General features: G+C 45.6%; 1 protein-coding gene and 1 non-coding gene across 9 annotated transcripts; both read left to right on the top strand.

Annotated features, from left to right (window-relative positions):
• Nucleotides 1–5482: 5482 nt before the first annotated feature.
• On the top strand, nt 5483–111521 carry FGF1 (fibroblast growth factor 1). Of its 8 annotated transcripts, XM_019833813.3 has the most exons (6): nt 5493–5909; nt 15939–16092; nt 66755–66874; nt 88460–88664; nt 102628–102731; nt 108212–111521. In XM_019833813.3, the coding sequence occupies exons 4-6, from the start codon at nt 88496–88498 to the stop codon at nt 108404–108406; spliced, it is 468 nt and encodes a 155-aa protein (XP_019689372.1). In that variant the 5' UTR covers nt 5493–5909; nt 15939–16092; nt 66755–66874; nt 88460–88495; the 3' UTR covers nt 108407–111521. The 8 variants fall into 8 exon arrangements, with proteins under 8 accessions (XP_011281013.1, XP_011281011.1, XP_019689372.1 ...); XM_011282709.4 differs by lacking the exon at nt 66755–66874 and having other exon boundaries at nt 5491–5909; nt 108215–111521; XM_011282701.4 differs by lacking the exon at nt 66755–66874 and having other exon boundaries at nt 5494–5909.
• On the top strand, nt 76549–76673 carry LOC111557015. Its single transcript, XR_002736749.1, has one exon. It is a non-coding gene; the product is annotated as a small nucleolar RNA SNORA36 family (small nucleolar RNA).
• Nucleotides 111522–124621: the final 13100 nt, after the last annotated feature.

The following is a 124621-nucleotide window of genomic DNA, read 5'->3' as shown; positions in this document are numbered from 1 at the left end:
TTTAAAAATGTTGAGTGGTGCCTGGGTGGCTCAGTCAGTTGAGCGTCTGACTAAAGCTCAGGTCATGATGTCATAGTTCATGAGTTTGAGCCCCATGCCAGGCTCTGTGCTGACAGCTCAGAGTCTGGAGCCTGCTTTGGATTCTGTGTCTTCCTTTCTCTCTTCCCCACCCCCACTCACACTCTGTCTCTCTTGAAAATAAATAAACATTAAAAAAATTAAAAAATGTTGAAAGTAAATGGTGGAAAATATGTAAATATTAATTAAAATTATATTAATATTAATAGTATACATTGATATCAAATATATTTTAAGGCAAAAACATTACTACAGCTAAAGAAAGATATATCATCATAACAAATTCACAAGGAAGATACAGTGATTATAAAACTTGCACACATCTTATAATGTACAGTCAAAAATATGAAGCTAAGATTGGCAAAACCACAGGAAAAGGTGAGCAGGTAAATGAATAAGGATACAGATTATTTGAACACGATTACCAAATGACTTAATGGACTTATATAAAATATCATACCTAACACTTATAGAATTCAGGTTCCCCAAATATTTAGGACTCCTTACCTTCCAAGAAACTAATAGGATTGAAATTCTCTATATCGGGGCTCCTGGATGGCTCAGTTGGTTAAGTGTCTGACTCTTGATGTCAGTTCGGGTCGTGATCTCGCAGTTCGTGGGATGGAGCCACGCCTCCAGTTCTACACTGATATCAGGGAGCCTGCTTGGGGTTCTCTCTCTTCCTTTCTGTCTGCCCCTCCCCTGCTCTCTCTCTCTCAAAATAAATAAATAAACATTAAAAAAAATAAATTCTCCATCTCATTTTATGTAAGATGTGGTCATAGGATTTGTTTTGGTCAATGAAATGGGGAAAGAAGTAGCTTCTAGGTTCTAGAGTAGTAGTAAACGTTACCTCTTTTTTCTTTCCTGAATGCAGAGGACGAGTTCCTTGACCTCCTTGAGCTCGGGGTCCTTGATTAAGGATTACACGGAGCAGAGTTGCCTAGCCAACCTGAAAATGGACAGGTTGATGTCCATTAATGAGAAATACAGTTTTGTTATTTTAAGTCACTGAAATTTGGGGATTATTTACAACCACAGTATAACCTAGTCTATCCTAATAAAGGTATAGAAAGAAGAGGACTGTTTTTCAGGCACAGAGGTGAGCTTGTCTTGAAAGGATATGGCATGATGAAGTCCCAGGAGTCCACCGTGGGACTCCCAAGGCTCCAGGGAGGTGGGGGTGGGAACACCTCCCCCCAAGGAGGGCGAGCAGCTCCCAAGAACAGCCTATGAGGACTGACTAGAGGCAAGTTTGGAAGGGCCTTGTATTTAATAATAAGGAATGGGAATTGTCCTAGAAGTTGAAGGACCTCCAGAAGTTGGTGAGTGGTTGAATATTGGTAGTAATGAAGAGGATAAACTGGAGACAATCTAAATGATGTGAAAGGAGGAAATTATGTAGAGGGTTACTATCAATGAACATGTTCCAGAGTTATTTTCCATTCCTTAGAGGGAACCATTAGTAGGATTTGGTGACAATTTCTTTAGTAATTGGATGCATATGCAAACACACACATAAACCAATTTAAAAACACAAATCACATCAGGGTGCCTGGATGGCTCAGTCGGTTAAGCGTCTGACTTCAGCTCAGGTCATAACCTTGTAGTTTGTGAGTTCAAGCCCTGTGTCAGTCTCTGTGCTGACAGCTTGGAGCCTGGAGCCTTCTTTGGATTCTATGTCTCCCTCTCTCTCTGCCCCTCTTCCACTCACACTCTGTCTCTGTCTCTCTCTCAAAAAATAAATAAACATTAAAAAAGTTAAAAACACAAATCACATCAATTATACTCTACGTGCTATTTCCCATTTTTTTCCAGTTATCAATACCTTCATGGTTATTTTCTGTGTCATCTCAAGGAGACTTGCTTCTTTCCTTTTTATTGGGCGCTATTATATGGATATACTAGAATTATGTAACCATTCCCTTATAGGCAGATACTTAGGTTGTTTCCACTATTTACAAACAATGCTTCAGGGACCAACTTGCTAATAATATGCATACATTTTTATCTCTTCTTTCTCCAGACAGTAAGACCAGTTTTGCCACTATTTGAACAGTGACGGTTTTAGGCTGGGTCACAGAAACACAACCGGGCAGGCCATTTGAGGTGACAATTTTGGTTAAGGGGTACCTGGTATGCCTCAATTATGCCCAGAATGGTGTCTTGAACATAGTGAGCACTCAATAAGTATTTGTTGAATGAATGAACAAATGAATCCACATCTACTACAGACACTTGTGTGGTCTGCCCTGCCCTCTTCTTCAACAGGGTTTCTCAAGCTCAGCACTATTGACTTTGAGGGCTGCCTGCTTTGATGTGGGGGCTGTCCTGTACATTGCAGAATGTTCAGCAGGATCCCTGGCCTCTACCCACTAGATGCCACTAGTACAACCCCAGTCGCAGCAACCAACTATGTCTGCAGAAATTGCCAAATGTCCCCTGGGAAAGAAATGAGTCCCAGTTGAGAAACATTGATTTACAACACGGATTTACTTGTGTAGGGACAAAGGCTCTTTCTAAAAACACTTCTGCCAATCCTCCCATATTACAAGGGTTTTCATGGAGATTCTACATTATTCTTGGTTCAGATGTTATTTCCCTGACATCTCTTTCATGACTTAAGTCAATCCTCATTATTTGTCAATCTCCCTTATACCTTCTCTACTCACCAAATGCTCCTCCTTAGTACTTATCTAAAATGAACTTTAGATATGAGTATTATTAAATTAAGCTATTTGCCTCACTCAACTCTCTAGAGGCAGCCACAAGTAAAAAATTTGGCATGGAACATGGAACTTTTTGCTCACCATGTTTCTATCTAGTGCCCGAAACAATGCCTGACATATAGTAGGTGCTCACTTCTCTTGGATGGATGGACAGCAATCTGTTACCAGTCACCAATGGCCAGCCCCAGGTACAACAGGCTTCGGCCAGTTTTTGTTCCTGTGACTTCTGAAACAATTTTGAAAAACGAGGCCATCTCTACCTACATTTTATTTTTTTTTATTTTTTAAAAAAATTTTTAACATTTATTTATTTTTGAGACAGAGAGAGACAGAGCATGAATGGGGGAGGGTCAGAGAGAGAAGGAGACACAGAATCTGAAACAGGCTCCAGGCTCTGAGCTGTCAGTGCAGAGCCCGACGTGGGGCTCGAACTCACGGACCGCAAGATCGTGACCTGAGCCGAAGTCGGACGCTTAACCGACTGAGCCACCCAGGCGCCCCTCTACCTACATTTTAAAGTTGATGTGTGATATGCTCATCATTTGTTCATAGGGCTTCAAGATAATACCTTCCAGCATATTGTAAATATTGGAATTAAAAACTTAAGTTGTGACATCATTCTTTAAATATACCTATTCACGGGGCGCCTGGGTGGCTCAGTAGGTTAAGCATCCAACTTCGGCTCAGGTCATGATCTCGGGGCTCGTGAATTCGAGCCCCGCGTCGGGTTCTGTGCTGACAGCTCAGAGCCTGGAACCTGCTTCAGATTCTGTGTCTCCCTCTCTCTGCCCCTCCCATGCTCATGCTCTGTCTCTGTCTCTCAATAATAAATAAATGTTAAAAAAAAATTAAATATACCTATTCATCTGTTATTATTTCCGAGATTCCCTATGATTCACTTTCACAGTAGTTTCCCTCAAATTCAAGGAGTAGAAGAAACAAATTTTGTTAAATAAAAAAAAAAAAAAAACAACAACCTTGGGGCACCTGCGTGGCTCAGTCAGTTGAGCACCCAACTTCGGCTCAGGTCATGATCGTGTGTTGGTGTGTTCGAGCCCCGCGTTGGGCTTCTTGCTAACAGCCTGGAGTCTGGAGACTGCTTTGGATTCTGTGTCTCTATGTTTCTCTCTGCCCCTTCCCAGCTTGCACTCTGTCTGTCTCTCTCTCTCACACAAAAATAAACTAAAAAAAGAAAAATACCTTAATCATTAAAGGAAGCTGAATTAAATTATTAAAGGAAGTTTCCAGTTTGGGGACCTGGAGCTGGAGATTTTCACATTTGGAGCAATGGCACCTTAGTAAGATTTGTGGAATGAGGGGTACACTTTCCAGTAAGGGTTATTACCAACACAGGCACTTTCTTAGGCAAATCAGTTTTAGGAAGGTGTGCCTAGAGGAACCAGTTCCCTAAAAACAATCCTTGTGAAGTCTGGACGGCCATTCTGGGGGTAATGCAGCCTAGAGGCCTGCAGGGGGAAGTATTGGACAAGCTGTTCGACTCGATCTCGGGGCTCTATCTCAGGGGTAATGGGCCGCCCAGCCGGGTCCCCTCTGGCGTGTTTGTGTTTGCACAGTGAATTATTCATAGAAAACGGGCTCCAAGGAGAATGGAGGCCAGACTCCTCTATCCTGTATCTAGAGTCAGGGCCCAGGACTGTAAACAGATGAAAACCTTTTTCTCTGTTTCAAGAACTGGAATTAGGAAAGAAATTGAGGAGTGAAGTCATGCATCTGAATCCACCGTGAGGTTTTTTACTTTCCTCTTAGGAAATGAAAACAATAGTGAAATCTCAGTAATTTATAGCTTCAGCACACAGTAAGCACAGTGGCCCAAAACTCCTGCTCTGGAATCAGACAGATGGGTGGCTCTGGTCTTTCCCTGGCCAGCTCACCTTTCCCAGCCTCTGCTTCTCTTGCTGTCCTATCGGAACATGACTACCTTCCTCAGAGGGCTGCTGGGAGGAGAAATGAGCCAGCGCAGGAAAAGGGCTCAGCACATGAATGGCATTTAGCAAGAGCTTAATAAATAACAGTGATGGTCGTGAAGATGATGATACAGCGTTTGTCAGGCATGAGTGTTTCAAAACTTTCCATTCATGTCTGAAGAGGAAAACTCAGAGGTGAAAAACCAAGCCATTTAAACATTTTAAGTTTTATACCCCTGGGAGATAGAAGGAGAAGCAGCCATCCGGTTGGGGGAGGGGGGAGTCAGGGCCCTTCAGTGTTACAACCTCACTCTGTTCCTTGACTTTGCTCCTGAGCGCCTTCCAGGTCTGAAGGTCCCACCCCAGTGCTGATAAGAGGGTCTCTATGTCTAAGATAGTGTTGTATGTTGGTTATGTGACAGGTCCACCAGCCTCAGACATAATAGTAATGGCATTGTTCATTATACTTGTCCTCTGTGAAACCTCACAGGATGGGGGTAAGCTAGTTGACATAAAGTTAGTAATGTGGACTAACTGCTGGGATATATGAAAAGTAAGGTTCACAGCAAGATCCCCACAGTTCTGCCGTATACGGGGAGAGGCAACAGAGACTAGCTCAGACAGAGGCACAGAGACAACTTGGATAAGATAATGGTCCTTTCACCTGGCAGCTATCCAGCCCCCAAATAGCTTTTGTATCCAGCCCAAAAATAAGATCACATGAGAGGGGAGAAAGAAATACACAAGTGCCTGTCCTTGGGCTTTCCGTGGGTACGCCAGCATCAGCCGCACTGGTGGGGGGCCCCGGAGAGGGTGGCCTCCCAGTGCACTGGCTGCCTCCCTCCCCTGGCTCTCCCGGGCTGGGAAAACAACCTGTATCAGGGCGGGTGTGGTGTGTGCTTTGCACTCAGCTCTTCTCTCAGGACTCCCTTGAGCTCCATTCACACCAGAGAGGGAGCAGCAGAGAGAGGACAGGCGGAACCAACAGCCTCAACTCCCGGGGAATAAGGGCATCGCCTCCTTTTGGTGAAGGACACTCCCTTCTGATGGAGAATGGGAACTCCCTTCCTCCTGCAGAGGCCTGCCTGCAGCACTCCCGTTAGGTCACCCTGGACGCTGTAGGCTGCTGTGGCTGCCTCGCCCCAGAAAGAAAGTGCCCCAGAGCCAAAGCAAAGAGGTGAGTGCATCCGTTTCGTTTCTCTGAGGGGCTCATGACTACAGACTTCGTGCTCGGGTCCAGCATGAATGCTCTCCCCTGCCCCTCTTCTTCCTCTTCTCCTCCCTGATCCGGGTCTCTGGCAGACTTGAGTCTGTGTGATGGATGCTAGCTTAAAATACCTGTACTCTCTTCTCTCATTTTGAGGCTACTATGCTCCCAGAAAGAACAGGGTAGGTCCAGTTCTTAGCGGGGAAGTGAGAAATGATTCCCACCAAGTGAATTATGTTTGCTGAGATCCAAGAAGATGTTTTCCAAGAAACCATTAGACAAATCCCATTGCAGTCGAGTTCATCTTAGTTTTAAAAAGCCCTGCATGAAATAGGAAACAAAAGGAGGCTGGCTCATTCCTTATTATTGGACAAAAGGGAAAAAAAAACCCACAAGGGAGATGTGCAGATCTTCCTCTCTCCTCATTCCTTCCACACCTTTTCCTGACTTCTTAGAACCCTGTAAAATACACTTAACAGATCCCAGAACTCATTTCTTTGGTTGAGAACAAGAGGGATAAAATGCAGGGTTTGGGGAGAATTGCTCTGTAAGCCAATTCGAGGGACAAAGAAGACAAGGCAATTTTGCAGTCTCGGCTTCCCCTCCCAAGCACATGACATGTACTTGTGCCTGTCTGGGGATGTGTACAGATGTCGCCATCACTAGCAAATGCGTACCACTGAGCCTTGTTACACACCACGCCACCCCCTGACTATGGACTACAAATACCTATGCTAAGAAGAAGCCCACAAAACATAGGTGGGAGCAAGACACTCCAACAAAGCAGGATTCTTTTAGCGACAATAGACTGAAACCCGGTTTGAAGAGACTTGTGCCAAAAGAAGGAAATTTGTTTGCTTGTGTAACTGAAAAGGCTGTGGTATGGTGGGATCCAGGTGCCCAGATGGTAGCATCCCAACTCTGTTTCTCTCCGTTTCTTGGCTCTGCATCCCCGTGTCATTGTATCCCAGGAAGACTCACATAAGGCAGTGGCAAGATGGCCACCAGCAACTCCAGGCTGACACCCTAATGGCAAAGCCACCCTCTAGAAGAGGCATGTCCTTTTCCCAAGAGTCTAGAGTCTCAGAGTCGCATCTCACTGAACCAGTGTGGGCACTGTGGCCATCCTTGCCATGGGGTGTAGTCATCCCCACCCAAACCACACAGACTGGAAGGAATGAAGGGCTGGGTCCCCAAAGATAACCAAGGTGCTAGTCCTAGAGGAGGGGCCTGGACACAATGCTTGCCACTGTGCATTGCTATTTTTGTGATGGTCTGGATGAAGACTTAAAACTCCTCCAACATCACATCTCCTCCCTCTTATAGTCCACAAAAATCAGTGACAGAAAGTCTCATAATAAGGAGAGTTATTAGTAGAAGTGACTGAAAGACCCCATGGCATCTCATTCCTAGAGAGACCCCCACATAGTGCAAAAGAAAACAGAAGGCTTTTCTCGGGCTCAGTGCCCAGACGACCCATCATGACGAGACCTACCTAGGCCCCCAACCTTGCCCGTGTGCAGACAGATCTCCCCTCCTCGGTCCCCTGTCCTTGTCCACCTGTGTCTCCCTCTGCTCTGTGGATGTGAACCCACCCTGCCTTTCAAGGGCCAGCCTCAGTGCTGCCTTCCCTGAGGCCTTCCCTGGCTCGTGGAGCCTTTCTGCAATCTCGCACCCTGTAAAAAACTTGAATTTTACATTCCTGGGGGAAACTGGATTTTATCCCTAGCCCTCTCTGTGGTGTCTGACACATAGCAAGTGCCAAGTGACCAATAGAAACCCAGCTTCCCTAAATACCTGAGAGAGGATGGCTAGGTTATGTGAAGTCCTAAATTCTGATTTTAAAAGTAATGTAATAATTATAGCAAACATTAATTGAGCTCCAACTGTATGCTGCAGCCTCAGAGGCATCATCTCAGGTAACCTTCACAATGACCCTACAAGGCAAATATTGGCATTATCCCTCATCTAACATATGGGGAAACTGAGGCTCATAGAATTAACTTACTTGTCCCTTAAGCGGTGACATGGGAGTTAGAGCCCAGGCATGCCTGCCATCTCATTTCCTATTAAATTTGGCATTTACATACTTATCAGGGGAGCTTCTGGCTGCCTGATTTTCAAGACCAAGGAACACCGTTGGCTGGTCAAAGAGCATGAGTAAGCTTGGGTGTTTTGGACCCACCTTCTGCCACTTGGGGCTCTGAGTGCCTCTACAGGGGGGTCCTTATTAGTTTGTACCCAGGGGTGAAGAGACACTTGCCTACCCCAAAGCCACAAAGGTCAGGGGAGCATGGATTTCACAAAAGGAGATGCCTCTGGGGCCCTGAAGAGGGAGGTACTTTTGAGGAAATGTTAGCTGAAAGTGGGTTTTAGAATTTCAACTTGCCCTTTTGGCTGTCCATCGTTGGGCAGATGGCCCTGACGTTTCTACCCTCACAGGGTAGTTCGCAGGATTGGGAAAGCAACAAAACCTGATCTCAAAGGAAACCAAAATGTTGAGACTATGGTGAGTATTTTTTTGGACTACCTATGCTTCTAACAACCAGCCACTGGCCTGTTGTCTGATGCTGTCACCTCTGATGCCAGCGAGGCCCTTGGTTTGAGGGTATGTGGTTTCCGTGACACACACTGACCTATTCGTATGGGTCAGCATCTTCTCAAGAGCAGATCCTATTTGATTTAGGCCATTAATCCTCACAAGGTCCTGCAGGAGGGTTAGAGACCTGGCGCCCTCACAAGTGAGACACGGCAAGACTGATAGGGTCCCAGATTACCTAGAAGCAGAGAAGGGCCTAGCCTGGGGGTAACAGAGCTCTGAGGTCTTAGGATCCAAGCCTGCTCGCTTCTCCATGAGTTTACTGTAAAAAAAAAAAAAAAAAAAAAAATTAAAACCAAAAGAATTATACAGGCTAAGTAAAACTCTTTGGGTAAGTCTTTCAGAGGAAAACCACTGTCAGACCCAACAGAAATGAAAATATATGTTCTCACAAAAACTATACATGTCCATGGCAGCATCATTCATCACAGTCCAAACAGGGAAACAAGCCAAAAGTCCATTCACCGATGAATGGATAAATAAAATGTGGCATATCCACACAATGAAATACTACTCAGCGATAAAAAGGAATGAAGTGCTGAAACATGCTGTAACACCGATGAACCTCAGAGACATTATGCTTTTGAAGGGAAAGAAACCCATACTGTATGATTTCATCGCTACGAAACGGCCATAACAGGCAATTCTACAGAGACAGAAAGTACACTGGTGGTTGCCTAGGCCTGGCAGGAACATGGTGTGGGGAGTACTTGCTAATGAGCATGGGGTTTCTTTTTGGGGATGACAAAACTGTTCTAAAATTAGCGGTGATGGCTGCACAACCACGTGAATACACTGAAACCATTTAATTGTTTACTTTAAATGAGTGAACTATACGGTATGTGAATTATATCTCAAAGTTGTTTAAAAACCCAACCATGGCTAATCAAATAATGAACCCAGTGACGGCTTCCCTGAAGGATGTGGCCTCACCCCATCTGCTCTGATAAGCTTAGGTCTTCTCCCACAGAGCTCGGCCACAGACCACCCAGACAATCCAAGTGGAAAGAATACAGATGGGAAAAACGCGATCCTTAGATTTCTCCACAGAGTCTAAGCTGGGAGGATTTCTGTTCCCCTCTTTCCTGTGTGGATTATTCAAAATGTTATGGAAGCGATCTCACTATTCTCTTTTCATTTCTGGGTTTCAAGTCCTGCTCCAAAAAGCATTCTCCCTTCTAAGATTATAAATCTTATTGGGGCTCTGAGTGCCTCTACAGGGGGGTCCTTATTAGTTTGTACCTTATTTAAAATAAATAATAAGATTATTAATCTTATTAATTCATGTTTTCCTCTAAGGTTTGTCTTCTTACATTTAACTTTCTGATTCCTGAGGAATTTAAATGCTAAACTAAGGATCCACGTTGTTTCTGGTTTTTTGCCACATAGACAGACAATTCACAAATCAGGAGTTTTGAATTTTGACTTGGGGTATCTTGTAACTTCCAGGAATTACACATAAAAAAGGTGTGTGTGTGTGTGTGTGTGTGTGTGTGTGTGTTCAGGAAAAGGGTTACAGACCTTGTCAGATTCTCAGGGGTTTTGTACTCACAGGAAAACCACTGGCCTCCCTACATTTCATAACCTGGGGTCCAGGTAGACTATGTATGTATCTTCCAAAGCACGAGGCAGAATCCAAGCCAAGGGGACAATTATTAAACAACTACAGGGGAGGCCTGAGCGATTACTTCTGGGCAAAATTCTCTATCACATGTCAAGTGAGAGTCATCCCACCTTTTGTTCTCATGGTTTACTGAGGCAGAGAACAAGATGGGACTCCCATGGATCTCCCAGGGCCTATAAAACGTTACATTTTTATTCATCTGCTGACAAATCAGTGGAGCTAATAAATCATGTTCTAAAAGTAGCTGACAAAACTTGGACCCTCTTGTCACAAAGAATTTGAGGAGACTTACAGACACAAATATAAGTAAATAATGAAGTGGAAAAGCCATGACAAAGAAGGTGGCAGTCCCTCAGGTGCACACTCATACATTCATGTGACAAATACATATGCACACCCACCGTGGGCCAGGCACTGTCGAGACTGAGGGTTCTCAGAGTTTGGTTCCTGGACGCAGTTTCACCATCATCTGGGAACTTGCCAGCCGTGCACATTTCCAGGCCCACTCCAGACCTCCTGAATTAGAAGCTTTGGAGGTGGGGCCCAGCAATCTGTGTTTTGATCAACCCTCCACGTGATTCCGACGCACATCCAAGCTTGAGAACCGCTGGTCTAGACACGGAGGATGTAATGGTGAAAAGACAGATGAAATCCCTGCTTTCCTCATGGAGTTTATATTCCAGTGTGTGTGGCAGAGGGGCCAGGAAACAAACCGGTAAACAGCTAACTGAATATCATAATGTTCCATGGCAGTAAGGTCTGTGAAGGAAACGAAAGCAGGAGGATGTGAAGAACAGTGACAGGGGCTGATTTAGAGCAGGTGGTCAGGGAGAAGGTGATCTAAAATGAGACAAGAATGATAAGCAAGAGCTTGCCATACAAAGAGGGGCAGAAAACAAATGTGTACACCTCAGGAAGCAGGAGTAGCAGGGGCAAAGGTCCTGAGGCAGGACGTTTGGCCTAGATGAGTAGTATGACTGGAACAAATGACCAAGCAGTTCATAGGAGGTGGACTTAGGGAAGCGGTTGGTGATAGCAAGCTTAGCTTTCATTCTTAGAGCAAGTCAAAGGCCCTGGACAGTTGTGAACAAACAGGTATATGATCTGATTTATCTTTTAGCAGGATCCCTCTGGAATGAACTATAGAGAGTAAGTTGGGTAGAAGCAGGGAAATCAGCTAGGAGGATTTTGCAATAGCCCAGGAACACTGGTGCTTGGACGGACTACACCAATGTGCAGAGATTTATTACTAAGTGAAAAGCAAACAACAATGCAGGACATTGCTCGTAAATTGTTTTTGAGCATATACACATTCAGGTGTAGGAAGCCGTTTCCCCACTAAAGGGTCCAGGAAAAAAAAAAAAAGTTAATAGTGGTTATCTTTGGGGAGAGGGCTTAATGAGGGTCATTTTATACCCTTCTGTACATTGTGCATGTGGCCATGTGTGCAAAGCATTACTTTTATTTAAAGATAAAATATTTTAAAATAAAAATTTAAAAATTGAGATAAAAGAAAACATAAAATAGAAGAGGCAGTGGGTGATCAATATCACAGAGAAGAAGAAGCCCACCCCTCATGGGTTAGTCCCTTCCAAGTACAATCCCCAGAAGAAGCCAGAGAGCCAGGCTGACCCTGGGGTGAGCTCCTGTTCTTGGATTACCATAGGATCAGGTGACTGCCCCCTTGAGAACCATTGGGCCCTGTTTCTGTCCTGCAGCTCTGTGACGTTTGTGGCTTTCAGGTCTCCTCAGGCAACTAATACAATTTCCTGTAAACGTCTGCGGCATTTCCCTATGCCCCGTGTGTCAAATCCCTCCCCTCCGTCATCCTGGCAGTTGGTTCGCCATGAGGCCAGCATGCCCTTCATTTAATTGCATGATTTGGCATAAACAGAAGGAAATACTTTGCTAGGGGAGAGAGTAGAGTGCAGCATCTGATTTCTCCTGTCAGCTGATTAGGATTTGTTGTGTCCCAACAAGGTCAAATGGAATTAGAAAGAAAATGCAGTGTGTCTGGTGTGTGTTTCAAATAACTGCATCATTTATGGAAATAGGACGAACGAATGGGGACATTTTAAAGCCAATACTGACTGTCAGCTTCAAGATTCAAGGCACAAGAAGCCATTGTTTCTATGTTATGCCCAGAGAGAGAGAGAGAATAGTTGCTGGGGGCATTTTGAATTCTGCTGATTCTATCTGTCATGCTTTGGTTCCACTCTCATGTTGGGGCAATTAAAAAGTGATGTCTGCTTTTCAGAGGCCCCAAGCACAGAATAAGTCAAGGCATGGAAATGCCACATTCTACTTTTAGCACTCTTCTAAGGCTCTTATAAGAGGTTTAGAGCCACGTTCTGTGATAGCCACTGCTGCAAGCGCTCCATTGTGAATCAATCTCTTAGGATGTGGAAAGAAAAATCTCACTTCCAGAAGCAGCCACATTTCAGGTGTGGATGACTCCGGCCATGGCCACACCTCTGTGGATAAAACTACAAGGCTTCTACCAGGATTTCTGTTGGTCTTGCAAATCTGCCATGTTCTTCCTTTCACAGACCCACCCCCTGCAGTGTTAGTAGGCCTGCATATAGGGTGTTTTTTTTTTAATGTTTATTTATTTATTTTGAGAGAGAGAGACCACAAGCAGGGGAGAGGGGCAGAGGGAGAGATAGAGAATCCCAAGCAGGCTCCATGTTCAACACGGAGACTGATACGGGGTTTGATCTGCCAACCCTGAGATTGTGACCTGAGCCGAAATTGAGAGTTGGACACTTAACCGACGGAGCCCCCCAGGCATCCCCCTGCAGATAGGTTTTAATCATTGCAGAAACGGCTTTAAATGTGGTCTAAGAGCTTTGAGGGAAGGTATGTTTCTGTTACATGACCTGCATAGGATCTAGAGTATTATGGATGCTTAATGAACAGCCTCAACAGCTATTATTTCCTGGCCCAGAGCTGGAGGGCTATTCTGAGGCCAGACCTTCAGACAAGGCAATCTCCAAGTCTCTTCCCAGGCTAAATAATAGGCCAGAAAGCATTAACATTATCATGTCTCATGACTCAAAACATCCAAATGTATATTATTTAAAAGACAAATTTAGATGCTTGATATGAAAGTTGAAATAAATGTGGAATTTGGGGGATATTAAGGTGAAATTTTTAAAAATTCAATATTGAGGGGAATTATATTACAGTAAATACTCTAAGGAACTGAGGATTCATTATTTCCCAGTATTTGGACAGTAACATTGCTGAATATCAGATATGCAGTAAAGAAATTAGTTTAGGGGCGCCCAGGTGGCTCAGTCTATTAGGCATCCAACTTTGGCTCAGGTCATGATCTCATGGTTCATGAGTTCAAGCCCCACATTGGACTCTGTGCTGACAACTCAGAGCCTGGAGCCTTCTTCAGATTCTGTGTCTCCCTCTCTCTGCCCCTCCCTCGCTTGCACTCTGTCTCTCTCTTGAAGATAAATAAACATGAAAGAAAGAAAGAAAGAAAAAGAAAGAAAGAAAGAAAGAAAGAAAGAAAGAAGAAAGAAAGAAAGAAAGAAAAAGAAAAAGGAGTTTATATCAGTAGCTAGGGATTATCTTTGTGGAAAATCCTTGTAGGTTTTTTTTTTTTTTTTAACAGCAGTTCACAACTGGACAGAATGGAGAAATAACATTAAAATAATGACTTACACTTGTGTTACCCGTTTTCAAGGTGCTTTCACACATTTTGGCACACTGGATGGTCCCATTACTCCTGTTGGCTTGCAGGGAAGATGCGGTTAGCAGTCTCATCCATCTCCTTTAGGAAGGATGGAATGGGAACCCGGCCGAGCTGCACAGGAAGGGTCAACCACACAGTGTGGGCAGGTTCAAGGGCATGACCCTGAGCTAGGGACACCTGCTTTTAGTCACAGCAAAGGCTTTTATTAGGGGATGCACGCTGGGTGAGACCCTGAGCCGCATCTCTGTCCTGAGAATTTTTAGTTAGCTATTTAATGGGTTTAATTTCCTAATTTACTGTTTCCTAACCTTAAGATCTATCTTTCCATGTGGTTGAAAGTTAACATGCACACTGGAGGTAGCATAATAATTCTCCAGTATTGAGAAGACGATTATCCGAAATTTTTTTATATTTCTGTGCTTCAGAAGGTCCTTTGGAATTGTGTAGACACTCAGGAAGATCATTATTTTTGAAAGCAAATTATGAGTATCTTTGAATATATAGACATGGCAGCTCACAGAGGTTCCAATTAATAAAATTTAGTGAAATAATTTTTTTTCTGTACTTTTCAAGTCCCTTTCAGGAGAGCCGTGGCTTATCCATCCTGTTCCAGGGAATGAGCTTCTCGGAGGCTCATCTCCTCAAAAGGCACAAAAACGGCTCCCTGGATACCACGTGATGCCTTTGGAGAGAGGCTCCCACCTCCACCTTCCAAGGGGAGGTGGAGACCAGAGAGCATTATTTTTTTTTTAATGTTTTTGTTTTTGTTTTGATAGAGAGAGAGAGAGAGAGAGAGAGAGAGAGAGTAGGGAGGGACAGAGACAGAGGGAGACACAGAATCCGAAGCAGGCTCCAGGCTCTGACCTGTCAGCACAGAGCCCAAGATGAGGCTTGAACCCACGAACTGAGAGATCATGATCTGAGCCAAAGTCGGATGCTCAACCGACTGAGCCACCCAGGTGCCCCCAGAGAGCATATTTCTAGCTCTCACAGGTCAATCCGTACCTGTCTATCTGAATCAGCAGGCGGGCGGGCTGGGACAAACATTCATGCACACAAACACATACCTCCCAGGCTTCCAAAGCCTATATAAGGAGTAGAGACCTTCTTCAGTTATAGGAAACTATTCATCATGTTTCCATTTAGTCTCTTCAAAGATACCTCCTGATCCACATCCTTTTAATCCAATTTCCAGCTTCATTCCCTACCTGCCAGCCAAAGAGTTATTTGTACAGGCAGCTTCCTCCCTTCCTCACCCTGTCCTGGCCAGCGGCATGAAGATGATGCCTGTGGTCCTTTAATGAAATCCCCGCCCCTGGAGCTGGGCTCACCTGAGGATTCATTAGCCCGGTTCAGCAGTGACAGGCTTGACCACTGGTCAGGAACGACAGAAATACTCGCTCCACAGCCCCATCCAGCCCTAGCCTGGACAGCCATTGCCTTGGATGGCTTTGCGACATGCCCGTTGCAAGGCTTGGCCCTAGGAATGGCACAAACAGACACACACACACTCTGCCACACGCAGACACCTACACCCTGCGCAGGGATGCCAGATGACAGAACAGAAAAGGACTCTTTCATCCGGCAGCCTTCTGATTCCAGAGGAGCGTCTCTGAGCCACGACCTGCTGTTTCCCTGGTGACTGAGGCTTCCAAATAAACAGGATTCTGCTCAGACAGGCCAGTAGTCCATTCGGCTCAGCCATTTGCCCCAAGACAAACCACGTTAAAATAACACCCAGGATAGCTGCCGTCTGTCGTCTCTGCCTCCCTTCCCTGCTGGCCAATAGCTCTGCCTGCTGCTGGCTGTCCAGAGTTGGGGGCACTTAGAGCTCTGTGTATGTCCCTGTGGGTGGGGTCAGTGCGGGCTAGAGTCTACAGGCAGGTCCCCTCTGCTGATAAACAAGGTCAGAGAGAGACCCAGAGGCTGGCATTCTCAGCTCCCCAGCCTGCCTCCCTGCTTCCCACACGGCCCTGCGGGACTGGTAGCCGGCTCTGTGGCATGGTGTCTGGAGGCAGACCAGCAACCTGATGTGCATGCCACGGCCCGTCCCCTCTCCCCACACAGAGCTGCAGTAACCGAGAAGTTCAGAGAGCCGGCGTGGGGCTGCTGGGAAAGCAGCCGCAGCACAGTGACAGTGACACGGAGCAGACGACACCCAGTGGATTTCCGTGTTGCCCTTGGACGAAGAGGCACAGTCCTCAGCCTACAAGGTTTTCAGGTAAGAATCTGAGTCTCCGTTTCGGGGAGGAAAGAGCAGGTTGTGTGCAGAGCTGAGGGCGTGCGTATGTGTGTGTGTCCAAGTGCAAGGATAATATTACATGGAGAGGGGGGAAAAAACGGGAAGACTGAAGGCAGTGGGATGTTTTAAGCGGATACCACTGGAACCAGTTCCCCGGCAAGTGGATCCCCAGAGGCTCGCCTCTGGCTGGGTTGTTTAATCCGTGGTGTTGGCCGCTCTGGGGAGAGGCATCGCCCGTGGCACAGGCATGTAAAAATAGCACCTAGACTTCAGAGACTGTAAAAAACGATCCTGCACCATGCTGCCCCAGCACCTTTATTCCTCCACTGCCGGGCCGATGAGGACTGGAGGGGGCGGAATGTCCTCATTTACTGAAGCGCTGGATACAGCCCCTTCGGTTCCGCAGAAGCCAAAATCGGTGGCTTTAGTAAGTCTGGAGGGCGTGAGCCCGCTGTGTCACACTCACCCTCTTGGGGAACCTGGACATTCAGCTGCCTCGGGAAGGCTGTTCACTGAGCACCTCAGACTTTATCCAAATTTTGATACAAAAGTCGGGCTGAAATACAGGATTAGCCGAATGTGATACGATAGGCGGCTATTCGGATGGCCCCGTGGCTCACCTGGACTATTCCTTACCTTCCTTCTGATCTTTGAATATCACACGCTCATCTCAGTGCCCCTGCAGACTGGCACTGGAGGAGAAGGTGCGGGAATGGCTAGCCACATCCACGTCACTATTACATGCCCAAAGTGTGCAAGGCTTCTAGAGAAGAACACTTGAAAAATTCAGACCTCCAGGTCTGGGGGAGAATTTAGGCATCAAGTGCCCATTTTTCAGAGACCCAAGAGGAACTCACCTTATCTGGACACTGGGGTCTAAGAGCTCCCTGCGTGACTCAGCAGAATGTAAACATTCAATGCTCTCTCTAGCTGCTTTAACCACTGCGCCGCCCCCCCCCCCCACCCCCCAACCTCCCCACACACTCTTCTGCATTCTTTTTCTGCTTTGGCACTTTCCCTTTCATTCCCTACAGAGATGTGATTGTTTATGATGTAGTTCTGCAAACAGCGGTGGGAGAGGCGAGCATCCGCCAAAGAACGACCGGGGCTTTGTGTGAGGCTCAGCCAGCCCTGATGGTGGCAGAGGGTTGAAAAGAAATAAGCCCGGCTTTGCAAAGTGGTGTCCAGTGAAGGGCTGGCCGGCTGTTTACTGGGACTGTCTGAGTGAATGAGTGTGGATTTTGGTGGAGACTGTGATTCACAGTCACAAATTCCCTTTTCCTTTGTTTTCTTTGTGTTGGTCATTGAGGGCTTCTGAGGAAATTCCCCTTTTCAGATTGTGTATCTGAAGGCAAGATCATCAAAGGTGCTGCTGAGGGCAGCTGGTGAGCACTGGAGGCTTCTTCTGTTGACCCTGCCTTTGCTAGTATGAGTAAATGGCTTTGCAGATGAAGTACTTGATCAAAGGCCAAACTGATACACAAATAATGAAGGGAGAAAAACAGAGTTTCTTGTAAACTCTCTCCCAGATCTGCTGTGCATACATACAGATACGGCTTGTCTGGTTCCGAAAAGGATTTAAGGAAGCGCTATGAGGTTGGTTAAGTGGTTTCACGCCATAGGCCAGTAGCATCAACCACGATGATGATGCTTTCAGTGGTGAGGGTGGACGGCATCTTAGGCTCCACCTACACTAAGTGATGGGATGCCTGACCCAGGATGGAGAGTGTGCTCGCTCGCCTGGCTCACATGCGTTCTGTGGATGCTAGTATACCGTGGAGGATCACGGAGCTGCCAGGCCTGCTGGGCCACCCTCTAGGAGTGAGGGAGGTACAGAGTGTAAGGCATTCCCCATCCACCTTATCAAAGGGTGTTGCTTGGCCAACGCAATGCTCCTTGAGTTAAGCTGCTGGAAAAGCAATCTGTCACGGGTGCTGCAAGCATACCCGGTTTTAGGTAAATCTAATGCCTACACGTGAAACGAATTGTAGGTGGATGAAGATTTTTCCCCCCTGTTTTTCACTAATCAACACATGCTCACGGAGTACTGACAAGGGGTCCCATCTCAAGGTACAACTGGATTGAGCCCACTCAGCCACAGAAAAGGGAGGGCACCTACCTGGGGGGGGGGCAGGTAACAGAGAGTGAGTGTGGACTGACAGGATGTCCAACTCAGCTGGGAGGCAGGGTCCAAGGTATGGGAACAAGGGCAAGCATCCAGGCCAGTGGTCTACAGAGAGAGAAGAGGAAGGAAGGGAATATGAAGTGTCTGATTCCTAAATATTCCGAATTAAGAGAGGCAGCCTAATATAGTGGTCAAGTGCATAGATTCTGCAGCGGGGCTCCCTGGGGTTCAGATTCAGACTGTGCCATTTATTAATCCTGTGGCTTTGTGCCTCAGTTTCCGCATCTGTAAAATGGGGTAAAAAAGTACCAACCTTGTCGCTGAAAGGCTCAAATGAGTCATGCTCTTAGTGCCTGGCTTATAGTAACTACTATGTATTTGCTATTGTTATTATTAGCGAAAGGTGAGTTCTGAACATGCTGTACACAAGTCCTTTTGTTCCAAAGTCCAAAGTGACACTTTATGTTTCCTGTGCCCTTACTATGTGCCGGGTACCCGACTTGGCTTTATGTATCTGACCTTGCTGAATTCTCATAACAACCTTGGGAAGTAGGAATTGAGGCTTGCTGGGCTGGGCCATTTGCCGAAGTCCACGCAGTCACCAAGTGACAGAGCCACATGTCATACCCAGGCTGTGCTCCCACCTGATTTGCCATGTATGTTTTATCGGATCACTGGAGGGGTCCTAAGAGACAGGTGGAATTTGGTGACAGGAATTCACGACAGGTGATATTTGAAGACCTAGGAAAGTAGGCCAGGATTTGGAAACTCTCCTAAGAAAGGCAGACCCCCGGGGGTGCCTGGGTGGCTCAGTCGGTTAAGCATCTGATTTCAGCTCATGCCATGATCCGTGATCTCATGGTTCTTGGGTTCGAGCCCCACATCAGACTGTGCCAACAGCTCAGAGCCTGGAGCCTGCTTCGGATTCTGTGTGTGTGTGTGTGTGTGTGTGTGTGTCTGCTCCGCCCCCATTCACACTCTATCTCTCTCTCTCTCAAAAATAAATAAACGTTTTTTAAAAAATTTAAAAAAAGAAAGAAAAAAAGGCAGACCCCAGCTTGGCCCACAGTCAGACTCTCCACTTTGAGGACCTAAGGCTTTTGAGACCAGGTCTTCAGGAATAAGACACGAATGCAGTCACGGGGGAACAAGAAGGGCCTCAGGTTTTCCTGAACCAGTCAGCAGATGATGCCCAAGAAGAGAGGAAATGGTGCCTGATGACAGACACAGAGGCAGAGGCACAAGCCTGCTGGGCCAGCACCCCGCTTCAACTCTGCAGGCCTGAGGTCAGAGGTCAGCTTGAGCTCAGCTCGACGTCAAGACTGGGTGACTCCAGTCGTAGAGAGAGAAGGGATGGGCCATCCAGAACTTGGTGTCTGTAAAAGACTCGATCTGCCGGGGCAACCCCTCTAAGGAGAACGTTTAAAATACGACAGAGATTTGTTTTCTGCATAACTGCTCACGACCTCTGACTTTGTCCAGGGAATGCTAGTGGTGGGGACAGGCATGAGGAGCAAGCCCCTCTTGCACCAGAGCTGTACAGGTGGGGGGGAGGGACCTCAGACAAGACTCCCCTCTATCTCTCCAGGACCTGTAGTTTGCAAACAAATGTGCATAAGAATCACAGGGGAGCTTGTTTAAAAAATCAGGTACCCAGGTCCGGCCCACCGAAGTCCCGACTTAGCCAGGTTCCGGAGGGACCCACGATTTTGCATTTCCTGGGTAGGACCCAGGTGATTCCATCTTTGGTCCACAGGGGACAGTTGAGGAAACCCAAGTCTGACCATGGCTCTGGTTCTTTTCCCTTCATTGCTGTGAACGAGAACATGGAGTCATTTGGTCTGAGTCAGGGACAAGTGGCCTCTTCCTTGTCATCCCCTCCTTCCTGAATTACCATCTTCCTCGGACTAGCCCTCCACGTGTTGCAACATCCACGACAGTGTCCACACTGCATGCCGAGTTGTTATGTGCCAGGCACAGGGCCAACCCCTTCATGCTATTCCCTCACTCAACCCTCACAACCACCCCATAAGTTAGGTGCAATTATTACCCACCTTTTCCAAGTGAGGGGAAAGCCCTCGCTGCTAGGAAGTGGCCGATCTGGGGTATGAACTCTGGACAAGCAGATTACCAGAGCACCATCATGGAACCTCCTATCAGCGGAGTTTTACCAGTTGGTCACTTCAGCCTTCCCTTCTCGCTCTTGGGTGCCTTTCTCTGGTTCACGTTCCTCTCTGGTCTGCTTCCATTCCCAGGCCCCCGTGTAACTTCCTCAGAAGATGATGCGGCCCTGTGCTCCCCTACTTTCTTCTCATTCAATAAATCAGAAAGGGCTGGGGCAATGGGCAGGTGGAAGGCAGGTGTTAGGAGCTGAACTACGTCCTCTCCTTAAATTCACATGTTGAAGTCCTAACCTGCAGAGTATCAGAATGTGACCTTATTTGGAGATGCCTTTACAGAGGATATCGAGTTTAAATGATGTCATTAGGGTGGGCCCTAATGCCAGCATGACTGGCATCCTTATAGAATGGGGAAATTGGGACAGAAAGACATACCTAGAGGGAAGATGGCATGAAGACACAGGGAAAAGAAGGCCATCTACAAGTCATGGAGAGAGGCCTGGAACAACGCTTCTCCTCCCAGCCCTCAGAAGGAACCAGCCCTGCTGATATCTTGACCTTGGACTTCTGGCCTCCAGAACTGTGAGCCAATACACTTCTGTTGTTTAAGCCACCAGTCTGTGGTACTTGTTGGGGGAGCCCTGGAAAACTACTATGGTGGGAGCCTAGGTTCACCCCCAGGTCCTGAGTTTGGAGTGATCTAGTTTGAGGCCAACACATCCTACCAAGTTATGACAACTTTCTCGTCTCTTTAACTCAGGAGTCAACTTCTGTTGACTTTAAACAGTGTTCATGGGACTCACAGATAGTCTAAGTCCCAGGAAGGAAGAAGGAATGAGCAGCAAGGATGACAAGGGGAGGAGAGAGGAGGGAAGGGAAAGTAAAGAAATAAAGAGGCAGCCGGATAAAGAGGACAGAGAATGGGGACTGGGAGGGGGGTTACTTGAGGGTCACTAGTGCCTTCACCTCAGGTTCATTCACCTCATTTGTGAGCTACTGCCAGTGTGCCAGGGAGCATGCTAGACACCGGGGCTGTGATACAGCCTGGAACGGACGGTTCCCGCCTTCCTGAAAGCTAGAGGCTAGAGAGGGACACGGACTCAATCACGCAGTAATTCTCCTGCGTGTCTCAGGAAAGCATATGCAGTACCGGACCCAGTCATGGGGTCTGGAAAGGTTTTGGGGAGTTCGTGACGCTTGGGTTGAGATGTAGGGGATGGGCAAGCGTCCACTGGGTGAGGGATGAGTGTTTCAGACGGAGGGAAAATACTGCAAAGGTCACACAGTGTGAGGAAGTGCAGCCTTGCCAAGGGGTGGAGGAAAGGCCAGTATGGCTGGAAGAAGGAAGGGAAGAATGAATGTAGGGAAGAAGGGGGATGGGTCAGAGAGCAAGGCCCAAGAGGGGGCCAGACCATGGCAGCTGGGTTGACAGTTTGGGTCCTTCAAGTGAGAACCACAGAAAGCCAGAGAAGGAAGGAATCCTGGATACGGCAAACTCCTTTCAGCAAAGGGAATGCTGGGATAGAGACGTCAAAGGCATGCTTTAGCAGTGGGTCTTTCCAAAAGCAAGACATCAGACTTTTTGAGTTCACAAACTTGGGGTTGGCTGCTTCGCCTCTAGGGAATGAAGTTCTAGCCATTGTCGACCCTCAACAGAGCACATTCTAGGTGTTTGCCAAGGCTCCACTGGGAAGGGTCAAACGGGGACAGTTCTGTCCTGTCAATGGTTAATGAGCCAGCTTGGCAGCTCGGACAGGTTGGCTGGGCAGCCCCCCATTTGGCAACACTTGGAGGACACAGGGGGGCCTCCAAATATAACCCGTCTGCTTGCTGGACTTTGTCTGAAGGTGCAGGAGCAGGCATGCATTCCAGAGGCACATTATTCAGTGGGGGCTGTGGAGAATGGCAGAGATTCCGGTTATGAAGGGGAAAGAGGTAAGGGCAGGGAGCCCAGAGAGACCGCTGAGGGCACTAGGGGTGCAAGTGGGCAGAGAAGCATCTGAAAGGAGCAGTGCAAAGGACCTGATGCCAAATGCTGCCTCACTGGTGAGCTCACGGGAGCAGTGGCAAGATGGGCCCGCAGCTGGCGAGTTCCCACTTGGGTGGTGCCTGAGCGCCCCACTACCACACGCACGCCATCTCCATCGCTGGGAAACTTCTCGTCAGTGCCAGGTATCGTTGGCGTAATGCACTCAGGAGCCCCCATGTAAAAGTGAACGCAACACCTTTGCCAGAAGCCCCGCCTGCCACAAAAAGAACTCTCTTCCTTTTTCTTCCTGGAGAGGGGCTGGATCTGGCTAAGCAAGGATGAGTTGTGGGGGCAAGCGGGGCACACTTTGGAAAATAGAGGGGATTTTCAGGAAGGTGAGTAAGCAGCCCAAGGCCTCTTGGGGAGCAGGATCCCCTGACTCTGCTCCTCTTACCTCTCCCACCCACTCGAGCCCCACTGGTCTCTTTTCTGTTCCTCTGAGGTTCCATGTCCTTACCAGCCTCTTGGACATTGTGACTGCTGTTCCATCCGCCTGGAATGCTCTACCTTGTTCTTTTTTTTTTTTTTTTTAATTGTTAACTTATTTATTTTGAGAGAGAGAGAGAGAGAGAGAGAGAGAGGGAAAGAGAGCGAGCGAGCATGAGCAGGGGAGAGGCAGAGACAGAGGGAGGGAGAGAATCCCAAGCAGGCTCGGCACTGTCAGCCCAGAGCCCAACCCAGGGCTCAAACCCGTGAACCGCGATATCATGACTTGAGCCGAAGTCCGATGCTTACCCGACTGAGCCACCAGGTGCCCCAACCCTGTTCTTCACATAGCAGATCTTTTCATCCTTGGGCCTCACCTCTCTCAGCAACTCCCCCAAAGAGGCTTCCTTTCCCGTCTCTATCATGGGACTTGCCTCAGTCTGTATTTATCTTGTCAACTTTTTAAACACTTGCTATTGTCTGGAACGTGAGCCTCACAAGGGCAGGATCTCATCCATCTTGTTTCGTGCTGTATCCCTGGGACAGAGCCTAGCCACAGAGGTGCTCAGTAAATATTGGCCCAATGAATGAATGAGTGACTCATAGAATCTTGGATTGAGAAATCCAAGGCCCAGGACAGAAGTGGGATCTCCCGCTCTCTGCTGCTCCTCACAGTTCTAGAAAAGGGTGCACCACATGTGAAAGCAAAGCTGACAAGTTTGTGTCTAGGGCCTGTGACCCTGACTTAGGGGACCACACCCCTCATGGACCCCAGGCCATATGCCACCTACTCTGGCTCAGCCAGCCTACTCTCAGCTCTTCAGAGAACTCACTTTGGTTGCCTGGAAAAATCCAGCTTAGTGGTATTATTCATGCTTAGAGATGAATAACTTCTTTTGGCTGATGGGCATCAAAGGGAAACAAGTGATGTCAGGCACCTAGAAGGGAGACATCGATCTGGCGTGTTCCGGGCCTCGCACCCATGGGGGCAGATGGACCACAGCATCTCTGCCTTTGCCATCGGTCTGATGGGAACACAAGCAGTCTGCGTTGATTAATCAATGTGTGCAAAGTGCTGCACCAATACCTCTGGGGACATAAAGAGCCTCTGGAAAACAAGACTCTTCTTTTACTTCCTCAGAATCTCCGTCAGAGTTTAGAAATGGCAACTGTGGGAGAGCGGAGATGAAGGCTCCAGTCATTCCCTGGAGCCCACACAGAGCAAGTCTGCAGCCCAGAGAACATTCCCCTGGTTCAGAGTCACGGGCTGAGTCGGCCCAGGCTTCTTGGCCTTTGGTGATAAGGTGTTTAAGTTGCAGGAGCAAAGGCAAAATCTCCACTCAGTTGGCCAAAAAACCTTGCTGCCATTTTCCCTGGCTGGTCCTGGATGTCTTTGCTGAGGGCTCTGGAAGCAGAGTCCTAACTTCCTTGGAAAGAGAGCTAACATGGAAGCCCAAGACTCTTCTCATTATTTCATTATTTCAGGGTGACAGTCAGTGATGCATAATGGTAGGGTAGCAAAATGGCCAACAGCATGGACTCTGGCGCAAGACCGGGTATGAATTTTGGCTCTGACCCTCAATAGCTACGTGGCCCTGGCCAAGTTTCTGTAAAATAGAGAGAATAGGGGCACCTATTTCCTCAGGTTGTGGCCAGGAGAAGTCCATACTGGGTTCCATTATCAGCACTAGGGGCTGCTCTCTCACAGGGCTGCCCTAAGACTTCAGTGAGACAGTACATGTAAAGCCCCAAAAATGTTTCAGTATGCAACACACAGCACAGTATTTGCTCAATAAAATATTAATTATTGCTACCAACAGGTTTGCAGTCTGGCTAATGCTTTTATGGAAGCCTTCATAAGAATGTATTTGATGTTACAAAATGGTCCTGGGGCATGAAGGTGGTCACCTGCTGTCCTGCTGTTCCTCCATCAGCTTTTTTTGTCACAAGGGGCAATTATCACCCTGTGCTTTCTCAGCACTTAAAAGCCTCAGGTCAGGAAACTAGAACTAGCCGAGAAAGCAACAGACCCCTTACAGAGCTGAAGCATGGAACAGACACAGGCCATTTGTTCAGCAGTTTTAGGCTGAGGGCGTTTCCAACAAACAATTAAAGAAGGAGTCAACCCCAGCAGGCTCCTTCTGCTCAATCCACAAAAGGGCTTTGGGATTCCCACGCACAGACAGGCACGGGGTTTCTCAGGGCACAGACTACTCAGAAATTCTGCTCAAGGGCCCTGGCCCGGGGCTTTGAGCTTAAATCATTTGAAAATCAACTACAGGGATGAAAGGGACAGTCTGCAGGAGGCTGGCCTGCACTGGATCTTGCATTCGGGCCGTCCAGTACTCTGCCCCTCCCTCCGGAGTGACCTTGGGTACGGAACTGGTCCTTTTTAGACTTTGGGTTCCTTCTCTACAAGAGCTGCCTCTGGAGAGTGGCTTGGAGGTTAAGCATGGTGTGCAAAGCTCCAGCTGCCTCTCTCCATACCCGTTCCTCTGTGGCCCTCTTGACCATCACATAGCTGTGGATATGGAAAAAACCCAGTGGTGATCAATGTTGTAAAGGCTTGCAAATATTTGCTTGCACCAGGTGACCATGAGCGCATCACTTGGCTGCTGGAGCAGCATAGAGAGATGGATTATGGGAAGGGGTCCAGGCCACAGTCTGAAGGAGGGGATGTTGGCAGCCCCCACACTCAGCTCGGCCCATCCTTGCACCACAGGGACCAGGCCGAGATTATGGATTTTTAGCCTGCTGTTCCCCTGGGTCGTCAGACTTCTCACGAAGGCCTGAAGATTGATGGTCTTCCTTAAAAGAGGTGGACCCCTTCCTGACCCACTCTGACCTTCCCCAGATGCCTCCCCACCTCCCACTAAGGCCCGAGGATTTAACACACAGCTGGTTCAGGGTGGATCCAACTGTAGGCAGTGCACGTGGGGGGAGAGCGTTTCCAAGGCGATGTCCGAGTTGTCTCTAGTGACCCATTGACCTGACCCTCCCCGCCTTACGCTGCCCCAAAACTGAGCTAAGACTTTGGAGGGCGGATACACCTTAGGATGTCTGGCGGGAGCCCTATTATGGTGGGAGGTTCAGATCCCACGCTGGGATGGGCCCTGGGGAAGGTCAGGGGGAGGGTGAGCCAAAGCTGGCTTCATCGCCTCTGTTACCTCCTGGCCTTTCCTTCTTCTACTGGAGAGGCAGTCAGATGCGGGGTGTGGAGGCCCCCGTTTTAACAACTGTAAAGAACGTCTTGTCGAAAATCTCTCAACATGTCTTGTTGTAGGATGGAACCATATCCTGAGTTGGCCACTTTAAAGTCTTTTTATACTGGAGATCAAGAGAAAGACCTCTGGTGACTAATTAGGAGTCCTACATTCGCCAGACTATTACAGCCCCAAAGTCAGTGTTTCCCCGGAGTCAAGGTCCCTTTCTCTTCCTGGCCAGTCCCACATCCTGCTGGGCCTGCGTTGGCTACTCATGTTTCTCATTATCTCTCCCCCATCCTCTTTAAAGGCTTCTCACTCCACCCAGGGGTTTTATTTTTAAACTTGCACAGTAATGCTAGGGCTGAACAGGACACACTGCCCACATTCACGGGAAACTGGGCTGCCTGGAAAAGCAGCCCCCTTTTCGGAGACTTCCTTCCTCCCTCTCTCCCTCCGTTCCTTTCATCTTCATCGGGCACCTTCTCCATGAGGGGCTCTGCCAGAGAACACAACAACAAAGCGAAAGATCTGGTTCTGCCCTTGGGGCGCTTACATTCTCACAGGGTAGGGAAGACCGGGGATAGACAGACGGAGTATGTAAACACACACCAAATAAGCCAACAAATAAACAAACGAAATACGTAGAAATTTGTTAAGATCTACTCTATAAAAGGGACATACAAGGCACCGGAACAAGAGAAGCTGTTACAAATTAGGTAGACAGGGAAAGCCTCTCTAAGGTGGTGACGCAGAAGAGAAGACCAAAAGAATGAGGGGCGCCATTCATGCAAAGAGTAAAGTGAAGAATATTCTTTGTGGAAGGAAGAAAATGGGGTAAGGCCCTGAGGTGAACAAGTGCTTGGTGTGTTCTAGAATCCAGCAGAAGGCCAGGATACTTCAAGCATCATGCACAGGGGGAAATGGTCAAAGTGGAGAAGTACTCAAAGAACAGATTATGCAGACATGTGGAATCATGCAGAAAGTTGGGGCTTTTTTTCTGAGGGCAGTGGAAAGCCACTGGGGATTAGAATTGGGGGGTGACATGCAATGATTGACTTTTAAGACTCTTATTGGGTCCTGGATGGAGAGCAGATCTTAAGAGGGGCAGGATAAACAGCAGGGCATGAGGTAGGAGGCCTCAGAATCATGCAGGAAGGAGATGATGGTGGCTAGTCTGGAGCAAGGCAGTGCCACAGCTAGAAAGTTCTTGGAAGAGCCTGCCACTGGACAGTCTCCTTACGAAGAGTCATAAGACAGTATCCCACACTCATAAGACACAACAGAACACTAGGCCCCAAAGGCAAGAGGCAGTCAACATAAGCAGTAGAGTTTAAATATCCTATTGTCTGTCACTAGCCATATGTATTAGGTTTCCAAACCCAATTAAGTAGATCTTTGTTCAACCGTGGCTCCCACGACTTTCTGAAAGGTATAAATGCTCCTGTACACCATGGCAACTCTCTCTGTCCTTTACAGCTTTGCCTTGGATAGGAGGCCAAATGGCTTTGACCGGGTGATCTCACCTACATGCAAAATTCAAAGGTGACTTCATATGCCTGAATGACTTCAATAGGGGTCTCTTCTGTCCAGGAAAAACATAACTATTTTTACTCTTTGGAAGAAAGTAGATGAGAAACAAAACAGAATGGCAATGGAGCCATTCAACAGAGAGTAACAATAGTAGTTATTATCTGGTGTGTACTTCAAGGCACTTTACTTGTAGCAACTCATTTAATCCTCCAAAAGACTGATGAGGTAGGTACCACTCTTGATCCTTTTTGCTGAGAATGGAGATAAGGCTTAGGGGGAAGTGATGTCGGAGTGCAAGTGGCAAAGTCAGGGCTCTCAGGCTGGTTGACTCCTATTGGCTGAATGAACTCCTAATGACCAGGGCTCAGGAGCCGTCTGCTTTGTGACTACTCTGCTTTAAAAATTGCATTGAGGGGTGCCTGGGTGGCTCAGTTGGTTAAGCGACCGACTGCAGCTCAGGTCATGATCTTGCAGTTCGTGAGTTCGAACCCCGCATTGGGCTCTGTGCTGACAGCTCAGAGCCTGGAGACTGCTTCAGATTCTGTGTCTCCCACTCTCTCTACCCTTCCCCTGCTCACGCTCTGTATTTCTCTGTCTCTTAATAATAAATAAATGTTAAAGAAAAAAAATTTTTTTAATTGCATTGAGGGGTGCCCGGGTGGCTCAGTGGGTTAAGCATCTGACTCTTGATTTTGGCTCAGGTCATGATCTCACAGTTTGTGAGTCTGACCCCTCTGGTGAGGGCTCTGCCCTGACAGTGCAAATCCTGCTTGTGATTATCTCTCCCCCCCACCCCGTCAATAAATAAATAAACTTAAAAAAAAAAAACACAATAAAAAACTCCATTGAAAAAGACCTGAAGGAGATCATCCAAAATGTTAGTGAAGCAGGGATATGATTAGATTTTCTTTTTTTGTTATTATTTCTTTTTAAATTTGTTTTAATGTTCATTTATTTTTGAGAGAGAGGGAAACAGAGAGAGAGAGAGAACGTGAGCAGGGGAGAGGCAGAGAGAGAGGGAGACACAGAATCTGAAGCAGGCTCCAGGCTCTGAGCTGTCAGCACAGAGCCCAAGGCAGGGCTCAAACCCACGAATCGCGAGATCGTGACCTGAGCCAAAGTGGAACGCTTAACTGACTGAGCCACCCAGGCATCCTTATAATTGTTTTTTAATGTTTGGAATACATAGTGCCTGGTACACAGTGAATACTCAAAAATAATTTATTTACTGAAATTATTGGGTTAATAAGTTACTTAAAAATTACTTTTACATCATTAATATATTTCATTATAGGAAATGTAAGCAATACCGGAAAAAAAATTTACCCATTATCCAGAGAAAATCATTATTAAAATATTGGTAATAGCAATGTCCTTCTAGTCCTTTTCCTGTATTTATGTATGTCTGTTTCTGTCTGTCCCTATCTATGCATATAGATAGGATGTGTGTAAAACAAAAATGGGCTCATACAACACTTACAGGCTTTTAACTTACTTTTCCACTTGGCAATATATCTATCATGGGCATTCTCCGTTGCATTTTATATTCTTTTTTTTTTTTTTTTAATTTTTTTTTTCAACGTTTATTTATTTTTGGGACAGAGAGAGACAGAGCATGAACGGGCGAGAGGCAGAGAGGGAGGGAGACACAGAATCGGAAACAGGCTCCAGGCTCTGAGCCATCAGCCCAGAGCCCGACGCGGGGCTCGAACTCCCGGACCTCGAGATCGTGACCTGGCTGAAGTCAGACGCTTAACCGACTGCGCCACCCAGGCGCCCCTTATATTCTTTTAAAATAGAATTCTTAATGGTGGCAGTGCATTCCCCTATAATTTATTTAATGAGCCCTATATTATTGCATATTCAGTTTGCGGTACCCATATTAATAATGCTGTCTTGAACTTCCTTCCAAAAAACCTTTACGCATACCTATATTACTTATCAAAGAAAGAAGAGAATTATATACTGAAATACAAAGAGAGAAAGATACCTATCTTGGGGTTTTTTGGGGTAGGCCAACTAGCATATTTCTTGCATCTGTCCTTCAGAATTCAAGCAAAGGCGATGTCAGTTACCATACCCTCCGTTTTCCCAGTCTTGTCATTACTCACCTCTCAAGCATGTTTCCGGTGCAGTTGTGTCTCAATGCAGGTAGATTAAGAAAAATCCCAGTCGTGGCTACAGGGTGGGCCCTGACGTTACGCAGCCAGGCATAAGTTCCAATCCTACCCCTAACCAGATATATGACTCCGGGTAAGTCCATTTTTCTGAGCCTTAGTTACTTGGTGTGTAAATGGCATATCCCCTGGAGGATACAATGAAGTAAACCAGGTAAAGCTCTCTTAAGTATGTGCCCAGCCTAGAAGGAATGCTCATAAAATGGTGATTACTATTATTATAAAGATAGAGGAAGAGTTTTCTCCGAAGTTCGGTGCTTTGGAAGACTCCCTCCCAACCTACACTGCAGGATCCCAGTAACATGAACTTAAAAAAAAAAAAAAAATCACTGAACATACCCTCTGGCTATATTACCCTTTTCCTCTTTGTAAGACTAAAGTGTTAAAAAGCAATTAACTTTTTTCCCCCTTCCTTGCCAAAAGCCAGGTTTGTTGGATTAGAGATATATTTAAATTACGTTGTTCACAGCTGCATTTAGCATTTAGCCAGCTGTGTTTTATAAATGTCTATCCTAAAATAAAAACAAAGCAGGCAAAAAAAAAAAAAAAAAAGCAGAACTGTGTACATGGACCTTAAACTGCTCTCAGTGTTCTATAACAAAACAGAAATTATCTAACTCCTAAAACACAGACCACGGAAAGAATTGACCTGAGTTGTATATTGTACACTGTTAACACAGACACACTGTTGGCACATAGTAGGTGCTCACTGAACCTTGTTGAATATATTTATTGAATACATGTTTTCCTTGCAGACAGCAAGCGGGTGAGAAATAAATCAGTATATTCACTTCATCTAAATACTGTCAGTGCCTATTTGGAGGGGCAAAAGAAGAGGGTAGAAGATTGAGTGAACAGATGCTTTTTGAGTCTGTAAATCGAGTGTTGGGAAACTTTACCCTCCTAATTCAAGGCCCATGAGATACATTTATGATCCCGATGGGATTGTGTAGGGGTTTCTTTAACCTGCCGTCAAGGAGAGCACATATGAATGATAAAGCACTTCTGATGGCCAGACCAAGTTTTTCCATTTTGTCTAACTATGGGAAACGTTCTGGAAAATATTAGTGTATGTGCAATAGTGTATCCTCAATATCAAAATGGCTCGAGAGATCATGGGGAACACGTATGATTATAAGGCAACCCACCACTGGGCCAAGGCATTAATTATAGAGCAAACCCCTAAAGACAAATAACTATGAGGCACCCCACAATTTCCAAAGAAATAACTGGGAGTGCTGGAACTGCCAGCATCTACTGCTCTTAGGCATTTCTCTCTTCAGATGCTTGGCTGGTACTGGTTGACTGCCTTCCCGCCCAAGAGCTCATGCTGTGGGTGATTCAAAGATACAATGTGTTCTTTGCTTTCATACATAAGCTAGGGGAGGACAGCGACAAGCCAACAACTCCATGGAAACTTAGAAAGAATGAAATGATTGCTAGGCAAAACACTGCATGGGTCCTTGAAGGGAGGAAAGACCTTATTTACTGGAGATATCACAGAACGCTTTGCAATGGAGAGGTAACATTTGATAGAGGCATTGAAGGATAAGAAGAGTTGTAATTAGCAGCAAGTGGAAGGGAAGGGCATTCCAGGCTGGGGAACAGCATACACTAACCATGAAGGCCCGAGAATACTTGGTATGCAACAAGCAGAGGGAGAGTCCCAGACCGATGAGATGGGGAAGGATAAAGTAGGAGGTGGGGCTTTTCAGACCAGATCTGGGGTCACTGAAATGCTTTGCAAAGGACTTTGGGCAATGGGAAGCAATGGAAGGTTTCTGATAACGGAAGCACTGGCACACACAGGTCCTCTGTTAGAAGAAAGGCTTCAGAGGCAGCAGAAAAAGAGACTGGAACAACAAAGCTTGGAGGCAGGAGACCAATCCTGAAGCTCTGTCTTCCATTTTCCATCTGCTTAGCCTCCGTAGTTGTGCACAGTGTGGACCAGTGCCAGCCTCCCCCTTGGATGCCGTGATCCTGTACCTTTGGGCCTGCCTCCTGTGGCTTCTCTGAGAGAAGGGTCTTACATTGCAGATCTTGGAGACCGCGGGGCATCCCCCGCCTCTGTTCACTTCTCTCCTCAGGCTCCGGGTTATTCTCCCTTGAAGATCCCACCTCACTCCTCTCCTGCATCTGCCCCCAACTCTAGCCCCTCTGCAGAGCCCTACTGTCACTGCGGGCCCCACCCTCAGCTCCGTACTGATGGGCGACTCTTATTTCAGACGTAGCACACACCATAGGTAGCTAGCTCATGTCTGCTCTGCACAATGGGATTCTCCTGGTTACATCCACTCTGTCGGTAAACAGCGCCCCATCCCTGTCTCCTTCCTGCACACTCTGAGTCATCATCTGATGATCCCTTTGCTAAGTTCCCATCATCTGCCAAATCCTCCTCATTGTCCTCCCCAAGTGGTTTTGGACCCATCATCTGCCTTCTACTCACAGCTCTAGTTTAGGACCTTCTATTTCAATTCAGCAACTCTTTACAGAGCACCAGGAAGTGGGCTGAGGATATGACACTGCACAGGAAGCACATGGCCCCTGCCCTTGACTAGCTTACAGTTTAGTAAAGAAGATGAGCATTAAGCAACGACTTGAAGACTGATGAACGTCTCAGGGAGGGAAACACAGAGCACCGTGCTCCTTGGCCTCCGCTCTGCCTCTGCCCTGCCCTCTCCCAGCACTGCCATTTTCCTATAAGTTGTTACCGAAAGCATCTTCCAAATTCCCTTCTCGGAAATCTCCACTGGCTCCCCAGGGCTTGCAGAGAAGAGTGCAAACTCTTCAGAATGGCACGGAGGTCCTCTGTGATCTGACTCCACATGAGTGTGCGGGGACCCTGTGAGTCCTACACATCCCCCTGCCCAGCAGAACCTGTCCCCCTGCGGGGAAAAGGCCACCTCCACTCCCCATGCCTGGGTCTCTGTTCAAGCTATCCTGGGATCCCGTGTCCATATGCATGAAGCCTATGTGTTCTTCTGGTTGAGATCCCACTGCTTCCACCAAATCCTCCACGGCCCCTTCTCCCCCAGGCTTTCACCCCCTGCCCGGCATTTACCGCAGTCGGTCTCATTTACAATTTCACTTCCCACCTTCCATCAAGGACAGGGAGTTGGTCTTATTTGTTCTGAAAAATCATAACAAAAATAATAGCTAAACCTACCAGATGCTTTACAGGCAACAGGAGTCATGTGCTTCACCCTTTAAAAAAAAGTTTTTTTATTTATTTTTTAAATTTACTTAGAGACAGAGAGAGAGAGAGAGAGGCAGAGAAAGAATCCCAAGCAGACTTTGTGCTGCCAGCCCATACGGGGCTCGATCTAATGAACTGTGAGATCATGATCTGAGCCGAAACCAAGAGTCAGACGCTTAACCAACTGAGCCACCCAGGTGCCCCACCTTGTTGCATCTTTATAACAAGCACGGGGGTGGGGGGTGGACACTATCCCTGGTCTCACTGTACAGGCTAACTTTCTGGATTTAAATCCAGGAATCCTGACCTAGGAGCCCATGCCTTTGACCATGACTCCACCTTTATTCCCTCACTGGGTTTTGTCAGGTCCCTTATACGTAATGAAGGTCACTCCATATGAAGTGAATGGGGACAGTGACAACCAGGGCAGTGAACCTCAAGGTCACGCGACAAATCACAATGTTTGAGAGATGTCAAAGGCAGAGCAGTGAGTGACCACACTTCACATGTATTAACTAGGTTACAGAAGCGGGTTTCAAAGAGAAGCCATTTTGACCGATGCGGGGGCAGAGGACTGGGTGACAGCTCGTGGCATCCCGATTGGTTTAATCTGATTTGATTCGGGAGGTGGCCTGGCCCTCTTACGCAGCCCCATAACACAGGTGCCCCGAGCAGAGCACTCTCCTGTCACACAGTCACCTCGCCTCTCTGCCTGAGCCTGTGAGGAGATACTTAACAAGGGCAACGCCCTCTCCCCAACTCACTGGACTGGGCCTGTCTGTTTCCTTAAGGAGAGAAGAGTGGAGCCCAGGCCCTCCCCTGAGGGCCTGCCCTGCTCAGCTCCAGACAGACCTGCCTTTGTGAGTAAGGGCAGGACCTCTGTGGCATCCTACTGCATGGGAGCGGGGCCAGAGGGGAGAGCCAGGATGGGAAGGTTGGGAAAGGGGAAGAGCTGCTTGCCCAGAGGGCTATGCACAGGCAGCCACCATGAGACCAGCCAGGGTGCCTCCTCCATCCTTTGTGGGCACAAACAGGGGAGTGTATGAACAGGCAAGAGCCAGCCCTGGAGGGCCGGGAGGAAAGTGGCCCCAGGTTCCAAAGCCTGGCCGTAGAAGGCACTTTGATCTTTCGTATCCCCCCGGAAGAAAACCTCTGCAGTGTGGACATGTGGCAAGGGAGAAAGCCCACTCCTTTCTATCTACTGCTCGGAGGGACTGCCAGGTGCCCAGCCTTTCTTTGCTTTCTTCCTTCGCCTGGCTTGAGTTTGGCTCATCTTGTTACAGTCTAGACATCTTTCTGATGCCACACTGTCTTCCATATGCTGGCTTAAATGCCGCATTTTGGGGATGGGGATATGTCTGACAATATACAGATGGGCAGATAGACAGATAAATAAATCATTGTGGGGAATCTCATGTAGGAGGCCGTGCTTTCTAGTCTCGATGGGACTAGATTCAGCGATGCCACACTACGGCTGCTTGTGTGAAACCTTACACCCCAATCCAGCCAGCACACTGCATTACGCCCTTAAGATTTCTAAGTGAGCAGAAACACGTTTTGAGAGGCTGGGACTTTTTTGACCTGCTCCTAAGACCATGAGAGCCATTCTGTTGTGTTGCAAATCCAGCAAAAAAGTCCTAATTCCACAGCTTCCCCCAGGAGCAGCCACAGGGCCCCTGCTGCCGTTCCAGGTCTGATTCCATGATAACTGCACCTGGAGGGGAAACCAGTGGCTGTTAAAGATAAAGAACTTTCGGGGCACCTGGGTGGCTCAGTCGGTTGAGCAGTCAACTTCGGCTCAGGTCATGATCTCGCGGTCCCTGAGTTCGAGCCCCGCGTCGGGCTCTGTGCTGACAGCTCAGAGCCTGGAGCCTGTTTCAGATTCTGTGTCTCCCTCTCTCTGACCCTCCCCCGTTCATGCTTTGTCTCTCTCTGTCTCAAAAATAAATAAACGTTAAAAAAAATTTAAAAAGATAAAGAACTTTCACTGGGGTGCCTGGGTGGCTCAGTCGGTTAAGTGTCCAACTCTTGATCATGGCTCAGGTCATGATCTCATGGTTCATGAGTTCGAGCCCCACGTTAGGCTTGCTGCTGTCTGTATGCACAGAGCCTGCTTTTCAGAGCCTCTGTCCCCCTCTCCACACCTCCCCTGCTCATACTGTCTTTCTCTCTCTCAAAAATAAACATTAAAAAAAAACCTATTATTAAAAAGAAAAAAAAAAAAGAACTTTCATCAAATGCCATCCTAGAATCACTCAGGTTACACTGGAATTTCCACTGGCAGAGCCATACATAGAAGTCTGGGTATTCCTGCCCCTGGGATGGATGCGACGAGGCAAGCCAGTTATTAAAGGTACAGCAAGGCAGACTGCAGGAGCGGGTCTCCCCTCAGAAGAGAAAGGCTTGCCAGAGAGCCAATCTGGGGAAGAGTCATTAGTTCCGGCTTCTGTCCTCATGATGTGAGGAGAAATATCAGGGGTGAAGAAAGGAACTGGCAGAGACTCTCTGGGCAGCCTCCCGGGAGGAAAACCTGTTTATAGCACTTGCAGAGGAAGTCTGGGAAAAGTTTTCAGAACCATGGAGAACTTTGTTTGTTTCTTTTAAATTTTGTAAAGTTTATTTATTTATTTTTGAGAGAGAGAGAGAGAGAGAGAGAGAGCAGAAACTGGGGAGGGGCAGAGAGAGAGGGGGAGACACAGAATCTGAAGCAGGCTCCAGGCTCTGAGCTGCCAGTGCAGAGCTTGACGCAGGGCTCAAACCCACGAACCACAAGAGCATGACCTGAGCTGAAGTCACATACTTAACCAACTGGGCCACCCAGGCCCAGGCCCATAGAGAATTGGATAGGAATAGAGAATTTGGATGGGAAACACCAGGGAGATTGGAGATATGGGGAGGTTCTGGTGTGTGAGTTATTGATGTGATAAATGTAGACCTTGACTGATTTTGATAAGCCAGTCTCATTAGGGAGAGGTAAAAGGCACTTGTAGGCTACTGCAGGTTGAGGGACAGAAGCAGATAGCTGGGCGAAGTGAGCAAGTGTGCAAGACAAGACAGGAGGATGACAGGACAGAGAAGAGCCTCGTTGGGGAGCTCTTGGGTCATTAATTGCTTGAGAAACCCCAGCCAGGATCTGTGGTGGTCTTTTCCAAGGGAGATGACGATGCCCTCTTTTCCAAGGGAAACAGTTCCTAAACAAAAGTGTCCAGAGATGCCAAAGTCCTAAGGAGGGGAGTGCTGGAGAGACAGAAAGCTGGCTCAGGAAGAAGGATGGCAGTGGGGGAGATGGTTCAAGGTCTTAGGCTGCAGTCCTAGGTACCCACCATCGCAGAACAGGAGGGCTGATTTGGGTTCTGAGATCCCTGCCCACCCAGAGTCCGAGCTGGCTGTTTTGTGGTGGGGCTCCCCAGGTATCTCAGGAATAATAATAATAACACTTTTTAGAAAATGTGATCTTGTTTATCTAAGTCAATGCTACCATTTAATTATTACTCTTTTCATCATCATTATTCAATGTATATACAACTGCAGCACTGTGCTAAGCACTTTACAGAACTCTGTGCCATTTAATCCTCACATAAATCTAGGAGGGTGCATAATACTGTTATCCCCCTTATAGAGGAGAAGACACCAAGGTTCAGAGAGGTGATGTCACATGACCCTGGTCTCACTGTGATTCGTAGCCAAGTCAAGACTAACCCTCAGTGGGGCTGACTCCAGGACCCAGGCTCCTGTCCCCCAGGGAAAAGGCTCAGCCAGCTAGAGTCAAGAATGAAACCTCTAGACATTGACGGAACCATGAATCTAGCACAGGTAGAATAACCACAAAACACCGCAACTGCCTTTTACTGGATGTCTACTTCCCTATCTCATCAAATTTAAGACACCATAAGTTGAATCATACACCATCATTTTACATACAACTGCGAAAAAAAATGCTGTACTTCCTGATTTTAGAGGTGGTAAAACACCCACAGAAAAGTGCCTCTGAGGCCTGGGAAGTATTCTAGGCGCCATACTGCTAGGAGCTTTGCCTCTACTATCTCGTTTCATCTCAATAACAGTCCTTTCTTCTCACCCCTGCTTTTACAGATGAGGCACAGGGTTCAGTGTGGTGCAGCCAGTGTGCATGTTCAGTGACACAGAGCCAGGGAGCCACAGAGCCTGGGCAGCATCCTGGGCCAAAGTCCCTGCCCTTGATCAGCAGGCAAGATGGCCTCTGAAGGAGATGGGCTATCTTTGTCATCTGGTCCTCCTGGTGGGTGGACAGCTGGGCAAGTCAAAAACACAATGGAGGCGACCGACCTCAAGAATAGAGAAAACCTCACCTCGTTCATCTGTGCCTGGGTTCACTCTAATTCTCAAGCTTCCTTGAACTCCAGGAGTGTGTCTTCTAGTTGTAAAGTCAGTTGTAAACTTACAACTTCTAGTTGTAAAGCCAACCCCTTTAGGAAGATCCTCCAAGATCTTTATTTTCTAGCTCATAAGCCTCCTGGGTCTCGGCTCTATCTCTGACCCATCTTTCCTTCTCCCCAAGCTCTAGTTAGCAATTTGCGCTGGATTCTGTGGCGTCATCCTTGACCCTGAACTTTATTCTGCCCACATCTTCCTTGTCTCCTCCCATCTCTTGAAGTGTCTAAACTCTCTGACTCTGCCTTGCCTTGTGCAAGAGCCACGTTCATGTCTCAGTCAGTTCCTAGCCCTGTTTCACATCTCCTTCTCATTACAGGTTTTCTAGAAACCCTGTGTATTAAAATGAAAACATGGGGGTCAGGGCACCTGGGTGGCTCAGTCGGTTGGGTGGCCGACTACAGCTCAGGTCATGATGTCACGGTCTGTGAGTTCGAGCCCCACATCCAGCTCTGTGCTGACCGCTCAGAGCCTGGAGCCTGCTTTCGATTCTGTCTCCCTCTCTCTCTGCCCCTTCCCTGCTTGCTCTCTTTCTCTCTCTCTCAAAAATAATAAACATTAAAAAAATTTAAAAAAGAAAAAAGAAAACATGGGGCAAGACAGAGGTGGAATGAGGAGGTTGTATGTGTAGGAAAAGTCAACTGGATGAGTTTTCTTGCTTTAATTTTTGACCCCAAGACCTCCATCACCCACCGTGGGCTGCGTATCTACAAGCCCGCCTCTCGGGTTCCCAACTGTGTCATCATTGTATATCTTCTCGCCCTCTATCTTGACCCTTTGGTTATCCTTCCCATAATTTTCCATTGTGAAGAAGGCTGTTGTACGGTAATGAAATCTTCCCCATCCCTTTGAAACACCCTTGTTCCCTCCCCTCCCAGCCACTGAGTCACTCTTTCCCTTCATATCTCTTCTCGAAGACTTCCCGACACTGGACATGAAGGATGGTACTTGGCGCTTTCCCCTTTCTCGATACTACCCTCCACCTCAACAAGAACTTAAAATCACAGCTTGGAATTGCTCCTTGGAACCAGCAAATGCACTGGAAAATGCTGTTTTCTTTTTGTCTTGCCTGACCTTCTTTTCACTCACCCCCAATCCTTTAGAATCTGTCTTCTTTTTCTTTGCATGACTGTCTCAGCTCAGCCTAAATGCCCACAAAGCCCCAGTAAGGGCAACTTTAACAAAATCCCCACTTTCTGTGTATGTAAACCTTCAGTGAATGTTAGATATTACTTGTTTTCAGATTTGATCAAAGTGCTAGACCTGCTCAGGACAGGTATCCTTTGCTGTAAGTTCCCCCAGGGCAGAGACATGTGTGTTTCATTCATTCACTCCATACACCATGAGGCTGCAGTAGACATGTCCTGAGTGAATGATGCCTATAGCAGTCATCTCATGCCTAGCTGGGATTCTGTGTCCATTTGGTATGTGAGTTCCATGACATGGAACAGGTTAAACATGGTGGATATAACAACCAACAAAACAAAAGTTCCTGCTCTCTTGGAGCTTACTTTCTAATGGGAAATAACAGTTTAAAAATCATTAAATAGGGGCACCTGGGTGGCTCAGTCACTTGAGGGTCTGACCCTTGACTATAGCTCAGGTCATTATCTCATGGTTGTGGACTTGAGCCCCGAGTTGGGCTCCATGCTGAGCGTGGAGCGTGCTTAAGATTCTTTCTCTCTCTCCCTCTCTCTCTCTCTTTGCCTCTCCTTCTCCCTCTCCTACTCTCCCTCTGCCCCTCTCTCCTGCTTGTGCTCTCTCTCTCTCTTTCCCTCTAAAAACAAATCAACCTAAAAAATAAATAAAAATCATTAAATAGATGTCTAGCTACCTAACACTGGATCTAAAAAGTGTGTTGGAAAAAATCCTAAAATAACTGGAAGTTGTATTCATATTCGTCCTAGGAGAGCTAAGGAACTGGAAAAGACATTCAGTTAGAGAGATGAGAACATCTTTTAACAGCTTTCTTGAGATATAATTTACATACCACACAATTTACTCACTTCAAGTGTTCGATGCAATGGCTTTCACTATATTCACAGAGTTGTGCAACTATTGCCATTAAATAATTTCAGGATACTCACCACACTAAAAATAACCCACTCCTATGAAGCAATCACTCGCCATTCTACCCCCTCCCAGCCCCTGGCAACCACCAATCTACTTTCTGCCTGTATGGATTTGCCTACTCTGGACACTTCATACAAATGAATCACACAAAATATAGTACTGCGTGGCAGCTTCTTTCACACAGCATAACGTCTTCAAGGTTCACTCATGTCATAGCATGTTATCAGTACCTCCTTCCTTTTTACAGCCCCGTAATATTCCATCTTATGGACATACCACATTTTGTTTCTCTATTCATCATTTGAAGGCCATTTGTGTTGTTTCTACCTTTTGGCTTTATGAATAATGCTGCTATGAACATTAGTGTACATGTTTCTGTATGAACGTATGTTTCATTTCTCTTGGGTATATCCCTAGGAGTGGGATTGTACTTTCATATGGTAACCCTATGGGTGACCACTCGAGGAACTGTCAAACTGGTTTCCAAAGTGGCTATACCAATTTTACATTTCCATCAGCAATGGAAGAGGGCTCCGATTCCCCCACATCTTTGCCAACATTTGTTATTAACCATCTTTTGATTGCAGCCATTCTAGCGGATGTGAAATAGTATCACATTGTACTTTTAATCCACATTTCCCTCATGGCTAATGACGTTGAGCATCTTTTCACATGAGGAGAATACAGTTGACACTTGAACATGGGCTGACCTCCCATGCAGTTGAAAATCCATGTATAACTTTTGATTCCCCCAAAACTTAACTACTAATAGCATACTGTGGACTGGGAGTCTGAATGATAATGTAAAGAGTCAATGCACATTTTGTATGTTATCTACTGGATTCTTACAATTAACTAAGCTAGAGAAAAGAACATGCTAATAAGAACATTATAAGGAAGAGAAAACATATGTGGAAAAACCCACATATAAGTGGACCTGCACAGTTTAACCCCATGTCGTTCAAAGAGTTCAAGTGTATTTACATTACGTCCGTGAGGCAGCTACTTACCTGGTTCTCGGCACAGTGCCTGCATGTCAGGTGCTCAATCACAGTTGTTGAATGAACACATGCATGAATGAAACAAAGGAAAATGCCTTGAAGGACAATGATTCCTTTAGCTATGGTAGGCCTGGGAGAGGCATGGCTGCCTGAGGAAGAAAATAAGGCAAATATGAAGCTATGTATCTTGATCCCTCCCACCCCATCCTGCTGCCTTTAAACCATGCTCCACTTGGAGTCTCCTTGCCCAGAGCCTGGGTCAGGGGACCTGTCACACAGCGCCAGAGAAGGAAAAGGGAACAGAGAATAAAGAGGACAGTCAGCTCAGCTGCCAAGATTTGTGAAGAGAAGACTTGCAAAATTGCTTGAGCTCCCATTTAACACAGCAATCTGGTGGACAGATCGTGGTGTTCCTACCACCGTGTAGAGGATGCCGTCTGCCACGGGAGCATCCGAAGATGGAGGTGGAAAAGAAGGTGTGTGTGTGTGCGTGTGGAGGAGTGCGGGGTGGAGGTGGCTTGCCCGTGGAAACATCCCGATGAGCCAAGCGCAGGATGGCTGGCCCTGTAACATGGGGAGGGCTGGAGGGTTGAGAGTATGGGTGAGTATGATCCAGGGGCAAGTGGGCGTAGTTCATACTCTGTATCTCCTGTGATTCCTGCATGATGCAGATGCTGAGATGACAGCCAGAGGCCACTGTGGGGTGACCCTGCTGTGGGGCCAGGGGGTGACCTCCTGGCTGGGGAAACAAGGAGCCCATGGCCAACAGGAGCTGGTCAGCCAAGGAGCCTCCCTGAATTCTGACTGCAACAAGAGAGACCAGGACCTCAACTTGAGCCGTAAAGGCTGTGAGTAGGCAGTGATAGGGCAGGCAAAGGGTTCCACACTGAGACCTTGGGCCCCAGAGGCCTATGAATGAGTATCTCAGCTCTTCCAGTGAGAGACTCAGGGACCTCCACTCCTCTTACTGCTAGATGATACTTCCAAAAGCAGCGGGAGGGCAGCCAAAGGGGAGGGAATCTCAGGGGCAGAGTAGTGCCTAACAGGACTGCTTAAAATCTTAGTTTTTTAAGATTATTTATTTATTTTGAGAGAGAGAGAGAGAAGCATGAGCAGGGGAGGGGCAGAGAGAGAGGGAGAGAGAGAATCCCAAGCAGGCTCCAGGCTGTCAGCACAGAGTCCGACGTGGGGCTTGACCCCAAGAACCATGAGATCATGACCTGAGTCGGCATCAACAATTGGATGCTCAACTGACTGAGCCACCTAGGTGCCCCAGGACTGTTTAAATTCTTATACTGGACAAGACTGAACTGTTTTTCAGCCACCTAAGAGCTGAGGTCTTGTGAGGAAGCCCAGATTACAGGCAAATGGAGAGAAACTACAGCCATACTGTGTGACCTGCCACCTGGACCTGTTTATGGCCACTTAGCACAGCCTTGAACCAGGCTAACGTACGGCAGTGGGAGCAGGGAGATGTTCAGAATGTGAATGAAGCCTGTTGTGCGTTGTGTCTGTGGCCACTTCTGTGGGCCTGCTATGGAGCCAGGGAGCGCATGAGCAAGAGAATTTCTTTTCTTCAACCAGAAAAATAGCTTGAAGTGCATGTCCTTTGTTGTCTTTGGCTAGGATTCTCTTAGAAGCTTTTGGAGGCATTTGGATGGGCTGAGCTAAAGAAACATCAGTCCTGTGACAGCGGCACCTCCCAGTTTTTGAGTCCTAACTTTGTTTCAGGTGCTCTGCTCTTATACGTGTCATTGAATCCTCCCAGCCACCCTCTGAGAGTAGGTACTGTTATTAGTCATATTTTACAGGCAAAGACATTGAGGGCTTGGTGAGGTTTCCCAGGATCTACTGTGGGGAGTGGCTGGACCAGTATTTGAACACAGGGATCTAGCTGCATAGGCTGGACATTTAAGCACTGTGTATACTGCCTCTCGTTTTCCTGCCTTAGAAAACTCCCTTAGAATTGAAACAAGATCTGGTTAAGAGCTGTTTATTGAAGAAAAAAATGTAAGATGTTATTGTTTTCTTAATTTCTTTTTTTTTTCAACGTTTTTTATTTATTTTTGGGACAGAGCGAGACAGCATGAACGGGGGAGGGGCAGAGAGAAAGGGAGACACAGAATCGGAAACAGGCTCCAGGCTCCGAGCCATCAGCCCAGAGCCTGACGCGGGGCTCGAACTCACGGAGCGTGAGATCGTGACCTGGCTGAAGTCGGACGCTTAACCGACTGCGCCACCCAGGCGCCCCGTTATTGTTTTCTTAATTTCTAAGGAAAAAATGTTTGCCCAGCATATAGTGAATAATATTACATTAACTTTATATGGTGACAGATGGTAATTACACTTATTGTGGTGAGCGTTTTGTAACACACGTAATTGTTGAATCACTACGTTGTATGCCTAAAACTAATATATTATTGCATGTCAACTATACTTCAATTCAAAAAAGACTTGCCCATTTCACAATAATAAGGATGAGTAGATAGAAAAACTGACATGTAACTAAAGTGGTAGAGAACCTGAGTGAGAATTCTTTTTAGTCACTCTTCTCTAGCGCAAACCAACTCCTGCAAAGTCAAAGCCTTAGCTTTGTTGGTTATAAAATTATCCCCCAAAGACAATAGACTCAGTTCAGCTTAAAGCATGTGTGTTTTTACTCACCCATCTATCCATCCATCCATCCACCTATCTATCCATCATCTACCCACCCATCCACCCACCCCCCACCCATGTATCTGTCCATCCATTTACCCATCCATTCACCCACCCACTCACCTATCCCTCCAGTTACCCATCCATCCATCCATCCATCCATCCGTCCATCCATCCAGTTTTTCATCTCACAGTTATTGAGCCTACTACATGCCAGGCACTGGGGACCCAAATGAACAACTGGGGACCCAGTTTGAACTGTTCTCATTGAGAAGATCACAGTTAGGGCAGAAGCACCCCCAAGGACAATGTATACAAGTACTAGATGATGGTTCAGCCTGCGTGGAGTGCAGAGTAGACAGGAAAAGGGAGTGAAGAGAGGCCAGAATGAGAAGGAGGGATTTTGTTTAGAATCTTTTCTCCCTTCAGGTTTCAGGTTAAATGTCATCTCCTCAAGGAGTCTTGCCTGACCATTTATTCTAAAGTTGGATTTACTCTTTATTCTCTTAGTTCCTTGGTATTGAATTTTTCCTTGTCCTTTAACGCGTGTGGTGCATGTTGAGGGTGGGGAGTCAATAAGGACTCAGTTACAATGTGGTCCCATAAGGGCAGGGACCATGACTTGTTTTCACAAAAGTATCTTCAAGGCCTGACAAATCATGGGTGCTCAGTTTGTTGCCTGAATGAATAAAGGCTGAAACCAGATCATAAAGAGCCTTGAATGCCAAGCTAAGAAGTTTGAACTTTGGCCTGTAGGCAGTGAAGAATCATGAAGTACATTTGAGGAAGTGTGAGGTCCAATCAGATTTGTGGTTTGAAAGGACAAGGCTGGAGGTGTCGTGCATGAGTTAAGAGGAATAAGCTACAGAGGGAAAAATTAGAAGCAATTGCCTTGGATAAGGGGTCAAGATTTTGCTGGCCTGACTCAAGACAATGATGGCAGGGAAGGAAAGGAAGGACAACGCAAGGAATAGTTAGGTCAAATCATTAGGAGAGGCCTGTGGGTAGTGAGGGAAAGGGAGTATGACTAAGGTCTGTGGTTTGGGTTACTTTATAACCACTGTACTGTCATTAATTAAGGCAGAGGCAATTTGGGATTTTGGAGACATGAGTGGAGCCTGAGGAAGACAGGATACTCAGGGAGACAAGGAGAGCATATATACCAATGACGGACCCCTGAGGAATGCTGGACTTCAAAAGATGGCTAACGGAGAGGAAGCCAGGACAGGATGCTGAACAAGGGCAGCTAAAGAGAAAGAAGAAGATCTAGAAGCTGGTGCTGTTGTTGAAACCAGATAGAGGAGAAGGGTCTAAAATGGAATGAAAAGCTCTCCTGCCCGCAGGGCCAGGAGATTCCACAAGACAGAGCAGTGGAGACCCTGGGTCAGGCTGACACTTAATTCTAGCCACGTGGGAAGGTGGGTGTAGTGGGCCAGATCTCCTAGTGGTTGAAGAGAAGACAGAGAGCAGGAATTCTAAGTGAAACTTCCCAAGTAGTAAGCATCAAATCGATTAAGAATAAACACAACCAAATATGTGGCTCTAGCAAACTATATAGCCTTAGGCCACATCAGGCTCATGGGTCACAAGTGTGCTACCCTGGTGTTGGAGGAGATCACAGGCACTTTGGATAGAAGAGTGAGGTGGAAGGAGGACTCCAGAGGCCCAGGGAGGACTGTGAGGTGTTGGGGCTCTGGCATCCTTTGGGATGCTCGGGCCTGCAGGAAGCAACAGGACTCAGGGCAGAAGTGGGCGGGGGGGGGGGGGGCGGGCATGGGAAGCATTCTCCAGGAGGATGGATTTAGCGAGTTTGGGAGCTGTAGGAAAGGACTGAGTGGATAGCATTTTTGCCCTCTTTTCAGAGGGCTTTAAAGATGTTATTGGTTTTTCCTTTAAGTTAGAAAAATACCTGCAAAAGCAAAATAAAACGTGAGTTCCTCCTTACCCACCCCATCCCATTTTCTAGAGCTCATCAGGTTTTCAGGTTGCTAGCTCTGTATCTACAGATACACGCATAATTTTAAAATTCAGGGGCACCTGGGTGGCCCTTGGGGTTTGGTCAGTTAAGCGTCCCACTCTTGGTTTTGGCTCAGGTCATGATCTCACGGTTCGTGAGATTGAGCCCTGAGTCGAGCTCTGTGCTGATGGTGCAAAGCCTGCTTGGGATTCTCTCTCCCCCTCTCTCTGTCCCTTCTCTGCTCACGCTCTGTCCCTCTTTCTCTCTCTCAGAATTAAAAAAACATTTAAAAATCAGCTATAGAATAATTCCACATATATTGTTCTAGGGCTTCCTTTCCCCCCCACTCATCTATGGACATTTATGTCTAGCTCTCTTTTTTATGGCCGCCTGGTATTTGCTTGGCTGTACAATTTATCATTCCATTACTGGGGCACATGCTTTCCAAATTCCTGCTATTAACAACGCTGCTGTGAACCTCACGCATTGGCCTCTGGGTACTGGTGTGAGTCCTGCCATAGGACAAATTCTTAATATCAAATTTGCCAGTCACAGAGCCTGCACATGGTATGCCGTCTCCTCCAAGTACTTGTTGAAACTGTCTGCTCTTCCCTCAGGGCCTGGGAATAAAAACTGTAGGGAAGAAACTGTGTTTCCAAAGAAGTTGGTAAATGGAAACAAGGCTTTAAAGTATCTTTTAGGCTTTAAAGCTGACAAAGATACAGCTTCCTTGTTAATCAAGATGCTGTGGGTAAGTACCACACTCACACAGATCGGTACCTTTCATTCATTCACTTGATAAATATGTAACACAGACACGTAACCCTCAGAAACATCAAGTAAGTCCACCCTGCTTGATTTGACCATCCATTTTCTACGTGTAGGGTCGATATTCGAAGAATACACCAATTCCTGAGGGGCCATTTAAACATAGTGAAAGAGTCCATGGTGTGGAAAATTTGTTCACAGATTTTCGGGAGACCAAAGGTTGAAGGCCATTAAAAAGATTTTTTTAAACATGATGATCCTCTTGGGGTTTGGTATTCAATCTGTGAAATCCTCGGTTTAGTAATACTTTCAGAAGATGATTCGTTGGCACAGGGGATGAAAACTCTCTCTCTTATGCCTACAAGACAACACAAAAACGTAGAAAAAAAGGAAAGACAAGTATAACCAGTCTCTTCTAGAGATTCCAGATTTTACCACAGCCGTTGGCACACTTAGTTCAGAGCGCCCTCTTCTGGACCTAGGGTTCCATGGCACCATCTGCGGCCCAGCCCACCAAGGGCAGTCAGATTTTCAATCTGATTTTCAGCTCTAATCTCCATTTCCAACTTCACCGTATATTTCTCCTACCTCAGCCACTGGAACCCCAAGATGTTCGCTTTAATATTTGTGCTATATTTTCAGGTTACATAGGATTCTGTCTCCTCTTTAAAAATGACTCTTTGATTGCTATTTAAAAAAACAAAAACCAAAACACCCTCCTTTGATCTGATTTGCGCCAGTGGGATTCCACTTAACTTGTTAACTCTCAGGAATACATTCAAAATTTTGGATGGGTGGGAACTAAGTCTAGAAGCTAAAGGAGAATGGCAAATAGTTCTATGTGCCATTACCCAAAATGTTGGAGCAAACTATGTTTAAAATGAAGGCTTTCTGTCCCACTCTGGAAAAGTGTCAGAACCTTAAGTTAGCCTCACTCAGTAAATCCCGGAATTAGTTTAACAGATATTTGCAAAGCAAAGTTTACGTATCTGCCAGGGAGCCTGCTAGGAGCAGGTTCACAGTGGGGGACAACAGAGGGTAGTGTCCCTTTAATTCATCCTGTGTGATAACTAGTCGGCGTTTTTATTGCAAAATGCTTGGCAGTCCACGAGCCAACGTCATAATGGGTCACTGGAGCCTCACTGTTCTTCACGTTACTGTTAATCTATCATGTGCTACTACTATTAAATTCAACTAGGTTAATCCTCTTACTCAGAAAAGGTTTCTAACATCTTAAAAGGGGCTATTCAGCCCTCGGAAGAACAGGCTCATGATCTGTTACGATAGGAAGGAGGAGGCAGGATGAAAGTAGCTTTTCCAAATAGCTGCGTGTTTTCCTTGGAGCTGGGGTGGGTAGGGCTGAGGCTGGGCCCCGCTTGGATGTGGGAGCCTGCGGTTACCTGGCACTTATCTTCATAAAACTCTGCTGGGTGAGCACCAGGCCTGTAACCCACAGACTGCCCCTCACCCTCCTCATCCCCCGGACAGAAGAGAAGCCCTGTTTGTTCTCTTTCCCCCGCTCCCCAACCCCGTCTCTCAGGTATGGAAACCCTAGGACCCATTTGCCAGACCAAAGGACATCAGCGCCTGGAAAGGGCCAGCCCCAAAGACGGGGGTGCTTCCAATGCAACCAGACCACAACATTTACAGAGTCAAAGTCAGCAATGACAGCAGTGGGGAAGAAGCCAGGCGAGGTCCCCCAAGAGAGATAAGGAAATGACGCAAGGCCGGGGGCCGTAAGGAGCCAAATCCCAGCACAGCTTCCAGTGAGAGTCCGCTAGTTATTTCCGCTCCGACTTTTTCTAAACTTCGGATGAACCTCTGAGAGGCAGATGTGCTTTCTTCCTCACCTCTCTTGGCTTTAGGACTGTAATACGATGCTTCTTTGGGAGAGTCATGGCTCCCTCTATGCCACAATCCAAATTATAAGGGAACTTGGCTTTTTTAAAAAGCTAACCTTCTCTCTAACATCGCTCCAGATTTCCAAGAGTGGGGGGTGGATTCAGAATGACGGTATTTTGTGGGCTCTGAGTTCTGAGTTTTCAGGCGCCCTTTCTCCACTTACACTGTTCCATTAAATCCCGTCCATTCAATTCAACTCACCAAATATTTACTGAGCTGAGCACCGTGTTAGAAAAAGACCTGGACGCTGCCCTCAGGAAATTCACAGACCAAGAGATAAGAAAAATGAATCAATAAATCGTTTCGGTCCGGCGTGGGAAGCATAGTGGTGGAATTATGTACAAGGTAGCACTTTCAAGCCCCTGTTCTCGTGGACTAAGGGTCCGGAGAGGGAGCCAGATGTTAGCCAGAAAATCGCACAAGTAAAAGTAGGATTTCAGTCCAGACCAGTACCCTTGAGCAGAGGCAGGCAGGGCTATCTGAACTTTAATGGAGCATCTTGCTGGCGGGGGTCGGGGGGAGGCAGTAGGGCATCCTTGGAGAATTTGCAGTTGAGATCTGAAAGATGGGTCAGGGAGGATTCGGCGCACAGTGGAGGAGAAAGTGGCCCAGGCAAGGGGAAGAGCGTGTGCAAAGGAACTGTGGTGGGAGAACATGGTGATCCAAGGGACCAGACCGAAGCTGGTATGGCTAGAGCCCAGGGCTGGAAGGGGCGTGTGGGGTGGCTGGGCCAGAGAGGTCAGCCACGGCCCTGGCTTCTGTCTGCCCACGTCCTCATCTGTATCATGGGGTCAGAGCAGCACTTATACGTCAGAGGAAGAAGCGAATCCCATTTAGCACCTGGAGGAGTATGCTCTAAGCAGCAGCTGTTCTTTCTGTTGTCTTCTCATCCTCATCATCGCACCAGGATGAGCCTGTGGATGAGGACCCTGCTGGCCCCAACCGGGCATTTCTTTTTAACGCTACACACCTCCACAGAGATCTCAGAGGCCACAGAAATTAGCATAAATCCTATAAGGGTAACAACTGCAGGCTCTCTGGAGACATTCTGAATGAACGACCGGCTGGGCTGCTGACCGCAGGGCTTAAAAACAACCATCAGCAGTTTATCCTCAAATACCCAGAAAAAACCGAGACAGAGGAAGGAGGACAGTGCCTCCTGAGAGAAAGCTGTCTATAAATGGAAAATTACACTGAGAGCAAACAAATCTTATTTGATGTGGACCCATTTTTGACTCTGTCTGGAAATCCAGGGCAGAAGGAAGTGGAGGGGACAGGGAGTGAGCAGGTGTGCCCCGGCAGAGGGTGCCGGGGGCCAGTGGGTACTGTGACCAGGAAGATGAGGAAGAGCTGGAGCCGGCTGCCAAGGCACCCACACCTCAGGCCAGACACCGGTCAGACCCAGACGTTCCCGGGCTGCCTCTGTGCCGTGACGCACGCCCGGAGCTGCAAATGTTGGCCAGGCTGCGGTGGGGAGCGGGGAGGTGGGGGCGGGGTGGGGCAGAAAACACGGGAGAAGCTTCAGGGGTGGATGATGAGCAGAGCTGAGTCTCCTGGGCTCTTCTGTTTCCTAAAATGGGTTGTTGTAGCATTGGATGGGATAACCTATCTGGTAAGTGCTCAGGAGATGATACCTTAAAAAAAAACCACCAGTACCCTCTTCGGAGCAACTCAGAGCCTCCATTAACCATGGCTTTTAGTTCTGGTTCCAGGCTTGTGAGGCATGAGGAAGTTTCTGACCCCCCCCCCCTCCCAGTGCCTCATATTTCTCTTTAGAAAAGAATCGTGACCTTCCAATTTAAATGGCTCTGCTGCAAAAATTGTAACAATAATAAGTTTGGTGACACGTTTTTCTCTATGTGCCAAACACTGGCAAGAATCTTCCTGGAAGATTATAGCCTCAATACTAAAACCTGGAGTCAGAACATTTGGGTTCAAATTCCAGACCGTTCCCTTCCTGGATCTGTGGCCTTGACCAATGATTTATCTCCCCTAAGCTTTAGTGTCTTCATCTGTAAGGGAAGGGGCGGGCGGTTGTTCCTAAGACCTATGTGACAAGTTTTAGGAAGGATGAGGTAAGGTAGGGCAGAAAGAGGCATTCAGCAGAGTGGGTGGTATCGAGCACTTAGAACATTCATGCTTATCATTATTACAAATTCTCTCAGCCTCTGCTACCCAGAGCCCTGTAGACTGAGGCTAAGAGAAGGTAGGATGTCCACATGTTAGAATATGATTCAGCACTCAAGAGAAATGAGCTATCAGGGCACCTGGATGGCTCAGTCAGTTGAGCATCTGACTTTGGCTCAGGTCATGATGTCTTGGTTCATGAGTTTGAGCCCCACATTGGGCTTGCTGCTGTCAGCACAGAGCCTGCTTGGATCCTCTGTCTCCCTCTCTCCCTGCCCCTCCCCCCCTCTCAAAAATATACATTAAAATAAAAAAAAAATGAGCTATCAAGCCAGGGAAAGATGTGGAGAAGCCTTCCATGCATGTTATGGAATGAAAGAAGCCAATCTATAAAGGCTACACATTATATGATTCCAACTCTACAACATTCTGGAAAAGGCAAAAGTAAAGACACAGCACAATGATCGGTGGTTTCCAGGAGGCTGGGGGGAAGGGAATGAATAGACAGAGCACAGAAGATTTTTAGGGGAGTGAAACGATTCCGTCTGATACTCCAGTGGCGGCAGATACCCACCTGTCATCATATATTTGCCCAAACCCACAGAATGCCCAGCACCGAGAGTGAGCCTGCTACAAACTATGGACTTCAGCAGAGTATGATGCGTCAGGGTAGATTTATCACTGTAACAAATGTACCGCTCAGGTGGGAATGTTGCTAACAAGGGAGACTGTGCCATGTGGGGGGAGGGGCAAGTAGAAACCCTCTGCGCTTTCCTCTTAATTTTGCTGTGAACCTAACAACTGCTTTAAAAACATAAAGCCTATTAAAAAAAAAAAAAAAGTTAAGTGACACAGATCCTAAGAGGCAGAGCTGGGACTCAGACCTCTGTATGTGAACTCTAAGCCAGGGATCCTGAGCACTGCCCCCTGGCTGTGATGGTAGATTTGGGCTTGCGGGGGCTGAGGCACGTCACAGGAGAAAGGTGAACGGAGACACAGGACACAGGAAGGAAAGGTAGTGGCCACCCTGGGTCATCGTTCTCTGCTCCTTGTCTGCAGACCAGAACCTCCCCCCCACCCCCTCCGACCAAACCCTTGCAGACTTTCCCTCTGCTCTGGTTCCTTCGCCCTCCAGCCAATGGCCCTATTGGAAAGGCACTCCTGGGGAAGAGGGGTAGCTACTGCTGTGTTACCACTGCCCCTGTGTCGACATACACTCTACTCCTCCACGGGGATCATTTTGGGCCGTGTGCACGCTATGAGGGGGCATGTGCATGTTAAGGTATATATTTACACTCAGAGTTTAAAATCTCTACGCTTCGGACCCAGCCCCCCATCTCAAACAACACAGGGACTCCCCAGTTTCCATTTTGATACATTTCTAGAACCGGCGTCTTACAGCTGATTGTATGTGTTAATCATATTTCCCCATGAGAAGAAGAGAGTGGCTGAGGTCTACATATCGAAGATCTCCATCCATGTGACAGGAAAGCAGCATCTGGATGCTATAAACCTCAGCTGTAGTTTCAAAAATGGGCCATGACCCAAACTATGAGATGTGTACGTACGGATTACGAAGGGGGATTAAACTTCTGCACTCACCACTACTGTCCTCATTCGGTGGCCACCTAAAAAGTTTCAAATTCTAGGTTAAGCAGGTTATGTGCCTTAAATCATTCGATCTTCATAAAATTCTTCAGTCAGGTACTATTATATATTGCAGATGAGGAAACTAAAGCTCAGAGAGGTTGTGTGACTTCCCAAGGGCACACAGACACTAAGTGGTGGACTCTACGGCCTTTTTAAAAAATTTTTTTAATGTTTACTTACTTAAAAACAACTTTTTTAAATGTTTATTTATTTTGGAGAGACAGAAAGAGACAGAGGGTGAGCAGGGAAGGGGCAGAGAGAGAGGGAGACACAGAATCCGAAGCAGGCTCCAGGCTCCGAGCTGTCAGCACAGAGCCCAATGCTGGGCTTGAACCCACGAACCATGAGATCATGACCTGAGCGGAAGTCAGATGCTTAATGAACTGAGCCACCCAGGTGCCCCAATGTTTATTTATTTTTGAGAGAGCGAGAGACAGAGTATGAGCAGGGGAGGGGCAGAGAGAGAGGGAGACACAGAATCTGAAGCAGGCTCCAGGCTCTGAGCTGTCAGCACAGAGCCCGACGCGGGGCTCGAACCCAAGAACTGTGAGATCATGACCTGAGCTGAAGTCAGATGCTTAACTGACTGAGCCACCCAGACACCCCTCCAAAGCCTATTTTTAACTGCCATGGTCACCTTTGCTGAACTTCTGAACTTCCTACATGTATTATCTTGATAAATCCCCATGGATTTCCCCTTCCCTGCCACTCCAAATATCATTTCCTAGCACAGCGCCTGGCACAAAGGAGCTGTCAATCAGTGTTATTCTCCATTCTTTTCCTTGCATACCTCTCTTCACCCCCATCCCCTCTCAGAGGAACCGTCTGTCTCTCTGAAACTTCCCAAACTGGAGAATGCCTGAGAATCTCCTGGGGAGAATTATTATAGTGTAGAACCAGTAGATCTGAGGCCGGGCCCAGGGATCTGCATTTATAACAAATGTCCCATGTAATTCTAATTTTGGCATCCCTTGGATCATACTTTGAGAAACACTAATCGGCAGGTTTTTAAGGAAAATGAATTTTTCTTATTTCAAACACCTGTTCAAAATACACATGGTAGGGGCGCCTGGGTGGCGCAGTCGGTTAAGCGTCCGACTTCAGCCAGGTCACGATCTCGCAGTCCGTGAGTTCGAGCCCCGCGTCGGGCTCTGGGCTGATGGCTTAGAGCCTGAAGCCTGTTTCCGATTCTGTGTCTCCCTCTCTCTCTGCCCTTCCCCCGTTCGTGCTCTGTCTCTCTCTGTCCCAAAAATAAATAAATAAATGAAAAAAAAAATTAAAAAAAAAAAATACACATGGTAAAAAATTCAGAAAGTTCAAAAGAAACGACAGTAAAAAATACACCTCTTCATGTGCAAGGATGTTCGCAGCAGCAGTGAAAAACTAGCACAAATGTCTGTCCCTACAGAATATACGCACTTACAGTGGAGGCCATTTGTAAGATCAGCGCTTACTTATAGAATTTACTCCTATAACATCTGTTGATGTATCTGCATGGGTGTGTCCAAGTGGATAGATCTCAGATATCCTGTTGAGTGAAGAAAAGCCAACTGCAAAAGTAGGCAGCACACTGTTTGTGGGCATTACACACACCCTAAGCTCATAATAGTAGTTGCCTCACAGGAAGAGAGAAATATGCAAAAAGGAAAGAGAGGGAACTTCACCTTTCTCTCTAATGTCTTATCTCATGCATAGAAAAGATCTGACATAAATTTGAGAAAATGTTAACATTTGTGAAGTCTGGCTAGAGTGCACACAGGTGTTTTCTCCCTAGTTTTACTTCTCATTTCTTATTTCTTAAATTGAAAAGAAAGCTGCCCCTGCCTTCCCACGCTCACCCAGCTTCTTTCGTCGAAGGCAGCCTATTATTTTCCCTGGCACCCGCCTAGGTCGGTCTCCGTGTTAACACGCACAGGAGTGTAGCCTACACTTCTTCATCTGATTGTCTCCTACGCGCTGCACGCCTGGCCTTATCAGTTAAATTCTCTTTGGATCTGCAGTCGATTCGGTCCCTTTGCCTGCAGGTTTCTTCTTGACAAACATTCTCAGGTCTCTCATTCTCATTCAAGAAAAGCTTCTTTCCCTTCCTACTCCCTCGAGACATGAATTTTCTTTTGGTGGGACCACAGTTGTTGCCAGGAGGGTGGTGTGGGCTCACTGCTTCCAGCTCCTCACACTGGTGCAAGCCGCTCCTCCCCTCTCGTGGCTCCCCCATCCACCCATCTCTGCAGACACAACTCATGGTTATTTCTTGGACTGTGTCCCCTGATGTTTCTGCACAGCTGACACATTGGGTTGCCCCTTTCTTGACCTTGTCCCTTGTCCTGACTTAATTTAGAAGCATTCCTCATCGGTCTCTTTCTTTTCTCACTTCCACACCTCAGCTCCCCTCCTCTCGTGCCATCCTGGGGCTCTCCTGTGGCCCATCAACTCTGTCTTCTCTTGTCTCGTTCTTCTCTCCCCGGATGACCTCACCAAGCCCCTACACGCCAACCCTCAAAGAGCATTTTGGTGAAGATACCCACTTCCTCTTAAATCCTCATTCTGGGGCTTCAGAAACACCTTCCCAATGGTCTTAGCGACAAGCCCACCTCAATGTCCTACAGATATAACAACCTCACCCTGCCAAACTCAAAGCACTTAATCCTCGGGAATTCTGTATTTCTGCTAGGTCAGTGCTGCTTATATTTAATATGCCTACAAGTCACCTGGGGTATCTCATTAAACTGCACATTCTGGTTCTCTAAGTCTGGGGTGGGGCCTGAGATGCTGCATCTTTAACAAGTAACGGTGTGAAGCCTGTGCTGCTGGTCCAAGGACCCCACCATGAATAGTAAGATACTAGCAAGATTTCCATTCTCAAGACCAAGGTCTTAACTCTGTCTTAAACTTAGAACTACCTGGGGATCATGCTAGGTATAACATGGTTAAAAAATATGCCTGCGGTTAAAAGATTCAAATTAATTAACTCTTCTTTTGCCTGGCCCCAGCCCAGACAAATGAATCAGAATTTCTGGGTGTGTGGCCCAGACCACCTGCATTCCATGAATAACTATTAAGTACCTTTGCAGGCTAGGATTGTGCTAAGGACTGAAGGGACAGTGCTAAGACAAAGCCCCCATGGAGCTTACATGTTCGTAGGAGTGGTGGTGATAAAACGGAAAAACAAACATCGGTATTAGAGAGCATTTCAGATAAGCACTATAAGGGAAAAAGCTGGAGTTCTGAGTAGAGAAAAACTGAGAAGGGGCTGTTTGCTTTAGGAGGGTCAGCAGAGGAGGCCCTTGTGCCAAGGTGACATCTGAGCTGAGCTGTGAACCGTGAGCAAGCTGACGCGTAAAGGCATAAGAAAAGAGAAGCATTTCAGGCTGAGGGAACAGCGTTCTGGGGGAGGAAACAGAAAATGCAAATCTGCTGTGGAAGATCCACTTGGTGAGCTCAAGAAGAGAGGATAGCTGGTGGTGTAGGTGGGGCTCAAAGAACAAGGAGGGAGTGGTGACAGGGGGTAAGTCCTGATCATGAGCCTGTGGGGCACCGTGTTTTGGAAGACGCTGGAGGGTTTTACCCAAGCAAGGTGGTAAAATCTCACGTAAGCAAGCTGCTGTAGGAAGCCAAGGGTTAAAATAGGAGGCAGGTGAGAAACGATGGCTTGGAATACAGTGGTAGTAACGGAGAAGATAGAAGAAGTCAGACAGAGGATAGAGCTTGGAACGAGAAATCATAGAGCTTGGGGAAGGAGATACAGAAAAGGCTTCTCTGTTTTTTGGCTGAGACACTGGGGACGTTTATTTAGATCTGAAATACTTGAAAAAGAAAGGCTGAGGGACGACGCAGGGGAAATTAACTCCTCTTTCTGGGTCATCCTAAGTTTAAGATCATTATTGGACATGCGAGTGGAGATACTGCCCAGGAAGTGAGATATGAGATCTGGCTACACTGTCTTTCTTGCCTTACTCCCTGCCCCCAAGAACCCATTATAGATGAGCCACCCCTAACTCAAAGGGTTCTCGTTCCGCTTCTCACCTCATTTTCGTAACTCTGTTCCTTGCCCATGCTGTACGCTGTATCCTCTGTCCTGTGTGCCTTCAATCTTGGCCTTTTGAGACCCTAGTCCCGCATACATACCGTCTCAAGTAACCACTGCTCCCTGATATCGCTGTCATCAGTAATCTGTGCCTCCTGGGAACTCCCATAAAACCTGATGCCTTATTTGTGACATCTGTCACATTTCTCCCCCCATGAGTTACTTGTGTGTGTTTACCTCCCCTGCTGGGCGGTAAGTTCCTGGAAGGCACGGCTTGCCTCCTATTCTTTACCATATCCTCCATGCTATCCAGAAATGTGCTCAGCACACAGAAGGCTACCCATTACATGTGTCGAATAAAAGAATGATTAAGACATGTCCTGAGAGGATCATCTGAAGTTAATCTAGTCATCAGTGATCAAAGGTGACAGTTTTCTTAACCCTGGAGGAACTGATGATTGTGGAGACTCTGCATCATTGGTTATAGAACCACCTGGTACAGTGCTAAAAGTCTTGACACATTATGCCATCATTTATCTCTAAATAGTAATGCATGCTTTAGGCCAAGAGTAGATCCTTTAAAAAAAAAATCTGAATCTAATTTATGAACTCACCGTAGAGGCCTATTACTGGAAAAGCTGGTGGTATGTTCTTTTCCAAGAAAAAAAAAAAAAAACTACCTTCATAATTATCACCAATGCTGCCCAAAGCCTAAGTTGGTAAAACTGGCCTGTAGTCCACTTTGCTTTTCGTGGGTGCGTCTCTTATGCTAGGGCACTGGAAACTGGTGTTGAGCCCGGATTAGTTTACAACCTCTTGCCCAATCTGTCCATGAGGCTTCGTTATAATCAGATTGATTTATTATAGTGCATTCTGCCTCATGGCATGCCAGGTCATGGATTCTGAACTGGGGAAGAGACAATGACGGCTCAGATATTGGGTAGTGGGCTCTCAGTATACAACCTGACAGACACCAAGAAAGTGAGGGAAAAACAAGACAGTAATGGAGTGTAGTGACCATGAAAGGGAGGCTGCGGTGTGGCCTGAGCTCAGAGGGTGCCAGAGGTAAGGGACCACTCCTGGAAGAAGGGCATGGAGGCTGAGTGAGATTAACAGAGAAAAAATCAGAAAGGATGGAGAAGTAATGGAGGCGGGTGGAGGGAAAGGGTAAAAGAACATTATTGGTACTGGCAGTGATCATCTACTGAGTGCGGATTATATGCCAGGCATTGTGATAAAAAACTTTATACAGATGGTCTGATTTACTTTTCCCATGACCTTGTAGTAGGTACTATGATCTAACCCATTTTATAGGTGAGGAACTTGAGGATCAGAGAGGTTAAATAACTTACTCAGGGTCACGGAGCTAGAGTAGATGAGCTGGGATTCGGACCCAGGTCTGGTGAATGCTGAAGCCTATGTTGGTAACCACCGCTTTATATCACCTGCTGATACGGATTCAGGGGCATTTCCTCCCACCACGCCTCCTGTAGGCTGAGAAACACAGTGTCTCCCAACACCCCAAAGAGCAAAGTACTGAGTGGTGAGCTAAGTTGGAGGTGTAATTCAAAAGCCCTGCTATGACTGAGCGGTCTGCCGGGGCTGAGGGTGCTGAGGGCAGAGATGCTCTCATCCATCATCAGGGAATACTCACTCCATTGTGTCGGGCCCCACCTAAATGTTTTCTTATTGTCTGCTCTTCACCATGAGTAATGCCACTTTCCATTTTAAGCTGGGAGCTTCAGGAGATGACCACATTATAAGCCAGAGTTTAAAGCTAAGTGCTGCCTGGGGGATTACTCACCCACTTTAAGACGCGGCCAACTTCGCACCCTCCCACTCAAGATGCTGCTGGAATATGCTCTTCCTTGCCAAAGCCTAAAGGAAATCTGGCTTCCCCTAGAATGAGACTGGGAATGGTGCCAGGTTATCAGAAAGCTGGCAAGTTAACTGATTCTTCAAGTGGAACTACTGTAGTTATTCTGGTCCCCACCTATGTGGTATGGTTTTGGTGCTTGCTCATTCATGTGGCATTTGCTGAGGTCCTACTACGGACTAGGTACTCTGTTCCATGATAGAGATACTGCAGGGATCTAGATGGCTTTAGTCCTCGTCCTCAGGGAGCTAACAATCTGGGGAAGATGGGCAGACACTTATAATAATATGTCATAACCAGTAGGGTGTAAGAAATGCCATAGCATGAGAAGCTCAGAGAGTTTGGGGCACTAACAGCTGAAGGATTTATGCCAAAGTAGGAGCTGGCTAGGCTTCTTAATTGTAAGCAACCAAAATCGATTTTGACTGTGAATAAACAGGAAGAGAATTCAGAGAACGTGGAGTTGCCCAAAGAATCACTAGGAAGGCATGGTGGTCCAATATCACAGGAAGGGACAGGCCAGACCAAGACGCTGTGTGTGTGTGTGTGTGTGTGTGTGTGTGTGTGTGTGTGGTAATCCCTCAAATTGGGGATGTGGCTGTAGATACTGGGCAGTCAAAGGCATGACAAATGTCCAGGACAGCAGGTAGAAGTAGGGAAGGAGGAGAAGCCTGTCTCAGAATGATCTAAGATAGTCTGAGTCAGAGACACCAAAAGGAACAGTTTAAAGAGAGTGCTGGCTTATTAAGGGAAGCAGGCAATGGGGCCAGGCAGCCAGGCTCCCAGGGGCTTCCTTAGTGAGTGAAGTTTCCTGCTCAACCAGACGGTGAAGCTTCTGTGGGGAAACAAGCCCTGTGCCAGCAGGTAAGGAAGAACTACATTTTAAGCCTTCCCCTTTTCTGAGGGTTCCTGGGGCCATTCTGGAAGGCCCTGGTTCTCAAAGGATGCCTTGAAATTATAAAAACCAGCTAAATCAGAAAAATGTTCTCCATATAATAGTTGGAAAAGATGCCTGGGACAAGCCAAGGAGATAATGGTAATAGCCAACATTTACTGTTTGTGCTAACATGAGCTTACTTGCATTAATTCATTTAATCCTCAAAATAAGCCTATTGGTTTACAGACAGAGGCACAAAGATGATACGTGACTTGGCCAAGGTCCCATGGTTAGCAGACTGTGGAGCTGGGGTGCAAATGTAGATCTGCTTTCCTGTAACTAGAGTCTCCTAACAGGGGCCACAAAGACAGAAAGGTCAGATGCAGAAAAATGGTCATGTTTCTAGAAGGAGAAATTATTTTTTTTCTATGCTCAATATGTCATAAGGTATTCTAAGCCTAGTCCCTTAGCTACACCTGTCCCCTGGGTGCCATTTTGAATCTTAGGTTTAGCAATTGCTCCCTACTGAGAAACTTTCAAATTTTATCTCAAGGGAAAAAGGTCTATTTTCCTAGAAGGTGCATCAAGTGAGGAACTTGCAGCAATAACTCAAGGTATGGACCCCTAGACTACAGCAAGAGGTATATGTAGCATTTTTAGTGGATTTCCAAAATAGAAATTTCTCCATTTATACAAATAATACATGCTACTTATAAAAAGTTAGGGAAATGTGGAAAATATAAAGAAGAAAAAAAATCATCTGTAACCTTACCAGTCAATGATGGCTGTTGTCGCATTTGGGGGTGTGTGCACATATTTGTGTTGTGTTGTGTTGTGTTGTGTTGTGGTGTGTGTGTGTGTGTTTGTGTAATTTGTACTCTCACTTTCCAATGCATATATATGTAGTACTGTCTTTTAAAATCATTCTTCATCGCTGAAATAATTGTTATTGTCTTGATTTCATCCTTTTTCTCAAGGAAGAATTGTATCACAGTATTCAATTTTGCAAATCTATTAAGTGAAAATCAGTTCACAGAGTAGAGCACGGTATGGAATGCAACTAATTTGTTCAAATAAGATAACATGGGGTTTGCTGGGAGGCACTGGATACAGTGTATGTGAAAGTGCCTGTTTATTTTTTTTTTAAAGTTTATTTATTTTGAGAGAGAGAGAACATGAGCAGGGGAGGGACAGAGAGAGGGTGAGAGAGAGAATCCCAAGCAGGCTCTGCACTGTCAGCTTTGAGCCCGATGCAGGGCTCAAACCCCCGGACCAGTTTGAGCTTGACCTGAGCTGAAATCAAGAGTTGGACGCTTAACCAACTGGGCCACCCAGGTACCCCAAAGTACCTGGTTCTTTAGGGACGACTTGGTTTTTTATCATTTACTAATATTTCTAACTGGTAAACATTACCTGCAATAAGTCTAACATAATGATTAACCTGACCATTTATTATATAACCACTTAATTTATTAGCAGAGATTTATTTCACCATCTACCATATGGGTAACATTCAAAAATGAATGTTACGTAGGTAGAAATTAGAAGGTCCATTTCTAGGACTGAGCTCCAAGTAGAATCCTGGTTCTGATTCCACTTTCTCTAGCCTGGGGGGCCTCAACTCCTTCCACACCCGCCAAAGGCGGTTCAGAACCCCACAGTCCAACATACACAGGAAGTTGGCTTTCTCAGGCAGGAAAGCAGCTTGGCCTTTCCCGTCCTCTCTGAGCATCTCCTCTGGGAGCCCATACGCTCGAGCCAGCACACAGCCAGGTCTACCAGGTCGCTGCTCTTGTCAACTCTTGGCACCTGGTGCCATCCACCTCTTGTCCTTTTCCCAACTCATCAAGACAAAGTCCTACCAGGTCAGGAGCCCTGTGTGTTTCCTCTATGCAGCCCAGACATCTGTTTTGAGTTGCGAGTCAGTGGCCGGTCAAGCGCTTGCACGATGCAGCTGGATTTGCTGATGTAAACAAAGTAGCTTGCATGTGAGTTTCCTGACCCTGAAAACGTCCCACAGGACCATCCCCTCCGGCCTCCATCAGGATTTTAACCTTAGTCCGAGGGGACAAGGAAAATGAATTTGGGTTTAGTTAATAAGCTACAGCCAAGCGAGAAGCAAAGCACTCGTGTCCTCTGTTTCCTTCCCCGTCTCCGTGTAACCCTTTCCTTTCTGGGCCATTCTTCATCCTCAACTCAGGCGCTATCACTGCCAAGCAACCCAAGGAGCCAAGGGTTAGCGACTCCTCTGCTAACGGTGGGCGCTTTCCTTCACTCCTCCCGGCACACAGCTCCTTTCTATCCTCGCATGTCTGCTTTGGGATTCCGTGCTTCATTAGATTACTTCCAAAAGCAAACAGTTAACACATAAATTTATGTCTTAAAGGCTAACAAACTCTGGCCCCACCATCTATTCTACTTTTTAGCTCCATGAAATTCACGCAGTCCTCTTTCCGTATTCCATTTGCAAACAAAAACGAAAACCAAAATAATAATTCAGAATGGGAAGACCTCCTAACTCTGGGAGCTACTTAATTTCTTAATTTCTCAAGAGCTCAGCGCTTTCATCCACTAAAATGAGAATAACAGTATTTGTGTCGAAGTGCTGCTATATGAAATCATGGATAAAATCTAGGAAGCACTTGATAAGACAGCACATACAAATTAGGCTTTAGAGTTATGTATTTCCTATTTTTTTTAATTTCCTAACATGCTATATTTTGATCATACTTGCTTTTACAATTCCCTTCTGTGGCATTTGGTACTGATTTTATATTTCCAATACCAAACTTCCATTTGATATAAATTCCAGTTTGAACACTAATTCAACTTTAAAAATACTAATTAAGTGATAATTAAAGATACATTCTAGCTGCATATATCTAGGACAAAACATTCTGATCAGGACAAAACATTCCGTATATATGCAAAATAAACTCAAAGGAAGAAATGACCAAGGAAACAACAAACCCCAACCAACACTTAAATCAACCAACAAACCCAGGCAGCAGCAATCTTCGGGCACACACGGACATCTGTGGCACAGGGCTGGAGGGAGCGCAGAAAATGATTTTCAATGGTTTTTAATCACCAACAAGAACAAAACAGCCAAAATAGAGAAAGAAGAAGCCCTGCTTCTTTCTGTGCCCCCCCCACAACTTTCTTTTCTTATCCTGCCCCCTCCACTGGAAAGCCTCAAGGCATTCAATGTTCTCCACTAGAACCATCCAAGTGTGGGTCTCCCTCAAAAGTTCTATACTCCAGGGGCACCTGGATGGCTCATTTGGTTGAGTGTTCGATTTTGGCTCAGGTCGTAATCTCACAATTCATGGGTTCGAGTCCCACGTCAGGCTCTCTGCTGTCAGCACAGAGCTTGCTTCAGATCCTCTGTCCCCCTCTCTCTGCCCCACTTGCACGCACTCTGTCTGTCTCAAAAATAAACATTCGGGGGAAAAAAAAGAGTTTTATGCTCCAAATTACCATTCCTGTGACCCAAATCAAGACTTTTTAAAAATAGGTATGTTTTCAAAGTATTAGCCAGAAATCTTAGGTATTTGATTTAATAAATGTCAGCAGACATTCACTGAGCGTCCATAAGTGCGAGGCAAGCATGTATCCATGGGGGAAGGGAATGAATAAGATCTGATGCCTGTCCTCGTGAAGCTGAAAAGGCCTTAGGGAGGCCAACAACAGATGCAAATAGCTCTAAGTGCTGGGTAGAACATAGCGACCACCACAAACAGCTCTAGCCAGCAGGCTGCAGGAGGAAATGATGAAGCCGAGCTTGGGATGATCAGGGTAGGTTTAGGATAGAGGCAGCACTGGCCCTCAGAGAAGCATCTGTCCTTTGAAAAGATTATATTAAGTCCTGCGCACCCTCCTCTCCCCCCATTGGTGAATTGTTTTTGAGTCCTTTGCCTCCTCTGGACTAACACCTGGAAGAAAGTTCAGCATCTTGACTTTTCTTCCCTGAAATGTGCCAGCTCCTTGCTCCTTGGGATCACTCAGTCTCCTCCCTCTGGTGAAATGGACGCGGATGCATGTGGCCCTGCACACATCCCTGACCCCACCCGCTGAACTCCTGCTCATCTTCAAAGGTCACAGCTCAAGGTCACCTCCTCAGAGACACCCGGACCACTCTCCCCCTACCAGTGCACTTCCCCCTTCTGTTGATGTTTGATTTCAACAGAGGAAAACAGGAATTGGCACTGCTTCAGATTTTCTTAGTCAGCTGGACACTTTTTAAAACTGCAGTATCTCCCCCTACAGGAATAAAAAAAGACAACGAAAGCGAGGACTTTCTGTTGCCTCCTTGTCCTTAGTGCCTGATTTATAAATATTCGTTGACTGAATTAATGAATAATAACAGATCAATTTAACTCTTCTCTTCCCTGGTTTTTTCATCTCTCTTGATCTGTTAGTTATAGTAGGGAGAGATCAGCGGTTTTAGAAAATATGTAGGATTAATGTCATATGGATATAACCAATCAAAAATACTCTTACTTGGGGGTGCCTGGCTGGCTCGGTCGCTAGAGTGTACAAATTTTGATCTCAGGGTTATGAGTTCAAGCCCCACATTGGGTGTTCAAATTACTTAAAAAAAAAAGATCTTAAAAAAAAATACTCATACTTGGGTTCAGTATGGCAAGTGGCTAATTAGCATAGTTTCTCAGGCTTTGGTTCATGAGGGGTTTCTAAGCACAGTGCGTGTCTTTTAAGCAAAAGTTATACGCTGCACAGCACAGATCATCATTCCCCTCTCTTCCTCAGTTTTTTCAGCAAATATTTATTAAGCACATATTACGTACCAGCACTATGCAAGGCACTACAGATAAAAAGCTGAGCACCAGAGACAAGGGCTCTGCCCTAAGGGGGCAAAGTTGAGAGGGAGAAACAGTTCAGTAAACAGCAACGGGGGGAGGGGCGCCTGGGTGGCGCAATCGGTTAAGCTTCCGACTTCAGCCAGGTCATGATCTCGCGGTCCGTGAGTTCGAGCCCCGCGTCAGGCTCTGGGCTGATGGCTCGGAGCCTGGAGCCTGTTTCGGATTCTGTGTCTCCCTCTCTCTCTGCCCCTCCCCCGTTCATGCTCTGTCTCGCTCTGTCCCAAAAATAAATAAAAAACGTTGAAGAAAAAAAAAAAAAAACCAGCAACGGGGGGGGGGGAAAAACAAGAGGAGGATAAGGGACACCCCCCCACCCCACAGGGCTGGGTCTGGACCTGGGGCTGGTGGTAAACGAAGGCTTATCTGAGTAATATTCAAAGTGACGTCTGAAGGAGAAGTAGGAACATATTGGGGGTGGTAGACAATGTTGGCAAAGAGAGCTCCAGGCCAAGGGAAAAGTGGTTGAAGGGCCCGAGGGTGAGAGAGAGCTGGGCACATATGCAAAATGGAAGTTCACTCTTGTCTGAGGCCACCAGAAGGTCCGATGCCAGGGAATGTGGGCCTTCTTATTCAACACCAAGACCAAGAGAGCATGGAAGTAGTGTGGGTCACTGGTCGTGCCTCAGGAAATTACTGGAATTTAAGCTCTATGGGGTAAAGACACTGCCAGCTTTGTTCATCACTTGAGAATGGGGCCAGGAACACAGCAGTTTCTTAATAACCATTTGCTGAGTAAATGAATGAGTGCCCTTGAATGACCTCAGCCATCTTTTATGGTGTCACCAAGCCCCAAGGTGTCATAAGACCAGGAAGCATCTTCAGAGCTGGCTGGTCCACTCCCTCCCCTCCAGGCTGTCTGATCTGCCCTTAAAACTCTCAGAGATGACAGGATCTTGTATACTTCATAAAGTATAGTAGCATGACTCGGAAATGCAGTTCTTGAGGTCATACACAGGCAAGTGAGAGACAGATGATCTGTCCAGTCATTTGGTGAGTCACAGCAGGATGGACAGGAGCAGGGAGAATAGTCCTTAATGCCCAGACCGGCAGGTCAGGCAGCGAGGGCACTCTGGCTCCCCCGCATTATTTGTCATCTTGTTAAGATGCCATGGTGCCTCACTTCCAAATTGGCTACTGAAGATCAATGAGCCCCACATTCTCAAAGCAGCACCATCTCATGGGGAGAGATACATTTCCTGGTATATCTGGCAGTGAGGAATTTAAAATCCAAGTTTATCTCACCTCTCAGTGCCATGCACTGACTGAATGCTGCTGTCTCTCTCAGAGAAAGCTACGGTGCTTGTGATCTAAGATAACCTGGCTGGGAAGCCATGAAGAATGGACACCACATGTTGGCTTATGCCCACGTCTATCACCCTACCTGAGGTCCCGCTGCCTCTTACTTGGGCCACCTCACCTATTCCCTGCTTCTGCCTCTCCTCCCATACTTCTCCACTAAGTAGCCAAGTGGCATTAAAAAAAAAAAAAAAAGCTAATCTGATTATGTCATAGCCCAGCCTGCATCATGCAGTAGTTTTCCACAGTCCTTGAGATAAAAATCTCCAGGGCTCCGCGTCGGCTGACCCTGCCAACTGCTCCAGCCACAGCCGTATCTCCTCATCCACAACCGACTCTTTTCTCCCCAGGTGAAACATGCTCTTTCTGGACTCAGGACCTTTGCACATGCTCTTCCTGCTACCTTCTTTTCCCTTACTCATTAGGAATATAAATTCCACTTCCAGGAAGTCTTCCTGTCTCTTAGGCCCCATAGGTCCCTATCATCTAGCTCCCATGGTACCCTGGACTTCACTGCAACACTCACTTCACTGGAGTCCCTTTTATGCTGGGTTTCCTCACTAGAATGTGAGCTCGAGGAGGTCCTCATTGCATCTGCCTTGTTTCCCACTATATTCCCCATGTCTGGCACACAGTGGAACTCATCAGGTGAATAAATGAGTGCCCCAATCTGTGAACTGTTGGAACAACTTTACCCATTAAAATAAGAGGCAGAGAGAAACGGAAACATAACAGAGCCTCATTACAGTCCTAAACCAGATAACCTTGCTCACCCTGGAGGCCCGATTTCATCTCATTATGGGCTTGTGTGCTGTGATTAAGCCCAAGTTTATTCTTCAGAACTGCTTTCTGGTTTGGTTTGGAGAACTAAGGGCCTTGCCACCATGTGCCCGTGATCAGCCCGTGATCAGACACCCAGAGTTTTGCGACAACCCAAGTCGGGGTGCGCTGGTGTGCCTGCCGGAGGCCTGTGCCTCTTGCTGCAGAGACAGGCAGCCCACCTGCCCCAGTGTCACACAGCAGAACAAGGCTACAGGGACCTGGAGCCTTCATTCATTTTGCCTTACCTTCTGTTTTATTTTCTCCCTACCCCACCCCCCCACCCCCCAGCAAGGACAAACAATAATTCAGTAAAGGAAATATGAGTAATGGAAAGAAAGAGGAAAAAATAAACATATCAAAACGGGCAATGTCCCTCAGGCCACTGCTTTTAAAGAAAACAAGGAGAGTAGATTTGGAGATATTTCAGTGACTTTGCTAAAAAGGAGAAAAATAATCAAGCTGGCCTCTCCCTTCTAGGCTGAATTCCTTATCTCTCTCTTAGAAAAAAACTTTTTTCATGTTTATTTATTTTTGAGAGAGGGGGAGAGAGGGAGAGAGAGAGAGAGAGAGAGGGAGAGAGAGAGAGGGAAAACACGTGCCTGAGAGGGGGAGGGGCAGAGAGAGAGGAAGACCCAGGAACTGAAGTTTGCTCCTTCCTAATGCAGAGAGCACGATGTGGGGCTCGTACCCATCAACCGTGAGATCATGACCTGAGTCGAAGTCAGACGTTTAACCGACTGAGCCACCCAGGCACCCCCTTATGTCTCTCTTGATGTAGCAAGAAAGGATTTCCCAGACCAGGGGTTCTCACTCTGGTCTGCATCAGATTCTCCTGGGGAGACGTGTTGAGCTTACAGGTGCCAGCCCCAACTCAGGCCCAGGGAGTACAAACCCCTGGAGGAGGGGCACTCCCATGATCCCCACGCAGGGGGGACCCACTCAGGAACAAAGCTCAGGAGGCAAAGGCAGAGTTATGCCCTATGCCTGGTGACATAAGGTATAGCTTAAGTAAAAAACTCACATGTGCTCCTGAGGTCCCCAGAGTCAGGGACTAAAAAGCTTGTTCAAAGTAAAACACCACAAACTATAGTTAGGATCTGCACAATGACAAAGATTTCTGATTTCACCTTCTGGCAGAAGGCGGGTGGGGCACATATTCTATTCATGGTATTCATTTAAGCTGCTGAGCTGACCCCACAGGCAAGGACTTGAACTAGGTCCAACAGAAAGGTGATGCCAGCGTTCAAACATGATGATGACAGTAACTCACATTCATGGACACCTTAGTACCTGCTAGGTGTTTTACACGCATTATCTCATTCATCCTCCAGACCACCCTATGAGGTATTATTATTATCTCCATTCAAGGGATGAGAAAACTCAAAGCCCAGGGGAGTGGGTGACTTACTTGCCTAAAGCCACCCAGCAAATAAGTGCAGACCCACATCAGGGCCCAGGTCTCCCTGACTGCAGTCTCTGGTCTTAATGTTACAGTGTAACTTTCTTTTAAGATGCCCAGCCCTTGCCTTCCCGATGCTTCCAATGAATGGAAACGGCCTGAGAAAATCAGAAGTGTTAGCGCAAAATATACAGCCTTAAGAAACAATGAGTAATCAACCTGTGGACCCCTGGTGAGTCTTCTCCTGTTTTGGTTATTAACTGGACAGAAGCTTTGTTATCTGGATTTCAGGAGTCCTGAAAGGAAAGCAAAGTCCTCTTACCAGGGCAGCCATCTCCCTCTGCGGAAGGGTGGCGTGAGCATGCTTTTGAGAAAGCCAAGCAGCCTTCATGGCGCATCCCCCACGGCTCACAAAAGAAGAGGCAAGCAGGAAGCTCCACAGCCCAAACCCGGGAGGGAGGCTGGGTCTTCTGTGAAGACCCAAAATATCAAAGACATTAATAATACCGTTCATGGAGAGCTTGTCACACGCTAGATACTGTGCACATTTCACTTCACGTGCTCCTATCGAATTTGATCTTTACAACACTATGAGCAGGTACTGTTCACGTAAGGAAACAGATTCAGAGAGCATTAGCAACTCGCCTGTAGTCACACATCTATAAAGGGATGAGTCAGAGATCATATCCATTGGTCTGAATCACAGCGAGCTCTTAACTAGTATCTTGGCTGTCTCTTCTTTTAAACACGAGGACAGACACCATTTGGCGTGCTTACGTGAGCAAGACTTCTCAGTTGTCTGCCATTTGTATTTGGCTGTGCCAAGCCTCACCTCCGCCTGGGAGACAAACCGGGTTCTTATTTCAGTAAATGTTTACTGACTGCCTTCAATACACTGTGCCCTGTGCCAGGCCCCACATTTAATAAGTGGGAGACGAGGTCGCCCTTGCAAGAACTTACTGTGAATTTACAAATCTACAGTGGATTAAAGGGACGGACATAAAGCACGTACAGGTGATTTTACCAGAGGTCTGGGAGTTGCTGGATTAAATGGAGTCATCGATGCCTGCGGATTTGTAGAGGAGGTGAGCTTTGGACAGAGGTCAGGACTGGTTTGTTGGAGCTGAGAGTAAGGGTGTTGCAGCAAGGGAGTAAAGTGCCCCAAGTGTCAGTCAGAAGACAGCTCCAGTGCTGCCTCAGGGCATTCTGTTCCCCCTTAGTCTAGGCCCACTGGACTCTGGCAAGTGCCCAAGCCCACGCTGGAAAAGCAATCCTGGGGCTGAGTCACGTGTCCAGAAACGCCTGCAGTGAAATCCTATGAAGGGTAACGTGCATCCTCAGAGCAACTTTAGGCAAAGGCAGCAAGGCTCCCATTTTATGAGGTGACTTTGAAACCAAAGTCAGCAGGTGTGAAACTTTCGAATCAATTTCTCCTCTGCTTCAAAGATCAGACATCTAAATCAGAAAGGATGTACATGTAAGTCAAGGGGTGAAAACGGAACTTAAACCTGTAGCAGGTAGAAACTTTCTGAATATTTTGAGTACAAACCTTAACAAAATGCATGTGCTTTCCCTAGTAATTCCACTTCCACAAATCCTCCCCAGGGAAGTAATAGCGACTTTGTTTATAATGGTGACAAACGAGAGAGGATTAGAGTTTTCATGTCTACAGAACGGAATCCTATAATCCTATGTAGCCATTACAAATGGAGGTGTAGGGGCGCCGGGGTGGCTCAGTTAAGCGTCCGACTTCAGCTCAGGTCACGACCTCACAGTTCGTGGGTTCAAGCCCTGCATCAGGCTCTGTGCTGACAGCTCAGAGCCCGGAGCCTGTTTCAGATTCTGTGTCTCCCTCTCTGCCCCTCCCCCACTTGCACTCTGCCTCTGTCTCAAAAATAAATATTTAAAAATTTAGAAAAAAAATGGAGATGTAGATTTACGTTTATTGATGAGGAAAACAATCCTAATATATTTAGTACAGCCTTATAAAACAATCTATGTATACAAATTTTACAAAGAGGAATCATGTGATTCTTCAAACCACGCCTGAATCAATTTAATAGAATTGAAATCATATGGAATAAGTTACCTGATCACAATGTAATTCACTTAGATATCAATAACCATAACATATCTAGGAAAACTGCAAATATATTTTTTTAATTTATTTATTTGGAGAGACAGAGAGAGAGAGAGAGAGCACGAGCACAAGCGGGGCAGGGGCAGACAGAAGGAGAGAGAGAGAGAATCCCAAGCAGGCTCTGCAGTGTCAGTGCACGGAGCCTGATGCAGGACTCGAACTCACGAACTGTGAGATCATGCCCTGAGCTGAAATCAAGAGATGCTTAACCCACTGAGCCACCCAGGTGCCCTGGAAAACTGTAAATATTTTCAATTGAACAACACACTTTGAAATAACCCACCAAAAAAAAAAAAAATCAAAGGAGAAATTATAGAGTAGTTTAAACTTAACAATATATAAAGTACTGGTAATGGAAATTTGGGAAGGCAACGAAAACAATTATTACAGGGAAACTTTCACCTTTAACTGCTCATATTAAAAAAAATTTTTGAAGGTCTAAGTAATATTAATGACCCAAGATTCTGCATGAAAATAAATAAATAAAAGGGCAAGGTAAACTAAAAGTAAGCAGAAATAAGAAAAATTAGAAATAAAGTTAGCAACAAAATACAAATCAGGCAAACAACGTAGAAACCGAACAAAGCAGAAAGCTGTCTTTTTGTTTCAGAAAATCTCAAATATTCCTATATATAAGCTGCTTTGTAAAAGGTTTATAACTCTATGAATTGACATGTTCACAGAAGTTCTCTTCACCTGATAGGATCAGGAACAATCTTAAAAAATTTTTATTGATGTTTATCTGTATTATCTTTTTTTCTCTCCCTCTTTTATATTTGAGAGCTTCTAAGGGGACTGACATCCTCTGCTTATTTGCTGAATTGCTAGAACAGTAAAGTAACACACCCTATTAACCCTTTGTTTCCCAAAGTAGAGGCATGTGCCCCTGTTGATACAGAAGTTCTGAGTGATATGAAGATATCTTTCCATAACACTGCAGAGAGAAAGGGAACCCTCTTTGAAGTTTCCTTCAGTCATTTTGATTGTAGTCAAGGAGACAGCTTTGGTTTCTTGCAGTTAGGTTTTTAATTGCTTTTCTCTCTTTGTAAGCCAAAGAGGTGGGTGGGCAGGAGACAGCATGTGAGCAGAAGTCAACCACAGCTGGCCTTGCACTGTATTTATCTTGAGGACTGCCTTCTGTGTATGGGATGCTTCTGCAGTTACACCGGAGGGATAAAGCTTCCTTTAAATAAGGAAATTAAAATTTAAGGAAAACCACATGTCAGTAATTTAAATCAAATTCAAAAATAAGGGATGTGGTAAGGGGATAACGATCAAAATGCTGAGGCTAGCACACCTGTACTGAAGTCCAAGGAAAGTGGTGCTAACCTCTGTGAGGGTGAAAGGCCTTCAGGATATCAGTGTGCACTGGGATATCCCCATAGTTCCCCCAGGCCTCGACTTCAATCTTGTCATTTTAATATAAAAACAACAGCAGGGACATAACAAATGAGCAATTTGCTCAGGTAATGACCCAGGCAGTAGGGAGACGATTTCAGAACAGGATTCCAAGTCCAGATAAATTCTGCTGGGAGGATGACTGACGTGGGAGGTTTCTAAGAGCAGATAACATTTCTTTGCAATGTTTGCCCAGAGGAAAGAGGCCCTTCCACAGGAAGAAGGTCAATTCCGGTCTATTTTTATAAAAGCATTTCAAGTGGTTAACGGACTTATTTCCTGTGGTTCCCAGGAATCCTGCAGCAGGTTCCCAGGAGGATGTTGGTGATAGGTAGCAGAGACCTGATGAGTGGCAATCAATAATTATCTCTATATTTGCTTCACTTTTTCCAATAAAAATAATCTAGGGGAAAAACACTTGCTCTAGAAGAGCAAAGTTCATGACAACAAAGAGCAGAATGGGACATGAAAGTCCCTTCGCGTGCGGCAGAGTCCTCAGGTCAAGATTTTGGAAACTGAAGATTGGTTTATTCACTCATTCCCTTTTATTCAACAAATAATCGAGCAACTGCTCTGTGCCAGGCACTGTTGAGGGGCTGTGGAAAAGATGGTGAATAAGCATGGCTTCTGCCTTCCAGGAGCTTTCTGTCTACTGGTGGGAAAAGGCATCAGAAAGGCCAGCAATGCCTGGGTAGACATATACTTAATTACAAATGGTGGGAAGCATTGGGAGAAAAGAAGAGGACGTACAAAAGAGAATAATGGAGGCTGGGGGGAACAGAACTTAGATGGGGAGGTCAGGGAATAACCTTGAGGAGGTGGCTTTGGCTGTCATCTGAAGAGTTAGCAGGAGCCAGCCAGGAGAAAGGGCCAGAAAGCAAACAATCTGCATGAAGGCAGGCAGGTAGAAGGGACCACCCTGGACTCAAGGATCCAAGGGCAGACAGGACTGGAGGACTGGCTAGAGCATAGTGGGCAAAGGGAAGGAGTGGTGGGAGGTCAGGCCAGACCATACGGGGTCTTGCAGGCCACGGGAAGGATTCAGATTTTACTTGGAAATGAAAAGCTACGGAAGGTTGCAAGCAGGGGTTGAGGTAGGTTTTCAAGGATCCTTCTGACTCTATGTATAAAGATGATGGAGGGGCATGCTGAGGACAAAAGAGGAGACTATTTCAGAAGTTGCCACAGTGGACTGGACTGGGCATTGACAGTAGGTACTAAGTACATAAATTTGACAGCCTTTAACTTCAACATAAGAGTTGAGAAAGTTGACCAACACACAAGCCTGGGACTAAGGCGAGGCAAGGGAGGTACTTGCTTTGGGCACAAAGCAAGTTTACTCAGAAACCAAGGTAAAGAATATTTTAGTGCAATATTTTTTTTAAGTTTGTTTGTTTAAGTCATCTCTACATCCAATGTAGGTCTCAAACTCATGACCCCGAGATCAAGAGTCGCACGCTCCTCTAAGCCAGTCACCCATTTAGTGCAGCATTTTTTTAGAAAATCAAATATAGGGCAAAACAGTCCTTGATGAACAAAAAATCAAATTTCTTTTAAAAAGACAGGATCCACAACGGTGCTGTGCCAAGCCACAGAAGGAGCCCGGGGCAAAAGGAAAAACCTTGTAATACTGATCCTGGTGGTATTTAAAATTTTGATATTTTGTTCATATCCTCACTGTTATTCTGGCTCGCTGACCTTCCCCACCTGTAAACCAGGGGGCTACCATGTAATCCTCGGCTCGTAAAATAAATACTATGCAAAGAAAATGGAGGACATAAACCATCACAAGCCCCCTGGTGGTACAGATGCTATTCTTTGTCCTGATTCTGGAGACTCCGAGACAGAAGGTACATAATAGTTGCTCCATCAATACTTCTGATACTGTTAATGGCTAACATTTATCAGGCTCTTAATATGTCAGGTACTTTGCCAGAAGCCGGTAAATACAATTATCTCATTTTATCCTCACACCAATCCTGTGAGGCAGGTATAGTATCATCCCTCCCCTACCATGATTGGTATATATTTGATTAGCATTTAGTAAATACAGGAAGAAACAAAGATGTATAGATGGAAGGGAAAATGAGAGAAAAGGAAGGGACAGGCTTTATTCTATGCCTTATGAGTCCTATATGGATCACAGTGATCCCAGCTCCCTGGGCAAACACTATTTTCTGACAAACACAAAACACCACACTTAAACAGACCTGCACAAAAAGGGAACTACACTTAAATATCACCTTTCTCCATAGGGATTATTTTTGATAAGTTAGGTTTTTTAAACCAAACAGCTTTTGTAAGAAAATATTTCTTTCTTTTTTTTTTATTAAAAAAAAACATTTTTTTTAACGTTTATTTATTTTTGAGACAGAGAGAGACAGAGCATGAACAGGGGAGGAGCAGAGAGAGAGGGAGACACAGAATCGGAAACAGGCTCCAGGCTCCGAGCCGTCAGCACAGAGCCCGGCGCGGGGCTTGAACTCATGGGCCGCGAGATCATGACCTGAGCGGAAGCCGGACGCTTAACCGACCAAGCCACCCAGGCGCCCCTCTTTTTTTTTTTAATGTTTATTTATTTTTGACAGAGAGAGCATGAGCGGAGGAGGGGCAGAGAGAGACACACACACAGAATCTGAAGCAGGCTCCAGGCTCTGAGCTGTCAGCACAGAGCCTGATGCAGAGCCCGAACTCACAGACCCTGAGATCGTGACCTGAGCTGAAGTCAGAAGCTCAGCTGACTGAGCCACCCAGGCGCCCCAACTAAGAAAATATTTCTTGACTTCATCCATTCCCAAGTATTCACTGAGCAAAATTATAACATACCAGGCACAGATCTAGGAACTAACATATGTGAGCAAAACAAACCTGATTACGGGTCCTCATTAGATTCACAGTCCACCGTGTGTGTGTGTGTGTGTGTGTGTGTGTGTGTGTGTGTGTTTGGGAAGGGGGTTGGCATGAGACAGTCAATAACTAGTAAGCGAACACATACATAAAGTCATAAATTATCGTAAGTGTTATACAGGACTCATACACAGAGGAATGCAGGGAGCTACCCTAGACAGGGTGGGCCAGACACATTTAGGCACACAGAGGCAGAAACCCTGCTTCACATGATACTTACGTTGCTGACAATGCAGTGTTAAGAAGTTTTGCAAATCAAATCAACCAAACTCCCACTATAGAGTGTGAAACTTTACAACCTAATGACTTACTCCTATGGAGGACAGTTATGGAAAAACAATACCACTGACTTATTTTCTATACAAACACATCTCTGAGAAAGGTATTGTCACCACTGAGGGGTCAAGAATACAATATTGGCGGGCCACATGGGCGGCTCAGTCAGTTAAGCATCTGACATCAGCTCAGGTTATGACCTTGTGGTTTGTGAGTTCAAACCCCTGATCAGGCTTGCTGCTGTCAGCACAGAACCTGCTTCAGATCCTCTGTCCCCCTCTTTCTGCCCCTGCCCCCCTGTCAAAAATAAACATTAAAAAAAAAAGAACACAACATTGGGGAACGTTGGAAAATGTTCTGCCTCCTGTCTGCCCCACACCCATCTAAATGTCTAGATTTATGGAAATTCCAGAGGAGCCCCTTGAACCTGACAACACCAAGGAGGAACCAAGGAATGCAGGACCTTTGAAAGCCAGCAGAAATTATGTGCAAAAAGATGGCAGCCAAGAGAAGTAAGGAGAAGTCCATCTGACATTTCTTCTTACCTCCTGTTGCCTAATCTACTCTCAAAGGCCAACAGTGTAGAAATTCTTCATTTTTCAAACAACCCCACCCAAAAGAGTAGCACTTTGATCTCTAAAGCATGAGAGAGGAGCAGTGGGTAGTGCGGGGTGTAAATGGCTTGGAAAGGTTATGTAGAAAAAAAGAAATAAACAAGAAGAGAAGCCATGAGGAGTTGCAGGGATGAAAGCAAACCATGCTTTGAACCGCCTTCCAAAATGAAAGCGGACTCCCGTGAGAGGCCATGTTTGACAGACGAGCACACTGTCGAGCTTCCCGGTACCTACCTGTGAGTGGGACGCACAGTGTGCACCTTCCTGGAGATGCTAGATACCGGGCGCAGATTTATCTGAGTTTACCTTCTTGGATACGAGATTCCAACACACTTCCAAGCTCTTTCATCCCTTATCAGACACCAGTCCTTGCCCAGAGCCTTTGCTCGTATTCTCTTGCTCCATCTCCTTCCCATCAAACCCACCTGGCTCCTGCCAACAGCTGGGGTGTGTGCAGGCCTGTGTGGAGAATGCCAATGACACGGTCACAGGACCATGAGAGCATTGGGCATGCTGAAACAGGGCAAACTGGGGAGACGGGAGAATGGTCCCTTTTGGACTTTTTGTGTGGGTTCAAAGAGAGTTGGCAAGTAGAAGGAACCTCTAAAAATAGCCAAAGTCCTTAAAAAGAAATAATGCAAAAGAAAACAAGGTTTATACTGTCCTAATGTAGGCTCTGCAAAAACTAAGCCCTGGAAGGCTGGCGCTGGGGTAGCTTATTATTTGCTTCCTGTTCTTTGGCTGAGACACCCACTGGGTCCCTTTGCAAATCCTGGGCCCTGCTCCCCACCCCCTGCCTCCTGCGTGGTGCTGGAAGGCTCCGCAGGAATGCAGCTCTCTTGGGGCACAGCTGGGGCCTCCGAGGCCCACTTTCAAGATCCAGAATAGACTGTGACATGTGAAACGAGCTCCGTGGGGTTTTACATTCCTCCTTCGTATCCAAGCACCTTCAACACAAAACCTCACGCCGGGATTGCTAATCATTCTTCCAGAAACGCCTGGATATCATCTGTCTGGCAGAAATGTGAGTTTTGTCTTTTTTTACTTTTCAGTGTTTTCAATGAACATGGGGCCCTTGAAATGAGGCTGCCCAACAGAGGCGTGACATAATAAAGTGATGTCTTGGGACTCAGGGTTTTGCTCTTGGCTAAGCCACAGATTTGCTTTGATAGGCTGTTTAGCCTCTCTGTGTCACACTTCTCTTGGCTAGAGAAAAAGACAAAGTGTTCACTATCTCATGTAATAGGAGGAATAAAAAATACAAAATGATTATAAAATACCGCTCATATTATCTACACCACAGGCACCTAGAGATGCCTGCTTACCCACATGAAATGCTTTGTGAAACTCCAAGTGCCATAAAAATGCAAATAATCCATGCATTAAAACATAGGCTCCTACTGGGGTGCCTGGGTGGCTCAGTTGGTTGAGTGTCCAACTTCGGCTCAGGTCATGATCTCACAGTTTGTGAGTTCAAGCCCTGCGTCAGGCTCTGTGCTGACAGCTCAGAGTCTGGAACCTGCTTTGGATTCTCTCTCTCTCTCTCTCTCTCTCTCTCTCTCTCTCTCTCTCAAAAATAAACATTAAAAAAATTTTTTTAACACAGGCTCTAATTAACAACCATAACAACACCTTCTATTTCCTAGGCATTCACTGTATGTGAGACCCTTCCCAGACCTGCCTTTCTCTATTCCTTTGTCGTGACACCATGAGGAGATCAGTATTGTTTTTTTTTAATTTTTTTTAACATTTATTCATTTTTGAGAGAGACAGAGTGTGACTGGGGGAGGGCAGAGAGGGGGACACAGAATCAGAAGCAGACTCCAGGCTCTGAGCTGTCAGCACAGAGCCCAATGTGGGGCTCGAACTCACGGACTGTGAGATCATGACCTGAGCTGAAGTCGCTTAACCGACTGAGCCACCCAGGCGCCCCGAGATCAGTATTCTTAATAGCTTCAGTTTACAGAAGAGGCAGCTGAGGATCAGAAAGATTAAATGACTTGCTCAGTCATGCAAATAGTTAATGACACAGCAGAAACCAAAGCCCAGGTCTATGAGAACTTCCCTTTTCCATGGCCTTTCCAGCCCAGTCTGAAGTAGGACTATCCACTGGGTTCCCAGAGTGGGCTCTGGGCTCACCCCAGTCCTTTAAAAGCAATGGCAAGTGATTCTACTGTGATAAAAGCTAAGAGTCACTTGACTGCCACTGGGCCAATCAGAAAGTGCTGGTGAGGCCATTATAGTGCTTCGAAAGGGGACAGTTCTGTGTCAAGGGAGGAACTTGCAAAGACTCCACTCAAGACACAAGTATCTGTCGATGGGGCTACCTGACTTATGCGGGCTAGGGGACTGGAGAATAAACCGAATAGAGAAGCTAAGGATCACTCAACCAGAGGCATTTTTTCTGTTTCCCATATTTCTGTGGCAGTTACAATCATGGACGCTGCAGTCAGAAAACCCTACCTTCCGGTTGCAGCTCTAACATTGATTTATCTGTATGACCTTAAACGAACTGTTTAAACTCTCCAAGCCTTGGTGTCCTTAGTTGCAAACTGGGGATAAAAAAAGCAATGCCTTGAGTTCAGTTCAGGGCAAGCCTCCCTGTTCATTTAATTAAATCTTGGGACATGATCAGGCTACGGAAGACGATTACATGGAAGATATCACTCTATTCATTGATCTCCCAGCCTACAAAAGAAAGAAAAAAAGAGAGAGAGAGAGAGAGAGAGAGAGAGAGAGAGAGAGAGAGAGAAAGAAAGAAAGAAAGAAAATGCCTATCTCACAGAACTCTGAGGATTAATTAAAATAATGTATGTGGGGCACCTGGGTGGCTCAGCTGGTTAAGCATCCGACTTTGGCTCAGGTCATGATCTCACGGTTCATGAGTTCAAAGCCCCGCATCGGGCTCTGTGCTGACAGCTCAGAGTCTGGAGCCTATTTCAGATTCTGTGCCTCCCTCTCCCTGCCCCTCTCCCACTCATGCTGTCTGTCTCTCTCTCTCTCTCTCTCTCCCTCTCTCTCTCTCTCTCAAAAATAAATAAACATTAAAAAAAATTTTTTTTAATAATGTATGTAAAGTACTTAGGACAGGATCTGGTACATAGTAAATGTTCAAGAAAAAGTCACTATTTTATTATTTATGGGCTTATTTGATTATTTATGGGTATGTTCAGAACAGACTGTTGGGAAACATATGGTAGGGAAAGCCCCCAGCATTTCCAAAGAGATAACAAACACTTACTTCAAAAGACTAAGCTTGGAGAAGCCAAATTTTGTAGCTCAGGAGGGAAGAAAAAAGACCTAGCAAACAAACCATCGTCCTGTGAGTTGGAAGGTCTGCTGTCTTTGGGAAAGGAATGTCCTCGTGGGCTGGTTCTGGAGATTGTAACTTGCACAACATTTTCAAAAGATTTTTGGAGGCACATCAGTAAGGGAAGGCTAGAGGAAGGGACCAGGGCTGATGGAGCCCCTGCAGAATTGCTCTGCGTTTGGCTGGAAGCCCAGGCCTTTAAATCGTCAGTCTGTAGGAAGGATACTTCCATTTAAGACGTGTGCTGGTCTTCAGGATGGCCGAGAGCCTGCAGGATGCTCTGGGCCAGGGTGTACCATTAAAGTTCGGGCACAACTGGGGCCTCAGAGCATGTCGCGATGCCAGGGAGTGCTCTGTGGTTCCTCTCACAGGGTGTTTTGTCTAAGCATTAAAATAATTCCTGACCTCCAACAGAATGATGCTCTATGGGAGTCAGCGTTTTGGGGGCAGACAAGCCACACAGAGAATTAAAGATCCAGAACCCAGGGAACAAATAATGGGTATTGGAGATCATTGGGAAAGTGTGTGTATCTGCTTATATCTTTTGCTCCTCATAAAGGAGTGTGGGGGCTAAGACTGGGATTGAGCTGTTGGGTGATACAGCTGGACTGGCTTTAGAGGCTGCACTTCTGGCCAGCTATCTGTGGTCCAAGCATCTATGCCCCTCTTATTGGAAGCTCGGCTTGATTGATCTGGTATGGCCAGACTCTAACCTCCGTATGACAGACACTGTGATTTCTACTGCAGGCCCGGAATCCCTTATCTGAAAAGCTAGACAAATTGCTGACCCCAGGATTTGGGGGATTTTAGAAAGACAATTGGTTGCATTTATTGTATATTAAGGAAGAACTTCTGTGGGGTCTGGAGCAGTCCCCTATAATCAAACACATTGGTGATTCTGCACCAGATCACACACATAATGAACACATAGGTGATAAATAAAGACTTTAAGCAGTCTCAGGACCGTCTGGGTCAGGTTTTGCCACAATCTGAGTTACGAAAGAATGTCTAGTTTTCAGAGCATGTTGCATTTCAGAATGTAGATTAGGGATTTGAGGTCCTTCTTTTCATTTCCTTTTCTTTCTCTTTATTTTCTTTCTTAAATTTCCCCAACGGTCTGCCTGTGGCAGGTGCTGAGTACAAGTGGTTGGCATCTAGAGTATAACATCTTGATCTCCCTCAAAGAATATTTGATTCTGGAAGCCAGGGGACAGTTTATTCTCAGTAACTTGGGGATTCTTTAGGATTAGAAAGAGTCTAAATTAAAGAAGAGGAGAGAGAGACTACTGAATCCACAGGTTCTCTGTCATCCTGGACGGTAATACACAAACCTGTGAAACACACTGAGGATGGTCACTAGTACATCATATTCAGCTGCTGAGTAAATAAGAGGGCATCACTTGCACATCAGGGGTAATGGTACTTAGAAAATAATATGTTTTAAATATTGCTAAAATATTACTAAATGTTAAGAGCCAAGTTTGTCCAATCCTCAGTCAATAGCACAGGTGATTAGCAAAAGACAACAAGATACATGGAGAATGATAATCAAGCAACATCTATGAATGCTTACAAGTTTTCAAGTGCTGGGCTTAGCGCTTTATGTGCTTGATCACTTAACACTTACAGCAACTGTGTGGTAGCTACTGTTATGGGGTCCTATTCTGCAGATGAGAAAACTGAGGCCCTGTGAAACTGAATGAGTTTGTTAGTGAGTGTCCACCCAGGACTGAAACCTGAGTCTAGCAGCATGCTGGTAAACCAGCTATCAGAGAAAAAGAAGGAAGGAAGGAAGGAAGGAAGGAAGGAAGGAAGGAAGGAAGGAAGGAAGATTTTGAATATTCAAAAATTGGCTTTCACAAATCTATAGGAACCATCTCCTGTACGACACTACCAAGCCTACCCCATGGCCATGTCCAGAGTTTGCTGCCAGCTCTGGAAGACGAGATTTCAGCTCATGGAACAGAACTGGCCTGGGAGAAGCACACCAAGATGCTAGTCCCACCAGTCAGCCATGGCTGGATCCCCTCCCCAGACCTGGTATAGATCACTGCGGGTGGAGGACAGGGAAAGACAGAAGAACACTCTGTCTCTTTCTTCAGGCAAGTTTTCCTTCACCAGAGAGTGTGAAGTGAGTTCCTGCCAACCTGGCACTCCCAGGCAGAAACAATAAAACCTAGAATTCTTTTAAGGCCCTACAAGTTTTTTTGTGGTTAGATAGAGAGTTCAGACTTGAGACTAAATGGTCTGATCTTTTCTTGAGATCCTTCAAGTCCATGATATTGCCTTCAAAGAAGTAAGGAAGTAACTTCTACAAGATGGAAAAAAGGCTGGGTCTGGTTTTTTTCTTTTAATTAAAAAAAAAAAAAGGTCATTTATTTTGAGAGAGAGAGGGCGTGGGGGAGGGGCAGACAGAGAGGAGAGGGGGAATCCAAAGCAGGCCCAGCAGCACTGCGAGCACAGATTTCACAACTGTGAGATCATGACCTGAGCCAAAGTCAGGATTCGGACACTTAACCAACTGACCCACCCTGGCTCCCCTGGGTCTGCTTTAACCAAGCAGCCTAGTTTGAACCCACTTAAAATCCATTTAGGTTCTTGGTTTAGCCTCTCTGTTAATACCTGAAAGACCTCACCTACTAATTAGGTCCCATGATAGCATGTTTCCACTAGAGGCTCCCAAGAAGGAACTGGCCTGGGATTCAATCAACAAACATGCAGAGAACAATGATTATGTGGAGGCATTTGCTAAGTGCAAGGCCTAGAAAAAACAGGCACAGCTTTTGTTCCAGAGCTGCAGAGACTAATGAAGGAGACAGTCAGGTAATCTTAGTTACATTATATTCATTCACTCATTCAACAAATATTTATCAAGGGCCCATTAGATGCCAGGCATTCTGCCAGGCACTGAGAGACCATGGTAAGCAAGACAGATTGGTTTGTACTATTGTGGAGCTGACAGTCCAGTCATAAAGGGAGACATTAATTAAATAATCACAAGAATGAATGTGTAATTAAAAAATGAAGTAAGAGCTCTGAGGAAATGTTAAACGGTCCTTTGAGACCTGGAGGAACCTGACCCAGTTAAGGAAAGTCAGGAAAGTCTTCCTTGCGGAATTGGCAACTGAACTAAGGCTTGAACAAAACGTAGGAGTTAACCAGGCAAGGAGGGTAGAGGGAAAGAAAGAAAGAGCGCTCTAGAGAGAGGGAGCAGTATAGGCAAAGATCATAGGGCAAAAAGGGACACAATGATTTCAAGCAAATGGAAGGCCAGTTTGGGTAGAGAACATGGTGGAAAAGGAGGCAGGGGAGGAAGCCAGGGCTAGTCCTCAGAGCCCTGCAGGTAGAATTTTTTTTTTTTCAAGTAAATGTTAACTTTTATTTATTTTATTTTGTTTGTAATTGAAATGTAATTGACACACAATATTATGTTAGTTTCAAGTGTACAACATAGTGACTCAACATTATATACATTACAAAGAGATACAGATAAGGCCTTAGTCTTTATTCTGAGAGCAATGGGAAACCAGTGAAAGATATAGGTGGGAAACATACGCGGGAATTATACCCAGTGCTTCCATAGGGTAAAAGAAATGTTGCTGTGGGAGCATTAGGAAATCAACTCAAACATAAACTGGTATGTGTGGTGTGGCAGAAGAAAAGGGAGGTTAGGGCTGGGGGATGTATCCAAATCAACATTCTGAAAGAGAAATATCTGAGATGAATTTTTGAAGGGTGAGTATGACCTAGTCAGGCCATGGTAGAAGGTGGAGGGAGTAAGGGAGAGAGAACGCTGGTCGGTGAATGTGGAATGTGAGAGTGTGTGTGTGTTGGGGGGGGGGGCGGGGCGGGGGAGCTACAAGAAGAACAGGCCAATAAGAGATAAGGCAACAGAGTTAGGCAGGGACCTGATGATGAATGCCTCACAGGTCACGGTAGAGTCTGGGTTTTATCCTGATGGCAGCAGAGAACCCAGTGACGCAAAGATCTTCAGCAGGAGAATGATGATTAGACTCATGCCTTGGAAAGGACATTAGTAGTGGAATCAAAAGTGGGTTGGAAGGTTGCAGAGGTGAAGAAGACAGACGCCGTTTGCCTGCCTTAGCAGCCCAGGTGAGACAAGGTGTTCCATCTGTGGTGAGCAGCCATAGTGAGGATGGAGAATAGAGGATGAGTTTAAGAGACATTAAAAAGGTACAGTTGAAAGGGTTTTGTCACTAATGGGACGCATAGGAGTGATTTCTACCCTCCCCACAGAATAGTCTGAACAAAATGGATTCTTCTACTTGTGTTGAGTCTTGCTTTATGACCTGGTACACCGTCGGTTTACAAAAATGTTCTATGCATCCTTGAGAAGAATAGTGTTCACTAACTGTTGGATGCAGGGTTCCCTGATATGTTCACTCAATTAAACTTGTTAATTGTGCATTTCGATCTGCAACTTTATTAATATTTTTGTCTGTTTGCTTTATCATTTATGACAGAAAGGTATTAAAATCTCACCATGGTGGATTTGCCAAGTTCTTTATATTTTTGTTAATTTTTGTTTCATATAGTTTGAGGCTATGAGGCTATGTCATTAACTATACACAAGTTTAAAGTTGTTATATCTTTCTGTTTAATTATTCTACTTATCATTATGCAGTGATCCCTCTTATTCTTGATCACTCTTTTTGCCTTAGACCTAGTTTCTATGATATTAATACAGCCATACCAACTTTTAATTTTTGTTAAGATTGGTCTGGTATCTATTTTTCATCCTTTTGATTTTAACCTTTCTGCCCTTACATTTTAAACATGTCTTTTATAATCAGAGTATAGGTGAAATTTTTTTAAATCCAGTAGCAAGGTGCCTGGCAGCTCAGTTGGTTAAAGCGTCTGACTCTTGATTTTGGCTCAGGTCATGATCTCATGGTTTGTGAGACCAAGCCCCACATCAGGCTCTGCACTGACAGCATGGAGCCTGCTTAGCATTCTCTCTCTCCCTCTCTCTCTCTGTTCCTCCCCAGCTGGTGCTTGCTCTCTCTCTCTCTCTCTCTCTTTCTCAAAATAAGTAAATAAACATAAAAAAATCCAGTAGCTAGTAAATTTAGTCCACTTACATTTATTGTGAATATAAATATATTTGGATTTCTTTCTGCCACCTAATTTTGAGTACTATTTTTGATTTTCTATTCTTTTTCTAGATTATTTTGGATAAGTACAGATTTTTTTCACCTCATTTCCCCTATTCTTACCAGTTGCTGGTTGGAATCACTGCATTCTATTTCTTTTCTTTTAGTGGTCAATCTTTTTTTTTTATTAAAAAAATTTTGGGGCGCCTGGATGGCGCAGTCGGTTAAGCGTCCGACTTCAGCCAGGTCACGATCTCACGGTCTGTGAGTTCAAGCCCCGCGTCAGGCTCTGGGCTGATGGCTCAGAGCCTGGAGCCTGTTTCCGATTCTGTGTCTCCCTCTCTCTCTGCCCCTCCCCTGTTCATGCTCTGTCTCTCTCTGTCCCAAAAATAAATAAACGTTGAAAAAAAAATTTTTTTTTTAATTTTAATGGCTATTATTTATTTTTGAGAGAGAGAGAGAACAAAGAGAGAAACAGGGGAGGGGCAAAGAGATAGTGAGCAACATAGAATCCAAAGCAGTCTCCAGGCTCTGAGCTGTCAGCACAGAGCCCCACACAGTGTTTGAACTCACAGACCACGAGATCATGACCTGAGCCGGAGTCAGATGCCTAACCAACTGAGCTACCCAGGTGCCTGTAATTTTTTAAAAGTTTATTTATTTATTTTGATAGGGAGAGAAAGAGAGTGAGAGAGAGAGAGAGGGAGAGAGCATGAGTGGGGGAGGGCTGGAGAGAGAGGGAGAGAGAGAGAATACCAAGCAGACTCCATGCTGTCAGCACAGAGCCCAACGTGGGTGGGGCTCAAACTCATGAACCGTGAGATCATGACCTAAGCTAAGATCAAGAGTCAGATGCTAAACTGACAGAGCCACCCAGGTGCCCCTTTTTAGTGGTTACTCTTAACATTTAACATGCATATGTGACTCAATAAAATGTAAGGTTAATTAACATCTCTAAGAGTTAATGCTTCTGGGTGATGCCACTGATGGAGACAGGGAGCAAGGACTTAGAGCCTATTTGGAACCAAAAGTGAGACCTATTTTACATATGCTTGGTCAGAGGACACTTATCCAATCATCATCTTGACAGATGTCTATACATCTACCTTTGGTAGCATTACACATTTGGTAGAATATTTGTAAAATATTCCCTTTCATGGGTATTCTGCATTATTTAAGCAGTGACAGGGGTTAAAATTTAAAAAAAACCCTGGGCGCCTGGGTGGCTCAGTCAGTTAAGGGGCCGACTGCATGTCATGATCTCACCGTCTGTGGGTTCGACCCCACGTCATGCTCTGTGCTGACAGCTCAGAGCCTGGAGCCTGTTTCAGATTCTGTGTCTCCCTCTCTACCTGCTCTTCCCCACAACTGCCTTTCCTGGATCCTTAGAACCCTAAATTTTTTCTGTTAGCTTAGTTTCCAGGGCCAAACTGAACACACGTCTCCTAAATCGGGGACTTGATAAGTGTCCTTTCAACAACTCTTGATGAGCTGAGAACTGAGTCTGAAATGGCCTGGATTCTCTCTTACATAACCATAGCTTACCTTTACCTCCTTCATCCCCTCTGCTATGTTTGTGGCTTAAATGATGGAGGAAAGAGCTTAAACAATTTCTCTCAAATATGAGAGAGAATGAAAACTTCTATTTTCATTCCAATTGAAAAATTATTTTAAACGAAGCATTCAGTGGCAGCTGACCTAGACCACACCAGGCTTCAACCAGTTCAACATAACCAGTGATTCACATCTCTTATAGGTCACATCACATTTTTCTAAGTGCTGTTATGAATACTGTGAAAGATTATTAACCCTTCAGACACGTGTCAGTTTAGGTTCTCTTTGAGTGGTTACAGATGACAAAATATGCCAGCCTTACCACGGATGTTCTAATACGCTTCGTGTTGCCCTTACTTTGGTGTCACTGATAAGTCAAGAGAATCTTCCGGCTTTTCCCCTAAATCTCACTGGTGCCCCAAATCTCAAAGGGCTGGGCTTAGCACACAGCGATGACAAGAAGTCCACTGGGCTTGATTTTTTCCATGTCCCAACAAATATACACAGATATACCCCTGACAGCCAACAAAAAAAGAATAATAACAAGAAGCAGAATTTATAAATTTCCATTAGGCTTAATGCCTGATTTCATGTAGTTAATGGACTCATTTATTAGAGCAATTTGTGAAAACCCCCAAGGGCCCACGAAGGCTGTTGCTTAATCATGTCATAGATTTCTTTTATCCCTATCTTCTAACAAATCCTGAAGAGGCAAGGAAATGAGGACTAACGACTGCCTCAAATGTAGGTAAACTGTAAACAGAGCCAATAAATAAATAAATAAATAAATAAATAAATAAATAAATAAATAAGGCCTTTTTGTGCCTCTGGGGTTTCCTTCAGCAACAAAAAGGGATTTTACTTTTTGTATGTTTCAGCTGATTCAAAGATGCCACTGCCATAGACTATCAGCTTCAGGTTGACTCAAAGCTTATTTTCAGGAGTTAACACGTCCCCCCTTCAGGTTTCCAGATATGGATGTGAACTGCAGAGTCATGGGAGCAATCTGAAATTAGTACAGCCACCCCCACTACTGTCCCTCTTACTGGTGGTGGAGGTCGGCGGGGAGCGGGCAAAGAGCAGAATCGTGGCTTTATAACAGCAGATGGCACTGTGATGGAAAGGAAGGGACACCTGAGGGCCTGCTGGTCTCTGGCCGAGGTTGCTAACCTGGGGAGAGCTCCACAGCGGTGAAGTCTACGCTGCATGGCTGATACACACATGAGCACGTGAGCGTGGGACAATCCCTGGCCACGGCTGCTGCCTCTACCCACAGGGGCCTTCTGCTGTATCTGTTCCCGTTCATCCCAAAGGGCTGGAAGCACGAATGCAAATGGATACAGCCAAATCTGTACCCAACACTTAGACGACAACTTAACGGAGACTCCCCGCCGGCGCTGGATCTAGAAGGGAAGCCATCCTTCACTTGCACCTGATGCACAGTCAGGGGCCCATGGAGACCTCCACTTGAGGAAACCCAGGGACAACAAGAAACCAAAGTCCATCCCCCCAAGACTGACAACATGAATGGCTATTTGTACAGTTAAACGGCAAATATATATCCACCAATATATAATTATTTTCTCCTGTACCAAATTAAGTAGACAACTTAGCAAGTGCTTGGGGGGAGAAAAGGAACAAAAAATCTTTTTTATCTCTTGGCTGTACTTGAAGGAACGGGGAACTGATCACGGTTGCATGTCAATGGAGAGGTGACGGGTGAGGATGTCAAAGCTGGAAAGAGCTAAAGAACTTTATATCAAAAGGGGATCCAGAAGCGAGTGGAATGAGAGGGAGCTTGAGAAGCTGGGTGAAGAAGGGCTGAGCAGAAAAAGACAGAGACGAGAGAGAGAGAGAGAGAGAGAGAGAGAGAGAGAGAGAGAGGCCCAGAGATGTAGAGGCTTGTGGATGAATAAGAAGGGTTTGGAAGAGAGAATGTGGGTTTGGGAAGCAAAAGCAAGGTGCCACAGGAGATAAAGTCTGTGGATGTAAGTAACATTTTCAATCTGTTACTGTATTATCTGAAATGAGCTGGACAGAGTTTCGCCACATGTGAAGAGGATATTTGAGATGGCTTGACTTTAAACATAGTTTATATAGTGTATGCAAAATTCCCTTTGGGGGTACTCAGAGGGACGGCAAACCATGGCTGGAAGTGGGGACAGTAATGAGCTCACGTGAGTACAGACTGGAAGACACGTACCACAGATGTTAAAATGCCTGGAGCAAAAGAAACAATGAGATGCTTCCAGCATGAACCCCAATTCCAAAGTCACCAGGACAAATTACTCAAATTGTTGTCTCAGTTTATGATGGAATTGCCTTCCACATGAGCAACTCTATGAGGTTGCTCTGGGGATGGATGGATGGATGGATGGATGGTTACTTCAGGGGATGCGGGAGGCTGGCAGGCCTTCCGCGAAGTTCACAGTGTTCCCTGGTGATGTAGGGTCTCCTGGGAAATGAGGAGATGCCTGGAGTCCCACTGTAAGGTTGACAGGGACAAAAGTGGAGGGTGTTGGTGGTGATGGCCAATATCTGGACCACAAACGAATAACGTAATGAATAATGAACTCATGGGGGCAGATGTATGTGCCAGACTGTGGGTAAAAATCCCACTTCTGGCAATGACACTGCAATATCAGTGAAGTCACTTCACCTTTTCCTGGTGTGAAGGGCAAGTGATGGTTTTGTTTCAACACACCCCTTTTGAGGCTCAGCTCCCACCACCCAGTAGCTGTTGACCTTGGACGGGCCATCGAATGTCTATAAGCTCTGGTGTCATTTTACAAAAAAATGGGGATAATGAGTGTCTGTCTCAAAGAGTAATAATGAAGGTTATAGGAGTTACCTTATAGCCCGGATTACAAGTTAATGTTAATGATGATGATCACTACCATTATGAGGCCACTCAATAATCAGTGTGTGCAATCAGGACCTACTCACACTTGTAAGGAAGTTCCCGCACTAGTTCCCCGGCTCTTTTTCGCCTCTTCCTTGTGTGTCCTTGGAATCACCAGCACTTTGTTCTCCTAAATGGTGGGACAAGTAGATGTTTTAAAATTCTGTTTATTAGTCTGGCTTTAAAAAAATCTTCTTAATTTATTTTTGAGAGCAGGAGAGACAGAGCGTGAGCAGGGAAGGGGCAGAGAGAGAGAGGGAGACACAGAATCCAGACCAGGCTCCAGGCTCTGAACTGTCAGCACAGAGCCTAACGTGGGGCTTGAACCCACGAACCATGAGATCATGACCTGAGCAGAAGTCAGAGGCTTAACTGAGTGAGCCACCCAGGCGCCCCTATTAGTTTGGCCTTTTAAAACTTAGATTCAGGGGCGCCTGGGTGGCGCAGTCGGTTAAGCGTCTGACTTCAGCCAGGTCACGATCTCGCGGTCCGTGAGTTCGAGCCCCGCGTCAGGCTCTGGGCTGATGGCTCGGAGCCTGGAGCCTGTTTTCGATGCTGTGTCTCCCTCTCTCTCTGCCCCTCCCCCGTTCATGCTCTGTCTCTCTCTGTCCCAAAAATAAATAAAAAACGTTGAAAAAAAAATTTTTTTAATAAATAAATAAATAAAACTTAGATTCATGTCACTGGGTGTTTTAACATTGATACTATAAGTCTCTCTATAGTGGGTGTATACAATCTTAGAGGATTATAATGTGCAATATGATGGTTTCTGTGTCACACTAAGGATGTCTCATTAGCAAATACTTAAAATGAAGCTGGCTTTTGTACAAGGGCCAGACCTACCGTCTCTATGTGACATGAGAATGTATGGAAAGCCGAGGAAGCAGGCAATCACTGGCAGAACCTCCAAAAGATCTGTCTCATAAAGTTTCCTTTGGGACAGTGTCTGCCCTTCAAAATCCCGCATAACACCCCCAAGTGTTTGCTCCCTGGTTCTGGTTCTGTTCCCACCAGCAAATCCAGAATTTGCCGTTACAGGTGAACCCTTGGCCGTCTCTATGGCGGGCGGTCTGAGGGCCCTTCCGTACCTTTTCCTACAGGTCCCAAACAGTCGGGCTATCTGAGCTATCTGCGAACACGGGGCAGGCAGTCCCCAGCCCACACAGCGGGAGGAGAAGAGCAAAACCTCAGTGCTGGCCTCTCGGCTTTCGTGGGTTTCAGCCAGAACCCAGGTGTTATTTTAGTACAACTTCAGTGTTTAATTTGAGGATGTGTGTGGATCAGGAGGGACCAAAACATTATTTTTTTTTTTTCCCTTGGCCAAATGATTAAATTTGAAGTTCTAAAAAATGCACGGCTTTGTCCAAAGCCGTGGCCAATTGGGAAGTAAGAAATGTCCTGAAAATCCCTCCCATGCCAGAGACCTTTCTTCCTTAACCACTGCCCACCGCACAGACCCGTTTGCTGTGGGCATCGCCTGGGCAGTTTGTGGTTTACTAACCGAGCAGGGGCCCTGTGCCCGAGGCTCTCCTTCCCGTCTCGAAAGGGGACGCAGCACCTTGGCTGGTGGGACACTCTATAGGGTTGTCTAATTTTTTACAGCCTTGAAAGCACACCCTAAGCAGCAGCCGCTGAGCCATGGCTGAAGGGGAAATCACAACCTTCACGGCCCTGACGGAGAAGTTCAATCTGCCTCCAGGGAATTACAAGAAACCCAAACTCCTCTACTGTAGCAACGGGGGCCACTTCCTGAGGATCCTTCCAGATGGCACAGTGGATGGGACGAGGGACAGGAGCGACCAGCACAGTAAGCACCCATTTCTCTTGTAGCCCCAGACCTTCCTGGTGTCTTTCTTAGTCAAGGACGCGAGAAGGGAGGATCTCTGGGAACGGGTACCCTTTTCTCCAAGGTTCTGTTCAGGCAGGGTGACATAAATGTGCACAGGGCCTAGGTGTGGAAAATAAGGAGCTGTGAGAGCTACAGCCTACCTAAAGGGGTCCTATTTCAAGACTGTAAAAGGATGGCCTGTTGACCTCACACAACTGCTTTGAGATCAGATGTAGCTGCCAGGGTTCGGCTCTTCGGGGTTTCTGTAATTTAGTGAAGAAAGGCCTGGCCCCCAAGGCCGGGTAGGACCCTGCCTGCTCTACGACAGGAAGGGCCACCTGGGGCGGGGGCAGTCAACCCCACACACAGACGCGGGCTCAGTTTCATGGGAACGGACTCTCCAGGTTATGTTTCCACTGAGCTTGATTTGTGAGATCCTAGTTCATAATCACAGTCTTGCACATCATAAATTATGCAGCTTTCGCTCTGCAGATCATGCAGATGTGGTTGTGGTAACCGGGAGAGGTAAAGTCATTCTCCAGACCTTAGAGAAACTGGAGAGCGGGAACAGCTGAAGCCAAATGCCGAGCATCTCTTCTGGGCTTTCCTGCCAGCTTAGCTCTCGGATGGTGCTGGTAAATGGAGGTATGACTTTAGAGAAAAGAGTCTTCCTGACTACCCAAGGATAAAAATCTTTCCCTTCTGCTTTAGTACTTCTTGCGGTGAGTGGTGTGCTTGTTTGGTATTAGGTGCCTGCGTCCTGCTGTGATGTTAGCAGGGATTCCCTGAGCACCCCTGAAGCATTAGCTGCTGTAGAGACGCCAAAAGCCAGACCTAGTTCCTGCGTAGAGGGTCAGCGATCTAACGGGTAAAACACCCTGTGAATCACGGGAAGAAAGGCGTAGAGGAAACCAGGAGGTACATAATCACAGCCCAGGTAGAAAGTAAGGTTCTGCAGAACTAGCTTTAAAACAGAATGCAAAATACTGGCTTTGATGTGATGGTTTATATACCAGAGAGTCTTCATGATTCATGTAATATGTGCCAAAGGCTGCAGGCCGTAAGCACAGATGACCACCTCATGTGGTGCTCATGCTACTCTCAGATGCAAAGGTCACGGGGTTGGAAGCCAGCACGTATGGACCAGAAGGCATTGTCTCTTCCTTCCCAACCACCAGGCAGACCCTTGAGATAAAGAGCAAGAAAACTGATGTTGAGGCCTGCACCCGCAGGATTAGACTTTTGAGGAGTTTTGTTTTGGTGGTTTGTCGTCAAATAGGCCTAGTGAATGCCTTATATTTGATGAAAACGAGGCACCAGAGCGAGTCAAAAAAGACTCTACTTAGTATGTCAAACGTATATATAAGCAACATTTACTGCAAACAAATGGACTTAGACTGTAGTCCACTGTGTGAGGCAAGCTATAGAATTCATGTGATCTGCCCCACACAGCACAGGGAAAGAAGCTTTAATTCCTCTGGGGTTGTTTTTTTTTGTTTGTTTTGTTTTTTAAATTTATTTATTTATTTTGAGAGAGAGGGAGAGAAAGCACGCTCAAGTTGGGGAGGGGCAGAGAGAGAGAACCCCAAGCAGGCTCTGCACCATCTGCGTGGAGCCCAACGTGGGGCTCGAACCCACGCACCATGAGATCATGACCTGAGCAGAAATCAAGAGTCGGACACTTAACCTACTGAGCCATCCAGGCGCCTCATAATTCCTCTGGGGTTTTAAATGTTTCTGATAAATCTTACCCGTTTTCTGAACCAATGGGGATGCTCTCTGGTGCTCAGAATCCCAAGGGAAAGACAACCATGATGATGTATTCCTCAGGGTTAGGCTGGCTTTTCTGGGAAATCTTGAAATCTGAGAAAACAAGATGCAACAATTAGGACTTATTCCAAGTACTGGAATTTTAGTACAAATGGCATGCGACTTCACTGTTGTCATCTATCATTAGCATTATGGATTGCATTCTGGGCATGTAACATGGGGACAACTTCTGAATGTGCTCTGAGTTCGGCCCCCTGACCTACAATGTCAGGAACCCTTGGAATGTAGCACAAGAAAATGGGAGGCATGTGTGAGGAGGGCGACTTCCAGGCAATGCTGGGTCGACTCTTTGCCAAGTGAACTTGGGCTAGTTACGTAAGCTTTCTGGCCTCCCTTTTCTCACTTGTAAAATAAGAATAATATTACTTGCCTCCCAGGTTCCTTGGGAGGATGAAATGAGATAATCTAAGGAAAGTGGCTGGCACAGTGCGTGGCTCAGGGTAACAGCACACGGCGGTCACTATTGCTGCTGTTGTCATCACCGTCACTGGGACTTCCAGATGCTCAACCCACAGCATGTGGAAATACAGTATAACATTTCAGGACCTTCCTTTCATCACTTCTATAACATTGTCTCCCAGGAAGGCCAATGGTCTAGATTCCGGTTTTGATTCAAGGTCTCTCTGGCAAAATGCAGAGTTGTATTGGCCTATTTATTTACTCTAGAACTAAGAACAAGCACTAAGAAGGACAGAAATCAGAGTATGTGGGGTGAGTAAGCAGAAATCCATCCCTGTACCTGTCAATGCCTGGAGAATGGGATAATCCACATAACTCTCTGAAGAGACTTAGGGGGGCCTAGATTTAGAGTCAGAAAGCGCGGATTCATATTCCCACGCTGTCAGTTGCAGTACTAAACAATGACCATTCTCTCCAGTTTGCATAAAATGCTCTGCAAAATAAATGTCAAGTCCCTCAACCCAAGGACCCTTCCAACCATCCTCTCCCGTCTAGAAATTTAGATGTCTCCAGGGTTCCCAACTGTGTAATCTTGGGGAAAATATTGAGACTCAGCTTCCTCACCCATGGAATGGGAATAAAATCACTTGTGTGCCTGACAAGGCTGAAAAGTCCTACAGGCAAGAGGACTCCCTGGTGTGGATATACCCACTGGGTGTGGTTCTGTCGCCCTCTACTGCCCAGTGGCGGTACTGACACTGTCCATCTTCATGCCAAGGGTTATTCTGAATCAATCTGATCTGGACAGGCAGGGCTGGACAGAGTGGGATGACCCTGGCTAAACGATTAGCACAGATACTCCCTCCCATTAGTTTGAACATGACTAGACATTGTGGTCACAGGTATAGAGCTATACTCTAAGACTTCCATTGGAAAGAATATTTCTAAAAGCCAATCAAATATTGAAACAAATCTACATAAATCATACAAAATAGAACCATATGCCTTCCAGCTCTACAAGGTAAAAAATAACCCTTTTCATAGCTTCTCTTTGTCCCCATTCAGCGGATCTGCCCTGGGAAAAATTGGGATATTTTCAAAACTTTTCTTCTTCCTACCTCCAGGAGAGTAAATTTCCAAGTACCTGACACAAACCCTTTCTTGGAGTGGTATAAACCTACAAAGGATGCTTGTGCACAGGCCAGTGTAATGTAGCTCTGAGTAAACTGTCCCCACTGGTGGGAATCTCTGGCCCATAGAGAAGATGATTTTGGTTTATCCCATTACAACTCCTCAAATCGTGGTCGTAGGCAATCATCACTATAGGCTGTGAACATCTGTTACACTGCCATTCTAGGAAAGCCAGGCACAGAATAAAAGCTGCAGACCATGAGACAAGGGAAGGGACATTAAATTGCAGGAAGATCCATGGGGACTCCCTGCGATTTTCTTTGGAAGATGAGTAGAGTGGTGTCACCATGAGAGGGAGGATCCTGGAGGGAACAGGCACAGAGAAGGATGACCGGTTCCATTTCAGACACAGGACATTTGAGGAGTGCCTTGTACCATGCGTATCTCCTTGTAGTTATAATTCCACATTTGTTTGTGTGATTATTGAATGGTTTTCTCCCCAACTGAGCTCCCTGAAGATGGGACTTTGTCTCTTACAGCTCAACACTGCAATTTTCCATCTAGTATGTTGAATGGCATTTGGTATAGTGCCCAATAAATATTAATTTGAGGAGTGAATGCATTGTATTGGTGGCAGATAAATTCAAATTCAACAATATATTCAGTAAATATCTATTGAGCTCGTGATATATGCCAGGCATTGTGTTAGATTCTTTTTTTTAATTTTTTTTCACATTTATTTATTTTTGACAGACAGAGAGAGACAGAGCACGAATGGGGGAGGAGCAGAGAGGGAGACACAGAATCCCAAGCAGGCCTCAGGCTCTGAGCTGTCAGCACAGAATCCAACACGGGGCTCAGACTCACAGACCGTGAGATCATGACCTGAGCCAAGTTGGACCCTTAACCAACTGAGCCACCCAGGGCCCCGCATTATGTTAGATTCGTTCATTGCCACTTAACCCACAAGGTTATGAATTGTCATCACTCTGCAAACACTGAGTTAACAGGACCTGTGACCAACTAGTAACTGGGAAGGGTTGTCACAGATCCATAGCTTCTTCTTCCAAGACTAAGTCTCTTTCCACATACCACTACCACCATTGACATCAATACTGTGATGGTGGTTTTGCCCCACAAACTGATCAAATAAACATACTGGATTTGCAAAGCCTGTCGTGTGGGTCAGATAGGTGTAGATGTAGGTCCCTGTCTACTAGTTCCTTGTCACCGTGGGGAAGTTACTTCCCCACATGCCTCAGTTTCTTCATTTTTTTTAAAATTTTTTTGTTAATGTTTATTTATTTTTGAGACAGAGAGAGACAGAGCATGAACGGGGGAGGGGCAGAGAGAGAGGGAGACACAGAATCGGAAGCAGGCTCCAGGCTCTGAGCCATCAGCCCAGAGCCCAACGCGGGGCTCGAACTCACAGACCACGAGATCGTGACCTGAGCTGAAGTCGGACGCTTAACCGACTGAGCCACCCAGGCGCCCCAATTTCTTCATTTTAAAAACAAGGATGACAATAGTTCCCATGTCACAGGAAGGTAGGAAGCTCAAAAATGTTATACACACTGCCAGGCACACAGTAGGTGCTCAAAAAATGTTATTTATCACCCTTATCATCCCTAGGCCTATTTGACCCTCCTCCTGGCTTACTTGACCCCTAGGCTTACTTGACCTTCCTCCTTACTTGACCTTACCTTTCTTCATCTCTGTGTCACTGGGACTATCTAGGTTTGGAACTCTCAAGGGCTGGCATGTAGGAAAAATGTGCCCAGCGCCTGGCCCAGCAAGGCCTGCCCTGTCTAACTTCTCTGGCCGAGTGTGCTGTCTTGGGCAAAGCAAGGAGGGGCTCCATGTTTGATTCTGCTCTTTCTGCTGGAGTCTCCTCTCAGGCGAAGGGGGACATGACTTGTTCCCCGATGGGATGAATATCTACACCAGTAACTGGAGAAGAACAATAAGCTCACGAGCATCCCCAATCTGCTGCCTTCTGTGGCCAACGCCCCCTGGCCTCCCCAAGCACACAGGAGGGCTGTGTGAGGAGCAGGATTACTGGCAGTGCTCACCACACAAATGGAAATGTTCCTGAGCAAAGTGTGTGCCAATCAAATATTTATAAATCAAACCACATCCTAAAGGCACTAAGGGAGTTCACCGGTCAAAGGAATCCTACTTTGCAGCCCTTTAGAAAGGGCAGACTCCTCTAGGGTGCAATCCCTCCTGCCTCCTTGTACTGGGGCAGTACAGACTTCCGGTTTCTAGTTTACTATGACTCGGCACCTGATGGTAAAGGCACTTTGTTCCCCACTAGCTGGGGCTGAAAGTCAAGACGGCTTTCGAATCACCAAGGTGGGCAGAGCTGGGCCCTGGTGCCAAAGCCAGAGAGCAGGGCAGGTCTTTGGGCAGAAAAACTCCCCTCTGTGGGGTATTCCCATCTTGGTGGGATGTGATGCCAGAGGGATCCCTGCCCCTCTCTTCCCACTCACTCCTTATCTGGTTATACAGAAGAGAGTTTTCTGGATAACCATTTTTTTTTTTTTAAATATCACACAGTCCATGGACTAGATCAAAATTTTCCAGGCACCTTTTTTTCAGTCCCAAAGCAGAAGCAGACACCTTTACACATTCTAAGAAAAGTCTTTTTCATATATATATATATATATATATATATATATATATATATTCCAGACCACTGGAATTTTTTTTTCCACAAGCTCAATTTCTTTTTCTTCTCCATCTCTCTCTAATGCTTTAGGGAGCCCAGCTTGTGGCTACATTTTAATTATAAATGCCATTGACATAAAACAACCTCACCGAGTTCTGAATGAGGCTGACCTCACTTTGGGTAAACACAGCAAAGGACGGGAAGTCTCCAACCCAGAATAAACCAGGCACGTAATCTCTTTTGGCCTCTCTTTGGAGAGCAGAGGTGGAAAGCAGGCTTAAAGGCCACAGACATGCTACCAAAGCAGAAAGGACCTCCCTCTGCACTCATTTGTCCCCCAAACACACCAGCTGTAATCTTATCTTTAAAAATTCCTAGGAAGACATTTGCTGGGATTAGCACTGGGTGTTATACGGAGGGGATAAATCACTGGATTCTACTCCTAAAATCATTATTGCACTATACACTAACTTGGATGTCATTTTAAAATTAATTAATTGAAAACTAAAATAAAAATAAAACTTCCTAGGGCAGGACAGGAAGATGCCAGGACGGCTTGGGGCTTGGAACCATGGTGCAGTGCCCCAAAGCTCCCTGATCTTGGCAGTGGCAGTCTCCTAATACCTCTTCCGTCTTTCTCTTCTTGGAAAGTAAGAATCATGTGGATCTAATGTAAATAAACTAATGCTAAGAGCTAATGGAAGGCACTGGGGAGAAGAGAAAACCAGAGATATAGCTCTGCAGAAAAAAAGGTAGACTGCCTAGTTGAGGGCTAGCATATCCACCCAAAAGCTCTGGGTTCATCTTTACATAGGCTCCCAGTAAAGATCCGTGAAGGGGTCGAAACTATAAACACAGGGCAGGGAGGAGCATGATCCACGAAGATGGAAATGACATTTAAGTATTAAAAAACATTTTTTTTAATGTTTATTCATTTCCTGAGAGAGAGAAAGAGGGAGAGAGTATGAGTGGGGGAGGAGCAGAGAGAGAGGGAGACACAGAATCTGAAGCACTCTCCAGGCTCTGAGCTGTGAGCACAGATTCGGACACGGGGCTCGAATTCATGAACCACGAGATCATGACCAGAGCCAAAGTCAGATGCCTAACCAACTGAGCCACCCAGGCTCCCCTGACATCTATTTTTGATAAACAGGCCATTCCCAAACCAGCACTCCCTAATGCATTCCTAGTAAAGAAGACATGATGGTCACAAATCCACCAAGCTAACATTTACGACCTTCTTTTAGGACATTTTTTACAATGCTTTATAAATGTGAATTTCTCTAAGAAACATATTTCTAGAGTATGTTTCAAAAAATTGCTGGTGAGCGGGGGCAGATAAGAGGCGGGCTGGGGATAGAGAAGGCAAGAGCCCCAGGCAGGGGCAGGGCCTCTGTGCTTGTGCGGGCCCTGGGGGCTGTGTGAACTGGTGGCCGTAACAAAGAAATTTAAAAATAAATAAATAAAATAAAATAACAAATTAAAAAAAAATTTTTTTAATGTTTATTTATTTTTGAAAGACAGAGCATGAGTGGGGGAGTGGCAGAGAGAGAGAGAAAGATACAGAATCCTAAGAGGCTTCAGGCTCTGAGCTGTCAGCACAGAGCCGACGCGGGGCTCGACCTCACAAACCGCGAGATCATGACCCGAGCCGAAGTCGGACGCTCAACGGACTGAGCCACCCAGGCGCCCCCCAAAATTTTTTTAATTAAGAACTGTTTCCATTTCTTCTGCTAGTGCAGAAGTTCCTATTCCCATTTCGGAAGTATGGAACAATACATACTCTGTGGATGAAATGACTTGTCTTCATTTTTTGAAAAGTCCTTGCCCCTTCATCCTTGGGACGTGTGAGAGCCAGGGACCTTCCTGTTACAGACTACAAGTCCTAAATTCCCCGCATGGGATAAAGAAAAGTGTTCCTTCCCTTTTGCTCAGGTGTTAGTTAACCTGGTGCAATGTGGCAGAAAAGGAAACTGAGCAGAGAATGTGTGGCCCTAGAGGCCCCTCAGCCCTGTCCTGCCTTATCAGCTTTTCTGGCTCCCTGTCAACCGTCAAGGGAGTCACCTTCATGGATACCTACGTTCAGGTCTACATGGTGCTTGGGTCAAGCCTGAGCTGGGTCGTAAGGCACAGCAGGGGTCATCAGGGGCAAGAACTGGAATCATGGCCAGCTCTGAGTATTTGCCCATCAGTATTTGTGCTGAGCCTCATCCATCAACTACTGCTCCGGAAAGGAGTGAGCCACGATCAGCAGCAGCCCCATCACCCAAACTGAGCCAGGGTCACCCACTGGCTGTTCTTGCCTCAGAATTAGGTTTGTTGGGGCGCCTGGGTGACTCAGTTGGTTAAACATCCAACATGGGCTCAGGTCATGATCTCCCAGTTCATGAGTTCGAGCCCTGCATCAGGCTCTGGGCTAGCAGCTCAGAGCCTGAAGCCTGCTTCGGATTCTGTGTCTCCCTTTCTCTCTGTGCCTCTCCCCTTCTCATGCTCTGTCTCTCAAAGATGAATAAACATTAAACAAATTTTTTTCAAATTAAAAAAAAAAAAAAAGAATTGTGTTTGTAAGGAAATGAAGAGCTAGGACAAAGGGGAAGTTCCTCCCACCAGCAGTCCTCAGACTTGGCCCTTCTTCTCATCCTCCTCATGGCAGCAACTGGTATGAATTTGGTCTGAAGCCAATGCACACTTTCCTATCTTACTCCCTATATATTCATGAGCTATGCACATTGTTTTGTGTTTTTTACAGAATTTCTTCAAGGATTTACTAGAAATATGCTTTTGCAATGTGCTGTTTTCAGCACACATTACTTTCAGCTTTTTGCATCTACCCCATCCATAGGCATATCTGCTCTAACTAATAATACCTAATACCCATACATGAGAAAGAGTCTCTGTTGTAGTTGTTGCACTTGTGTTCGTTTTTAGCTCAAAAGCGAGTGCGGGGAGGGGTTCTGTGGTCTGACTTTATCATTTCAGGGTCTGAACCCCCGAGGCTCCTGCGGTAGGGTCGGTGTGTGGCACAGGGCACGGTCCCCAGCACGCAACGGACGGTCGGTGAACGCGTGTTGACTGAGAGCCTTTCCAGGCCCCTGGCCCTGCTCCGAGGGGGAGGAGCCTCCGCTTCAGCCGGGCTGTGGGGCCGGCCCCTCCCTACTTGAGAGCCCCCCTCTCTCACACGCCCCCTTCCCGCTCCCCTCCTCAGCAGCAGCTGCGGGAGACTGTAAGTTTAGAAAACTGGAATGAAGTCACCCTGGGGAGCTGGACGCCTCGTCGGTTACACGAGCGGCCCCGGCTGGGTGTTACTCCTTCCTGCCAGGCCTGCTCGCAGAGGATATATGTTTAGGAAACTTCGCCAGAAAGAAATCCAGTGAAAATGAGCTATGAAACTTGGACATCCTGGAGAAATAATATTTACAGAGGAAACTCTTGAGACGAACTCTCACCAGTGCAGCAACCCTGGTGTGGGGGCTCACGGCCGAGGACTGCGTCCCCGTGCCAAGCAGCCCTGGCTCGTGTTTACCTCCGTGAGGCCCTCACGCGGCCAAGATGGGAGTCCAAAGTCGACTCTACCTACCCCCACAGAAAGACAAATGCAGGCTATGTAAGCCGCAGAACACAAATGAACTAGGAAATGAAAAGCTTTTTGAAAATCCTCCTTGATGATACTGACATGTCAGTGTTTAGGTCCATCGTGTGTAACCCATGTACCACTGTGACGGGGGAGTTGATAACGGGGCGCTACACGTGTGTGACGGCAAGGGGTACATGGGAAATCACTGTACCTTCTCTTCATTTTTGCTGTGAACCAAAAACTGCTTTAAAATATAAAGTCTATCTTAAAAAAAAAAAAATCTTCCTTGATTACCCAAAAGGACCTGCCCTATGGGATTCCTGTAGCATCTAGAATGTGTTTGACTCAATACCTACACATATGGGTGGTAGGTGGAAAAAAGCCCCAGGCAACTAACATCATTCCGTTCCGTAGCTACAAATGGGATCCTGGATGACCATCTGCCATCTTGTACGTCTTGTTTGAACATAAGTGGGTGCAAGAAAGGGAATTTGGCTGGATTTGGACCCATCTTCCCCATCACTGGGTCCCAAGGTGTTGTATGAAAGAGAAGAAAAAGCAGGATACTTGAAATACTCAAAGCTGGGCTCTGGTCACGATGTTTTTCCTGATTATAAGTATAATGTTGAGTAAAATATGCTTTCAGCAAGCTTCGGTCTCCTCACCTGTAGGACAAAGCCACTGCCATCTTCCAACAGGGAATGCTGTGAGAAGCAATGAGGTCACCATAGCTCAGTGGAAATGACAGTAACGGTCCTCAGCACTCTCCATATATTAGATCATTTAATCCTCAAAACAACTCCATGAAGCAGGTACTATCATTACGCATAAGGTAACAGAGCTGAATAATTTGACCAATGATCACATATCGTAGCCAAGCCAGAATTGCAATTCATGTAGTTTGATTCTGGAACCCATGCTATAATTTTATACTATTTATACCAGGATAGAAACTACCACAATGCCTGGCACATTATAGGTGATCAATACACAGTTAGTTCCTTCCTTTTGTCTCTCTTAAACATACAGGATTATGCTGATAAATTGACAGAAAAATCTATGTACAACTTCTATGTAAACCATCAAGTTCAATGAAAATACAGGGTACTAAAAAAAAAAAGTTTTATTGAGATATGAAACCCTATACCTCTCAACCATAATGTCTCCTTTGCTCTCTCCACCTTCCTCCTCAGCTCCTGCCTATCACTAATCTATGTCCTGTCTCTCTGGGTCTGTAATTTCAGGAACTTTCACTGAAATAGAATCATAAAATAAGTGGTCCTTTGTGACCAGCTTCTCTCACTGAGCCTGTGGTCAAGGTTCATCCACACTGTAGCACCTACCAGTACTTGATTCCCTTTTACGGCCACACACTATTCTGTTGTGTGCATCATTGCTATTAAAGGCATTTACTTGCTTCATAGACTGTTAGAGCTGGGAAAAAACTTTAGAGACTGAATATAAACCCTACCCATGTTACTGATAGACTGTGGCCTTGAGATGAAGGAGCCTCGCCAAGGTCACCCAGCTGGCTGGTAGAAGAGCCTGTAAAGCTCTCCGCTTGGTCCCTCTTACTTCACTCCACAAAGCATGACTGGAAACATAATTCAAAGTGCATGGCTTATTGATGATGGACCAGTAGGATCATCTCTGCAGATATTAGCCTAACATCATTCATTCGGCACACATATGTTGGCTGAACCGTTGCGCAGGGCACTGTGTGAGGTGCTGGAGACCTACGGGGAACAGGCCAGAGAAGATCCCTGCCCTTTTCCCCAGGTATACACTCTCCTGGGGAGGCAGAAATAAACCAGTAAACTGTTAAATGGCGAAAATAACTGTACGCCGTATAAAGTGCCGTGAAGGAAACAAACAAAGGACTAAGCCAGATGATCATGTGAAGATCATAAGGTGGCATTGGCAGGGGCAGTGGGTGGAGGGTCTCTGTACAGCTAGTCATAGGGGATTTGGGCAGGAAAGGCCTCTCCAAGTTGGGAGCATTTAGGCTGGGGCCTGGAGGAGGAGAAGGGCCAATTTCGTCAATATTGGGAGGAAGAAGGTGCCAGACAAAGGGTAGAATGCAGGCAAGAATCCTGAGGCAGGAAACAGCTTGATGTGTTGGGAGAGCTAAGTGAGTGGGGCAAGGTGAGTGAGTGAGTGTGTGGTGTGGTATGAGGCTAGAGGGGAGGCCCCAGTCAGGATGGAGGCCTTTTGGCCCGTTCTATCATGACTACCCTCTCTGAGTAACCCATGTCAGAAGGACCCGTGGGAAAGGAGATCAGTAGCTTCCAGTTTCCTTCCAGTGGATTAAACTCCACTGACCACAGGAAGCTACAGGAGACCCGAGTCTCTGTAGCAAACACCTCCAAAGACAAGAGAACTGCATCTTGGGTAAGGGTGATGGAACTATGTATCACCCTTGGGATGAATCATAAGATAGAGAAAACAGAGGGAAATGGGAAAATACAGACATATTAATAAGGAAGTGGTTAAATGGTTATGGTATAGCCACATGGTAGAACACAATTCAAGGGGCAAAAAGAACGCGGTTAACTCTTTCAGTACTGAACTGGAAAGCTCTCCAGTTAATTTCTAAGCAAACAGACAAGCAAAACAAAACAAGGTATATAGTTGTATGTATATCACACCATTTATGTAAAAAAAAAAAACAAAAAAAAGAAAGGCAGGAAAGATAACACGGAGTTGCTCATATATACCTAAGATCTCTCTAGAAGGATACACATAAAATATATCTAGGAGGGGTTTACTTGTTTGTCTCTGTCTTTCCCCACCCCCTGAGAATGAACGTATCCTTGGAGGAAGGACAAGGGTCTCATCCATCCTGTTTACCACTGTATCCCCGTCAGTTGCAAGTAGGGGCTGGGGGGTAGAGGCAACAGAAGGGAGAGTCCTCAGAGTCTCCTCTTACACGGTTTCCAGGTTTGACGCATGGGAATGTATTTCTTCTTCAAAGAAATTAAATAAAACATGAAAACAAAGAAAAGGCAATGAGGAGTCCCCATCTGCCGACCAAAGCCCAATGTTCCTTCCAGCCCACCCTGCCCCTCAGCCCTTGAGTAAGCTGACCTTTAGGGAGGTCAGTTTGTCCTCCTGGAGAACTGGGTGCTCACTGGTCCTTAGGCAGGTTTCACTCCTAACGATGGTTGTGACAGTCTAGTGGCCAAAGAAATTGTCCAGGGAGTTCAGAATTAATTTTGATTCTCAAATGCTAGCCATCAAAAGATCTCTCCCTCCAGAACTACCATGGGAAGGATGAACAAATGAATAATGAATAATTATTTGAACAAATGAACAAATGAATAATTATTGAATGGGTATCACACTCCAGTTAGTTGTCCAGCAGTGGGCAAAGCTCCTCTGGGGTATCAATCGGTGTAAATGGGGAGACTAACTCAGAGGAACTCATGTCCTTGCCTTCAACCTCACAGTTTCTCAACCTCAGCACTACTGACCTTCTGGGATGGATAATTTCTTGTTGTGGGGGCTGCCCTGTGCATTGCAAAATGTGTCATAACATCCTTGGCCTCTACGACCAGACGCCAGTACCATAACTCTCACTGCAGCCTGCACAACCAAAAATGTCTCTGGACATGGTCAACTGTCGCTTGATGAACGAAATCACCCCAGGGTGAGAACCACTGTTCCCATCCCTGCATTCCCAGGCAACTGCTTTGTCTTCCCAATGAGAAGCTGGCGTTCCCCTCTGCCTCTATCCCAGCTGGGCCGCCACAGAGGCTGGGAGTTGACTGAACTTCACTGTGGGAGAGTTCCCTGAGTTTCAGATGCACCAACCAATCCAACTTCCTGGGAAAACCCTCTGTATGGCAAGCTAGCGGGATCAGATTTTTTTCATAACAATCTGTCCATGAGAAGCTCCCATGCCTAACAGGCTGGGGCTATAAAAAGGCGTCCCCAAAGCAGGCTGATAATTGAAGGAGTACATACTCAGGCTGGCCAATTGCCCACTCTACAGCACCTAGGAAAGCAAATGTCGCTTCCTCCTATGGTTATTTCCTGCCAGGGGACAGGGACAGAGGAAGTGCATGAGGGGTCACTGTGTAACAAACAGGGGGATGGTGGGCACGCCTGCCATCATCTCTCCTTCTCTCAAGAACATAATTCCCAAAGGACAGCTTTCTTTGGAGGGCAAAGAAAAAGGAACTGTATTTCAATGTTTTGATTAATTTGAGGCTCATCCTTGAGGGCACTGCAAAATGAATGAGCAGAATTTTCCATGGCTAACTGTCCTGGCCGCCAGGTCCTATCGCCAAAGCTTTAGTGTTTATTTACTTTTGCTCGTGTTATTTTTATTTCAGTTCAGCTGCAGCTCAGTGCGGAAAGCGTGGGGGAGGTGTATATAAAGAGTACCGAGACTGGCCAGTACTTGGCCATGGACACCGACGGGCTTTTGTACGGCTCAGTAAGTATGAGGCTGACATGCTTCCAGACACGGCCAGGGTTGGAGGTTTCCAGAAATCTTGTTACGTTGAGTGATGCAAAGTGTAAAGCAGCAATTAGTCTCTGTTTGTTATTTTTTCCAGCAAGATTCCCACCCTCTACCCTGCTTTATTTTAGGCTCAGACATGAAAGAGCTTCTTGTGATATTCTCTCAAAATACTCGAATGAATTATCACGGAGACACAGAGGAGACGTTGACTGAAATTTTAGTAACGCACCAGTCAGTCATTTCAGAATACCTATTCCCATTTCATTCATTCACTCCAAACATGTTTCTGGAGCCCCACCACACTCTCTATGCTTTTCACAAAAATTATCAAGCCCAGACTCTAGCATGGGATACGTCATCCAACAAACATGTATTGAGTGCCTCCCGTGTCTAAGTATGAAGGGCTGTGAAGACAAATGAGCCACATCCCTGTCCTTGAGAAGCACGGTCTGAGAGTTTATTCAGTAGCTAAAAATCCTCAACATCTTCTACTCCCTCTCTCTCCTGGTTGATGTTTTATACAGGTTTGACTCAGTACATACTGACCTTTGTGAGAAAAGAATAGAAACAGACAATCTGATTTTGCCCCTCGTGGTACCTTTGGTAAAAGATCTCAATGGAAAGAGAACTAAAGCCAATGGACACAAGTTTTGAAATTATTTCTCAATTTCAATGATCCTCTCTCTTTATCCTAACAACTGATCATTGAGACTTGGCCAGACTCCTTTTTGTCCCTTTTGGAGATGTCTACAAAAAGGCAGTGGTAGGAGGGGGTTGGTCTGAGGCTCTCTTTAACTTAAATCAAATTGCCAACTGGCAGCAGGCACAGAAAACTGTCTCCCGAAGCTGTAACTTCAGCCAGGGTTTGGGATGTAAATATAGTGTGACTTGTAGCTCCTGCTACAAGTCAGGAGCAATGGGCCACCTCCTGTAGCCTGTTTGCTGAAATCTGTATCAAATGGGACAACTTTAAAGAGTTTGGAGCTAGACTTTGACTGCTACATGGAAGCACATTTTTCTTTTTATTCATTCATTCATTTGAGAAAGAGAGAAAGCACAAGTGGGGGAGAGGGGCAGATGGGGGGAGAGAGAGAGAGAGAGAGAGAGAGAGAGAGAGAGAGAGAGAGAATCCCAAGCAGGCTCCATACTCAGTGCAGAGCCCAATGTGGGACTCAATCCCACGACTGTGGGATCATGACCCAAGCCAAAATCAAGAGTCAGATGCTCAACAGACTGAGCCACCCAGGTGGCCCTTGAAGTAGATTTTTCTTAAAGGTGGTTCTTCCAGTTGGTAATAAAATCAATCAACCAACCAACCAATCACTAAATCTTGGACTCACAACTGAATCTCAATTCTCTGCAACTTCAGCAAGTTACTTGCCCACTCTGAGCCTTGTCTAAAATAAGGATAGTAATGGATGGTCACTACCACACACAGGGGTTAAGAGGGGTCAGAGAGACAATGCACAGAACCCACCCACCAATGTTGCTGGCAAATGGGGGAGGTGCTTCATCAGTGAGAGCTAGAAGACAAATAATAAGTTTATAAATCCTTTATCCTCATTATTTCCTAGGTTATATTTACAGTTTATGGCTTTTCCTCTTTTAAATCCGTTTTGATGCTTATTATAACCTTCTTTTATTTGTATAAAAATATTGAGGAAGAACACCCAAACCCAATTTCCTCTAGGCTCCCATCATAGTCCTGCCCATCACTGTGCTTCACCTGAAATATTGAGGGTAATCTTAATATATTATGCCTAATAATTGATATGCTTCTCCATTAATAAATTACAATTTCTAAAATATCTCAGAGCTCTACCTCATGCTCTCAGGCAGTTTTAGGTATTAATCCATCTTGATACAAATGCTTATGCCTGTGGAAAGGACATATTATTTTTAAAACTAATGAAATATTTTCTATTAATCATGAAAGGTTATATAAAATGATGACATATTTTAGATTTCATAATGAAAGGATACATATATATCAAAACATTAATGCATTTATCTCTAAGGGTGATAAGTAGCCAATTTTATAATATGTGAATGCCTTCCTGTATTTCCTAAATTTCCTACAGTGGATATATGTCACCCAAATAGTTGAGGGGAAAACAGCATGCTAAAATATAAAAAAAGAAAATAATTTTTAAAATAGTCATGAATCAACTGTGCATCTCCAGGCTGCTGGCAATGCACCAAGCGCTTAACAACCCCTGACAAATCCTGGTGGGGTTGGGCTGGAGCATCTCCGAGCTGGCCTGCTGACTCAGCCTGTGACTCAGCCATTCTGAGTGTGTCGACCGCTCTAGTTCAATGGAGACATCAGGTGAGGGACGTGGCCACCCTCAGCTTCGTCACAGAACACAGGCCTGACGCCCACTGAGGGGTGTCATGGGGTACCCTCCCTACAGGGGAGCGGGCAACCCACACAGGTCCAAAACTTCCTACCTCCTCCCACACCTGACACTGTGCAGCAAACGCTAACGTCTGGATACGTTCCTCTAGAGGCAGCAGAGTCACCCAGCTAAATATTACAACTATGTCCCGTCTTATTCTAAAATGACCCAAAGTGTCTCACCCAGTTGTCAAGGCCCTTGACTGCAAATGAATAAGAAGCAGGAAGCTTCCTGTTACGTAGTTCCTTACTAATCAAAGGGAACTTTACAGACTGCTTTCTACAATCTCAAGAATCAAGTTAAGCTCACCACCTTGCTGGCGAGCCCCTGTAATTTGCAAGGTTCTGTGTCTGGGGGTGGGGAGACACAAAGCTGACAAGACTCCACCTCTTCCCTAAGTAGGGCTCACAGTCAAGTACACAAACATGCCCACAAATTAAGAATAATGAAGAAGAAGCCTGGAAACCACCTGAAAGGGAATCAACAACCACTGTGGGGGAAGAGATAATACAGAGATCACATGCCTTAGAACGGGGGCAAAGTCAATATACAGCATAAGTATTTTACATCCAAATACAATAAATGTATTCTAAAATCTTGACAAATAGGAAGTTCAAATTCCTGGGGCTCTTCCCACTCTCCAACCAATGAACTCCCAGTGAAACAGTAATCATTGGTAGATATTTTTAAAGCAACTGTACTATTTAATATGTTATAGCACTCTTTCCAGCTTGATAAATTGGAAGCTGCCCTCAATTCCACTGTAGGGATGTACCACTACCTACTTGAACCAATCACCTTTCCATGAAGATTTAGGTTGCTTCGAATGTTACCATTACGTGCAATCCTGCAAAGACCATCGTTGAAAATACTGTTTTACCCTTGCCCAGGTATCTCCTAAGGGTCAATTCCTACCAGTGAAATTGCTGGGTCAAAGGTAATACATATTGCCTAACTACCCTCAGAAAATGTCCACCAATTTATCTCACAACAGTGCACGCAAGTGTCTATTTCCTATGCTCTCACCAATATTAAGCATTGTAAATCTTTTTGTTCTTTGCAGTTATTATAGCCAACATGTTAAATCATTTTTAACTTGTATTTTCTTGTGAGATTAAATGTTTTCACAGCTTTATTTTCCATTTTTAAAAAAAGAAATTAGAGCAGGGGTGTCTGGGTGGCTCAGTTGGTTAAGTGTCTGACTCTTGGTTTCAGCTCAGGTCAGGATCTCACCGTTTGTGGGATGGAGCCCTGCACTGGTCTCCACACTGATGGTGCAGAGTCTGCTGGGGATTCTTTCTCTCTCCCTCTCTCTCTCTCTCTGCCCCTCCCCTGCTTGTGTTCTCTCTCTCTCTCTCAAAATAAATAAATAAACTTAAAAAAAAGCAGATATGGGGTGCCCAGGTGGCTCAGTTTGTTGAGCGTCTGACTTGGGCGCACGTCATGATCTCATGGTTCATGAGTTCAAGTCCCACGTCAGGCTCTGTGCTGACAGCTCGGGGCCTGGAGCCTGCTTCAGATTCTGGGTCTCCATCTCTCTCTGCCCCTCCTCTGCTTGTGCTCTCTCTCTCCCTGTCTCTCTCTCTCTCTCAAAATAAATAAACATTTAAAAAGGCAACTATACCGCCATTTTGGTAACATCATCAGTCTATATCCATATGTCCTTATCCATGTCTGTTTGTGTATATGTACATAAAGACATGAGGAAGTATGTTAATCGACTGTTACCAGTTCCTTATATCTGGGTGGGTGGCTTTGGGAAGTTTTTAAATTTTTTCTTTCTTTTAAAGTAAAGTTGTGATTTTTAAAAAGCACAATTCTTCGTATAAGTAGATCTGTTTATACACAGGAAAAAATAAAGGTATTTTCATTTTTAAAATAACTTTAACTTCCAGGATATGTTTTATGCTTAAGACACATTTTGTGCAAGGATTTATATTCATGACAGCACTAAGGTAAAAATCCTGATATTGTTAGTGAAAATCATCAGGATATAAAATAATATTAGCAGGTTTTCATTTATCCTTCAAGCCTAAACTTAAAACTCCCCACCATATCACAGTCTGATTTTACCTATTTGGGCTCTTTTTCATGGTCATGTCCATGTGCCAGGACTTTACAGAGACAAAAGGCCCAGCTCTGCCTTTAACGTGCTCATGGTCATTCAGGATCCCCCCAGGGGGAAACTTTAGGGTCCTGAGGACAGCAAATGGAAGGGGATCTTACAAAAACAGCAAATGTAGGGGCGCCTGGGTGGCGCAGTCGGTTAAGCGTCCGACTTCAGCCAGGTCACGATCTCGCGGTCCATGAGTTCGAGCCCCGCGTCAGGCTCTGGGCTGATGGCTCAGAGCCTGGAGCCTGTTTCCGATTCTGCGTCTCCCTCTCTCTCTGCCCCTCCCCCGTTCATGCTCTGTCTCTCTCTGTCCCAAAAATAAATAAATGTTGAAAAAAAAAATTAAAAAAAAAAACAGCAAATGTATTTTTTTAACACTAAGCTCTTTTTATTTTTTTTAAGTTTATTTATTTTGAGAGAGAGAGAAAGCACAAGTCAAGGAGGGGCAAAGCGAGAGAGAGAGAGAGAGAGAGAGAGAGAGAGAATCCCAAGCAGGCTCCATACAGTTGGTGTAGAGCCCGATGTGGGATTTGAACCCAGGAACTGTGAGATCATGATCTGAGCCAAAGTCAGACGCTTAACTGACTGAGCCACCCAGGCGCCCCGATAGCAAATGTATTTTATTTTATTAAAACAATTTTTTTAATGTTTATTTATCTTTGAGAGAGAGACAGAGCACAAGTTGGGGAGGGGCAGAGAGAGGGAAGGAGATATAGAATCCGAAGCAGGACCCAGGGCTCATTATGTGCTGGGTCCTACTCTATGTCCTCATTACCACCCTCAGATATAGGTTCCACTATTATCTCAATTTTCCTGAAGAAGAAACCGAAGCATAAAGAGCCTCAGTGAACTCGCCCAAGGCCACACGGCTAGTAAACAGAGAAACTTCACTGAAAACTAATCACTAGTAATTCTACTCTCTTGCCGTTGTATCTTTTTAGCAGACACCAAATGAGGAATGCTTGTTCCTGGAAAGGCTGGAAGAAAACCATTACAACACCTACACATCCAAGAAGCACGCAGAAAAGAATTGGTTTGTGGGTCTCAAGAAGAATGGAAGCTGCAAACGCGGTCCCCGGACTCACTATGGCCAGAAGGCAATTTTGTTTCTCCCCCTGCCAGTCTCCTCTGATTAAAGAAATCTCTCCTGGGTGCCGACCACTTCAGAGGAGGTCCTCACCCAGCTGACCCCAGGTTGTCCCCTTGACTATTGGCTGCACTAACCCCTGGCCCACAGAGCCTGAAATTGTAAGCAGTGCGCTTCCAAATGCCCAGTTCACTTTTTTGCAGAGCCTTTTACCCCAGCACAGTTTTGAACAGAGGGATCAAATAGCTCCTAGGGGCCAACTGGCTGGCCAGTCTGGGTGTGTGGATGCCCAGTTGCCTCTGGGCACCTGCTGCAGGCTGAGCCTCTCAATTGCAAAGGCGGGGCCAAATGAAGTGTGTTCAGGGAGCTGCCAGGGTCATTAGTAACCGCATACAATTCCCTCTACTGAGAAAATCCTGTCTGTGATTCCCCGAAACACTTGGCATGATGCCCTTTCGTCCTTTCAACACCCCACAAATATTAGCAGGGAAGCTTATGGCTAGGTTAGGGGAAGGCAGTGTTCCATGAGTAGAAACTAGGATGAAGAAAATCTCCCCTTGAGAACAGAAGGGATTAAGATGGCAAGGGGAGACTGGGTTCTGGTGGGCTCTCAGTGTAGAATAAATGAAGGATGGGAGCTTCAGCCCACAGGAAAGCAGAATAAATGCATAGCATTGGGAGTCATTACAATGCCGTGACTTTCCCAAGATAATTCGGCAGCAGGAAGCCCCTGGATGATGTCAGATGGACAGCATGAGAAGTGGGTTCTTGATAAAAGCAAAAACATCAGATATTGGTAAATTCATTTGGGTCTGGGGTGTGGGAGTGCTGAGAAAGAAAGGCAACGTGGGCTGAGGGGATGATTTCCTCTAAAGAGGTTGATTCCAGAAGTGAGAAGGAAAGATGGAGGGACACCATGACTGTGCCTGGTCCCCAGAAAGCAGAGGCTTTGGGGTCCCAGGCAATGCTTACAAATCACATGCAGATCGTGTTTGAGTGTAGGTTCTGATTCAGAGGTTCTGGGGTGCAGTCTGTGCATTTCTAACAAGCCCCCAGGTGCTACAGATGCTGCTGTTTCCTCTTGCACCCCCCCCCCACCATACTTAAAGTAGCAGAGTCCTGAAGCATGCTGTCCAAAGGAAGGGGGCCCAAGGCCCCCGAGCCTCTCTTGCCTTGCCCATAAAAAACGCATACCCCACGAGTCTTCCTGAACACTCAGGCAGCATCAGGAGCAGTTAGGCCCGTGCTAAGGAACATGGATTTAAGGCGCTTTGGCCCAGTGCCTATAAAATACCCGTTTAGAATATATACAAAAGCATACTTCAAAAATGTTAAACCCTCACAAACAGCTTTTCTCAAGAGACCATTTGTGTTACGATTACTTGTATAAATATGCTTCCTGCTTAGAGTAAACTTGACCCAAGTGGCTAGCAAATTAGAAACAACATTCATCTCTGACATATGATACTGTTGCCATGTAAAGGTCTTTAATAGGCCATTTAAATTTACTGTGAGACTGTATGTTTTAATCACATTTATAAATACATAGCTCAAAGGCAGTTAACTGATTAGCATTCAGCCACTGAGAATGATAATCATAGGACATGATGTATAAGCTCCTCAATTATCTACTACTTGTACTACATTTACCTATAAAAAGAGATTGTACTTTGTTTTCAATTGTGGTATTACAAGTTTTCCTTTGAAAACAGGGACGCTTAAGCAACAAGAGGGTAACTGTGGATACAAACTGATGAGAATATTAGCTCATGTTCTAAGGAATTGACATTATTAACGGAAAAAATAACTCCTTATAATTGCATTGTCATATTTATGATGAAAAAAAAAAAGATGGTTTGTGAAGGTTCAAAGCAATATAGTGCAATTGAGGAACCAAACTAAGTTAATGCTGCGATTAATAATATCATTCTGCATTTGTAGAGAAAAACGACTTCAGAACTTTGTTTTTGTAACTTGGATAAGACCATTCTATTTTATTTTAGTAAATCCTTCCAGGCAAGCTGGAGATAGTGCAGTGTGGTTTAACATTTCTTTACTATGAAGATTTGGCCAGAAAAGGGTATGCAGAGAGGAAATCTAAGATATATAATGGTCCATAATTTTTAGGGTATGAATCAAATTCAAATATAACATTGGCCAAGAAAAATTAAATGTTGCTAACAGATGAGATGGAAGCTTGTGTTTTCAAAGACCCAAAGCAGTTAGAAGAAACACTATCATGGCCTTGCCAGCCTCCACCCGGTCATCATTCATATATTCATTCACTGAGTATTTTTTTCAGTGCCTACTGTGTGTCAGGCACTGTACCGGGTACCGGGGAACCTGGAAACAATGTCTGTCTGGTTTTCTGCTGTATTCTCTCCCAGGGCATTATATTTATGATGAAAGATGCTGTGGATTCATTTATTTCAGCCAAGTTAAAAACAGAGACTTTGTAGGTTGCTGCTGAATAAACAGCAAGTCTCAGAAACCCAGGTTCTGGAAGAATTTGCAATACCCAGTATAAGATAACCCCCATCAAAGTATCCGAGGACCTGGCCAGGTAAACCTAATATTTCCAACTGTAGAACCATGACAGCTTTAGGAGGACCGGTTTCAAGTTGGGAAAAGAGCCTATCAGATCTTGTAAGAAGGAAGTAGGTGGCAGTTCCCTGCTCCATTCGAGTTCCTTACACACGGAGTGTTCCTGTTGCCCTCTCTCTCTTTTCCTTGAGTAAGTGAGGTAGCCATCTGCTTGTCACACGTCTCTCATGTGGATTCATTTTCAGGCCAACTGTTAAGAACTGCCTGATATTCTCTACAAAGCATCAGGAGCATTTACGCTTTTGATTGTTTGCAAGATGGCGGTGGAGGTGGCAGTGATCTGTTTCCTTGGAGGGGATAGTTAGAGCCTCCCCCGGCCAACAGTGTGTGCTTACCAAAAACTGACTACCGCATCATACGTTACTAAAGATGGAGGTCCTCGCTTTGTGTCAGAGGCAATGGAGCCCAGCTCCCCAGCCTTGTTAGAATAGACTGCCTAAACGAACCGAGCCCATGGGCTGCGAAGCAGACCTCTGATGAAGAAGACACCTGTCATTTTACATCACTGTCTCTTTAATTTTGGCACCCTACAAGTATTAATAAACGTTCCACTAAAAGGCGATAATGTCTCTCTGAGTTTGGGAACATCACGATGTCTCATCTTCCCGTGGAAGGTCTGTCCCAGGCATCCATCAGGTGTGGCTGCTTTGTGTTCGACACATAGCTTGTCACTGGAAGGGAGACATTACAGGCTGACAGGAAAAGCTAAGGTAGAAACATTTTTCATTTTGTTTGGAAACCTAAGGCAATATTAGTGTTTTTCTAGGGATACATCAGGGAGGTATATTCAGGGAATTGAAGAACCAAGCACCATAATTAACTGACACTTCTCCTTCACAGTGTAAATTATGAGAAAATATGAAAGTATGCTACTATTGTACAGCTGACCAGCTTGTGCTAAAGCAAAGATACTGTGACCTGGGGAAAAAATGAAGGACTTTACAACTCTAAGTCAAGGACAAACGGGTTATCTCTTGCATCTCAAGCGTCTTGATGAAGGGTGATGGGTTTGCCCATCAGATCTTCTGAAACTGTTATCATACTACACAACATCTCTTTAAGTAAACTTGTCAACCTTCTGACTTCTTATTCTTAGGAGAAAGTATACTGTTGGCTAGACCTTGTGGCAGAATCAGATCATGCCCACAAACACTGACACATATACACACACATTTACACCGGCTGTCACACAGGTACACGCACACAAGCACGTGCACGAATTAAAAAGCGTTGTGCAGTGTTTGTCCCTTCTACGAATTACATGCCAAAATCAATCCCTCCTTTTCCTTTCAAAGTCACCTAAACCTCTTATTTTCCTGCTTTTTGGAGTTTGATCCACTGTAAGAACTACATTTTCCATCACAACCCACCACATGCCTACCCTCACACATACACACAACTGAAACAAAGAAGGTCAGGAAGCCATATATATATATATATATATATATATATATATATATACACACACACATACATACATATATATATGATGCATTTTTTTCTCTTACATTCCACTAAAACATGCTGGTCAAAGATCCATTAAATTGGGTCACAACTCAATAGGTCACAACCACAGTTTTCTGAAAAAACTGGCTTAAAGCAACTGGTCTTCTTCCTTAAGATGACAAGACCCAATTAGGATCCTGCATTATGACTTCAGTGTTTTCAAAGATGCGGTTTGTTCAAAGACAAGGGGGACATCCTGTTACCCAGGAACCATCTGTTCCGAGGGCCTGGTGAATTCTCTTAGTTGGTTTGCCACTAATCTTGCAGAATGAGTGTAAGGATGCTGGTCTCACAGGCACACACTGCTGCCTCTATTGTCCCCAATGCTGTCATCACGTTTCTGCTTGCACAGCCCTGAGGACTTTGGACCCCTCCCCTCCTTTGGAATTCTCATCATTGTGGGGCTGGAGGTCATCCTCTCCCCAACTTCTGCAGTCTTCACTTCATTACTCCCTCTTGCTCCCCTACCTCCAAATTCCTATCTTATAACCATTTCTTAAATTTGTTTTAACATTTACTCATTTTTGAGAGACAGAGCACAAGTTGGGGAGGGAAGAGACCCAGAATCCAAAGCAGGCTCCAGGCTCCGAGCTGTCAGCACAGAGCCCGATGCGGGGCTCAAACTCACAGAGAGTGAGATCATGATCTGAGCTGAAGTCGGGCGCTTAACTGACTGAGCCGCCCAGGCACCTCTATAACCATTTCCAAACAAGACATGAAAAGTAGACTGAGCCAGGAGAAGGCTAGGTGCCCAGGATCTCTGACCATCCCCGCCAGCCTCCATCACTTTCTGGCAACTGCTCTCTGACCTACCAGAAGAGTTTGCCACCCATAACTCGGTGATAAGATAAACACCATTGCTACTGGAATGCATCTTCTACAGGGATTCAAAATTTTTCATCTTTGCTGAACCAAATGAAAACATAACTCTGTGCCCCAAGTGTTTGAGAGGGTTAGGCTAGCTGAGCATTGGCCTCTTATGGGTGAACTTGACAACAAAAGGCAAACATATAATAAAGTCGTTGCCTTCCATATTTATCTGAGTGACAGACAGCCTATCTGCCATGGGGTGGGAAGGGGAGGGGAGGGGAACCCTAACCATAAGTGCTCTTGTGTCACTGTCACATTGAGGAGTATGGTAATAGTGACACATCAAACAACTGCACTTTCACAAATTAAAAAAAAAAAAATTATTTGTAGGAGCAGTAGTCCAATATAAGAATACTTAAGCCCAACCTAGCAGTGGGACTTGTTTGTGTCTTCTCCATTTCAAAATCACTAGGCATTTGTTCGACAACCGTTAAAACTGAAATAATGGCTTGTGAAAAGTGGCACACCCCCTCCTTCCTCCTCCACTCCTTAAACCTGTCCTCTATGCCCAGAAAGAAACTCCCTTGTTATTGTACATAAAATTTATTCTAAAGCCCAGTTAGAGAACGTAAGAGCTTGAGATCTCGGGATCTGACATAGGACCCTCTGGACCCCAGTGATTCATCTAAGAGTCTCTGAAGTTACAAGGGAAATGTACTAAAGCATTACTGGGATCTTTCTGTATCATTGTACCTACTTTGCAGTTGATATATTGACCATGACATACTGCACTGTTAGCTTTCCACCCTAGTCATAAAATTAAAAAAGAAACCAGGTCACTCACAGCCTGAAGCTGGAGGTGGGTTTGCTTTATAAAAGCAAGTATTTTAGGACCTAGTTTGGGGGTCTTCTGACGGGGCTGAGAATGTCTGTGATATGGGAAGGAGGTATTTCCTAAATTGCTTCCTTCCCTCTTAGCTACCCACTGTCACACAGGCTAAATTTACACATTTAGCAGCTAAACATTACTGTCTATTTTATTATATAACTAAGCAAAACCTCACCATGTCCTTCATGGGCTTTTCTATCAGCCTTAATGAAGCCTTGGGCATTCCTTGTTTGGAAGTGTGTTCAATTTCAGGACTTGGTTCGCTTAGTTGCAGTGTTTGGGGATGTAGGTGTAGACAGGCAGTTTGTCCAAGTTGTCACAGAGACGTGTATCGTTGGGGTTTTCATCCTTATTTTCCTGCCTGAAGAGAAATTTATTTTAGTCTCACCCAGGGATACCGAAGGGCAAGATGTTAGATTATTTTACTGATAGGCCTTGAACCAAAACTTTTTTTCTCCAAAATAAGTTTTAGGAAAGTCACTGTATACTAACTTGCCTTGTCCAGACTGTAAAGACAAGACTGTTCATAGTTTGAGATGTCAACTATGCTGAGAGTTCAGTAGTGTCCTGTAGAAACGAACAGTATGATCTATGGGTTTCTCAAAACAAAACACTTGCATTACGAGCCCAGAGTCTGACCTGGGAAATGGTGCAGGTTTTAGGACTAGCCAGATTACTTCTGATAATACAGGATAAAATTGTAAATGCAGGGCAGATGTGCACAGGGGACAGATGAGAGAGAAACTTGTTTCCTTATTATCCTTGCTCCCTCTGGAACCTGTCCTAGAATATTTAACCCAAGTGAAGAAGAGATATGGGTTTTATAGATTTCTTGAAAATGTGTAACTCTCAAGCAACCTGCACATTTGGAAAGAGTTTGATAGGGCAGAGGGCTACTCCATACAGTTGAGTTCTCAAGAATAAACAGGAGCAATAAGGTGAAAGTGAAGCATTTTTCCTCAATTCCCTCACTAACGCATTCATTCATTGGTCATTTACTGAGTACCTGGCACTGAGATAGCGAGGGTCCGATCAGGAAACTGAAACCCACCAACAATGTGAACAGGGAAATTCTTTTTTTTTTTTTTTTAATGTTTATTTATTTTTGAGACAGAGAGAGACAGAGCAGGAACGGGGGAGGGTCAGAGAGAGAGAGGGAGACACAGAATCCGAAGCAGGTTCCAGGCTCTGAGCTGTCAGCACAGAGTCCAACGTGGGGCTCGAACCCACGGACCGTGAGATCATGACCTGAGCCGAAGTGGGACACGTAACCGACTGAGCCACCCAGGCGCCCCGTGAACAGGGAAACTGTAATGGCAAGAATTATTAACTAATAAAAAGAGATTAACTACTAAGGCGTTAAGGGATCTCTATGCAATACTGGAATAGCAGATGCAGGGAGTGGCTTCTATCCCAAGGCTAAGGAAATTAATCACAGAATGAAGAAACTTGAGAGGGGGCCTTCTCTCAGGGATGAGATTCAGACTTCATTGGCAAAGGGGGGTGGCTGTGGCCCAAGGATGGTGGGGGATCTCACTGTGGCGGTTCAGGGAGCTTCCCATTGGGGCGCTAGTGGAACCCTCTGGAAGCAGTTTGCAGAGCCAGTGTTGTGCAGGAGGCTGCCCGGTGGCCACAGTGCCATGGGAGCAAGAAGAAAAGCACAAGAACCCCAGAGACAAGCCCCTTCCCCTCGAGGTGTCCCTCCAGTGCCCTCTGCTGACAAACCCTAAGTTACATCAGCTGGTAAAGGAGAAGGGGTTCTAGGGCCCAGCTGCAGTGTCACAAAAACAAGGCAAAGAATGGATTCAGAGCAGAGAGACAACAGACTGACAACTGGCATAACCATGATGTAGTTACTCCACTAGACATAGATGAATACATGTGGTCCTTGCCCTTAACAAGCTTATCGTAGTAGTGGATGGAGACACCCTAAAGGAAGGCATCCGTGGTTTTGGATTTCTTCCCTTTAAAAAAAAAAATCACTATTTTCTAAGCCCTCTGAGCCTCTCCAAAGACCACCACGTACTTTCAAGGTACTTTCTTTAAATATTTGCTATATTTTCCTGTATTTGGTATTTTATTCTATCTTTTTCAGTGAAATAGTAAGGTAATTTGTGATTTTAAATCAACCCAAATCAGTGTAATATACATATACAGACACAGATACATATACATATACAGAAGACGGTAGCTTGGGAGTCAGAGCAACAGTTGCAATCCTGGCTCCTCCGTGTATTGACTTGGTAACTTTGGGCAAGTGACTTGATGTAGCTGCCCTCCATGACCTTCTGCATAAAATGAGGACCCAAAGAGTATCAGCTCTCACAAGCTTGTTGAGAGGGTCAAATGAAATGGAGGCATGCAAGTATCGTTAATGCAGTATCTGGCATACAAAAAGGATTAAATAAAAGTTTGCAATTATTTTAGAATAAATACAATTCTACATATTATAAGATAGGGCTAATGATGATCTTAGAGTCTCCACTTAGGTTCCCAGTGATTGTTTCCAGGAACTTACATTTAGAGAGATCTCGCCTTATAGCAATTCATTGGAAGAAGATGTAAAAGTCTTGACTGATCCCAAGCTTAACTTGTACATGGCACATCTTAAATGAAGTTTTACATGGGCACCTGGTGGCCCAGTTGTTTAAGTGTCTAACTTCGGCTCAGGTCATGATCTCGCAGTCTGTGGGTTTGAGCCCCCCATGGGGCTCTGTGCTGACAGCTCCGAGCCTGGAACCTACTTCGGATTCTGTATCTCCCTCTCTCTGCCCCGCCCCTACTCGCACACTGTCTCTGTCTCTCAAAAATAAATAAACATTAAAACAATGAAGCTTTACAAATTAAAAAAAAAGTTATATAGAAGATGGCAAATGAATAGTGAGGGGCCAGAAAACCACGTACAAGAACAGAGCTGAGGAAACTATGTGTGATTGGTTAAGAGATTTAAAATGAGATGCTCTAGATTGCTTCAGATAGCTCAAGGGTTATTTTAGTTTTCTTGCTCCCGTAGTCAAAATGAATGCAGGTATTTAGAACTTGGCAGGGAAGGAGTTTGGGTTCAGTATAAAGAAAAAAACCCATCAACTTCTGACAACTACAGCCATTCCAACCATGGGTGAAGCACAGCCACATTTAGCAGCTGATCTCTGCAACTCCTGGATTCAGAGACTGGACAGTCACTGGTGGTAGGCTCTGAGACGCATCGCCCAGGTCTCCCTCCAGAGATGAAGCCATCAGCACCCTTCAGGGATGGCCTAGGTGAAGAGAGATGCCTTGCCTGAGGGCACGCCCCTCGGAGGGGATCTGCGCAGGGGCATAATGGCCTGGCTCCTCTGCTTCAGCTCTGGACAGCGCTCAAGGATCATTCTGGCTTCAGAACTTCTCAGTAAGTGCACCAAGGCTCCTACTGAGACCGCCTTACTTCTCCTTCTGCCCTATCCTGCTTCCTTCCCTTCCCGCATTAGGTGAAACCCTAATGACTTCTGGCAGGGCTAATCTGCACCTCAGAGTCTGCTTCTCAGGGAGCCCAGCCTGGGACAGTTACCTGCCCAGGATGCTAGAGGCACTACTTTGAGCAGGATAACTGCAAAGGTCGCCTACAACCCTGTGACTTGACAGAAGCCTTGGGCATCTGAAGCTGAATGTTTTAAGTCTACAAAGATCCAATCTGTCTCCGCTGTGAATCCATATGGGTGATCCTCAAGAGAAGTCTCAACCTTCTTTCGTACTGTTTGATCTATGGCCGGCCTGATGTCACTTAGGAGGGGCATGTGTTCAGTTACTACATTGTCCATTCAATCACTTGTCAAGTCTTTCAACAAATACTTATCAAGGCCCAAATATGCACCAAGCCTGGTAGGGACAATGGTGCCCAAAAGATCTCTTTTCTGGAGCTTATATTCCAGGGAGGAGAAGCATATCAACATATTTCCAAATTTCAGTCATTTGCATACTGCTTCCAAAACTGTTGCCTATATGCCTATTGCCCAATCACCATACCTCTATTTCCTCTGGCTTATGGATGGTGGATTTGCAGTTTTATCTACTGTAGGCCCAATGTAAGCTAAAATGTTCACAGAAGGATAAGCCATTAGCATATAGATTTTTTTAAAATACACATTAAAATAAACACATAACTTTAAAATAAAATAAAAAATGAACACCTGCATATCATTTGTGCCATATATGTACCATACATTAGGAAGGAGTTTATACAAAGGATCACACAGAGAAATGTAAAATTGTAAGTGTGCCAGATGCTTACAAAGGAGAAGTATCCAGAATCTTCAGGATATATAACAAGGGGATTTAACTTACTTAAGGGCTTCCCAGAGGAAGTGAGCTGATATTTGAAAGAAGAGTAAGAGTTGAGTAGGTAAAGAAATACAGTGTGTGTTATAAAGAACATTTCATATAGAGGCAGCAGCATATGCTAAGGTCCTGTGGCAGGAGGGAACACAATGCCAATGAGACTCAAGTGTGGTGACCAAGGGATAGGGAGCATGTTGTAAATTGAGGCTAGTTGGCAAAGCAGAGGCCAGTGATGGAACAGGGCAGTTAGGTGGATTCCATTCTCCATCATCTGTAGAGAACCGAGTTGACGCTATGTATACATAATCATTCTCTCCCCCTCTTTCTCTGTCCTACACAACTGAATTGTAACACTTCCCCAGACCCTCTGCCAAAGGACACAAATAAGCAGCATCACCAGGCATGGTTCTGGTCTGGGACTGTTAAATGTATTCCAGACTTGAAACTTGAGGGGCTGAGGTTATATTTGCTAAGTATTTCGACCTTTCCCCCAGGCTTTTATTCATTCCATCCAGCAGGTGGAGTACAGGAAAATGTTTTTTCGTTCCCAACAAATCCCCTGATATCGAAAAGGAAGAGTAAGGTTTGCCAGCACAGTCAAGGGTGAGAGATAGAACAAGGAAGCAGTGATTGTGTATTTGAGTCTCATTCATATGGAAAACACGAACTAATTAGCTTCTTACTGCTGTGCTTCCAGAGATTCTGAATTTGATGTTTCTGTCCAAGTTTGGGGAGCTATGCTATTAATCAGTCCAAACACAAATGAAGCGGCTTAAAAAGAATCACATAACCAAAAACCACATCCTTCATAAGATAAAAAAACAAAACAAAAAACAAAAAACAAAAACAAAAACCAGAAAGGCAACTTGGAAACTCTTCAGAGATGGTGCCAATTTCTGGGTTTGGAGGGGGGGGTTTGTCTGGCTGGTGGAGATGTCTTAATCTGGGGATGAAAATAAAGAACGTAAATATATTTACACAGGTCTCATGAGGAAAACTCAACAGACCACACTGCCCTGTAGAGTGTGGTTTCTTAAAGTCCTACAGTCAAACAGTCACCTTGGGGGAAAGACAAAGAAACCAAAGAGACAGAAAGTGAATAGAGACAGAATAGATTATTTGGGGGGCTCCAGATTCCGTAAGAAATATGAGTGATTCTTTACAATAAGCATTCTGAATCAATCTCATCCCTTTTTCTGGAAGACACAGAGACCTGACTTCCTGACAAGCAAACAGAGAAGACAGTTTCTGAATCTCCGCTATGGAGGGCGTTACTGAAACAGACATGGGGAGTGAGCACTCCACCACTTAGCTGGGGAACATGGTTTATAAACAAATCGTCAGAATACAACATAAGAGAGCACTGAAAGAAATCCATGCAGGATGCTACAGGAGCACAGGTGGGAGGAAAAATTCTCTCCCGGGGCAGTCAGGGAAAGTTTTCCAAAGGAAGTGATGTTCAACTTGTGTCAGAAGAGCTGAGCAGGTGTGTACCAGGTGGGGAAGTGAGAAAAGGAAGCAGGACCGTGGGGAGATGAGGGGAGGGAAGCAGGATGATGGACTGTCACCTCACTCATTGATAGGAACTGGAGAGTGCTCATAAAGGAGAGTCAAAGAGAGCCCTGAAAAGCTCCCAGAGATAGAAGTACCATCTCTCAGTGAGTAACTGGCATGCATTTGGGGGGCACCTGTGTCATATGAACACTGTGAATAATGAAGCCCTGTGATCACATTCAGCCAGCCAAGTGTTTCCAGTACAAGAGGCTTGGAAAACAGGGAATACAGCAGAGGCCTGCCTCCTCTCACTCCCTAGGGAGCACATATGCATGGAGTAGAATGTCAGCAGCTCACCCACACTATTTACTGTAATCTTTCTCCTTCCTCCCTCCCTCACCACCCCCTCTCTCTCCTGAGTTGGTAAAGGTGATTTCTTTTCAGTTAACTGTGTGTATGTGATGTCACTTTCCTTCCAGGTATAGGGCACAAGCTTGGAGTGACCCATCTCCACTCTTCAGGAGGTGGTTTCCATATCTCTAATACGGGGAGAATATGAAAACCTCCCTCATCAGGTTACTGTGGGCCTTAAATGAACCAATTGATTCGGACTGCACAGAACGCAAGGTAAGTGTTAATGATGACTGCTGTTACAATCACTCCAATCAGAGGAGAGGAGACAGCACACATTAGGACAGAGAAATGCAAAGGAGAATGGCGTGTTTAAAGGATGGTGAGCGGCATAGCTAGCCAGAGGTGAAGCTGGTAAGGCAGACTCCGGGGAATTTGGGAAGGTGCTTTAAGGCAGGATGAAGCTTAAACTCTACGTTTGGGCGAGAAGGAACCAACGGAGACATTCTGCAGGTAGGTCATCACTCCACATTTCCATTAAACTGAGATAGCTCTGGCTATCATGTGGAAAAGGTGGGAAAACCAGTCAGAAAGGTACTGTAAAGGTGTGGTCTTGGGCTGAGGAGATCCTGAATTGATGACAGCGGTGACGGTGATGATTTTCTTAGTGTTGGTTCTCCCAGACAGACCCTGAGACCACGATTTGGGTGCCGGCTGGGAGGAGATCCCAAGAAGCACTGGTGAGACAGGGATGGGAGAAGGGCCAACAATGCCTCAGTGAACAGGTCACTGCTGTGGACAAATGAGGCTCAGTTCCCCTGGCAGCCTCTGGGGAACTGTGGAGAAGACACCTTAGAATTGCCCCAGTGATGGAAGTAGGATCCTTCTCCAAATAACGCCATCCTTCTCCAGTCAACGGCTTCCCCTGCCTGGAGGTGTAAATCTCAGCACTTTTGGGCTGCTGTGCCTCCAGACTGAGCAAACTTGTATAATACCCAAGGAAGTCCTTGGGCAGGGAAAAAAAAAGAGAGAGAGAGAGAGGCAGGCTCTCGAGGGGAATGTGTTGGTTTGTATGGAGACAATCCATAGGTGCTATATGTAACCTCAGAAATAGCTGAAGAGATATGTAGCAGAGGATGATGATGATGATGATGCTGATGTTGATGTTGATGTTGATGTTGATGTTGATGTTGATGATACTAGCTGCAGTAAGTAACCTTTTCTGAGTGCTTACCATGGGCCAGGCACAATGCTAAGCATTTCATTTAAATGCATTATCACAGGCTATCCTTACCACCCTTAGGAGGTGCTGGTGCTATTACTGAGCTCATTTTACAGACGGGGAAGCTGGAGCACTGAGCGGTATATGATGTGCCCAAAGTCACATAGCTAGGAGGTGCTGAAGCCCACACCTGAGCTCATGTAGTCTGACTCCAGCACCCGTACCTTCCATCACTACTGCATACTGCCTCAAAAAGACTGGCAATGAGCTGGTTAGAAGAGATGAATCTGAGAATGATTTGGGACAGTGGTGCCCAATACGATAGCCACTAGCCACATGTGGCTATTGAACGCGAGGAAATGTGATTACTAGAACTAAAACATTGAAGTTTGAGTTTTATTTCATTTTAATTAACATAGTTCTGCATGCCCAGAGACTAGTGCGTTGGACAGTGCAAATTTAGGAGGTGGAATACCCTGTCCCTGAAGAAGGTGAGGAATACTTACACCTTTACCAATATGGTGATGTCACGATGCATCTTGCCACGTGTCACAGTTAATTAATTACAAAGAGTACTTGAAATTCTGAAATCAATGAGTTTTTTATATCTAAGTAACAGTTTTAAAATCAAACTAATGCAGGTACATAGTTTAAAAAATACAGTATTAGGAAGTTTGTAACAGTAGTAGCCCTTCCCATTGCACTTCTGGTTCCTGCTCTCTAGAACACAACCAATTTTATTTCTTCTAGATATTTCTCCTGATACTTAACTTCGTATTTCTTTTTTTTTTTTTAATTTTTTTTTTCAACGTTTATTTATTTTTGGGACAGAGAGAGACAGAGCATGAACGGGGGAGGGGCAGAGAGAGAGGGAGACACAGAACCGGAAGCAGGCTCCAGGCTCTGAGCCATCAGCCCAGAGCCCGACGCGGGGCTCGAACTCACGGACCGCGAGATCGTGACCTGGCTGAAGTCGGACGCTTAACCGACTGCGCCACCCAGGCACCCCTTAACTTCGTATTTCTAAACAGTATCTATTAAACAGTATCTATTAGTTTCATTCTCTGGAAGATACAGATTTAGCTTTTTACACTATACACCACCAGCCACAGACATAACTTCCACCCCATCCCGAGGCCCTTCCCATCCTGCCTATAGAGTCATACCACTGGTTAGTCCAAGATTCAATATTTACATTACTAACGCATTGAAACTATTAGTTACATATAAGCCAGGGGATGATTTTGTCATTTTTCATACAAGTATCTTTCATTTCTTTCATTTTCATCTTATTCATCACTAATTTAACCCCAAACTTTCTGACAAACTCTAAAAAGACTCTAAATACAATCAACTACATGTTTTTATCAGTTCAATTTTCATTGAGATGTCCCTTCTGGAGCCCCCGGATCTGTGCCCCATAGCATTTGGCAGTGCTATCACCTAATGGCTTCCTGCCATTATTTTCCTGGGATTCCTTGTGCCTCTCTCTGCTTGAGATTTACTATTTCAGGACCCCATGCAACCTTCTTTCCTGACTTAGCCCCTCTCTGTTTAATATTTCCTCTAATAGCTTTTTTCACAAATGGTAAATAGAAAGTTTCTTTTTAGAAGGTGTTTCTGTCTTCTGTCTTCATTTGACAGTCTAGCTGGGTATGGAAGTCTCAGTTGTAAATTATTCTCCCTCACAAACATGAAGGCATTACTCTGTTGTCCCCTAAGCTACAGTGCTGCTGTAAGGAAGTATAATGTCATTTTGATTCCTGATCAATTGAATATTACCTCTTTTTTTCTCTGGAAGTTTTCATCATCATCTCTGGCTCCAGTATTTGAAACATTATAATGATGTGCCTTGGTGTGGCTCTTGTTATACATCGTGGTAGACTAGTGGTGGACCCTTTCAGACTAGAAACACATGACTTTTGGCTTTAGAGAATTTTCTGGGAAAATTTCTTAGATAATTCTTTTTCTCTCCTACCCCTTATATACATACATGTTCTTTCCCTCTCTTGGTCCTATTACTCTGGAGAATCCTGACTAATGCAATTTGTTAAGTATTAAAATAGTACTACAATTTTTTTAAAGAAAAGCCTCATTTTTAGAGATTCATGATAACATATTTAGGGGTAAAATATCATGATGTATATAATTTACAATGGTTCAGGAACACATACACACACACACACACACACACACACACGCACGCAAGCAAGTGGGAAAAATGTTAACAACAAATAAATATAAGTGTATGGGAGTTTATTGTACTCTTCTTAATTTTTTTCTGTTCAAAACCTTCCAGAGTAGAAAGTCAAATCAATTAGAAAATAAAAAACCAGAGTGGTAAGTGAGAACTGACAGTATTGGGAATTCATCTCATTTCTCATGGTAAACAGATAGATTAAGTTTTAAAAGTTCATGGGGAGTGTGGTGGCGCAAGAGAGGTCTTGAGCTGGAGGTAAACAGAAACTGTAACTGAACCTACTGCTAACCAGGAGTTTCAAAGAGGTGTACTGTCAGCGAAAGGATGGATCGGGGGGGGGGGGGGGAAGTCTACCTATTGGCCTGGGGATGTGGCTGTTCTCAGCTCTGTAACATGAGAGAGGAAGGTGTCCCTCTAGGAATCTATAATCATGAGCCTAGCCTCAAGCAGAATTGGGCTACAAATTTACACTACCTGCCTCACCTAGGAACCCTTAGCCTTAGAGATTCATGTAAGACAATGGAACATGATAGTCTTTAGACACCAAGTACAAGCAAACAATCCAAAACTTGTTTATAAAAAGTTGAACAAGAGGAAGTCAGTAAACAAGAATTTAAGGTGCTGTAATTATTGGATATTAACTGGATACAGACCATAAATAGGTACATTTAAAGTGGTCAAATACATTTTTCAAAAGGGACTTACAGTGTGACAAATAAAAAGACTATCATGAACACCAGGAAGATTTAACTCAGATAGGAATGAAATAAAACTTCAAATTAACAATAGAGATACTGAAATTAAAAACCTAATAGGTGGACTGCTTCCAGAAATGTCAGAGGAGTGAAGTGGACATAAAGCCCTCCCATAGATA

This window comes from Felis catus, chromosome A1 (assembly GCF_018350175.1).
Source record: "Felis catus isolate Fca126 chromosome A1, F.catus_Fca126_mat1.0, whole genome shotgun sequence".
In the NCBI taxonomy this organism is placed as follows: domain Eukaryota; kingdom Metazoa; phylum Chordata; class Mammalia; order Carnivora; family Felidae; genus Felis; species Felis catus.
Note: the sequence above shows the minus strand (reverse complement) of the source record. Positions and strands in the feature narration are given on the sequence as shown.

What these genes read in the sequence shown, in the direction of transcription:
- FGF1 (XM_019833813.3), top strand. Translation starts at nt 88,496, where the DNA reads ATGGCTGAAGGGGAAATCACAACCTTCACGGCCCTGACGGAGAAGTTC. An exon ending in GGACAGGAGCGACCAGCACA is followed by an intron (nt 88,665 to 102,627) that starts GTAAGCACCCAT and finishes TTTTTATTTCAG; the next exon opens with TTCAGCTGCAGCTCAGTGCG. An exon ending in ACGGGCTTTTGTACGGCTCA is followed by an intron (nt 102,732 to 108,211) that starts GTAAGTATGAGG and finishes GTATCTTTTTAG; the next exon opens with CAGACACCAAATGAGGAATG.